This window comes from Bos mutus, chromosome 15 (genome assembly GCF_027580195.1).
Source record: "Bos mutus isolate GX-2022 chromosome 15, NWIPB_WYAK_1.1, whole genome shotgun sequence".
In the NCBI taxonomy this organism is placed as follows: Eukaryota; Metazoa; Chordata; class Mammalia; order Artiodactyla; family Bovidae; genus Bos; species Bos mutus.
The window spans coordinates 8,444,084-8,547,503 of record NC_091631.1 but is presented as its reverse complement, the minus strand read 5'-3'; the positions used below and the strand labels follow the sequence as shown (position 1 = coordinate 8,547,503).

General features: G+C 44.9%; 1 long non-coding RNA gene across 1 annotated transcript; it reads left to right on the top strand.

Moving 5' to 3' along the window:
* Positions 1-26,476: 26,476 nt before the first annotated feature.
* Positions 26,477-103,080, top strand: LOC138990940 (uncharacterized). Its single transcript, XR_011466974.1, has 3 exons — positions 26,477-26,774; positions 58,598-58,708; positions 102,810-103,080. It is a non-coding gene; the product is annotated as an uncharacterized lncRNA (long non-coding RNA).
* The last annotated feature ends 340 nt before the right edge of the window (positions 103,081-103,420 follow it).

Here is a 103,420-nt window from a genome sequence, read left to right as displayed (position 1 = left end):
AAACCCAGGTCTCCTGCACTTCAGGCAGAAGCTTTACATCTGAGCTACCAGGGTGGTTAGGTCTCCCGCTGGTTGATTTTTATTGAGAAGCCAGAGGGCCTGAGAACCCACTGATGCATCCATTAAGATAGGCTTTCAGGTCTCAGGCAGGATGTTGAAGAGAGGAGAGGAGAAAGTCAAAATCTCCAGCCCAAATCAGAGACCACACAAACGTTGTTACTTAACTGAGAACATCTTTGTTTTTATTTTTCCACTGATTCCACTCTCATTTCCCACAATATCCAGTTTTTACTGCAGATGGATACTTTCCCCTCCCTCTTTCTCACAAAAATTCAGTTTAAGTGGCTTGGATTGGGTGGGAGATTTTTCCCGCCAACCACCATTGTCATGACCCTGTGTAGAGGGACTCTTGTCCTTGGTAGAAAGTCCACTTTTATAATGTTAAGTCTCCGTTCTGAAAACCCCGTTCTAATCTTTAACACTGGGTGACCATTTCCCACAGCTAGTTTTCTCTGTCAAGTGAACATAAGAAAGGGTGAGAGACAAATGTTATCCAGTCTTGCCCGTTGAGGTCCCACTTCACCTGCAATTCCTGCAGCTTCCCAGGGCTACCAAGTGACCAAGTTCCATTGAGAAGCAGCTATTCCCATTCCCTGGGCGTCTCCCTAGGGCCCAGAGTATGTAAGCCCACTCGATGCTTCCAGCTCAGGGATGTGGGCCAACACCATTCTTGCGCTGGGGAGCAGGGCCCCCAGATATGTTCAGGCATCCTTTTCATTCCTGGGATCCCGGGACTCAATGGTGTGTCTCCACATCTCTGTCCCAGTATCTGGCTTCATGGTGCCATGCCCAGGCCACCTTACCCTCCTCTCTCCAGAGCTCTGTGCTCACTACCTTGTGCCTCAGACCAACAACTCTGTCGTGAAGCCTGCAGGCTATGAAAAATTCTGACTCCTATGGGTATCCGCTGAATATGACCTCCCTGAGTTTTAATATTTCCTTTTAGAAGTATCTTATAGACATCTAAGGGCTTCCCTGGTGGCTCAGATGGCAAAGAATCTGCCTGCGGTGCAGGAGACCCAGGTTTGATCCCTGGGTCGGGAAGATCCCCTGGAGAAGGAAATGGCAACCCACTCCAGTATTCTTGCCTGGAGAATTCCATGGACAGAGGAACCTGGCGGGCTACAGTCCACGGGGTCACAAAGATTCTGACACGACTGAGAGATGAACACAGACAGCTCTTAGCTGTCTTAAGTAATGCTCGCCACTCCCTTCCTTGTTTCTCGAACCCGATTGCCTCTTTCTTCTCCCCTCACTTTCAGAGAGACTGTGTCCTTCTCCATGCCCTTCCCCACAGGGTCAGCAGAGGGAAAGTCTACTGCAGAGTCTGTGGCATCTCCTCACCTCCCAGCCCACACAGGCTCAGGCTGAGGACAACGTGTCCAGGAGGACCTCCCGTGGGGCGGTGGTCCCTGTCAGTAACAGCTGGTCTCACAGCTGACTGGTGGAGAATCGGCTCCAAAGCAGGAAGTCCCTTTGTCCAGGCTGAGGTCTGGGGGGCTTCAAGGGAACGTAGAGATGGGAGGGGGCCACATAATTGTGGTTGCCCTGCTTCTGATCTAAAACCAGGGACTCCCAATGACCCCAGCCTCCAGCCTGCTGTCTTCCTATCCATTTCACTGGGATGAATTCTTTTTTCTCCCCTTCCAAATATTTTCAGCATTAAAAAAAATATATAAAGCCAAATCCTGAAATCCTAACACAATAAAAAGCCAAGACAGGAGGAAAAATAACAAGGGATAAAAGCTCTCAGTCCCAGCCGCAGACAAGAACCCACTCTGACGTCCTTGGGCGCCCGGAGCGGTTAACCCTCTGCTGCCCGTGGGGAAGCCACTGGCTCCGTGCCTCCCTGCCTCCCTGCCTCCCCTCGGCCCGCCCACTTTCAGCGGAGACCGGGGGTTGTTTGCCTTCCCTCCAGCTATAGATAGACGGAGTTAGTTCTCCGTCTTTTGCCAAATCCTACAGGAGCTCCTCTCCACCCTCCCCTGCTACTCGCACCCCCACCACCAAAGCTTTCGTCTCAGCGCCTCCTTCCTACACCAGACAGTCAAAGAAATTTCCCCGGTGAAACTGAACCATCTGCCTGACTGCTTTGAGGACACTCATTGCTTGTGAGTGCTTCTCACCATCACTTGCCTTCTTCCTCACACACCCTCTCCCCATGAGCAAGAGACAGGTACGCGCCTTCTGCAGCCCATCTTTGAGTCATTAGTGACAGCTTCTGTCGTCCTGTGGGCAGAAAGCAAGTGGACAAAGGACCCCAGAGGATTTAAGCCACACCCCTTGACCGCCTCTGACAGCCCCCCAACCCTACCCCAGCCCACCCCACCCCACGCCAGGCTCCTCCAAGGAGAACAGAGCAGGGAATCCTTTCAGAGCCACTCTTTTCTTAAGCAAATGCCAAGTCGACAGTACAGCTTACCTTTGGGAGAAGCGTTTTCACCACCCCATTAAAATTGCATTTGTCTCAATTTTTAAACAAAAAGGGATTTGGGTTGAGGTTCCCCAAACCCCAGTAAGCTTGGTGAAATAAGAGGGCCTGCCACCATGCAGGAGGCTAGAGAGATTCTCTGACAAAGTATGACTAGAAGGCATTCAGATCCACCCCCCCACCCCCCGCCCCATGCCAGAGGATCCCCCAGTGGGTCTCACATGCCAGGCTGGAACCAGTTGCTCAGGCATTACAGTGAACTGGGGTGAAGCTCCAATGAAGCTCACACCCGGACTGGACAGAACACTTGGGAAAGCAACCTCTCAGGCCCACCCGGACTGGACAGAACACTTGGGAAAGCAACCTCTCAGGCCCGCGGCTGCAGTTGTTAGGACTTAGGGCATGGATCAGCACCAGCTGGTTTGTTCAAGTCCCTTGTTGGGAGTGGGGTAGGGGTGTCTAAGAGATGGAGAGGGAGACTTAAGAGAGGAAGAAGTATTATAGACATTGGGAGCTTTTTTGAGAGCTTCTGTCAAAGTGCCAGCACAGAGGCTTCCCTGGTGGCTTGGTGGTAAAGAATCCACCTGCCAGTGCAGGAGACACGGGTTTCATCCCTGGACCAGGAAGATCCCACATGCCTCAGAGCAACTAAACCCGTGCACCGCAACTATTATGCCTGTGCTCAAGAACCCGGAGCAGCAGTTACCGAGCCCACGTGTCACAACTACCGAAACCCCTGCTCCCTAGAGTCTGTGCTCTGCAACGAAAGAAGCCACTTCAGTGAGAAGCCTGCACACTGCATCTTGAGAGTAGCCCCTCCTCGCAGCAACTAGAGAAAAGCCCGTGAGGAACGAAGACCCAGCACAGCCAAAAATAAATAAATTATCAGGAAAAAAAAATGTCAGCACAAAAAACATTCATTCACTCTTTTCAAACCATGTGGACTGCATCCTGGCCACTTGTCCTGAGGATGCAAATCTGTGAGAACTCAGACACAACCCTTGTCTGCAGGAATGCTGTCTGGTGTCAATGACTCCACACCAAGGATCTAGTTTCCGGTTTCCAACCTTAACTTCCTGCTCAGTTTCTACATCTGTAAAATGGATGTACCAAGTTCTTTATTACATTATGGAGCAGTGAGAAGAAGAGCTGAAAGTTTATTGTTCAATTTGAATTAAAATATAATGGGACCAGAAAGACCCAAAAGAACTGAAAGCAGAAACTCCAACAGATATTGTACCCCAAAGCTCACAGCAGCATTATTTACAATAACCAAGATGTGGAAGTAACCTAAGTGTCCATGAACAGATGAGTGGATCAACAAAATGCATATGTGTACAGTGGAATATTCTCTAGGTCACAGAAAGGAAGGAAATTCTGATACACGGTTTAACATGGATGAACCTTGAAAACATCATGCTAAACCAAATAAATCAGACACACAAGAAACAAATTTTGCATGATTCCTCATAAGACATCTATCTCTAGAATAGCAAATTCTTAGAAGCAGAATGGAGTGACTAGGGTATATGAGGGAGGAGGAAATGGGGAATTATTTTTTAATGGGTACAAGTATGTTTGTGGTGAAAAAGTTCTGGAAATGGACAGTGGTGATGGTTGTACAACATTCAGTTCAGTTCAGTTGCTCAGTCGTGTCCGACTCTTTGCGACCCCATGAACAGCAGCACGCCAGGCCTCCTTGTCCATCACCATCTCCTGGAGTTCACCCAAACTCATGTCCATCGAGTCGGTGATGCCATCCAGCCATCTCATCCTCTGTCGTCCCCTTCTCCTCCTGCCCCCAATCCCTCCCAGCATCAGGGTCTTTTCCAATTAGTCAACTCTTCACATGAGGTGGCCAAAGTATTGGAGTTTCAGCTTTAGCATCAGTCCTTCCAAAGAACACCCGGGACTGAGCTCCTTTAGAATGGACTGGTTGGATCTCCTTGCAGTCCAAGGGACTCTCAAGAGTCTTCTCCAACACCACAGTTCAAAAGCATCAATTCTTGGGCGCTCAGCTTTCTTCACAGTCCAACTCTCACATCCATACATGACCATTGGAAAAACCATAGCCTTGACTAGATGGACCTTTGTTGGCAAAGTAACGTCTCTGCTTTTCAATATACTATCTAGTTGGTCATAACTTTCCTTCCAAGGAGTAAGTGTCTTTTAATTTCATGGCTGCAGTCACCATCTGCAGTGATTTTGGAGCCACAAAAAATAAAGTCTGACACTGTTTCCACTGTTTCCCCATCTATTTGCCATGAAGTAATGGGACCAGATGCCATCAATGTTCTTAATGCTGATAAATTGTTAAAATATTAAACATAGTTAAAATAATCAATTTATGTATCTTTTACTACAAAATGTCAAATATGTACTTGTGATTATTGTGATTTATAGTAAGAAATAAATATTTGGTCTTCTAACACATAGCTACTAAAACATTTGGAATTCCCTAAAAGAGAAGGCAATGGCACCCCACTCCAGTACTCTTGCCTGGAAAATCCCATGGACAGAGGAGTCTAGTAGGCTGCAGTCCATGGGGTCGCTAAGAGTTGTATCACTTTCCCTTTTCCCTTTCATGCAATGGAGAAGGAAATGGCAACCCACTCCAGTGTTCTTGCCTGGAGCATCCCAGGGACGGAGGAGCCTGGTGGGCTGCCATCTGTGGGGTCGCACAGAGTCGGACACGACTGAAGCGACTTAGCAGTAGCAGCAAAAGAGAATTAAAGGGGAAAGGACCATCTTTTGTTATTCATCACTAATCCCTATAAACCACACCTGAGTTTGTTAATGAGGTGGCTACTGGAAAACCCCTTAGGATGGCAGCTGGTTGCCAGGGGAACCAACGTTTTAGAGGGCTGGAACTTTCAGCCCCTGACCTGACCTCCAAGGAAAGGAGAAGGGCTGGAGGTTGAGTTAATCATGAATGGCCAATGATTTGATCAACCATGCCTAAGTAATGAAGGCTCCATACATAAGCGATAGTTTGGGGTCCTGGGTGCTGGGAGGGTGGTGGGCTAGGGGAACGGTGCGGTTATACCCCATAGGCCTTCAGGGCCTGCACTTGCCCAACCTCAAGTCCAAACAAAAAGCCTGGAGTCAGTGACAGAGACATCAATGATTTAATGGATGAGAGATCTTACGCATCTGAAGCAAGGTCCTGGAGCAACACCTCACTGTGCAGAGAGGCAGTTTTCACTCCTGGCCGGGAAGGAGGGTACGTAGGTTACCAGTTACAGGGGCAATGACATCACGTTGGCACATTCACTTGCCTCACCTTCAGAAAAACACGAATCAGCATTCAAACAACTAGGACCCTTTGATAAAGGTCAAAACCAGAAAAAGAGAACAGGACTTGCATGCGTGGACAAGGCACTCGCACACACCCAAGATAAAAGCCAACCTGATAACAAGACTCACTGTGATACCACACCAGGGACTTCGCTCTCTTGGTGGCCCCCATCCCTCAAGGACAGCCCCACAGGGCCCCACATACGAGGGGATGGCTACCCCGGGACCTTTCGGCCCCTGCAACTTTCCATTCCCCATCCTTGTTTCCCAGCATCTCGGCGCTCTCGGGGGTTTCCTCGGTCTCCTGGCTGCTCCGCCAGTTGTTGGGCTGCACCCCACAGGTCTACAAGGCCTGGACTGCCCAGCTTCAAGACCAAAGAGCCCAGAGTCAGCAACAGAGATGTCAATGGGGGATCCTACCTGTCTGAAGAGATGTCCTGGAACAACACCCCACCGTGCGTGGAAAACATCGCTGGACAGGCCAGGTGAGCAGCCTTCACTCCCCAGAGGGAGGGGGAGGAAACCAGTTATAGGGCAAAGTGATGTCAGGTGGGCTCAATCTATGATGTCAGGTTAGAACAATCACTAGCTGGGGTGGGGGTGGGGCAAATATGTAGGAAGGTCAGTCATGTAAATAGGGTATAGGCAAAGCAGGCACTGGTTGGCAAGGGATGTACAGAGGGCAAGAGAACAGCCATCTTGGATGGCATGATCATACGGAAAGGCTTGGAAGCTCCACATCACCCCCCAACACACACACACACACTTTGCCCTTTGCATCTCTTTGATCTGGCTGTTCCAAGCTATATCGTTTTATAATAAACCAGTTATCTAGTAAGTAAGGGCTTCCCTGGTAGCTCACACAGTAAAGAATCTGCCTGTAATGCAGGAGACCAGGGAAGATCCCCTGGAGAAGGAAATGGCAACCCACTCCACTATTCTTGCCTGGAGAATCCCACGGACAGAGGAGCCTGGCAGGCTACAGTTCACGGGGTCGCAGAGTCGGATACGACTGAGAGACTAACACACACACTCGTAAGGAAGCTGTTTTCCTGAACTCTGTGAGATGTTCTAATAAATGATCAGACACAAGGAAGGGTCATGGGAGCCTCTGATTTATAGCCAGAAGGTGAGAAGCACAGGTGACGACCTGGACTTGGTGACTGGCACCGAAGCGGGGAGCGGTCTTGCAGGACTGAGCCCTTAACCTGTGGGGCCTATGTTAACTACAGGCGGCTATTGTTTGTTATTGTTTGAATTGTAGGGCACCCAGCTGATGTCTGAAGAGTTGAAGAACTGCTTGGTGGGGAAAAACCCACACACTTCTGGTGTAAGAAGTATTCAGTGAACACTGAATAAAGAAAACAAGTGTTCTCCTTTCCATATTTAAAATAGGACCCATTGAAGGCCAGTTTAGCATGCTAGTATGAATCATAGGGCTGAGCAAGGAGTAGGTGTGCAGGGCACGCTTAATGGATGGTGCTGTGCCAGGGGGTCAGATTTGCATCCAGAACAAAGGCTTTCAGAATTCAGAGGGAGTTCATCTTGGATCAGGTCAGCTTAAAGGTGATCTCCTCCGATCTAGCCCACCCACGCACTGGGCAGACCTCCTCCAACACGTGTTGTAAATTCAAAAACACACAGGAGTCAGGTGCGTCCCGTAAATGAGAGAGGAGGCCCTAGAAGAGGGCGTAAGGCATACCTACATATCTTAAGGGAGTAGCCACAGCTCCACTCCATTACTGATATCCAAGACTGTCGACTAAATGTTGCCAGATCTTCCAACTCTGCAAAAATCAAGCAAGCAAATAAGCTGAAAATCTAGATTTTTAAACAAAAAAATCTCCCAATCCATTGTGGACTCAGTGAAATTTAAAAAAAACCCAAAACATCATAGCCCAAACAATACACCTTGGTAGTTAAGATCCATCCAGCCCAACGTACTACCCATTTGAAAAGTCTGTTCTTTCAATTCTAGGAGAATTTCACGTACCATCTACCTGGATGGCTAGTCAGGATTTTCCTGAATGCCTCTGATGACAGGGGAGCTCATTACTTAATTTACTGGCCATCTCTAATTGTTAGGAAAATCTTTTTTTTTTTTTGGCCCTGAAGCATGTGGGATCTTATCTCCCCGACCAGGGATCAAACCTGCAACCCCTGCATCGGAAGGTGGAGTCTTAACCACTGGACTGCCAGGGCAGTCCCAGGAAGATCTTAAATAGAAATTTACCTCCTTGCAACTTCCTCTCACTGTGTTCCTACAACCACCCATGTTCCCTCCCCACCTTAACTAAGAGCACAGCTACCCACCAGGGTCATCAGTGCCAGTTCCCTCCAGAAACTAAATCTTACATCTCAAAATGAGGATAATAATAGCCAACATTTATTGAGCACATATACGCCGGACACTATTCTAAGCACTCTACGTGTATTAATTCTCTTATCCCTCAGGAGAACCCTGTGAGAGACACTATTACAAACACATTTTACAGACAGGGAAACTGGACAAATGATGCTAAATAACGTCCAAGTCACACAGCTAGTAAGTGGCAGAGCCACGATTGGAACACAGACAGCCTGACTCCAAAGGGGATGCTCTTAACACTGCAGCACTTGTACAGGGATGATCAAGCTCATTCAATAATTGTTGATGTGAAATAAAACAATACCAACTCTTTCTTCTGGAACATGAACATCATGAACAGGTCTCTGTAACACCAGCATTAGAGATGGGTTCCACCATACGCAAAGATGTGAAAGATGAGAAGGGAGAAATAATGGGCTTCAATCATGGAGAATCAAGTTAGACACAGTGCAGAACTTCCCGATGTGAGGGCTTTGCACCACTGGAATACAGAATGAAACGTTGTGCTTGCTTGCTTTCTTGGAGATCCATTTAAAAAGGAAAGGAAGGAAGAAAGGAGGGGACTAATGTTTCTGGATGGCTCTTCTGTCTGAAGCTATCCAGAAGCAAAGACAAGTTTTATCAAGAAACATGGCTTCTGAGAAACTTGCCTTCTTCCAGTTTCTCTTCCTCATGGGTTTCCCTATGGGAGGCAGAACAATGATCATCTGGGTATTTGAGCTTACTGTGGTCTCAGGCCCTGATGGATCCCGGACTGAGGACACTGGAAGCAAAGAGATCAAAGATTCACAGATCAAACCCCATATCCTAAAATATAACTACATGAGCCAAAAATTGACACAGTGTATGGTTATGCCAATCAAGATGGCTATTCTCTTGCTCTCTGAACATCCCCTGCTCAACCAGCCCCTGCTTCTCTCACCTGAGGATGCAATCCTCTTAATCATAGGTCTTAATTAGTCCATGGTAATTCACAAGCCCACCTGATGTCAATCCCCCTGTAAATGGTAGCCTCCTTCTCCCCAGGTAGGGAAAGCTGCTGCTGTGCCCTGCCCACTGTCCTGCACACATGCTGCAGTGTCGCTCCAGGAGCTTTCGTGAACGATCCCCCTGTCTAATAAACCACTGATGTCTTGGTCACTGTCTCTGGGCTCTTCCTTCCGTCTTGAGGTTGAGCAACCACAAGCTTGCAGGCCTGTGGGGTGCAGCCCACACACAGAATACCCAGAAGCAGAGTATCTTAGTGTGGGAAATGGCTGAAGAAACAACCTCTTCTCATCCAATCTCCCACTCACAGCAAGAATTCTTTCCACTATGGTCCAGGCAGATGGGCATTCACCTGTTGTGGAAGACACACACCCATCATAGCTCCTGGATCAGCCCTCACACCCTCAAAAACAGGTGAAGTGAATCACAGGTAGTTGGTGCAGGAAAATCTAGAGTCAGACTGAAAGCGAAGGCCTTGGGAAAGGGAAGTTAGGGAGACAAAAGAATATGATGTGGGAATTTCTCAGCAGGGACTTTTCATGCATGTCCATGTGAACATGAGACAATTTTGAATAATGCTAGATGGATGTAGTTTGGGAAATTTGGAGCAGCCCATTCTAATCCTATTGCTGAGCTCATTTTTTCCAACGCTGTGATAAACTGGATTATAGTTCTCTGCTCCACTGATGTTGGACTTGGCCTTCCCATTTGTTCTGGTGAAACGAACACGGGTAGAGTTAATAGCACACCAGTTCGGAGTCAAGGTTCTTAAAAGGCATGGGGTGGGGTGCTTCTGCCCCTCCCATGAGCTCCCGGCATTCACCATGAGAACACACCCTGAGTGACTCCTGTTTCCAGGTGGTGGCTTAGTCATTAAGTTGTGTCCAACTCTTGTGACCCCATGGACTATAGCCTGCCAGGTTCCTCTGTCCATGGAATTCTCCAGGCAAGAATACTGGAGTAGGTTGCCATTCCTTTCTCCAGGGGATCTTTCCGACCCAGGGATCAAAGCCAGATCTCCTGCACTGCAGGCGAATACTTTACCACCTAAGCCACCAGGGAAGGCCTTGTTCCCAAGAAGATGAGAAAATAGACCAGACCTGAACCCAGGACACATCCTGGGGCCAAACTTGGTCAACCTGCAGCCTGAAGCAGAGATGACCCGTGTGTGTATGTGTTAGTTGCTCAGTCATGTCCGACTCTTGCAACCCCATGGTCTGTAGCCTGCCAGGCTCTGTCCATGGGATTTCCCAGGCAAGAATACTGGAGTGGGTTGTCATTTCCTTCTCCAGGGCATCTTCCCGACCCAGGGATTGAACACAGGTCTCCTGGATCCCAAACACCTCACAAACCCGTGAGAGAGAAAAAAACTTAATGCTAAAGAGCGTAAGCCCCTGAGTTTAGGGATGGTTTGTCATACAGCATTATTGTAACAAGAGCTGACAGACACAGATGACTATTAGTGACCTGAGTATCTGCTGTTTTTGTCACCCACTATTATCCTCGTCACCATCTTTTCATGCCTCCTGTAAGCCATCTCCTCTCCATCTCTCAGTCCTGTGCTTTGAGTGGGGAAACTCACCCACAATACACACGCCTTTGGCCTTTTATCAGTGGAGCATCACAGTCCCCAAACCACAATTTGTTCAGGAAATACCGGTGCCACGATTGCTGGGAGAGGTACAGATGTTCTTTCCCACTGGACTTGTATCCAGGCAGGTGCAAGGTTGGAAAGTCTGGAGCCATCTTACAACTAGACTGAAGGAGCCTATATGAGAAAGGAGCCAGCCAAGGAGAAAGCAGAACCTATACATGGAGAAGGGCTTCCCAGGTGGCACTAGTAGTAAAGAACCCGCCTGCCAATGTAGGAGACATAAGAGACACGTTCTGTTCCTGGCTGGGGAAGATCCCCTGGAAGGCATGGCATCCCACTCTACTATTCTTGCTTGGAGAATCCCATGGACAGAGGAGCCTGGTGGGCTACAGTTCATATGGTTGTAGAGAGTCAGACACGACTGAAGTGATTTAGCACACACAGGGAGATAGAGTGAAACCAGATGTCTGCTTTAAGCCCATACATGAAGCCACAGCTGAGGGTGACTCTGCCCTATGGAGTTTCCAGTTAAAGGAACTAAAAAAAAAATCATTTTTAGATTAAGCCAGCTAGGCTGAATTTTCAGTTACTTGCAACTGAAATATTCCTGACTGTTTAGAAGAGTTGCCTTCCAAGTAACCAACCCAGATACAAATCTCCCTTGGGTGACTCCGGTCCTCAGGAAAATACTGCTCTAGGGGATACAGGGGGCTGGGAAGCATCAGGCCATGAGCACTGCCCTTCAGGTATTTACAGCACCGGGAAGGAAGAGCAGAACCACTGCAAAAGGTTTAACTAACTGTTCTACACATCAATAACATGCATTTGCCACCTAGACATCTTGGTTTACCATTGTCCCTCTTTTAACACCTAAATCAGGATAGAAAATGAAAGAAATGAGTAGGAATGAGGCTTTTATTGACCAGGCTTACCAAGAGACACAGCAAGGGTGGCAGAGATTCGGGTGACTCTCAGAACCACCTAGAGACATCCCCTCAAACTCCTCCATGAACTAAGGCTGAACTCTTACAAAGCTTGACATCGCCACAGCCGCCCAGATCCATCACTATTCAGCCTTCAAGGCATCAGGGATCTCATGGCAATTTGCTGATTTGTTGTTGCTGTTGTTTTCTTTTACAGTACTTATAAAAGACTTCCCAAAGTACTTTTCCCAGTACTTAAAACAGAGTCTTTTAGGGTAAGCTGGGTCCATTTCCTCCGGGAAGACACATAACAACCAATCAGCACCCTTCCCCTTTGAAACAGGGCTGGAGGCGAGCCCCTAAAAAGAGATCCATACATGTGAAGGGACAGTGGAAGAAAGATTCCGCACCACACTACACAGACTTAGGGGGCAAACTTGTTGGACCAGGCAGTTTCATGTCTCCATGACTGTGGCCAATGAGGTTCTCTCTACAGGAATACCCTCCCCTGCTTTGTCTGCTTACCTGCCCAATTTCTAATCTACTTTTGCAATCAGTCCAAGCATCACCACCTCCGGAAAGCCATGGTAGGTTGTATTTTTGGTCCATATATTTCCCACCCCTCCCAACTGGCCTGACCCTGTAGAAAGATTATACTTCCTGCTCTATTTATGGCCAACTTACCCATATGACTTGCTTTGGTCAGTGCGGCATGAGTGAGAGTGTTATATACTACTCTAGAGCAGAAGCCATTGCATGGCTCTGCCATCTCTCTTTTCTCTCTGCCAAAATCACTGCAGATGGGGACTGTAGCCATGAAGTTAAAAGGTGCTGGCTCCTTGTAAGCAGAGAAAGCAATGGCACCCCACTCCATTACTCTTGCCTGGAAAATCCCATGGATGGAGGAGCCTGGTGGGCTGCAGTCCACAGGGTTGCTAAGAGTCAGGCACAACTGAGCGACTTCACTTTCACGCATTGGAGAAGGAAATGGCAACCCACTCCAGTGCTCTTGCCTGGAGAATCCCAGGGACGGGGGAGCCTGGTGGGCTACCGTCTGTGGGGTTGCACAGAGTCAGACACGACTGAAGCGACTTAGCAGCAGCAGCTCCTTGGAAGAAAAGCTATGACAAACCTAGACAGCATATTAAAAAGTAGAGACATTACTGACAAAGGTCCATCTAGTTAGAGCTATGGTTTTTCCAGTAGTCATGTATGGATGTGAGAGTTAAACTATAAAGAAAGCTGAGCACTGAAGAATTGATGCTTTTGAACTGTGGTGGTGGAGAAGACTCTTGAGAGTCCCTTGGACTGCAAAGAGATCCATCCAGTCCATCCTAAAGGAAATCAGTCCTGAATATTCATTGGAAGGACTGATAATGAAGTTGAAGCTCCAATACTTTGGCCACTTGATGGGAAGAACTGACTCATTGGAAAAGACCCTGATCCTGGGCAAGATTGAAGGGGGTAGGAGAAGGGGATGACAGAGGATGAGATGGTTGGATGGCATCATGGATTCAATGGAATGAGTTTGAGCAAGCTCTGGGAGTTGGTGATGGACAGGGAAGCCTGGCATGCTGCAGTCCATGGGGCTGCAAAGAGTCAGACACGACTGAGTGACTGAACTGAGAGCAGAAGCCATTGCATGGTTCTGCCATCTCTCTTTTCTCTCTGCCATTAAGACCAGCCAGACCCACGCAGGGACAGCACTTTTACCTTTGGTTCCAGAATGAAGGGAACATGAAGCAGAACCACAGGCGACCTCTGATGGACAGCCATGCAAATAAATAATACCTTGTTTGTTTTAAGCTACTTGAGTCACTGGAGTCATTTGTTACTGCAGCTCAATGTAGCCCAAGCTGACAGATACACTTCCCAGGGCAGATTTCAGCAACCGCATCCCCTATGTTATCATTGCATCTCATAAGCAATCCAGTTATATCAATTATTTCACTGTAATAAAATCATTTACTGTCTTCTCAATGGACACAAAACTCCTGACAGAGGCGGTGTCATTTTAACTACGTTTCCCCAGTGCCTTGCACAAGGCGTGGAACACAGTAAGCCACCAAGAAACATGAGTAAATAAATGGTCAAAGGATCCTAAAGCTCCGTACTGCCCTTTCCTCTTCCAGGAATGAAGCCCTCTCCTGAGGCCTTTTGCATGTTTGCACATAAATCCCCTTTTTCAAGGTGATAGCAGGTAACAAAATTAAATCAAAGAACAAGCTGCAGCTGAACTGTACGAAACTACCATCCCGAGTAACAGGAATTCGGAGGAGCATGACCGGGAGGACAGAGGGCCTTCTGAAGGGCGTTCTCAAGTTTTTGATGTCCAAGGCAACCAGATTCAACAACCCCATCAGGCTGGAGCAGAGGAGGGCGCAGTGGATACTGAGCCTTCCACTCAGACTTCTCTTTGGGGGCTGATAGAGCTTGTCGGCAAGGCAGTTTTCAAAAAACTATCCAGGTCAAGTTCTTAGCAGCTATGGCTGGGACCTGGAATCTCAACCCCAGGCTTGCTGCCTCTCCTAGGAAACTTCAGCCTCAGGCAACTGCGACCTGGAAGAGAGAGCCCCGCGAAAGTCTTTTGGGGCAGCATCCAGAACAACCTCTGGCGAGGGGAGGGGCAAAAACACCTCCCACACAGTCCCGCCCTCTGAGTAAGCCCACACCTTCCAGTACAGGGCATTCCCAACTGGGAGAGCACAGGGTCTGATTTCTGAGTATCTCTTGCTTTTCATAATATTTATTTCTCACCCTACTTGTGTATCCAACACACACCATCTTATCTCAGCTCCTGCGTCAGACGCACAGTAACCCAGAGGAGACAGACCTGGGCCAGGCCTTGCTGCCCAGTTACCAGGGGCAGAGAATGCGTCTTCTTGGGGGCTGAATGGAAGCAAACCACAATATCTACCCCGGGGGCGGACACGTGCTTGGGTGAAACGAGCTGGTGTTTAGGCTCCATCTCCTCCTGCGAAGCTCCTGTTTGTTTTTCCACTGCCCTGTTCGAAGCGGGGTGTACACCGAAGGCGCCCTGTGTACAGCCTGTCACCCTGCTCGCGTCCGTTGCCCGCACCCATACAGACTCCATAGGTGGGGGTCGGGAGAGGGGGCTCCCACAGGAAGAGATGGGAGATTTCAATGCTATTGAGGGCAAGCAGGTGCAGGGCGGAGTGTCCTGTAGGATGGCTGGGGACACGGCGGGTGCTGGGCGTGGGAATGACCTAGTGTAGGAGGGGGCAGGTAAGTGGGGTGCCTGGCAGTCGGGGAGGCCCGAGGGTGGCCAGCTCAAGGGGTTAAAGCTGGGAGCCAACCTTCCCGCCCCCGCCCCCAAGTGCACGCTGCGGAATTTTGCCAGCACGAAGCAGAGTCACGAGCTGAGCCAGAGCAGCGGAGCGGGCAGGACATCATCAGCGCCGGGAGAGCACGCGCGCGTGGGTGGATGGGGGGAAAGGGCTGGGAAGTGGTGGTGGGGGGGGGGTCCTCGCATCCGACTGCCTCCCTCGCCGCCACCAGCCCGCCCGCCGCTGTAATTCCGCATCCCAGCTTCTCCTCGCCCCAACCCTGGGCGGGGGGGGGGGAACCCTAGAGTGTCCGGGACAGACTCTGGGGGTACTGGAGGACGGGGCTTGCCCAGAGGGAGGCCGTCGTTCAGCCCCGGGCGCCAGCCCTCCCCCCGCACCTCCTTCCTGGCCCATCCCCCTGCCTCCCCCGCCCCCGGCTCCTCGTCGCCTGGCGCCCGCTCCCCCGGCTCCGCCGCCCGCCCCCGCGCGGGAGCTCTCCGGGCGGAGGCGGCGCGCGCAGCGGCGCGGGGGTGGCGGCGCCGGGAGGGGCGGGCGCCGCGCTCCTACGCAAGCAGCCGCGAGAGGGGATCCTGGGCGCAGGCCCCGCCCCCTCACGTGCCCGCGGCGCAGCGCCGCATGCGGCCCGCGTGACCGGCTGGCTCCGCCCGGCCGCCCCCGCCGCAGCTCGGCGCCCACGCGTGGGAGGGAGGCCGCGGCGGCGGCGGCGGGGGCGGTCGGGCGGCGAGAAAGTCGCCTCCTGCAGCTGCACCCCTGCCCCCGGCCCCCGCACCCGCGCGCCCCTCTCCGTCCTGAAGCTGGAGGCCAGGGTTGCTGACCTGCCAGCTAGCCTGGATCTGGGGGAGGAGGGTGGAACTCTGTGAAAGGAGATCTCCCATCCCTACTCTCCAAACCCCTCAGTTTCAGGAGTAAGAGAGGGCAGAGTAGGGTGGTTCTTAGTGAAGAGATGGTTCCCCGATTTAAACCTAAGCTTGCCTTGGGAGGGGCAGGGAGATGAGGTTTTGAAATGAGCGGGCGTGCACTGCCCTGTTAGACCTCCATCACTGCGCCGACGCCGAGGCATCAGCGCATGGGTTGGTCTCGACCACCAGACTCCCGGCTCGGTTGCGTCAGGTGCCTTGGCATGCTGGATACAGTGCCTAGCATCGAGCTCAGTCCACAGGACAAGAGTCTGGTATCTTCTTCCTTCCTGGGTCGGTGACCTTGCTGACTCCCCGGGGCCCCATGCCCCTCCCAGAAGTGGCAGGGGAAGCATCTAGAGAGAACCAGGGAGCAGTGGAGGCCAAGGACAGGCTAAGCACCGACTCGAGTGTCCACAGCAACGGAGAAGGAAGCCCATCATCCGTGCCTTTGCCTGTGTCCTTAAGTGACCCATGTTCCTGCCGGGTGTCAGGTGTTGAGAGAGTCCGCACAGCCTTGTTGCCGTCTTGAAACTTTTGTCTTGCTGCTTGCTGGTTCCAAGGGCCGGTGAAACGGGGTGGGAGAGTGGCTCCGAGTGGAAGCCCCTCAAATAAGTACACAATCTCAGGGAAAAGCAGTGGATGATGTGGTCCAGAGCTTGGGAGCAAGATGCAGGAAGCCCTCAAGCGCCAGAGTGGGAGAGGGCCCTACATCTGACCCGGGTCTACTTCCGTTTCCCCGTAGAAAACCGTGGTTTGGTTTGTTCTCTTGAATGTGGATAATATTGTCTAGAGCAAGGGTAATTCCCCAGGATGGTTCTTTTATAGAAGGCAAAACCTAGGTGTGTCCAGTTCGTAGTGGTTTCGTTTCTGAATGCCCAGGGAATGGAAGACATTTGGAGACAAGAAGAGGGGTCCCCTTGGGCTATGTCTTTAGGTGTCAGTGTATCTGGACTACTGCCTTTCTACTCATGGCTCTTGAGAAGGCCCATTGGCTCTCAGCACTCACTGTATTAGGTATGAGGGTGGTCTATAGAATTGAATGGCTACTGAGTGCCATGCAGTGTGGACAAAACAAAGGGGATGCCAGCTAATGTCCTTGATCGAAAGAAGTTTACATCTCATAGGGAAGTCCTTCTTGAGATACATACGTAAGGAATGTGCCTGTATGAAGTTAAGAACCAACATGAGTGCTGTAGACAAGTGCTTTGATAGAAGGGAGGGAACAATAGAGGCCAAGGAACCAGAGAAGAATGGGGGAGGTTTTGAATAAATGTTCAGGAGCTAGGCAAGGTGTCCTTGGTGCTGAGAACTACCTAAATAAAGGCAGGGAGGAAGGCATGATTGTGGGCAGCCCACTGGTCAGGTAGAAGGCTGGTCTGGCTGGAACAAAAGATTTAGGATTAAAGAAAGTTGAAGATGGCCTCAATGAATGAATCTACAGAGGCCCAAAGCAGAAAATTCCAGGTTCCCCTGCAGCCGCTAATTACCCAATAGGCTCTAAAGCTCAGCTCTGATCCCATAAAACCCTCCTTAGGAACATGCTGTGACTCTCCATTGCTCAAACTCTCTCTTGGCACTGCAGGCTCTCTGTGATTTATCCCAAACATACCTGTTCAATCTTAACATCCTATTCCCCTATTTGCGGAGCATTGTAATCCACAGCTTGGAGAAGGAAATGACAACCTACTCCAGTATTCTTGCCTGGGGAATTCCATGGACGGAGGAGCCTGGCGGGCTACAATTCACAGGCTCACATAGTCAGACACGACTGAGCAACGATCACTCACACTCACGCACATAATCCACAGAACTGCTGCTGGGCCCCAAGCATGCCTTCTGCTTTCTCTCTTTTGTGCCTTTACTCATCTGCTTTTCCCCTTCTTTGGAATGTCCTCTCCTCCCTCGCCATTTCTACCCACTCATCCTTGAAGACACAGCTCAAGTGCCAGCTCATCCCACAGCCAGATGTAATTTTCATCTGAGTTCCCACAACACAGTGTACTCTATCTTGGCACCTCCCGTTCTGCGGCGTATTATGCATATGGAGAGGCAGCAACTTTCAAATGAGGTACTGCTGGTCCAATCGCTTCTTGCCACTCTGTGAATGACAAGTCTCATCCAAGCCACGGTCATCTCTTGTTTCAGTACCATGATAGCCTCCTGACCAGTCCCATGGCTTTCCCCTTGCCTTCTTCAGTCAGCTTTCTACACAGCAGCGAGTGTGATTTTTTAAAATGTAAACTGGTTCGTGTTACTCTTCTGCCTCAAACCCTGCAATGGCCTCCCATCACATTCAGATGTAACTCAAAATTAACATGGCCTTCAGGACCCTATGTCATCTGGACCCATCTGTCTTTCACAGGCTCATGATCTCTAGCTACCTTGGTCTTCCTATTTCTGGAATATTCCATTTCTGCTTCAGAACCTTTCTGAAGGTTCTGGTTGACCCCTCTTTTTTTTTTTTCTTATTTATTTTTATTGAAGTATAGTTGAGTTACACTGTTGTTAATTCCTGTTTTCCAGCAAAGTGCTTCAGTGATACACTTCCTTCTTTAATATTCTGTTTCATTATGGTTTATCATAGAATTTTTTTTTAATTGGTAGATAATTGCTTTACAATGTTGCGTTAGTTTCTGGTATACAACAATGTGAATCAGCTATAAATATACATATATCCACTCCCTCTTGAGCGTCCCTGCCGAACTGCACCTTTCCTCTTTGGTCCCTCTTAATGAAGTGCATTTCTTTCGGAATGTACAGGGTTTGTGCTCAAATTTCATGTCTGTGGTCAAATACCTTCTTAGAGGTTTTCCCTGACTACCGTATCTGAAACAGGCCTTCCTATCAGTCACTCTCCGTTTCCTTACTTTTTCTTTCTTTCTCTCTCTGTTTGTTTACTTACTTCTGGCTGTGCTGGGTCTTCATTGCTGTGCACAGGCTCTCTCTAGTTGCGGCAAGTGGGGGCTACTCTCCAGGTGCAGTGCACAGACGTCTCGTGGTGGTGGCTTCTCCTGTCGTGGAGCACCGGCTCTAGGACACGCCGGCTTCAGTAGGTGGGGGTCCTAGGCTTAGTTGCCCTGCAGGCATGTGGAATCTTCCCAGACTAAGGATCGAACCCATGTCTCCTGCATCGGCAGGCAGATTCTTAACCACTGGGCCTCCAGGGAAGCCCCCTCACCTTTTCTTAAGAGCCATTAGCACTGTCAGCACTATATTCTGCTGCTTTGGTTATTTAGTCATTTATTGTGTGCTGCTGTCATGAGAAGATAAGCTTGGTGAGGTCAGGAACTTGTTCACTGATGCAGAATAGTGCTACCTAGCACATGGTAGGCGCTCGATTTGTTACATGAATAAATGAGTGGGTGAATCTTGTTACTCCGCTATCAGCTCCTTAAAGGGAAGCCCCATGTTTTATACACTTGGCTCCCTTTCCCCAACACCTGGTTTCTGTACATGTAGGTCCATTCAGATACCTGTTGTGGGAATTTCAGATTCTATAGAATATCTTTAACTGACTTTTTCTGTATTAATGTGACTTCACCTATTTAGAAAACATGAAGATATGGTCTCTACCTAGTCCGTCACCTTCAAGGAACATTCATCCCTGGAAGATAAACCCAATCAATGTCTCTCCATTGATGAGTTGGGACCTACATTGTGTGTGTGTGTGTGTGTGTGTGTGTGTGTGTGTGTGTGTGATGAAATAGAACAAAAGAAGGAATATCAGAGTGCGTCAAAAGTTGTAACGCTAGGCATTATCTTTTACCTTAGTGTGTGTTATCTTCAGGTCATGATATAAAATGGAAATCTTACTGTTGTCCAGGGACCCAAAACTTTGAAAGTACTAGATGCTCCATAGATGGTCATCTGTAGAATGCATGCTTATAGTCTGAATAGTTAATACCTAGGCCATGACCGTTGGCATAAGTCCTCTTGGTGGCCACCATTAGCCCTACCATTGAGCCTTTAGACTCCAGGACTGGGTCACCTCAGGCCAAACAACTAACAGGGAAGGAGTAAAGCCCACCCATCAGCAGCTGATTGGATTAAAGATTTACTGAGCATGGTCCTGCCAGGCGAGCAAGACCCAGTTTTCCGCACAGCCAGTCCCTCCCATCAGGAAGCTTGCACAAGCCTCTTATCCTCATCCATCAGAGAGCAGACAGAAGAAGCAAGAGCTACAATCCCACAGCCTCCAGAATGAAAACCACAATCCCTGAAAGCTCACAAAAATGATCACATGGATCACAGCCTTGTGTAACTCAGTGAAGCTATGAGACACACCATGCAGGGCCACCCAAGACATATGGGTCATGGTAGAAAGTTCTGACAAAATGTGGTCCACTGGAGAAGGTAATGGCAAACTACTCCAGTATGCTTGCCTTGAGAACCCCAGGACAGTATAAGAAGGAAAAAAGGTATGACAATGGAAGATGAGTCCCCCGGATCAGTTCAGTCACAGTCATGTCCAACTCTTTGCAACCCCATGGACTGCAGCACACCAGGCTTCCCTGTCCATCTCCAACTCCAAGAGCTTGCTCAAACTTATGTCCATTGAGTTAGTGATGTCATCCCACATCTCATCCTCTGTTGTCCCCTTCTCCTCCTGCCTTCAATCTTTCCCAGCATCAGGGTCTTTTCCAGTGAGTCAGCTCTTTTCATCAGGTGGCCAAAGTATTGGAGTTTCTGCTTCAGCATCAGTCCTTCCAATGAATATTCAGGACTGATTTCCTTTAGGACGGACTGGTTTGATGTAGATGTCAAATGTGCTACTGGGGAAGAGTGGGGAAATAGCTCCAGAAAGAATGAAGGAACTGGGCCAAAGCAGAAATTACACTCAGTTGTGGATGTGTCTGGTGGTGAAAGTAAAGTCTGATGTTGTAAAGAGAAGTATTGCAAAAGAAGCTGGAATGTTAGGTCCATGAATCAAGGTAAATTGGATGTGGTCAAACAGGAGATGGCCAGAGTGAATATCAACATTTTAGGAATCAGTGAACTAAAATGACAGGAATGGGTGAATTTAATTCAGATGACCATTATATCTACTACTGTGGGCAAGAATCCCTTAGAAGAAATGGAGTAGGCCTCACAGTCAACAAAAGAGTTCAAAATGCAATTCTTGGGTGCAGTCTCAAAAACAACAGAATGATCTCGGTTCATTCCCAGGCAAACCATTCAACAACACAGTAATCCAAGTCTGTGCCCCAACCACAGCTGCTGAAGAAGATGAAGTTGAATGATTCTATGAAGACCTACAAGACTTTCTAGAACTAACACCAAAAGAAAAAAAAACAACTCCTTTCCATAATAGGGATTGGAACACAAAAGTAGGAAGACAGGAGATACCTGGAGTAATTGGCAAGCTTGGCCTTGGAGTACAAAATGAAGCAGGGCAAAGGCTAACAGTTTCCAAGAGAATGCACTGGTCATAGCAAACACCCTCTTCCAACAACACAAGAGATGACTCTACACATTGGACACCACCAGATGGTCAATACCAAAATCAGAGTGATTATATTCTTTGCAGCCAAAGATGGAAAAGCTCTGTACAGTCAGCAAAAACAAGACCTGAAGCTGACTGTGGCTCAGATCATCAGCTCTTTATTGAAAAATTCAGGCTTAACTGGAAGAAAGTATGGAAAACCACTAGACTATTCAGTTCAGTTCAGTTCAGTCGCTCAGTCGTGTCCGACTCTTTGCGACCCCATGAATCGCAGCATGCCAGGCCTCCCTGTCCAACACCAACTCCCGGAGTTCACTCAGACTCACATCCATCAAGTCAGTGATGCCATCCAGCCATCTCATCCTCTGTCGTCAAGCGATTAGATCTGATAGAGTGTTTGAAGAGCTATGGATGGAGGTTCGTACCACTGTACAGGAGATGGTGGCCAAACCACCCCCAAGAAAAAGAAATGTAAGAAGCCAAACTGGGTTGTCTGAGGAGGCCTTGCAAATGGCTGAGAAAATAAGAGGATTCTTTACCGCTGAGCCACTGGGGAAGCCCTGTAGAGATATCTAGTCTTTGCCATTCTATTGTTTTCCTTTATTTCTTTACATTGTTCATTTAAGAAGGCCTTCTTATCCTACCTTCCTGTTCTCTGGAACTCTCCATTCAGTTTGGTATATCTAAGTTATGACAAACCTAGACAGTGTTTTACTGACAAAAGTCCATATAGTCAAAGCTATGGTTTTTTCAGTAGTCATGTACAGATGTGAGAGTTGGGCCATAAAGAAGGCTGAGCGCCAAAGAATTGATACTTTTGAATTGTGGTGCTGGAGAAGACTCTTGGGAGTCCCTTGGACTGCAAGAAGATCAGACCAGCCAATCCTAAAGGAAATCAGCCCTGAGTATTCATTGAAAGGACTGATGCTGAAGCTGAAGCTCCACTACTTTGGCCACCTAATGCAAAGGGCCGACTCACTGGAAAAGATCCTGATGCTGGGGAAAATTGAGGGCAGGAAGAGAAGGGAGTGACAGAGGATGGGATGGTTGGATGATATCACTAACTCAATGGACACAAGTTTGAGCAAACTCTGGTGCTCAAATAGTATCAAATAGATAGTGAAGGGCAAGGAAGCCTGGAGTGCTGCAGCCCATGGGGTTGCAAATAGTTGGACACAAGTTAGTGACTGAAGGACAGCAACAACCAAAGACTTATTATGGGTTAACTCTGTGCCAGGCAGTGGGTTATACATTTTCACATATATTACCTTTAACAGTCCTTAAACAATTCTAAGAGCAGGGTACTGTTATCATTACTATTCCCATTTTACAGGGGAGGAAACTGAGGCTTAGAGGAATTAAGTAACTTGCCCATGATCACAAGGCAGCTAAACAGCTAAGCTAATGGTCCACTTCCAGAACCCTCCTTAACTGCTGTGCTGCAATATCTCCTGCAACATCTGTCCTTTAATGAACTTAACTGGAAAAGCTCACCTTGTTCTGTGTGCATAAAAAAAAACACTATTTACCCAGCATTCTGATGGGAGATGTTTTACAGTAGCCAACAGGAACCAATGAGGAACATGGATCCAGGGACTTTTGTGCTGCAGAAGAGGAACATAGCCACAGACAACCCATAGCTTGGCCCAGAGGAAGATGGTGCTACCCTCCTGTCTTCAGACTTCCCTGGCAGGGTCCCCTCATTGGTTGAACCAGACATCCAGAGTTCATGGAGGTCAGCCTCCAGAAGCACAGAAGAGAATGAAGGAATTCCCAGGTGGCTCTGGAGGGGCAAATGGAGAATCCCCAGCTCCCCAACCTCGGTGTCCAGACCCACATGGATTCCCAGGGCCTGGGAATGCCAAGTCTTGGCTCCTGCAGGACTTGACAGCTCTCCACAACTCTCACCTCTTCCTGAAGGACAAGATCTGAATGGGCCAAGTGGGGCACTGTGAAAGCTTGGGCCACACTGCAAGCCCCTCCCTTGGCCCTCTCTTTGTCCACCAGGCTGCCAAGGGAGGAAAACCAGGCCAGGAAAAGAATTGGCCCCCCCTCATCCACCAAGACATCTGCACCTCTGCCAGCACTCTGGCATCTCGTCCATGATCTAATCATGGGCGAGGTCAGTAGGTCTTTATTTAGGCTGGGGATTCAACTGTTTGTATGGCAGATGGCTCAGAGGGTAAAGCATCTGCCTGCAACGCAGGAGACCTGGGTTCGATCCCTGGTTCAGGAAGACCCCCTGGAGAAGGAAATGGCAACCCACTCCAGTATTCAGGATTCTGAAGAATCCTATGGATGGAGGAGCCTGGTGGGCTACAGTCCACGGGGTCACAAAGACTTAGACACAACTGAGTGGCTTCACTTTCAATTTCTATGGCAGAAATCTGTTCTCTTCAAGGGGAAGGAAGCAGGGCCAACAGTGAGGATGTGTGTCTGCGCAAGAAGGGAGGGGTGGAATGCAGCCTTCTAAAAACATGTTTCTGCTGTGCACACTTGCTCAGCCTTTGCAGGCAAATGTGTGGCTGCAGCTGTGGCTAAAATATGAATGAATGTCGCTGTGTGCAGGCGCATGAATGGCTGTAGATTTCTGTGAATGAATGCATTTGTGATGAAGGGTGTCTGGGAGCCTTGCAAGCTGGGGTAGTGGTTTGCAGGTGCCTGGTTGGCTGGAAGCATCCACTGATCAGTGTCTTTACCACAGTCTACAGACTGCGCTGGGTTAGGGGCAGAGAGGAACACTGGATTTTCTCGTAGCATCTCCCTGTTGCTGCTGCTGCTGTGGCAGCACATGCCATAGGCACTTGCCTTGCCCTCCATGAACTGTCAGAGAGGAAAGAGGGGGAAAGACAAGGAAAACCACGTGGTCAGTCTGTCATCAGTTGAAGGTTCCTCCAAACCCCAGAAACTGTCCTTAGATAAACTCTGGCCCTACTAGCCCTCAGGGCTTCTCCTGGGTCTGACAAGGGCCAGATGCACTCCACTCCCCTGACCTACTAGCCTGGCATAATAGAATTATGCATTTTCTGTCCTGGTCTGAAAATTTTGAGGGTGACAATATCTTACCTCTGTCTCTCTCTCCCTCTCTCAACTAGATTTCAGGGAGTGAAGGCAAGGGCCTCATTCTTTTAGGAAATAGTGATAAGCACAAATGATGAGGTGATGAGGCATGGGAAGCCTGACTTTGTGGGTGTATCCAAAAAATTAAAGGTCCTCTTAATTTTAAGTCTTAATTTCAATACATTATGGATGCTTGTCCTCCACCCAAGACCCCCCACAACCCTTGTCATCCAAATGCTTCCCAAGAGGGCCCCTGTACACAATGGGCCTAATTAGTCCCCTCATTAACAGTCTCAGCAGAGGCTAAAGACTGAATGGGTCAGAGGCACAAGTGCGAGGACAGAGGGTCAGAGGGAGAGAGTTGGGAAGCAAGAAATGTGGGCAATGGCCTCTATAAATTGCTTTCTCTGAAAATAGAGAAATCCAATATCCCCCCTCCCCAAAGTTTTGAGAGTGACACCTGTCACCCAACTTGCTTCTATGTGGGAGGCACTCTCTATGTTCCTGTATATAATTCATAGGTATGTAGAAAAATGTACGGTTGTAAAATAGTCCAGTTAAAAATGTACTGTGAACTATGTGAAGAGGGTGGTGGCTCCCCCCCCCCGACACACACACACAAAAGCAGATTTTTAATACATGCAGACTTTAATAACATAATCTAATTATCAGGTTGAATATTTAAGTCCCCCCAATTAAACTGAAACCTGTTTTGGTGGGCTGCTATGCCTTTTCTGCCAAGCAACTAGGAGAGGAAGGAAGATCCCAGAGCCTTTACTGTGTCTGCTAAGTGTGAATGTCCTGGTGCTTTGTGTTTGTATGAATGGGGGTTGCATGTGCTGGTCACAGGCCACGTGAGACACATGGGGTGGGAATTATATCTTTAAAAGATGAATTGGGAAAAAAAAACAAAACGATAAAGTGTGAATGGCATACATCTTCCCAGGGCGCCCCCTCTTCTCTATTACCCACCACCACGATGAGTCGCAACCGTTTTTATTAAAATTAATTCCTGGCTTTGCAAATATCAATAGATCGATATCTGCACTGTGTTCCACCCTTCACCAGGACCACACTGCTAAAAGCAGAGAGCTGCAACACAAAAGATACTGCAGTCAGCTCAAGCAAGGGGTTATTTTTAGATCAGAAAAAAAGAGAGGAAAGAAAAAAAAGCAGTTCTGGGTTTTTGCAATCTAATTTGGTCCCTTTTCTTAAGGGGAAAAAAAATCCCATCAATGGCATTTTCCATACAATCTGATTTCTATTTGGCTCCTAGAAAAAGAAGAAGAGATCTGGGGCTGAAAATTCTGGAGTTTTATGGCTGATTCCAGCTAGTAGCCTTTCTTCACCAGGCTCCAACTGAATTAATTTGATACTATTTTTGAAAGTCAGTGTTTCTAAGGGAGACCTAATGACGCACTGACGTCAATGCAGGTCAATAGCACACACTGCTGGAACTGGGCGTGCTACACCGAGCCAGAGCTGGAGCCTTTTCAAACAGCCCCAACTCTGCAAATATCCCAGCTTTGCAGGGGAAACAAGCCAGGGTTTGGTAGGCGTTGAGACCCCCCACCACTCTTTCCGAACACCCTCAAAATCGATGCATCTTTTCCTGATGCAAAAAAAAAAAAAAAAAAAAAAAGGGAAAAAGAAAATCCAAACATATAATCAGACGCACTGCAGTGCAAAAAAAAAAAAAAAAAAAAGAAAAAAAATTAAAAATCATACCTGTCAAAGGAACCATATGTAATCCGCACACACACATTTACGCTCAAAATGCAATGCATATCATTAGGGTCTGTCTATATATAGCCCCCGAGTGTGTGTGCATCGGGACTTAGTCCCCAGACGAGGTTTTCAAACGTGGGTGATGAGTTCTTGCTCTGATCAGTTACTCAGGAGGTGCCTGAATGTGTGGGGGTGGGAGCGTGGGAGGGGGGCTGCCTCCTCTCTCTCCTCCCTCTACCCCTCCTTTCTTCTCTCTCTCTCTTCCCCTCCCTCCTCGCTTACCTCGCCTCTCTCCCTCTATCTCTCCCTCATTTCCTTTCTTTCTCTTCTCCCTCTCTCCTCCAGTCCCCCCCCCCCACCCTCTTTCTTACTCTCCCCTCCCTCTCTCCTCTCCTTCTCTCGCCCTCCCTCTCTCTTCTCCCTCTCCCTTCAAGTCTGGCACTGAACGCGAACTGTTTTGCTTTGCTCCGAGAAGAGTGCAGACACAGAACGTGAAATCCCGAGCTTTTTTTTTTTTTTTGCGTGGTGCATTTAAAACGCTTCCTTATTTATATTACCCTCATTCCCTCACCTCTCCCACCCCCTCACCAGCCTTTCCAAATTTCCCTAGAAATCTCTATAAAGCGTGCGGAGGGGAAAACATTTGCACAAAAAGTGAAGGAGCTCGCCAAGGTAGGTTATACCATGCACTGTCTGTGTTTGGCTTTTGCAAAGTTTATGATGTCAGTTGGTGGATGTTTGGAGGAGTAGAGCTGTATGACTGGACATGATTACTGTCTGTTTCATTGAACAATTATGTTCCTACAAATCGACTAGACTTCTTGAGCAGGTTTTCCTGGGGTTGGGTGTGTGTGTGTGTGTGTGGTTTTTGCAGAGGCATGCCAGTTGGAAGACAGTTCTGTGGTGTCAAAGTGGGGAAGGGATGCTGTCTCCTCTCCCCCTACCCTGATGTTTTGTGTGGGGGGGGGGGTGGGGGGGCGGCATGGAGAAGGATTCTGTAGTGGGAGTTTGTTCACTTTGTCATATTTGGGGTTGATTCTCATTCACTAAGTGTCTTCATTCTTGTCATTATTTTGCACATGCAATCTTAGTTCAGAAAAGGCTTCATGAAGTCAGAGCAAAGTGGGGGAGGGTGGGGAGATGGAGAGAGGGCACGGTGGTGGTGATAGTAGTAGTTACATTTCTTGCATAAAGAATTTAATCTATCATCCCATTATTTGGAGAAAAGCTGCGTCTTTAGTGGGGGCCGGCAAAATAATTTTTTTTAAAAAATCCTGAATAGCAGGTAAAATGAAATTAAAGACAGAAAAACACCCCAAACCACCACGTTTCTATTGCAAGAGCAAAAACTGCTACAGCTCACAACCACCTGTAGAGGGAAATCTCTGTGCAGGATTTCTTAGGGCCGGTTGTGTGGAGGAAAACCGCCGGAAAAAAGCGCCTGGCAAACTTTGCAGCCTGAAGCCCGGAGAGGCTGAACTCCGCAGGGCGGAGGGTTAAACCGCGGGGGCGGCGGCGGCGGCGGCGGCGGCGGAGGCTGGCGCGCGGCCAGGCCTCTCATCGCCTGGGAAGCCGCGGCGCTGGCCTCCGGGCTCTGGGGGGGCTGGTGCTGGGATGGGCCCAGCTTGGAGTGGAGAAGGTAAATTAACGGGGCGCGGGCTTGCAGGGTGTGGGCGGTGGTGCCGCGGGGGGTGTGTTTTGGGGGGCGTCCCGTGAGGTGAGGAGCCGCGCCCTGCCCGGTGCCCTGCGGAGATGGGGGGTCAGAGGCCGGTGTGCCCCGCGGAGCCCTGGTTTCCCCGCGGCCGCACAAAGCAAGGTGGTGACCAACAAGTGTTATTCTTGAGAAGATTGATTCTGACAGAGACTTCAAGGGGTTCTCTAATCTGGGTAAATCCACCGGGGCTTCATTGTGTTGTGGCAATGAGAGTCCTTCTTTGTGAGGAGGGAGAGCTTGGGCAGGGGAAGTGGAGGGACAGACAGAGGGGACTTTTTGCACATCAGTCGTTTGACCTTGGGGGGCGGTGAGCAGAGTTCAGGTCCTCCAGAGGGCTGAAAAGGCCAAATGGGACCCGTTCTCCCACCCCCACGTCTTTCATCCTGAGCTTTAAGTTTAATGGGGAAAATTCAGCGCCTGGTGTTGGTCAGACCTCGTCAATGGGAATTCCATGTGTCTGAGAGCAGGGTTTTTTTGGTGGTGTTTTTTTTTTTTTTTTTTTTAATCTCTGGAAGCAGGCAGCACTCTGAGCACTAGTACTGTATTTTCCCCTGCAAATGATCTTCTAGGAAAGCTGAATCACCTCCTCTCTGATGAGCAGCCACTTCTGGGAGGTGGAACACAGGTCTCTTCTGAGGGGGGTGGGGGCGGGGAGTCCCCCCACTACAATCTTTAAATATAGACGTCGGGGTGCCATTTGAATGTCTGGTTAAAATGCACTGGGAAATATGGAAACAATAAAATGCAATGATTCTTTGGTAGGCTGGTGGTGGTCAAGACCACCCAGTGGGGGGTGGGGAAGGTGCTTCTAAAGAAGTGAGTTAGTGACTTTTTCCTCCTGGGGGTGCTGGCAGGCTTACCAGATTCTCATGAGAAGTGAATCTCTTTCAGCAGATGGGGTGGGGGACTGGGGAAGGTGCGCTTGGAAGTTAGAATCAGCAGTCCCCTTGCCACCTGTTGGCTAGCATAACCCAAAGGCGTAGAGATGAGGTGGGAGGTGAGATGGGGACACAGACTGGGCACTAAGCCTGCTGTGGGGAAGAAGCGCCAGGCAGCTAAAGGGAGCGAGTAGATGGCGACCCCGTCCTTCCGGACTCGCTGGTGCCGAGTAAAAAGAGGTCAGCGGGCCTGACACCCGCTCTCCACGTCACTCAAGGGCCTCGTTCGTGAGACTGTCTCCTCGTTTTTTGGTCCAGGGGTGGAAGGGGAGAGTCTTTCACAGCCCCGGTTGCTCGTGTCACTCCTTTCAGAAGAAGTCGAAAACCCTCTGTTCTCGAAGTCAACAGGTGTTTGTCTTCCTGTGATATAAAGGGAGAGCAGAGTGGTTACAGGAGAAACTGGTCCTGGAAATAGAGCCATGTGTCCCCCCACCAGCCCCCACACCCACCCGGATAGCTCTCCACTCTCAGCGGTGGTCTCTTGAGGACCAAGGCCCAGAAGGACCACATTCACCCAAGCCTTAAAGGTGTTGTCAGTCAGGAGTCCTCCCCACCCCAACCCCGCCGCCAAGACCCATGTAAACCCACCTCTCTCAGGTTCTAAGAGGTGCCCGAGCCCACATCACACGCAAACACTTACGTGTGGTGTACGTGTACAACGTGTGTCAAGACCAACCACAACGCACCCAAGTGTGCATGCGTGTGTTTGTGCACGTGCAGAGTTCTCTCCACCCGTGAGCTCACGGACAGCATGGACTCTCTTCACCTCTGTCGCTGTGTGAAGACGCCAACGGAGAAATACCACTTCTGGTTTAGGGGTGGATCTGACGTCCCTGAGTATATGTGGTGAACCGGAATTTGCCTGGGGTTTCCTCATATTCATTCAGGAGTGTCAGTTCTCCCTGCGCACGACGTTGGAGACCACTGTTACTGCAAACGGATGCCCACCTGCTTAGGAGAAGAATCAAGTCCAAGTTTTCCGTTCATTGCCTTGAATTAGCCCTGGTGCTTTGCCTCTGTTTCTCATAAGAAAAATAAGGGTAGGAGCAGGGCCAGCGACATAACTCAAGGGGCCCAGTAAAAAAATGTAGGGCCCCTCGTTCAAATACGCAGGAAAAAAGTGTTATTAAAGGTACTAAAATATAAAGCTTTTTTCCTTAAGTCTCTCTCTTGTCATGTTTTTTATTTGCTAGTTTCATGTCATGCTAAATAAAAATAAAATTTTCATTAGCATGAATTTTACCATCCATCTTTATACTGTGCAATGCTAGTTTTAAATGAAAATATAGGAGCATTTAATTCATTTGCAGAATCACTGAAATCATACAACTTGTATCCCATAGGTCATACCTGCATATGTGTTTACTTATTACCAGCTCACTGGACACGTTGAACAAAACGAACTCAGCTGCTTTCATCTGACTTCTAATATGTGAATGTTCTACCAGCATCTCTGACTTCAGCTTCATGATGAGGAAGGAAGGAGTGGAAGGAGAAGCAACTGTGGACTGCTCTAGTGTCCGCTTTCTTTCCATGCCATCCTTTTCAGCATAGGTGGTTGGCAAATAGAGGGAAGGAACATGAGTAAGAAATGATAAAGTAGGGGTCCTTGGTCATTAGTGTTTCATAGAACCCCAATGCCTTATTTCTACATTCAAGCAAGTTCTAGTTCCAACAGCAGGACCTCTTGATGTTGTCCATGCCCCTCCCCCCTTCCTCATACACTCACCTTTGACTTACTTTGCATCTCACTGGGCTCCCACTGGAATTTTGTGCTCTTGGGGGAACTGCCAACCTCATGGGGGCAGCGAGGAATGGTGAACACATATATGGTGCGTGTCTTCCTACTCATGCATTCTCCTGCTGAGCACAGGGCCATGTGTGTCTACACAAGTTGCACACCCGTGAAGCCAGCCTAGGCAAGAAGTCACCCAGATCCTAGACTGGGAGCACTGTTGCTCATTTTCCCTCCTCAAGCAAATAATCCATCTGCAGCAAAAACAGCAACAACAAAAACAAAACTTCACTAGCCTCCATCTTTCCTCCATTGGGGTTTCCTCCTTCTCTAACCAAGTCTCACTCTGTGAAAAGCCCACCACTTGCTGGTGAGGGTGTCACAGCTTTGAAGACAGAATTCATCTGTTGATATCTCCGTAATTTTGCTGAAGCCTTGGGTTAGAGCCCAGGCCTTAGAAATGAATCATCTATCCAAGTCCCACCCACCACTTTTGAGCTTGGCTCCATCAAGCAGATCTTCTGCCTGATATGTACTTAGTTTTCACCATCCACAATCAAATGAAAAAATACTTAGCTTTGCTTCATAAGACATTTTGCTATTATTTACTACTTGATCAATCATTATTTACCTCACCACTGCTCCAAAGTCTTCTCAGGGATCTCTTGGGCTAGTGTGACAGGTTCTCAGCAAAGACTTTGGTAATACATTCAATTGATGCTGACGTGGGAGAATTAGAGTTCAAGGCTCAAGGGGTCAAGAGGAAGAAAGACTAAATTCCTGATGGACTCTAGAAGCAAGGCAATTTTTCCTTCCTTCCATCATCAACTGCCTCCCTGCTTCTTTACCTTGAAGGAGCAAAGCTAGAGGGCACCTCAGAAATGTAGGGTGGACTAGAATGGAAATAGGATGGCATTAGAAATTCATCCAGCAAAGAGAACGAAGACACTACTGACCCTCCATCATTGGATCGGGGACTTTGAGACTTGAGTTTTTCAACCTTAATCTAGTTTTTCTTTTTTTTCCCTGGTCCTTCAGGTGACAACAGCACCCTTTTGTGAAATATTTAGCTTGGACTTAGCTACTGAGAATACCTAGAAAGAAGAAGAAAAGGAATTACTCTGATTTATTCTTTTATATAACCTTGACTAGGAGGCTGCTGCAGCTGCAGCCCAACTTAGTGAACTGGAAGACCAATCAATGAATAACAATTTGGTGTTTGTGAAAGAGCCTGGCACAGTGCTTAACCTGTGGTGGGTGCGTAATAAATGCGAACTGACTCTGAGTGCATCTGATTATTGTGACAGTATGTTATAGTGAAAGAGCCATGGATTTGGCATCAAACCACACAAATTCAAGAAATCGAGTGGATGTATGATCTTGAACAAATTATTTAGCTTCTTTGTGACCTGCTTACTTCACCTAAAAAGTGGGACTGTGTGCGTGCTCAGTCGCGTCCAGATGTCTGCATAGCTGTGGAGCCCACCAGGCTCCTCTGTCCGTGGAATTTCCAGGCAAGAATACTGGAGTGGGTTGCCATTTCCTTTTCCAGGGGATCTTCCTGACCCAGGGATAGAATCTGCTTCTCCTCCATTTGGCAGGTGGATTCTTTACCATTTCACCACCTGGGAAGCCCCCCAAAGTGGGAGTGTTCACATTATAGTGTCTAATGTATGGAGAATGAAAGGAGAAGTAGCTTATCTAAACACACTCTCTTCTACATACATGATACATGAATCTACACATATTGTGCACAGAAGATGTTAACATCTTTTTTTAAACCGTGCCTTCCCCTCTGTCTCACCTCACTCAACTGTAGAGGTAGACATAGAGCTCTGGTAGGCTAGACTCTCACAGTGTCCTGAGTATAACAGCAAACAGTTCAGGGTTTGCAGCCAAACAGACCTGGGTTCAAACATATCTTGGCACTTGTATTTCATTGATTATATGACTTTTCATAAGTTATTTAAACTTTCCAAGTTTTGGTTTCTTGACACTTTAGTTCAGTCATTCATTTGTATCTGACTCTTTGTGACCCCATGGACTGCACAGCACACCAGGCCTCCCTGTCCATCACCAACTCCTGGAGCTCACTCAAACTCATGTCCGTTGATTCAGTGATGCCATCCAACCATCTCATCCTCTGTCGTCCCCTTCTCCTCCTGCCTTCAGTCTTTCCCAGCATCAGGGTCTTTTCCTATGAGTCAGTTCTTTGCATCAGGTGGCCAAAGTATTGGAGTTTCAGCTTCAGCATCAGTCCTTCCAATGAATATTCAGGACCAATTTCCTTTAGGATGGACTGATTGGATCTCCTTGCAGTCCAAGGGACTCCCAAGAGTCTTCTCCAACTCCACAGTTCAAAAGCATCAATTCTTCGGTGCTCAGCTTTCTTTATAGTCCAACTCTCACATCCATACATGACTACTGGAAAAACCATAGCCTTGACTAGACGGACCTTTGTTGGCAAAGTAATGTCTCTGCTTTTTAATACACTGTCTAGGTTGGTCACGGCTTTTCTTCCAAGGAGCAAGCATCTTTTAATTTCATGGCTGCAGTCACCATCTGCAGTGATTTTGGAGCCCAAGAAAATAAAGTCTCTGTTTCCATTGTTTCCCCATCTATTTGCCATGAAGTGATGGGACCGAATGAGAGTAATAATAGTATTCACCACAAAGAGTTATTATAATTTATTGAGTTATTTGCAAAGGTTTTGGCACATGGCAAAGGATCTATTACTGTTATTTTTATTGTTATCTTTATTATTATACCTATGGCCACTGACGGGCCCACGGAAGCATCAGAAAAGTGACTTGGGTAGCATCTTCTCGTGGCCCAGTGTGGGATGGCATCTCCACCATATGACTTTCTTTCCTGGGTAGATTCTTCCTGTTCTGAAGCCAGTGTAGTTGTTCTTAGACCTTTTCACATACATACTCAGGTATGCTTCTTGAGAGATGCTGGGTAAAATCTACCTTCCCTCTTCTTCCCCTACTGAAAGTCAAAGGAACTATTCTCATTGACCCTGCCAAGCAAGGGACAGGCCTGGGATCTTCCCTGGACCTTTTCCTTCAGTTCAAAGCCCATAAACCCTTTTCTCCCAGCTCCCAGTCCTAAAAGTGGAGGTGTCCAGGTAAGGAGAAAGGGTCCCCATCAATACTTAGCACAAGTCTGGACCTCAAGAGTCTGTGTGTAAGAAGATCATCTGCATTTGACTCACTGGAGCTGAGGGGCAAGACTCAAGTCTCCTCCTTTCCACTGGGCCAGATGTTCAGAGTTCTCCTTGGACATCGTGAGAGTCCCTCAGTGATTCCTTGGGGGCAGGAATGACCATCTACTCCTCATCCAGGTCTTGATTTTCAATGACCTCATTCTCTAATAGAGAACAGAAGAAAGTTATAACTTACCCAGTCCCCATGGCCTCATCAACATCGTGGAGGGTCTGGTAGGCCATATATTTTGTTGTTTAGTTGCTCAGTTATGTCTGATTCTTTGGGATCCCATGGAATGCAGCACTCCAGGCTTCCCCATCCTTCACTATCACCTGGAGTTTGCTCAAATTCATGTCCATTGAGTTGGTGATGCCATCCCAACATCTCATCCTCTGCTGTCCCCTTCTCCTCCTGCCTTCAATCTTTCCCAGCATCAGGGTCTTTTCCAATGAGTTGGCTCTTCACATCAGATGGCCAAAGAATTGAAGCTTCAGCATCAGTCCTTCCAATGAATACTCAGGGTTGATTTCCTTTAAGATTGACTGGTTGTATCTCCTTGCTGTCCAAGGGACTCTCAAGAGTCTTCTCCAACACCACAGCTCAAAAGCATCAATTCTTTGGCACTCAGCCTTCTTTATGGTCCAACTCTCACATCCATACATGACTACTGGAAAAACCATATTCTAGGCTCAGCAGATTCAGAGATCTGGATCCTGCTTGCCACCATGGCACTCACAGTTCAAAAGGTGAAAGAGGCCTTTAGCAGCCCACATTCTCCTCTCAGTAAGACTTATGCCCACCCTGAGTTCTTATGAACTTATATAGCCCTTGCCTGACCAACAAGCCACCATAGGCTTCCTTTCCCTGTTGCAGACTTCTATGTCGTGTGTCCCACTATATCAGGAACCCTTTCATCGATGAGTTTATATGAGCATTTCAGTGGGTGTGGATGTATCAGCTGAAAAGAAAAAAGTGCATCTGTTAAGATCCAGGTTTTAGTTCCAAGGACTTGGTTATGCTTGGGGACAAGGCCAGGTTTTTATGGGCAGTTCATACTCTTAGAAGCCCACAGGCTGATTATGTTTGAGTTGTCAGGTTTGAGAATTATAGGCCTTATCCAGACCACCATACCTTCGGTATTAGGAACAACCAAGTCTGAGAAGGGAGTGGCTTTGCAGGGAGTGGCTTCACCTACCCTCACTCTGGGGCAGCAGTTAGGATCCCAATTCACTATGAGGGTGATTTGCTTCTACTTAGTTTTCTGTTTTGAATTCACTTAGATTTAGGAAACAAAAATGGTTCAGGGAGGTGAGGTAAGAGAAAAGGAAAGAGCAAATTAGCCACTATCCCTCCCTGAAAACATTTCTTTGACCACTTCCACCAATGCAAGAGAAGTTCTCTTGCTCTGTGTTAGCCTACGGATGTCTGAGCTCTCAGACTCTTATAAGCTAACCACCCCCACCACCTGTGTATCTGGTGATCTGGATATTTGGGGACAGAAATCAATGAGTTCATTCCCTAACTTGGCCTGTGAAGTGAAGTCGCTCAGTCGTGTCCGACTCTTTGCAACCCCGTGAACTGTAGCCTACCAGGCTCCTCCGTCCATGGGATTTACCAGGCAAGAATACTGGAGTGGGTTGCCATTTCCTTCTCCAGGGGATCTTCCAGACCCAGGGATCGAACCTGGGTCTCCCGCATTGTAGACAGAGGCTAATACCATCTGAGCCACCAGGGAAGTCAACCTGGCCTGTGAGCTGGCGTAAACTGACTCTCCCTCCAGGCTCTAGTTCCTGACACAAGTTAGAAAAACATCTCCATTTCTTTTCTAGAATGCGGGGTCTTGAGTACTAGTAGCCTCCCTCAGCAGTAAGCACTGTATTCTCTTATCTGACCCCCCAGCCTTCAGACACCCCATGATCAGACAGCCTGACTAAACCAGGAGGCAGTTGGGTTCCCATCCAGTCTCTGCTGCCCTAACCTCGTGGACTTCATGATTCACTTAGCCTCTTTTGACCTCATCTCTAAAATGAAGGGTCAGGGTCCGCGCACCCTATAATTTATGCAATCTTATGACTGTTGCTCAGAGAAAGTTAAATAATTCTTGCCCTTTTGGAGTCACTCCAGTATTCTTGCCTGGAGAATCCCATGGACAGAGGAGCTTGGCAGGCTACGGTTCATGGGGTTGCAAAGAATTGGCCACGACTGAAGCAACTTAGCATAGCGCAGGAGTTCCTAAGGTGTGTTAAAGCTACTGTTATCACAGTCTTCTTCTATGGTGCTGGATCGAGTGGTCAGGGGGTCCCCAGGCCTCAGACAACAGGTTTCTATGGGCCCATTAGTCCCTGTGATATCTGGTCTTCCGCACACTGTCCACAGCAAATGCAACACCAGACTGAATATGGATCCCTTTTTATTTGAGACCTATGCATGCTCAGACCCTCCCCCACTGACCCTACTGGAGATCCTTCCATGAGAAGGAGAAAATCTAGCACGGGGCTCAGAGCATAAGCCAGACAGCCTGGATGAGAACCCCACCTACTTAAATAGCCCTGAGACCTTGGACAAGTTCAGTCACCTCCCTCTTTTCTCATCTGTAAGATAGGAATAATACTGGTAGCTGCCTCCCAGGGTTACTGTGAGTAAATGGAGCTATGTGAAGTGCTTAGGACACTGCCTGGTGTATATAGTGGTTTCCCTGGTGGCTCAGAGGGTAAAGCGTCTGCCTGCAATGCAGGAGACCTAGGTTCGATCCCTGAGTCAGGAAGATCCCCTGGAGAAGGCAATGGCAACCCACTCCAGTACTCTTGCCTGGATAATCCCATGGAGAGAGGAGCCTGGTAGGTTACAGTCCCAGGGGTCACAAAGGATCGGACATGACTGAGTGACGTCACTGGTGTATAACAGGTGCTTGGTTAATTCTTACTGGTATTATTAGTGTTTCCCCCATTCTTAAGGCATCTGTGTCCCTAATACCCCATCCCTTTAGGTCCCTTGGAAGACTTCCAGGCATTTGAAGGCAATTTCAGGGGAAACAAATATTCTGTAACCAATTTGGCCTTGGAAGGCTCCAAGCAGGATGCAGATGAAGCAAGTTGCAGCCCAATGAAGGCTGGCTCCTGCTGAGGAGTTGGTGCCTCTTGTTTAAGTGAACTGGGCCCCAAATCCCTAATCAGAATGAACTTGTCCTGTGCGTGAGCTCCAGATATAATCAAAACATTAGTAATTCTCCTGTTATTTATAATCCAGACCAAAGTTTTCTCTTGATTTGTAACTGAACATATTTCAAACCAGTTGGAACAAATTTGCTTATACTGGTGGCCCAGAACAGCAAGTTATTCCATGAGTCAAAACGTTAGAGACGAGAACATGAGAAGACAAGGTAGGAGGGACTTGAGACAGACCTGAGCCTCCTGCCTGCCAGTGGTTCTCGGGCTCTTCAAGACAGTATCATTTTTTTTTTCTCTTATCATCAGAAACCCACCTTCTCACTGGACGGCTTCCCTCTGTTGACTTCAGGAGAGGAGGGTAGTAGTAACAGTCAAGCTCATGGGGTAATTGAAAGCAGGGCCTTTGTCATCTCGGATTGAAGAGAAGTGCCTCCTTTGATGTTAGCTATACAGCCTCTGTTTTCCCTACCTGGTCCAAACCTCTGTGTCAAAAGAGCCAACACTGAACCCTTAACCCTTTGCTGGGCAAACAGAGCCCAGCAAAGTTACAACTCAGGGTAGATGGAGTCATGGCTTGAGAGCTGCTGATATAAACCATTACCTACTTCTACCCCCGCTATAGATTATTCTTAATGGCAGGTCCCAAACAGTCTTTTCTTTTCTGGCATAAGGCTTAAATAATTCTACTCTTGAACTAGGTCTCCAGCTGTCAGTCTTCCAGCTCATCCCCAATTCTAAAAATCGAATGAAATTTCCAAAGATGTAATGAGTCCCATTTGTTCTCTGCAGTTTGGTCAGGTGTCAGATGGATTATCTTAGAGAGAGAAGAGGAAGGCAAGAGCTTCATCCTGGTGTAATTGTTTCCTCCCAAGACAGGGCACACTTACCCCATGGAAATGAGGCAATGCAACGAAAAGGAACATCAGATACTTTCGTGGGGCCTGAGGGGAACTTGACAAGGTGTGTACCACAGCCCAGGCTGCCCTTACCCTTGGGAAAGTCCCTGATGCTGAAGGGAACTGTTGTCTGTTCTGGAGAATCCAGCTAGGGCTCAAAGAGGGGGTCACTCTGTATTTCAGAATATAGCAAACACACTGAAACAGCTCTTTGGCTCAGGGCAGGTGATTTCCCCTCTCCAAGCCCCAGCTTTACAACTTCAAAATGGACACTGTAAAGGTACTGTTTCACTAAGAATGGGATAATGTAGGCATACCTCTTAGCACAGCACCTGAGGCTTGTCAATACTCAGTAAATACCAGCTGTTGTTATTCTTGATAGTGAACCAGCAGGAGGAGGGAGAGGAGCACTCAGATGTTCTTAAGCTTCCTGAATGGCAAGTCTTCATCTTATTCTGGGTTCCTCCTGAGCTCTGCATCATTCTGTAAGTAGGTGAGGCACAGAGCCCCCTTGGGTACCCTTTAACAAAGGAGGCCACTGCTGATCAAAACCACACTGAGCAAATGTTAATTGAAAGAAAGACTGGCAAGATCTCCCGCCATCTCTTGGGGCTCCTACTATTACATTGATTAACTATGAGCCAGAAAGTAAGTGTGGGGAATAAAGAAGTTTTTTCCCTTGATAGTGGGCCTCCTGGTTGACCTGAGGGGTCTGAGCAGAGAAGGAACTGTGGAAAATCTTGTCTCAGAGGCTCAGCAGAGTTCATCTTGCACCTCTTGGCAGCATTTTAGGTCTTTTATCTGAGAAGGTGTTCATGCCCATCACTGAGTTCTCAGGTGCCTGCATTTAAAGGTTCTTCAGCATAGGCAAGGACTGTTTCCTTCAGCCTGCTGCTTCAGAGCATCCAGGTTCCATGATTGCCTTATAACAGGCTTGTAATGAGGACTTCTGGGGCTTTCCAGGTGGCCCAGTGGTAGAGAATTGGCCTGCAGATGCTGGAGACACAGATTCTGTCCCTGAGTTGGGAAGATCCCATGGAGGAGGTAATGGCACCCTGCTCCAGTATCTTTGCCTAAGGAATCCCATAGACAGAGAAGCATGGTGGGCTACACAGCCCATGAGGTTGCAGAGTCGGACATGACTTAGGGCATGAGCAATAAGGTCTTTTAGGGACTGTGATCTTTTAGATTTGATAGACAAAGTGCCTGAAGAACTATGGATGGAGGGGCATAACACTGTACAGGAGGCAATGATCAAAACCATCCCCAAGAAAAAGAAATGAAAAAAGGCAAAATGGTTGCCTGATGAGGCCTTACAAATAGCTGAGAAAAGAAGACAAACAAAAGGTAAAGGAGAAAGGGAAAGATACATCCATCTGAATACACAGTTGCAAAGAATAGCAAGGACAGTTTAAGAAAGGCTTCCTAAGTGAACAATGAAAAGAAATACAGGAAAACAATAGAATGAGAAAGACTAGAGATCTCTTCAAGAAAATTAGAGATACCAAGGGAACATTTCATGCAAAGGTGGGCACATTAAAGAACAGAAACAGTATGGACCTAACAGAAGCAGAAGATATTAAGAAGACGTGGCAAGAATAAGCAGAAGAACTGTACAAAAAAGATCTTCATGACCCAGATAATGACGATGCTGTGATCACTCACCTAGAGCCAGACATCCTAGAGTGCGAAGTCAAGTGGGCCTTAGGAAGCATCACTATGAACAAAGCTAGTGGAGGTGAAGGAATTCCAGTTGAGCTATTCCAAATCCTAAAAGATGATTTAGCACTTAGCTGTGAAAGTGCTGCACTCAATATGCCAGCAAATTTGGAAAACTCAGTAGCAGCCACAGGACTGGAAAAGATCAGTTTTCACTCCAATCCCAAAGAAGGGCAATGGCATAGAATGTTCAAACTATTGCACAATTGCACTCATCTCACATGCTAGCAAAGTAATGCTCAAAATTCTCCAAGGTAGGCTTCAACAGTACATAAACCGAGAACTTCCAGATGTTCAAGCTTGATTTAGAAAAGGCAGAGGAACCAGAGATCAAATTGCCAACATCCATTGGATTATAGAAAAACCAAAAGAATTCCAGAGAAACATCTACTCCTGCTTCATTAACTATGATGAAACCTTTGACGGTGTGGATCACAACAAACTGTGGAAAATTCTTTAAGAGATGAGAATACCAGACCACCTGACTTGCCTCCTGAGAGATCTGTATGCAGGTCAAGAAGCAACAGAACCAGACATGGAACAACGGACTGGTTCCAAATTGGGAAAGGAGTATGCTAAGGCCGTATATTATCACCCTGCTTATTTAACTTATATTACATCATGCAAAATGCTGGGCTGGATGAAGCACAAGCTGGAATCAAGATTGCCAGGAGAAATATTAATAACCTCAGATATGCAAATAATACCACCCTTATGGCAGAAAGCAAAGAGGAACTGAAGAGCCTCTTGATGAAAGTGAAAGAGGAGAGTGAAAAAGCTGGTTTAAAATTCAACATTCAAAAAAGGCATCAGGTCCCATCACTTCATGGCAAATAGACGGGGAAACAATGAAATCAGTGAAAGACTTTATTTTCTTGGGCTCCAAAATCACTACAGATGGTGACTGCAGCCATGAAATTAAGACACTTGGTCCTTGGAAGAAAAGCTATGACAAACCTAGACAGCATATTAAAAACCAGAGACATTACTTTGCTGACAAAGGCCTGCATAGTCAAAGCTGTGGTTTTTCCAGTAGTTATGAATGGATATGAGAGTTGAACCATAAAGAAGGCTGAGCACTGAAGAATTGATGCTTTTAAACTGTGGTTTTGGAGAAAACTCTTGAGAGTCCCTTGGATTGCAAGGAGATCAAACCAGTCAATCCTAAAGGAAATCAGTCCTAAATACTCATTGGAAGGACTGATGATAAAGCCGAAGCTCCAGTACTTTGGCCACCTGATGGGAAGAGCCGACTCATTGGAAAAGACCCTGATGCTGGGAAAGATTGAAGCCAGAAGGAGATGATGAAATGGTTGGATGGCATCACCAACTCAATGGACATGAATTTGAGCAAGCTCTGGGAGATGGTGAAGGACAGGGAAGCCTGGTGTGCTGCAGTCCATGGGGTCGCAAAAAGTTGGACACGAGTGAGTGACGGAACAATAACAAGGCACTGTGAATCTCGATCTTTGTAGGGAGAGGATGATTAGAAAACTAGAGAACATTCAAAATTCCACGGGCTGGAAAAGTGTTAGCTTCAAAAGTCTCACCCCACATCTTCTGGGATCAGCCCTAATAGGAACTTTCTATTCTGGGTAGCCCAGAGCCCAAACTTGGCATGGGACTCAAGCTGTCTCTGAAGTACAATAACCCCTCCCTGCCTACTCAGAAAACAGGACTGGGTCCAGGTCTTTTGATGAGGGCTCCAATTTTCTCTAAATAAAAGATTTCTGGTAGAGAAAAAGTTCCCGGCCTCTGAGCAGAGATTTGTTTTATAGAGAAATGAGGTAGACCGGGGAAGTTTTACTTGGGAGCTCCCTCTACTGGCTCTTTGGTAGAAATTCCATAGCAGTCATTTTGCCCTGCCCTGTGGGTAGCAATTTGCGGCATCAGAGCTTCTTGGTGCCTTGAACCAAGGAGAAAATAAGATATCCTGAGCCACCAAGGGGGATGAAATTCCAGAGGCTGGTTTCTTCTGCCTCCTTCATAATTTCATTTAACATTTACTGGGTGCCAACTCAGTGCTAAGCATCTTACTTGCATGCTCTCATTAAATACCACAATTGCTTGAGGCAGCCAAGACCTGGGGAGATGTAAATAACTTGCTGGCATCACCAGAGACTAGCAGACCCCGCCCCTCCGTGACATTCATGGTTCTTAGAATTTCCCTGAGACAGAGCGAGAGAACTCAAGAGAAGCGAGGAGCAAGGGACAATGTGAAACTGGAAGTGAAGCTTGTTCTTATTACCTGATATGAATAGGTCATACCTGGTTCCAAGATTGTTCCATAAACTTCCTGGAGCTAGAGCATTCTGAGCCTGTTTTTCTGAAAAAAAGATTCAGTCCATAGGCAATTACTTACATAGCAATGCTTGTCCAATCTGTGCTCTCTGAAGCTCAGATAGAAAAAAGAAGAACTGCCACAATGACTAAGAAGAATTTCCATGACAGAGGTGAGGCCTTTTAAAATTGTGGCGCATGTTCACACCTGTGTTTTTAAAAATAAAATCCTGTGAGGTAGGGCAGGTAGCAGTACGCACATTTTCTAATTTGGGAATTTCAGGTACCGAGTGCCGTGTTCTAGATTTCAATTGGGAGCAAATGGCACAGTCAAGACCAGAATCTTCACTCGCAGCTCAAGTTCTGACTTTCTGGTTGATGTTAGTTGAAATCAAGGTTCTTGATCTGGCTTTTTAACTGCAGGTAATAAAGATCGTGAAACCACCTCCTTGATTTACACACAGATCCTGTCCTGAGTCACTCCTTTCCCTGTTTCAGGTTGGTTCATGATTGAGCTCCCTTGATACAGAGTCATTTGGGAATTTGGAATTACACAAGCCACTTACCTTTTTAAAGTTGGTCACTCACCAGCCCACATTTTCAAAGTATCTAGGTCCCTGGGAGAATCCCACATATTATTTCAACTTTCCTGTACCATGCAAAGGTGTAATCCTTTTCACTTCACGCAGAACCTTAAAGCATTTTTCCACATTGATTCTTCCTGGACATTTGAGATACGGGTAAGTCATAGGATGGGACTTCCCCAGTGGCTCAACAGGTAAAGAATCCACCTGCAGTGCAGGAGATGCAGGAGATGTGGGTTCAGTCCCTGGGTTGGGAAGATCCCCTGGAGGAGGAAACAACCTACTTCAGAATTCTTGCCTGAAAAATCCCATGGACAGACTATATGCAGGCTATAGTCCAAAGGATTGCAAAGAGTTGGACATTACGGGGCATGCACACAAGTCATAGGATCCCCATTCCTCTTTGGATTGAGTGATGCTTTCCAGTTTCACTTCTGTGTCTCTAAACCTACACAGTGGGACAGCAGTCACACCAGATATTACCTACTTGCCCTACCCCTGTCTCAAGACCTCCTTCTAGCTGCCCCTTTCCCAGTAGGCAGAGTGATGTCATAATGGGGTCAGAATGGTACCTGCTGATAATAACACAGCAGATGCAAGAGTAGGCTTACTGCAGCACCTCCTGAACAATTGGGCTGTCATTGTCTTAAACAGAGTGGTTGGGTTAAACATATTTGTCTATGATGTAACCTCCTGGCCCTCAGCTACCAGTGGAAGCAACTCTTTCTGGTTTGACCTGGTTGATATCACAAGCTCTGCTTTGCCAGAAATGTGACTTCTTGATGAACAGTTGGTCTAGATCTACCAATTTGGAGTGAACTCATATTTGGCCACCTGCTGGTAAGGCTGAGCATCCCTTTACCTAACTGTAGCCGTGAACATCTGGCCCTCGTGTCTCTGCTATGTCCAGAGAAACCAAAATGATACCACTGAAGGAGAGGATGGGAGAACTTGGAACTGAGTGCTCACAAGGAGCTCTGAGTGATGGAATGTAGATTGCTGACACCCTTTCCCTTTCATTCTTGCTATTATAGGAGCGCCAGCGACCAAGAGGAGACCAGATGAGTTTTCAAAGCAGTCCTCAGACACCCAGGACACACCTCATCCTTTGCCTCGTGCTTTCCGCAATGTTGCTGCTCACATTCATCTTCCTCTTAACCCTCGCCATCATCACCCCTTCTTGATCACCATCCTTCCTCCATTCACTGTCTACCCAGCTCTTTCTCTGAGGTGCCCCTCCTAGGGCAGTGGCTTTGCTCTTTCTTTGGCAAGTTCCCCTCTGAGTTATATCCAGATGGCTGATAATAGTTTCCCTGTCTCCTCCTCCTGCCTCGTGCCAGAATCAGCCCAGTACTCAGCCCCCCAGGTCAGGGAAACCACAGCAAATCCTACCTCTTCCAAAATGAAGTTTCAAGACTCTCTGGCAGAGCAGTCTCACTCAATGAAGGTACCCCAGGTATCTGAGAGTGATGTAATTGAAACCAGATGGAGGCACCATCAATCCGTTAATCCTGGTCATATAGAGTGAAAGAGCTTACTTAGGACTGATTGAGAATATGGGGGGTAAGAAAGAAAGAGCCCCAGAATTGGACTGCCCCTAAATACAGGATGAAATCATCTCGATTTTTTTTCTTCAATTAAATTTACATTTCATTCTACCATATTGTGATGGCTTCACTCTAGACATTTTCATTTAAGATCCAAGGCTTTTCTTCATGGGTTTTGAGCCACAGGTTCCTGGATGGTGAGGTAAGTGACATTTGCCAGCACTGTCTAGGATGATTGGTAATGATCTCGGAAACCCAGGGCTCATGAGACAGGTCTGCCTGGTTAGGCTGTAAGATTTTGTCATTTATTGGTTTCTTTTGACCTGAATACCCCCTGGGGACTCCCCAGCCCTGACACAGACATTGGTCCAGCCTCACAATGTTAATCTAGACTCCACATAAAACAGACCCCCTCCACCCTGCCACCACCACCACCAGGATTAACCAAATCAGAATTTGTTGAGGTCAGAGTGCTCTCTCCCAATCACTACAAAAACTGTGGTTGTCGGAAAACCCTCTGTACTTAGAAAATATATTTTCTCTCCCCCAGTTTTATTTCCACTTCTAGGGGTAAGTTAAAAACCATTGGCAGATGCCAGATTTTCACATGTGAGCTGAACTATCTCCTCTCATGAAAAGATTCAGACTCAGCTCATTAACTCATAGCCTTGCCAATAAGTAAAAAACAAAAACAAACAAAAAAACAGCCAATCCAGCAGATACGTTAGGCCTTTCTTCCACTGCTCCATGGCCTGTATTTATTAGACTAGGACTTAAAGAGATGCAAAGCCCATTTTTTACTGTTGGACTATCAGATATAGCAATCCAAGTCTCACAGAGCAGCAGCTAATTTCAAGACTGCTTTAATAATGATAAAAAGTTCAGCTAATTTGAATTCCATTAGATCATCCCCTCCCAATGAATTTGTGATTGAGGTCTCTCTGCCCTCAGAGGTAGACAACTGTCCATCAACGACAAGATCAAGGCCAAACTCACACAGCTATCTTGAAGCACTCCTCTTATTATTATTTATTTTCTCCCCATGATCCAAAGTTCCGATTCTTTTCTATGTAGCTTCTGCTAAACTAAAGCACGCTGGTGTCCTGAGTCCCACCCCACCCTACTGCTTCAGCCTCAGCCCCTAACATGTGCTTGCTCTGGCTTCCTTGTCTTTGCTTAGATCCTTACCATGAAGCCCACTCGAGACACACCCGGGTGACCCTCTAGGTCCCAATTCTCCCAAATGTGCCTTTCATCTGGCAATGCATCGGAAAGCCTATCATCTGGTTCTCCATGCAGTTCAAGTGGCATAGGGTGGGGAAGAAGGCATTTGAAAGAGCTTGCTTCTCGATGATGGAGGTGTGCAAAGAGCAGATATTGTCTTAACTGTTCTGATATTGAACACTGTCATCGCTTTCAGGTGGATAGAGAGTTGAGACTTTTTTGAGTGCTGATGCCGACAAAAGGAAAGGGAGGGGGTGGAATTCTAGTTACTTTTCTTCAGCATGCAAGTGGTCCTTCAAAACATCTCCCTTAAACCTCCAAATATGCTGGCTTCTAAGAAGTGTTTTCCAAGACTGAATGTACCTCTTGATCAGGGTAAGTGATGAAACTTGTATTTAACAGAGGAAGGGGATGGTGGAATAGCTTGTGTTATGCATGCTGTGGCTCATCTCCCCCACTGTGCTAATGGCTTGGCCTCTGAAGTTTTGATAATCAGGAAAAGGATCAGGGATGCCAGTTTCTAAAAGTGTAAAGGAGGACTAGTCAACCCAAATGCAGATTTGCTACTGTTCTCACCTTCAAAGAGCCTTCTAGGTAAACTGGACTGGGGAGTTCCTAACTCCTCCCTGGTACCACCCACAGGACTTCCTTAATGGAGGGGGCAACATGGTTGGCTGTAGCAGCCTGAATGGACAGAAAGTTCCCTGCATCTTCACTTCACACTGGCTGGCTTCAGACAGATCCCTTGAGTTTTGGATGAAGCTGAACCAGCTGGAACTTTCCGGTAGAGAGATTTGGAGAGGGAGGTCTCTTCTCATAGGCAGATAGCCTTGTGGCGAGGTAGGGAGAGGGAGGGAGTGGTGGTGTGCTATATTGGCTCAAGGGACTCTTAGGAGAAATAAATCAATTTCATTGTTCAGGTTACTGCTGAAAAAGTCCCAGATATCTCTAATTCCTAATGATGGAGCTAGAACTAGAACACAGAAAACTGGATATTGGAATCGAAGCAATATGATAGATGTGAGCATGAGTATGGGAACCGCACAAATATAAATATGATCAGATCCTTAGTTTTACAACTTCAAGCTCCAAGACTTTTGCACAAGTCACTTAAACTGCCTTCTCTCCATTTTCTTAGCTTTAAACTCTAGTCCACAGAATTTAGTCCAACTCTTTAGTCCATGGACTTCTCCAGGCCAGAATACTGGAGTGAGTAGCCGTTCCCTTCTCCAGGGGATCTTCCCTGAAGAACCGGGGTCTCCTACATTGCAGACGGTTGCTTTACCAGCTGAGCTACCAGGGAAACCCTTGAAAATAGAAAAAATAAGTAATATTTTGGGATTGATTTAGGTACAACCTAATGGGGTGGGCAACATCATTATAGTGATACCCATAAAACAGCCATAAGCATAAGATCATTTATGTAATAGCACCCAGCACAGTGTCTGGCACATAATAGGTTCTCAAAAACTGTTGGTTTATTCTCCCCCTACCCTGGCCCTTATTTAGGCCAAAATAGTTCTGCTCCCTGATGGAGATGTCTTTAGGCCAAGAGGAATCTCTTTCCTGGATTTCTTCCCTGATAGACTCCCCTTGGTTGATTTCCTAAGAGCTGGATTTTTTTTTTCCCTTCTTCCAAACCCAGTACTTTACCTACTGGCATTTTTCTTGGTGCTTGGAGAGCAGACAAGAGACACGGGTGGGACATTTCTGGGCTTCAGCGACCCTGAAAGAGAGAAGACTCAGTTCTTTCAAGGGCTTTGTGACAGCAGCCTACCCCACAGGCCCTCTGGAGCAGCATTAGGGGAAATGAGTCCTCTTCATGCTTGGGATGCCCAGGGATGGGTTGGCAGTGCAGAAGGCGGTTTTCATCTTGGACAGATTCCATGTCGGTCTATTAATTCTCTGGGTCCTTAGCTTGACTGCTCAGACAGGAATTGGGCACCACAGCCCTTAGCAAAGGATGGCAGGACAGCCTGGAAAGCCAAGGTCACCAGTTCCAGTCCAGGCATGCACCAAAGGATCTGACTGTTGACGCATAGGGCAACCAGAGATGCTATCTGTGAAGGACTAACCTTCTGCAAATGTTTCTGCTGAGTTTCCTAGGTACCCCCAGCCCCTGGTGTAACCACTCAGCTTGATTAGAATAGCAAGACAGAGAAGAGAGGCATTCTCTTGTGGGGGGTGGGGGTTGTGAGGAGAAGCAAAGATACTGAGTCCATCAGACTGCCACAGGTCATGTAATTTTGGTTGCTACTCTCAAAAGTTCTGAGCACACTTCTTCTATTTCCAACTCTGCCTTATTTGTTAGGGTTACATACGGGGTTTGCTGAAAGCTGTTAGGGGTGCCCAAAGTGATCTTGAATGAAGCTGCTTTGGCTTCAACATCAGATACAATAGCAGCCAACTACCACAGAAAGCCTAGAAACAGAAAGCAGCTCACGCAGTTCCAAAGTGTCTCTTCTCTATGTAGTTCGTGTAGTCTTAGAAATAGTGTGGTCACATGAGTTTATGCTTACACATAGCTCATCTCATAGCTCTAAAAACATAGACCTACTCTGTGCCTTTAAAAATACAATCAGCCTAACACTCCCATTAATCCAGTAAGACTTCCTTGAAACACACGATGGGGACGCTTTCTCTGTCCAATGGGCCACATCCAATGATCCCATGTGATAAGCCATTTTCAGTGCAAGAACCCAGGCGGACTCTGTCTCATTGATACTTCTTCTGGCTGCCTGCCTCCCCCACTGCAGCGGCATCCTCACATGCATACATACATGCATTCATGGAGCTAAAAATAAACAGCTGTTGATGGGCTGCCAGAGGGTGTCCTCCGTGCTGAGCAGGCGCCCTCTGCCTTCCTATAGTAGGCAAGGCTTAAGCCACAGACAGGAGTTGAGGGTCCAGGACAGGCTTAAGCTTAAACCAAAATCTCTGAGGCAAGTTACAAAGGCTCAGAGGGCCTGAAGAGGGAGAAGAGAGGGTATTAAAGATCACACTGATTAAAGGTCAGTCCCATGACCGCTCGCTGTCTTCGGGCCTTGTGCCCCCAATCCTAGTGGTAACCTCTGGAAAATTGTTTATTGGCATAGGGGAAATCACTGACAGGGGATGTTGATAATTAAAGTTGATAAAGGAGACGGACCAGGCATCAGCATGATGTAAATAGCTTTCTGGTCCCCCGCCTCCTCTCCTCCCCTCCTCGGGGCATAAGTTATATGAGCTGGATCTGGGATCCTGTGTAGATTTGGGGAGGGTGATTTGTGTATGTAATTGTATTCCGATCTTCCAATCTGCAAGAATTCTTGCCACCTCCATCACATCCCCAATCAATAAACCCTCTGTCACGCTGAGGTGTGGCATGTCTTCTGCCAAAAACCTCAGATTCAGACACAACACACACTGAGACACACGCTCGCGTGTGCGCACACGCATTCTTTATCACCCTCATGAAACAAGCTCCTTTCAAACTGGTTTAAAAATAGCACTAATCCATTCAGCTCATTTTTCAGGAGCATTATTTTAAGATGAAAAATAGAAGATCCCCTGGTCTTTGAGAGGGAGAAAGGCTAAAGCCTCGCCTAGTCTTAAAAAGTCCTGATAATGTTGCCAGAGACTAAGCCTTTGCAGTCTTTGTTCCATTTTCTCCTCCTCCCATTCAACAAAAGTTGTTTATCGGCTAATACCCTGCCATCTGGGTATTTATAGAGGTGGGTTTCCTTTTCAGGTGGTGGTGCCAGGGCAAAGCTACAGCAGCAAGCCCTTCCCTGTCCCTGGCCTCTCCGTCGGCTCTCCGCTCCCCCCGCCCCCCTGCAGTGACTGGAGGCCGGTGGATTTGTGAATCAGCTTTCTCCTCCCCTACACAGGGGAGCCCCTAAACGCTGCTGGCCATTTGCAAAAGGCTGTGTGTATGTGTGTTTAATTGCAGGTTTATTTGTTCCTGCTCTGGGAAGTCTGTCTGTCTGTAACTTGGATGACTGCTCTCTGGGAAGCTGTAGCTGGCTGATTCCGTGGGCGACCGAGCAGGATGCGTGGGTGCAGGAAACAGAAGAGGGAAAAGAAAGCGGGAGGGAGAGAAAGAGAACGCGAGAGAGAGCGGGAGCCTTAGAATCTGTTATTTGCGTCACTCGAGGAGCCGAGGCTATCTGCCCGACAAACACACAGAATTAATCCGAGTTATAGCCAGAGCTGTCTCCGCTACAGCGGTCAGCTGCGAAAGGGAGGGGAAAGGACGCTCGCTCCGCGTCTGTGCAGAGCCTAGCTTGCCCTCGGCGGCGCAGGGCGTTTGGGGCGGGGGGCTGTCCTGCTGGGCAAGCCCTCGGGGCCCCGCACGCCCGGTGCACACCAGGTTGCAGCCTTCTCTGCAGCTGCCCAGCCCAAGCCTGGGGTGGCGCCCGCCTCGGTCGCCTTGCTTGTTCAGTGGCTGCACCGAACACAAAGCGTTGTCTCTGAGCAGAAGCCTCTTCTCGGCTGAACCAGACCCACCAAAGAGGAGAATCTGCACGTGACGTCAGTAGCTGATGACTGACGCAGGCTGGCAAAGAAGACTCAAGGCGGCTGCTCCGCGCTGCCTTCATGAGTCTATTTTCTCCAACCCCTTCGTAGTGAATTACTAGAACGCAAAACACACACACACACACACACACACAGCGCCTTCAAAGTATACATTTCCAAAGGCGGTGTGTTGCAAACACAGCGAGATTTTGCAAAGCATGGGTGGGAAACGTGGGAAGGGTATGGAGGGTGTTTTTTTTTTTTTTCCTTTCCTCATTTGGGAATCTCCAGCGTGGACCGCATTAGACTCTAGAGCTTTTTTTGGAAGCTCCTCTGGGGATGGGGTCTAAGCACCCCACCCCACCCCCATTTCCCAAGCAGTTCTGGTCAATGGAGACCTGCAGCTCTAAAAGAATATAACCACTCCAAAGCCTTCTGGTTGGGGAGACAGTGAGGAGCTTGCAACAGGCGGAGGCAGACGGGAGTTAACGGGAGGGAGGGAGAACACAAGCAATATTTGGGTGTTTTTCTGTTTTGAAAAAATCATCTGCAGTAATGTAAGGGAGTGTGGTGGTGCAGGGAAAAGTGGGGAGGGGGCGCTTAATTCACATCTAATGTTTTGGACGTAACGTTCCAGCGAAATGCCTTTGTGTGTGGAGGTTTTTTCAGTACTTGCTAAAAATAGCATCAGGGTTTGATCGTGTTCCAGAAATAGACCGAGGGCTGCACTGGGATAAAAAGCCAGCGCGGGTGGAAGAAAACCTGGACATCACCGCATTCCTCCCCCCGCCCCCAACTATGTCTGGAAATTAATTGTTGGATTTTTCCTCTCCTCTCTTCTGTCTCCCTCTCTCTCTCCACTTTCTCTTCCCACCCCTGTGTTTCTCTTTCTCTCTCTTAAGGAGTTCCCGTTTGGGTAAGTAATATTATGTCATGTGCATGCCGCAGACTGTGAGTATGAACTGAGGCTTACTTTGTGCATGCCCTGGGGTTCTTTTTTGGCTGCCTTTTCACCCCTTTTCTAAAGAGAAGGGTGGGACTGAGTAGGGGGTGAGGGGTATAGCTGTGTGTGTGCATAATGAATTTGGGGCTGCATGAAAAGGAACCGAAAGGGGGAATTCTTGCAGAGCCGGGAATCACCCTGACCAATCTCTGAATCAATAGCTGCAACTCTCTCTCTCTCTATGGGTCGGCGCTGTTGAGCCCGGTTCTCTCGACTGCCCCCCTCCCTTCCCCATTTTCTCTGTCTTAAAGGGTGTCCAGATACGACTTAATGGGCCATCTCTCCGCGAGATTAATGGAGACGATGCGATATAGATTAAAATTGCATGGTGGGGCTGGGAGGTAAATGAAGGAAAAATCCGCGTTCCTTTGACAAACTTCCCTGCTCGCTCCGGTCCGGGAGCTGGAGGACCGCGACCCTGGCGGATCCCGGCTGGCCCAGGGCGCGGTAGCTGTCCATGGAAGGCAGGTGCTGAAAATTCCTTGGTCCTTGGCGAGTTCAGCTCCGAGCGCCAGGGGGCGGGGTTGGCGCCAGTTGCCGATAGCCCCGCCCTGAATGCAGAAGAGGGATACGGAGAGGAGAGGGTTAAGGATGTTCAAAGAGGATAGTCGTGACTTCGGTGAGAGCTTTGGGGAAAAGGAGGGGTGAGTGGGAAGGCAAGGGAAAAAAATGTAAAGGAGGGGGTGCAAAGTGTTAGATTCGAGGATGAGCCAAGGCCCAGCGCTCCAGGAACCGCAAGCCGGTGGTTTACCGGCTTTCTCTGCAGAGGCCAGGCACTCTCTGGGTCTCCATTCCCAGGCGCCCGCACCTTCCCGCCAGTGGGTTTGAAAGATTTCTCTCCAGTGATGGTCCCTTTCAAATAAGAGGCTATAGGGTTACTCTATTCGGACTCTCGTCGCTCCCACTTCATATCCCCCACGTTCCCACATTCTGCAGTTCTTGGGAGATGTGTAAAGATGTGTCTGTGCGTTATGGCATTTTTCTTACTATTCCCTTTCCTTCGCGTCCTAGTCATGGGAGCCCCAAATGAGTTGGTGGAATGAATGAATTAGAAGCCAAACCAAAGCACAGGAGTTGCTGGTGCGATGCGCAGAAAATCCAGGCTTGGGAACATCGCCCAGCGCCTTCAAGCCAAAAATGCCAAAGGGTTTCTGAAAAACCGGGTCTGAAGGAAACTAGGGAGGGAGGGGGTTCTTCTCCAAGTTCCCAAATGTTATTGGGGAGACCATCAACTCCCTGGGGTTATGGGGTTGACACAACGTGATATGCACTGCAGTCAACTCCAGTGACTTTAGTTAAACCTGGAGCCAGACAGGTGAAGAGGGAGGAAGGTTATCAGAGGCCAGAGTTGGGGGGGGGCGGCGGGTAGGAATAAACATCACTGGGGCACACAAAGACATCCTTGCTGATTAACTCCTCGGGGAGAAATAATAAAAATGCATCCTCAAATTGGCCCACAAGGGTGGGCTGTAGACAGTGGCTGGGGTCGGGGGGTGGTGGTGGTGAAGCTATCTTGTAAATCTGCAGTAAGCTTGTGTGCATGCAGGGATATTTTCTATACCTGTAATAATAATAAAGGGGGGGAAAGGACAGTGAGGTAAGTATCTGTGAGGTCTGGCCTTCAACTGAAAGAGGAGAGCCCAGGTACTCCATCCTAACGCACTAACAGCCTATGGCTTCAGTGACCTCCCCCCCCCCAACTCAGGGCACCAGAGGCGCAGCCCTGGGGTGCGGGCTGGGGGTCGAGTTATTTTTACTTTAGAAGTAGTCTCTCTGGGAAGATTCCCTTGCTGAGACAGTATTCGTCAACTCATAATAGTAACAAGGGCTGTTACTGATGTTGTGGAGAATAACGCAAATAACTTCAACCCACATTTCGTCTTGACAATTCAGCTCAAACCAAAGCCGCTCGCAGCCTCCCGGCCCACCCCTCGGCCTCCTCGTCACTCACCCGTACCCACTCGTTCCCTTTCCCAAGCCTCGCTCCTCTCAGCCCCACAAGTTGCGTGGTTATGTTTACAAATTCTACCACATATGCAAAGGCAAGAGCTTGGGTGGGGGGGCGGCGCTAGGAGGGATGGCAGCGCAAAAAAACATATGCAACACGTGGAGCGGTGGCAAGGGGGGTCATTAAGGGGAAAGAGAGGACGCCCCATATCCTCATTTCCCCCCCGACCCCTCTCCTCATCGCTTGGCACAATGCACAAGTTTACCCCCGAACTAGATCCTATTAAATAATTCAATGGTAGCTGTGTAATTTTGGTTGGAACCAGCACGGATTCCCAAGTCGTGACTGCAAAAAGTGAGTAATGCGCGCTGGCTGCGTCATGGCTCTAGTCACAGTTCATTCCGAACTGAGAAGGAATCGTGACTTCGCCTGGAGACGTCCCCTACAAGGGAGACGGGGAGCGGGTGGGGGGACAAGCCGGTGTGGGGGGGTAAGGGAATGGAGGTGGGGGGGAAGACCTATCCAATGAAAACCGCTGCCAGGGGGACTTTTGAACTCCGCCGCTCGCTGTCTGGCTCTCCCCTCTCGGCCCGGTGCACCTCTCTCCACCCTCCCCCTCGCACCCTCCTGGCCGGCGCGCTTGCCAGCGCGCTCGCTCGCTCGCTCTCCCGCGACCCGACGAGTCCTCAACAAGTTGGAGGAAGGCAGGAACGCAGGGGTTAAGCTCGGAGAGCCGCAATTACCAAGATCGTGACCCTCCCACACAGTACAGTAACTTATATACTTACCTGGAAGAGCCCGCTCTACCGCCGGGCCAACACCCGTTGGGGGCGGGGAAGGGCGGGAGGGGAGCGGGCAGGTTGGAGAGGGGCTCCTCCAACGCTGGCTGCAGTGCGGACCGGACCGGCGCGCTCCAGGGACCTGGGGACCCAGGTAAGGAGAAGGGGTGACGGTGCACAGGTCGGCCGGCGGTCGGTCGGCTCAATGGTCGTCTGAGTAGAACTTTTTTCTTTTATTTCCCACCCCCCAGGGGGCCGTGCCGCCGCTGCAGCGGCAACGGACTGTGGAGCCCCCTCTGGCGCGGCGGACGCGCCGACGCTCGGAGGGTGTGTGCGTGCGTCTGCCGGTCGCCGAGCCGAGGGGACGCCGTGGGAGGTGGGAGGGTCGCGGAGCTGCCGGAGGGTGATGGATGGGCGGAGGGGGTGGGCCAACACAGACTTGGAGAAGGTCTAGCTGGATTTTCTCTGGGCAAGCTTAAGCCAGAGCTTGCGTGTGCGCCCGCGCCCGCCGGCACGTCGATTCCAGGGTGGCAAAGAACAAATATGGCAACTTTTCGCCCCAAGTTCTGGCGATGTTTTGCAACACCCCACTTAAGCTGAATCTTTCCTCCCCCAGGGGGACTACCCTCGGGGAGGGAGGTGGTCCAAACGTTCCTTTGCCCAAATCCTTCTTGGACTGTGATGGGGCGGGGTGGGTGGGGGGAGGGGAGGAAGACCAGACTGGGGAAGAGTGGCGCTGCCCTGGGGAGAAGGAGGGCCACCCCTCAAAGTTTGACTACGTTGGATGGTGGAGGGGGCCTAAAGGGAGAGAGGGAAGAGGGAAGGAGGGATAACGTAGGAAAGAGATCTCCTCCTCCTTCCACCCTGGTCTCCCTTCCCCTCCCCTCTCCTTCCTCCAGCAGAGGGTGGAATCTCCCGACGTTGTGGGAGCCGGCGGTCGGAGAGGGGCTCGCCTCTTATTGTTCCCCTCAACATTCTGCAGAATGGGTAGGGAGTGCGGGGCGGGGGCTGGAGGGTGGGCTGCAGCAATGAAAGGGCACCCGAGGCAAGTGGGACATTAGACACGGAACATCTAGACGGGTTTGGGGGCGGCTAGGGTACGGAAGGAGGGACTTCACCCTGCCTATCGAGCCTCCAGAACTTTACGGGGAGTGGGGTTCAAGCCATCCTCCTTTTTTTTTTTTTTTTAAAGAAATAGGCTGACTACTGTGCAGTTTGGGTATATTTTCTGTTTATCTTGGCCTGTCATTTTACGTCTGAATCTCCTGGCTTAGGTCCTGTTGGGAGAGGTCGCTCTCTTGAACCCTGGCCCAATATCTCACGCCCTCGCCTGGGCTGGAATGGGGCAGGGGGGCTTGGCCAGATTTTTTGCAACAACAATATTTTAACGTGTTCCAGTCTGGGTTTTGTTAAATAATTAGAAATGGAAATATTTTTTTCCTCCCTCCCCCTTCTGGAAAAAAAAAAAAAAAAAGGAAATGTGAGCTCTCTCCTGATTGGTGGGTGACGATTTTAGTCCGCACCAATGAGCTGGCGGCCTCGTCTGTATTTATTTAGTGCTCTGGGGGAGTTTTTCTCTTTACGCAGCGCCTGTAGTCACGGCTGGAACCTCTGCTGGGGGACTAGGAGGGACAAGAGGGGGTTCAGGGGGAATCCGAACTGTACCTGTTCAGAGATCCGCGACCTTGCAGCCAGGGCTGGCGGAACCCTGAAAGGGGAAAGAGGGTGACAGGACAGATAGGCGGAGAGGCTCAGGGTGCTGGGGTACCGGAGAGGGGGTGGAGGCTGGGCTCCGGGATCCCTGGTCCCCTCTGTGCTCCTCCTCTCGCCCTACACACACCTCGCTCGAGGCTGTTGCGGGCTGTGTTGGGGGATCGCGGACGGTGTGGAGAAATGGAGGGGTTGGGCGAGGGGTTCGAGGAGGGACGAGAGTCGGGCGGGCGGCGCGCGGGGTGGGAAGGCTGAGCCGCGTTGGAGCGCGCTGGGGAGACCCAGCCTGCTCGGCTCCGGGGTTCGGAGACATCCTGGGCTGAAGGCGGCGGCGGCGGACTGAAGAAGCCGGCAGACTCTGCCCTTCGCGAATCTTTTTGCGGTCTGGGCTTGCTGTACATAACTCAATAGCCGGAAGCCCTTACCCCAAAAAGCATTCGCGGAGGGCGCACTCGTCGAGAAGACGGCAGCCACCAGCGATCGCCGAAGTCCGCACCTTCCCGAAACGGCTTAGTCCGAGCCTTTCCCAGCCCTCTCCCCGTTTTCCACGGAAGAATCAGTCCTTTACCTCGCGTCCTTCCCGCGCTCCCTGAGGCTTTGGTCACCCGCCTGTCCTCCGCGCAGGTCCCCCACCCCCAACTTTTTAATCCACTTTGTATCACAGGGGGAATCGGAGCAGGCAGTGTGCGTAATGTTTTCTGAGAAGTGGGAAGAAGCTGAAATACAATAAAAGTTTACACAAGTTGTGTCTCCCCCCCCCCACCAACAACCTCCGCCCACACCCCAAATAAGCCCATTCACCCACTGCAAAAAAAAAAAAAAAAAAGAATCTGGTCTTAGGGCCAAATCGGTACCTGGAATATGAATCAGTTTAGGACATTTTCTGGTTATTTTTGACCCATATGATCCAACTCTGCAATATAGGGGTGGGGAAGCCCTTGAGGGAGAGGCGGGAAGCCCTCAGCATCCCCTTTCCTAGTGGGGGACCCCGAGGTGAGGTGAGCCGCGGTGAACTGGGCAGCTCCGAAAAAGAGGGAAAATACCCAGGCACCGCCCGCTCCCCGGAGTCCCTTCTTCCCCCCACACCTGCTTCCAACCTAATTTGAAGAGTTTTGCAGCCTCAGGTCCCCCCCTATCTCGCCTTGCTCAAAACTAAGTAACACAGAAAGGGATAAAACATGTGAAAACTGGGGAAAACCCCGCAGAGAAGGAGCATTTGAGAGATGTGGTTGCACCCGAGTCAGCAGCTCAGCAGTGGCAACAGCAGCGCAGTCCTGGCCTCTAAAGAGGTGCCCCGTCCTGGGAAACGAAGCAGAGCTGCAGGGTTGGGGATCAGCTCTGGGTACCCCCCTCCTCACCTCCCCTTCCACTGCTTGCAGTCGTGACCGCTTGGGTTACAAGTGGCAAAGACCAGGCCTTCACCATGCTCTGCGCCCCCCACGTTCTTCGTCAGCTAGAAACACTGCTAGACGCCCTTAGGGACTGAACCAGAAGGACACACAGACACACGGAGGCCCAGAGGGATGGACACGGCTAGAGGATGAGTCTAGGGATATAAGAGTCCGAGACCCGAGGGCTGCGAAGCTTCGCATTTTCGGGGAGGGCCTGAATTTCCCCCCTGCACCCCAATCACCATTCTCCCAGCAAACTAAACGCCCACCATCATTCCCTTCTCCCTGAGCCAAGCGTCCAGAGTTTACCCTCTCCCGCAGGAGGAAAAAGGGCTCCAAAGTCCGAGAGTGCTGGACAGAGTCAATCTTTTCTAGCTCAGCCTGCGAGGAGGCACGGAAGGCGAGGACTCCAAACTCCAGGGATAAATCAGAGCCCCTCTCCACAGATAAAAGAGATTTTCTCTCTCCGGTTGCGTTTTCTGAAAGAGTAAAAGGGTCCCTAAGATCTGCAAAGGAGATGGAGCCAAAGCAAAAGCTCTGGGGGATTTCCTCCCTGCCTCTCACCTGGGGCCGTCTGTGGAGCGATAGCTTCGCGGAGGGAAGAGGCGCAAAAGCCAGGCTAGATTAAAAATAGCCTCACCCCGTGTCCCTTCAGCATCTCTTTTGTTTTTCTTTTTTTTTTTTTTTTTGCTTCTTACCTTCCCCTTCTCTCCCCAGCCAGAAAGCCCTCCTCTCTCCAAAAACCGGAACCTCCACCAGGTTTTGGAGAGAGGTGACCTGAGCGAAGTGAACTCGCACAAAACCAGTAAGAGCCGCCTGAGGGAGGGCGGCTCGAGGCTCCCGCGCCCCTGGCCCCCTCACTCCTCCCACGAGGCGAGGTGTGGGGCCGGGGCGCGGGAGCCCACGAGCACCCGGCCGAAGCCGGCGTCGTGCGCGCCCGAGCGAGTCCTCGCCTCGCCTCGCCTCGCCTCAGCCAGACAACTGTTGCTGCTTTGAAGAGCTACTGCGGCTGCAGCACAGCTGCTGGGGCGCCCGGCCGCACACCGGGGCTGGGGGTGCTCACTCCTGATCCGGGGCGGGGGGCTTGCGGAGTGTGGGGGGTCTCATTCCGGGTGGGATCAGCGGAAAGCACCCCCCTCCCTTCTCCCTTCACCAGGAGGAAAAATTGGTGGCTTCTTGTACATCTTTCCTTCCCTCCTAAGGGCGGCTGCTTCAACCTGAGGCCAGTGAGAGCTGTCTCTCCGCTTTCTCCCCACTTTGCCTTTGCTGAGAAAGGAGGGCAAAGTGGGGGGAGGACCTCTTTGAACCCTCAAACTGCTAACGCACACACTTTTTGGGGAAGAAAAAAAAAAGCCACGTCACCCAGTAAGCCAGGGGCCTGATGGAAACTTCCAGGCACTTGCATCTGACGCAAACTCTCGAGCCTTTATATTAGGGAGAAGGGGTAGTGGTTAGAGACCCTTCCTCACCCCAGTGTGCTTCTCCATGGGGGTGGGAAGTGTCCAGGGAGTCCCTGGGGACACTTGGTGCCCGGAGCCCATCAGCTAGCTTAGTTTTTGCCTATGTCAGAAAATCCAGACCAGACTGGTCTCTCGAGCTGAGGAAGGGGTGAAGACATCACGGAGCCCCCTCTCTATGACCTGCCCCCTGGTGGTTGGGTCAGGCTGGGGGTTCCACGTGCTCTCACCCTCAGGCCCAGTTTTGGTTGCTCTGTTCCTGTGGCTCCCCCCTGCCTCTCCTGCTCTATCCGTGGCTGGAGCCAAGTTTCCTCCCCTTGCCGGGCTCTTTTGCCCCTTCTGGCCTCTTTCCCAAGACCGGTGGTTGCTTTGAATTGCTTCCTTACCTGCCTTAGGCTGGAGGCAGAGGGAGGGACTGAGTCAAAGGCGCTGAGCACACTTGCTGCAGCCTCAGACCAGGACCCTCTCCTCTGCCTCAGGACTCTCAGCCTAGGGGCTGTGTGGGCATCTCTGGAAAGCTCTCCCCTTGCTTCAGCTCCCCTGCCTTGTAACTCTTGGCCCAGATGCACCCTTCTGCCCTTTTCCTTCCTTGTAGTCTTCCTACCCGATGATTTCCTATAAAACGTCCCAGCCCCCAAACTTTCCCATTCTCCTCCAGAGCCAGCAAAGTAACCTTGCCCATCTTTGGCCCTTTCAGGTAGTCAAACCTGCCCTGACACCTGGACGTCTGCATGAGGGGTGGTCACTGAAGGAGGAGTTGTCAGAGGCCATAGGAGCTAAAGAGTCTGTGCAGATGAGCTCTGGAGTCCCAGGTAAGTGCAAAGATACCCCAGCCCGCGGCCCCTTGGCCTGGGCAGTGTGTGTACACTCCCCACTTGGTGATGAGACGCAAGGCAGCCAGAGATCCAGTGCTTGGGGATGGTCCTCAATGGCTTAGCATTTGGGAAAGAGAAGCATCCATCATACAGGTGAGGGGGGAGGCACAGTACCCCATGAAGCAGGCCCCTTTCCTGTCTCATCCCCTAGCAGGACCTGGACCTGGGTGTTTGGAAGCTCCCAAGCCTTAAGGATTCAGAGGTACAGGGCTTCTTTAGTGGGGCCCAGAGTTGCCCCTCTGCCCCCATGTCCTGGGCTATGTCAGGCCTCTTAGGGGCCCAGGAGAGGTGTGGAGTTGAAGGGTAATTTGCTGCTGAGCTTAGTTTTTCTGAGGAAGCCAGTACATTGAGTTATGTCTACTTAACTGGGGTTCATCACAGGAAAGATAAGATGATTTTTAGGTTATTGATTTTTTTTGAGGGGTAAGGCATCAAACTCTAAACACATTTACTTTTACTATTAACCAGCAAAATCCTTTGCTACAGAGCTTTTGTTTAGCTGCTTTGCTGAGCTTCAGAGTCATACTGTGATTTGCATTGGGGAATTCAGTTCAAAGCTAGGCAGAAAATTTTGAAACTCCAGGGCTGTTAGATTTGTGAGGTAGGGAGAAACCGAGCTCCCTATCTTATCCTTGGCTGTTTTGTGAGCAAAATGTAGGAAGCTGCTAGAAATTCTATAGGAAACTTGAGGCTCATGGTAGAACAGAAGCACAGTTCATAGAAGACCTTCAGATCATTATACAACAGACCTATTTACTGAATTAATTAAATGACTGCTACATATATTTTGTGAAATGTTTACTTTTGAGAATGGAACTTTAACGATAAGCTGATTGACTAGAAACCCCTGTAATCCCACCCTGTAAAGTGAGAGCAAGATCTTCAAATCACTGGCTGAACCTAACTTCTCTTAAATTCCCCTTTTGAATATAAGTTTTCAGCATCTGTCTTAGAGCAATAAGGGCTGTAGTTCATTCCAAGGGCTTAGCATATCCCCCTTTTCCCCCTTTAACTGATATTTCGGTTGCCTTGTAGAAACATCTAAGAAAATAATATAGGGGGTAAGATTTTCTTGCCTGAAGGGTAACCTCTTCTAAAAGCATCTGTTGATGGGTTAAATCTCAAGCTTAAATATATACGTAGCATGTGAAAGCTAGAAAGAGCTACAGATATACAGACCAATACCTTTATTTTATAAATCACGAAACAGGGGTTCAGAGAGATTAAGTGATTTTACCAAGGTCCCACAGCTGGGGCTCCAACCCAGGTTGTTTATTGTCTACTCTGGATTCTTCTGTCTTCACTCAGTAATTCTTAGCACTACTAAATAATATAGACAGTCCATAAACACAAATTGTAACAGATTCCCTTCCAAATGGCTTGCATTTAGGATGCCAGGGTTCAAAGAAGAGTTTACCTAAAGGTTCTTCTGCTAGCAGTTAGCATTCTGGGGGCATCACTAGGTTAGGCAAGGCTCTCCTCTCTTGCTTCTGACATAGCCTAGACCTCAGTGCCTCCATGTGGGCCTTGATCCGCTAAAGAAGTCATCAGCACAAGAAATTTGCTGTGTCACAGAATCCGAGTACTGGTCTCTTCCAGAGTCTCTCTTAGCCTGAAGCAGTTCCACGAGGCCTAGGCCTCTCTCCCTTATTTCTTTCCTCTCGGTGGCAGCTTGAATCTTATCCTTCTTGCCTACTGGGCTTGACTGGGAGCTGCTAGGAGGGTAGTAAGGTCCAGATGAATTCTCCCAGGATTTCTTAATTACTCGACAAGCAAGGAAGGTCCACACAAGCACCTTTCAGACCAAGCAGGGATTCATTTGATCCTTGTCCCTCGGATATCTTTTAGAGTGCTGCAGGTCACCTGTTCTAGGACACTGGCTTTGTCTGGTCAGTTTTAAGATTTACTGCCAATGCCTGGATCTAACTCAGCTTTGCATATTTCCATCAGTGACAGCCATTTTGATGCCATTATTAATCATGCCTTCAGCACGTAGGAAGAGTAGCCATGCTGTGTGTGCTGTGACCAATAAATTATCGTGGCGGCCTTTTTTTTCATAGACTCTCTGTGCTGATTGTTTCCTCACTTCTCTTTCCGGGTGTGCTCTTACTGGCAACTTCTAACTAGGAAATAAGATGCATTTCTCAGCTTAAAAGAAACAGATTGGAAGGAAGAAAAATGAAATGGAGTGAAAGATACAGTTAGGTTAAAAAACAAATCAAAGAGACTGGCAAACAGTGGAATGCATTAAAAGAGCTAGTTCTATCTGGTCCTGACTACTTGGGTTCATGACCCTGAAAAAGCTATTATATCCTTCCCAGGCTTCTACTCCTCCATCTCTAAAGTTGGGTCCTAGAGCTCAGATCCCTCTTTTCATTCATTCATTCAACACATGTTGAATGTTTATTGAGTCCTTACTATATATCAGGCCTTATTCTAGGCATTGGAGATATAAATAAATTATTCTCCCTTTGATAACCTAATGAAGGTATGGAGCATCTTCCCGGAAAAACAAAACAACAAAAGGAAAGAGAAAAAAGAAAAACACAGATATTTTACATAAAATTTCAAGGCGCTCATGACTTCCCTAGGCTTCACTAGGCCCTAATTAAACATTTTTCATCTAGTTAGTCTCAAAGTCCTATATTTTACAAAAGTAAGGTTTGCAGCTTAGGTTGAATCATCAAATCTTGATTTGTAGCTGTTCTTTTTTTTTTTTCTTACCTAGCAGCTCTGTGTTGTGTTTTCGGCCTCTCTTTTTTTGTAGAATAAATATTTGGAATTTAGTTAATACTGCAAAAGGCTAGAGTAAATGCTGAACAGAAAATCAGTAACTGAAAGGCAAAGCAGGCATGGAGGTGAGGGACAGAAGCAGATGAGAAGTTTTAATGGCCAAATCTAGCCCAGTCCTGCAGAATTTTGAAGTGACAATCCATCTTTCAGGCTAAATGTTCTTGGCAAAGTCTGGTGATTTGGCGGAGGGAACAGAGGTTGGTGTTGAAGCTGGACAGTGTAATGTCTCAACATAAGGGCTCATAGCAAAGATGGATTTTCTCTGGTGCTTTTGACCACCAGGGAAAATCAGAGATAGACAGGAGAGGGATTCCCTGAGAAGGAAAGGAACAGTCCATTGGTTGGATTATTATGTTGGTAAGACTGGCCCTGTTGGGATGATCCTGTTGGGTTGGTAGGTTGCCTTTTATAGCATAGCTGGGGGCTTTATGGCAGGCAGTGCTGCTGAGGTCTTCAGTAAAGGAGAAATTGGAAGTCTTTAAGACTCAAAGTGGACATGGAGAGGTCAGCATGCAAAGGTTTTGCCCCACTCCAAGTCTTCCAAAGTCTCTTTCTCGCCTGCTGGTAGCTCCCCAAAATTCTTCCCTGCAATGAGGAAGGCCTGGCTTTTTTCATTTAGGGTGAAGGATGTTTATAGACTTTAGTGTGATCAGCTACTGATGCAAGCTTTACGTTCAGGGTGAGCTGGATGCTCTTACTCAGCGCTCCCAGGGTAAATAGCCAGTGGAAAGCACTGCAGGGAGATGACCTTGGAAGTGGAAGGTCTGGATTAGGATCTGAATTTGTAAAGACTTCTGGTAGACTGTGGGAGGATCCGGTGAAGTGTGTGAGTTTCTACTTAAGCAAGAAAGTAACAGATTGCTTCTGCTGAGGCTCAAGAATAGAAAGATCCACCTAAAGGCAAATCAGTCCTTCTCATTTTCCCAATTACCTTATCTGTAAAATGGGAATAACAATAACAACCCTAAGATTCTGGTGAGAATTCAATCAGATTATGCATATAAAGAGCTTCACTCAGTTCTCAATAAATGTTAATTGTTGTTATTATTATGTTTTTCCCCCCTGCCTGACACATATAGCAATGGCATACAAGGCTTATATCATGGAATCTGCAGTCATAGGACCAGAGCTATTCCCTGAGTAACAGATAAAAGATAATCTTTTCTGAAAGCATCTGTCCATTTGCTCCATAGCCTGCCAGTGCCCAGGATTACCCGACTGGGAGTAAATCAGGAGGGCTGATAGAAAAATCTTTTTCTCTACTTGATGTATCCCTACCCAAAGATTATCTCTTTGTTGTTTCATTCCCCTTTAATTCCTTGCTTTCAAGTTCTTTTTAAAAATCTATTGAATTTAATCACAATTGTTTTTGCAAATCATTCCCTTTTTTACTTAAAAAAATTTTTTTTGATCAGAGGGGGAAAAATGACTCACTGAGAATACTTACCATTCACCTTTTATGTTTGGCTTATATCCAGTCCTAAATTTTCCGTTTAGGTGATTCCCACCGAGGAAAGAGTAAAGGAACAATAAAAGGGCAAGAACAGATAACACTATTTGCTATCATCAAGGATGCTTTCTCTTTCCTTTTCACATATATTTTCTCTTCGTTCCTTCCTTCCTCCAGCTTCACTTTTCACTGTCTTATAAATCTTTTTGTCTTCTCTTATCACCCCTCCCCACCTCAAAAAAATCTTTGCTCTCTTCTCTTTGATTCACTTAACTTGTTCTATCCGGCATTTCTTTCAAGTCTTAGCGGAAAGTTGCAGGGTGACGATAGGAAGCATCTGATGAGGTCTTCATGTTTTCTGGGGAATACTAGAAGAAAAGGCTACTCTTTGTACTCCGGAACCTATAAAGCACATCTGAGGCCATTCCAAAAGATGTTTTTTGCCTTTGTTTGCTTTTTATGTATTTTATTTAATTTTCTTAGAAACAGGTGCCTTCTCCACAGGCCTTTCTGCATTTCCCCCACAGCCTACCATCAACTCTACTCGAAGACTTTTCTTCTCTTTTTAAAAAACCATACTAAAAACTCCAGGGACGTGTCAAACGCAAACTGCACAGTAGTCCTCGCCATCCCTTCTTTGCAGCCTTTCAAGGGGCGGCTAAAAGCAGCATAATTTGAGGAAGCAGTACAACTGCTTGGTCTAAGGCCACGGGCTTTGAGGCCAGTGAGATCTCGGTTTACTTGTCAGTTCTGTTCTTTTCAGCTGCGTGCACTAGACCAAGTTATCTCTCTGAGTCAGTTTCTTCATCTGTAAAATGGGGATATTCAAGTGCCTATTTCATAAAGTTGTTGGGAAGATGAAATGAGATATCAGTTAACACACAATCTGATACTTCAGGTGTGTAGTATGTATTCAACCAATACGCACTGCCAGCCTGGAGAATCCCAGGGACAGAGGAGCCTGGTGGGCTCCTGTCTATGGGGTTGCACAGAGTCGGACACGACTGACATGACTTAGCAGCAGCAGTGTTAAGACAGGTGCCTGCAGACCCAGGGTCTAAATAGAGTCCTGTACTGGTTGAAAGAGTTGAAATAGGAATAGGAAGCAGGTAACACCACCAGGAGTCATGAGGTGGGCGATGAGTCTAAAGTCAAGGAGTGCTGGGATCATCTTGAGATTTTCCAGGTGTTGTGAATTGGGCGAGGAACTGGTCTGGAGCTGAACAAACAGTAATAGCCTCTCAGGACAGCTGTCATTCAAACTGCAATGATTTATACCACACTGACCTTTTAATATCTCCACAGGCAAATCAGACTGCCTTTGTAAAAAATTTTGACCCCCAGGGTTGACCCCTCTTTAAAGCCCAGATCTTAGATTGGTAGAAAAAAAAATCAACTAAAAAAATAGTTTCACTGTTTCAAAGTGGAGTTAAGTGATTTTTTTTTTTAATTAAGGGGTCTCTTTTACCCTTTGAGTCTGTGACAAGAATACTTAATCAGAGATAAGAAAAAGAGCAGAAAACCCTCTTGCCAGAGGTGGGTGTGGTATGAACCAAAATCAAATTGTCTGAGAAGTTCTGTAATTCTTAGCGGATAAAGGGGCAGTAAGTAAATTGGCAGCCTATACATTGAGTTTGAAAAGGAAGGGTGAATTAGAGATAGCCCTCCAAACTTTATCCTCTCGACTTCTACCACTCTGAACCTCAACATCACATCTAATGAAATGATATTTAAGTAAAAGAGGAAAATTGTTTCCCCTCAGCAGTTTTCCTTTATGCCTCTCTTTTTAAATTTTAAATTATATGTAGGTAATGGAGCACAGAAGCAGTCATTTATAATAAAAATTTTTAAAGAAAGAAAAAAAATTTATTGATAGCTTCCTGAACTAAAATTTGCTCATTAAAATCTTAAAGAATTAAAATTAAAATACTAAGAACATATTTTAGGCTGTAACACTAATTTAGTATTTTCATTTATTTACAGACTTATGAAATCCTCCAGTTCATAGCTATTTCCCCCTCAAACTTGCCCTTCAGGAGCTTGTCCAGAAAAAAACCTGTTTCAGGTAGTTTTACATAAGAATTATTTGCATTTAAATATGAAACAGTCATGAAAACAGTTGCTGTCTCTTCAAATAATAAACAAATGGTATTTTAAAAATACAAGCTTATTACCTTTTTGAGGATTAGCTATTAGCTTTAGAATTTTTTTCAAAGTCATACTTTAGAATTCTGAGAGAAAGAAAAATATTTTTTTTCAAAGAAGGGAAAACTTTAAAGATAAACTGTAAAATTTTTTTAATCTTATGATTAAAAATCTTGCTTCTCAGTGAGCTACCTCTCAGCTTCTCTGAGATTTTAACATGAAATTTTGTTTATTTTATTTGTATAACATTAAAGATAGTTTATCCCAGTAAAGATCATTATTTAACCAAAGCTCAAATATGTAAGAAGATATTTTATTTATGATTATAAAACATTAATTTTTCATGTGGCACAAAACAAATATAATTTCCACAGAGAGATGTGTGATATTCATTAATATGCTTATTTTAGGGAGGAGTGGCACTTTCTTCTACTATTCATAAATTTATTCCTTAATATAAAAATAAGATGTCTTTTAGTTAATCTCTTTTTTAGTTAGAAATAGAATTTTTAGTCAAAATATTTTCCCAGATATAATTTTAAACTGACCACACTTTTTTTTTTTTTTTAACATATTTTAGGAGTTTATGTTTTAGCACTAGGTCGATTTCATCTTTAATTTTTTTCTGATATGCTCACAGATTATAAAGTGTATAGATTTTAATATAACACATCAAAATAGGTTGTCTTATTTCTAATATTTATGCTTCTAGAAGGATTATATATGGCACTAAATAGGGGCTATGTATTTATTGCTGTTTTTGGCAAAAATATTTTTTTTTTTTTTTTAAAAAAATGTAATAAGGCTTTGTAATAAAGTAGTAGATTCTAGAAGTTGCTTGAGGAATCATATTATAGAATTAAATGAAATTTATGGAAATTTCCCAAAAGGATTGCAATTTAAAAAGCCAAATATCCTCCCCCAAAGTATAAAAACCTAGGTCATAGAATTGCTCCAAATTAAAAAAATTTTTTTTCAAAAATCTCACAGATCTTTCATTGTCTCTCATACCTTGCACCACAATCATCAACCTGTTGCAAATGTACTAAATCTGCCATAGAGAAGAGGAGACATGAGGTGATTAGAATGACAAAAAATGCCTCAAGTAGTCACTGACCTCTTCTCTCTGCCATTTTCTTGGGCTGACAGGCCCAACCTCAGAAACAGTTTTTCCATATACACAAATCTTTTTCCATTCTTCCTGTTATCTGTTAATATGCAGTCCTACAGGGGAAAATACAGCTTATAGAGCTATCTTTTTTTTTTTAATGGAGGTTTTTTGATAGTCAGGAAGGTGATGCCTGTTAATTCTTTCTTTTCAAGGGGGTCAGAATTATGTTTTTGATGTCATGCACTCTTGGAGGTTAATTAACATTTACTGAAAGTAGGGGAAGGAGTCTGTGATCTTAAAAAGATCCCCAAAGAATGAGGTGAAAATCTGTCACTAGATTAGGAGCTGATTCGGAGAGGACAGGGTAAAGAGAGATACAGGGACCTTATCCCAGTGTCTTAGTTCAGGGGCACCATCAAAACCCTGAAACTGTATGCTCGACATCGGTCTACATGTTGTTAGTTTCATTATGGAGTTTTTTGTCTGTTGCGTACGCGCATGCGCACACATACACCTATATATCGTCTCACCAGCAGAGACGGTAGCTCATCTTCCTTACCCAGAAGGTAGAACTTAACCGCTTGTATCTTAAGGTAACCTAATGTTAGAACATAGTCTCATGCTGGCTTAGACTGACTGATATACTAGAAGATATGAATTCCTCTAAATTTCATTTAAAATTAAAGTAGATCCTGCACATGAATAAGCTAAATATTGACATTATTTTTGCCATAAGGTCGTCTTTTCATCAAATGTAAGTGGCCCTCAACTCTGAATTAAACCTTAGAGGTCTTTTGTCTCCTTAAAAAGACTGATGGAACTGTGTCTGACAATGCTAAATAAAAACATCTTTAAAGAAATAAAATTTTAGTCTCCAATCCGAAATATAGGGAAGTTCCAGCAATGATGTAGGAAAGGCACTCTTTAGAATGATTTAGCATTGGTATCATGTAACCCCCAAAATTACAGCTGTCAAATTTTTAAATCCTGTGACAGGAGAAGGAATGCTGGTTTTATTTTCTCTTTGTAAACTACCTTGAGATCCTTCGAAGGAAAACAATAGATAATAGAATTATAACCTTCAGTGTTGCTGTAACCATCATTATTTACTGATAATTTTGTTATTAAAAAATATTGTTCACGGACAAAAAAGGAAATAGTATGAATAGCAAAATAAAAGAAAAAGTAAAACATGAAGAAGGAAAGAGAAAACCTGAGCATAGGAAATTAAATGTGCTTAATTAAATGTGCACAGTATAAATACCAAATAAAACTCTTCTCTGTTCCCCTTTCTTTCTTCAGGAATGCACATACGTAAACCCAAAATTGATACGCAAGAAGCAGTTTTTAAATTGATATGTACAAGCTTATTTAAAAACTTCACTGCTATTAAATTTGCCATCGTATTTGGTAAATTTAGAAATCAGTGTTTTCTGAAAGAGATTTTTTTTTTTTCCAAACTAGAAACAGGATTGAAAGGAGAAAAGGTCAATTCATCCTTCACCCTGATAATTGGATTAAGGGCTTTCTGAGTCATAAAGATCGTTAACTTTTTAAAATCTTAATTACTCCATAATGACATAATTCTTCAAAAAGTAGCAATTACTTTTAAATATCCTGAATAAAAAAATAAAAATTTGGAGGAGGATTTTCTTTCAGGAAGAAAAAAAAAGGGGGGGCTAGCAAATTCTACAAAAACAAACAAAAAGTTTGAATCTATTTTATTAATATATTGAAAGTATAGATTTGGAGGGAAATGTTCTTTTGGGGGAATCTTCAGCAAAGGAAAAAAATACATATTTGATTTTAGGAAAGCCATTGCAGTGAGAAAAATATTTTTAAAAGGATATATATTAAAATATATGAAGAAACCGAGTCTTAAAAATAGTCTCTTGAAGTTTTGGCTCAAAATTTTAACTGATTTTCTTTTCTTCCTTTGTAAAAAATTTTTAAAAATTGTGTTGATTGAGCAATACTGATCTGAAAACTGTCCCCCTCCTTGTAGACTGGCTAAGTTTGGCCTCTAAGAGCTAATGGCTGTACTTAACTGAAGATCCCTGTTTTAAAAGAGCCCTTCTGCTTCTCCTATGTTTGCATTAAAAATATGTTTACCCTGTGAAGTACATTAGTCACTTTTCTTTTCCCTTTTTTTTTTGATGTTTTCTTTTCTCCAGAATTTTACATGCTGTTGCTCCACAGTCCCTCCAAAAAGTACCTAATCAAAACCTTCTTTTGTCTTCTTTTTTTTTTCTTTTTCTTATTTTATAAGTTTATTTTCCCCTGCAGATCTAATACCTTTTACTTATAGCAAACTCATAGTCCTGATATACTAGAGCATTTTTATTGGTGCCATGGTGGCATTTCTATTTGAGGCCCAGTATTATGTGCCTTTGGTTAAAACAGTCTGGTGAAATATTGGCACAGCACACAGTAAACATTTGATAGAAACAAAGATGTGAGTCTGACCTTGACCCTAACAGCACCAAAGCCCCTGTTTATTCTTGGTTTTTTCTGACAGCAGAGGGAACAAAGGACGCCTTATATCCTTGGGGAGGCATATAGAGAACTGTAGTGGGCCCCTCCTAAACCAAACTGAGGGTTCTCAGGTTCATCTGTATATGCACACCCTTGGTATACAAGCTGCGTCTTTTCATCCAAACCTGTCTAAGGAGAGATTTAGTCCAGTCTAATTGATGATTTTGAAAATAGCTGAATCCAGATCAACTGGTTATTAAACAGTGAATGGATATGCCTTCATTGACACTCTGACTAAAATTGATTGTTACATGTTCTCTCACTCCCTGCAGAAGTTGATGTAACCCTGTTGATTTACTGATTCATTTGGTCAGAAGAGATCCTTCTGCATGATCAGTTAGATGTAAATGTAAATGAAGAGAAATTATTTGTTAATGGTAATCTTTGAGTTCTATAGGTCTGTGTATTTTTTAAAAGCCATTCTCAACTGTAAGATTAGTGGATTTAAAAATAATCTTCACTAGTTTCTTATGAACAACAACAAAAATGGTAACCCTTAGTAAAGAGTAACCAAGCAGTGTTTTTACGGTTTAGGTATTCACATAAATTGTAAATTTCTTGAAAGTAGACTTCCATGGATTAACAGCATAGACACAAAACATTCTCAGAACACACACACACTCACAGAGAAATCTATTGCCCTGTTTCCATAGTCTTCCATATTTTGTTGTACACAGGTGGCCTGAAGAGTTGGCCAATTCCCAAGTCATCTTGTGTCTGTTCTTTCAACATAGAATCTTAGGAACTGATCAGTACCTCTGAGGTCATCCAGCCCAAATGCCCCATTTTACATAAGGCTTCGTTGGTGGCTCAGATGGTAGAGAATCCACCTGCATTGTGGGAGACCTAGGTTCAGTCCCTGGGTTGGGAAGATCCCCTGGAGAAGAGAATGGCAACCCACTCCAGTATTCTTGCCTGGAGAATCCCCATGAACAGGGGGGCCTGGTGGGCTACAGTCCATGGGTCTTAGAGTCATGGAGAGTCGGACGCGACCGAGCAGCACAGCACAGCACACAGTGCAGGGCTCTGTCTTGTCTAAAGTTCACAGAAAATTAGTAGCTGGTCCAGAGTTAGAACCGTCTAGCTTGTTGAGGTCCGACTCTGGGCAGGATAGAGATATGATGCTGAGTTTCCTGGGTGGGGCCAAGAAAAAGAAGCAGAAAAAAGGACAGTGTTGTTTTCTGGCTAGGGCATTTTTCTAAGACAGAATTACCAAAGACTGAATATTTGGCACCCCTTCTCTATGCCGTCCAACTGAGTTGAACAGTCTAATTTTTTCGTTAAGTCTTCTAAAGGAGATGTATTTAAGTGACCTCCTGGTGAAGGTCAGAAATCAAACTATTACCCTTCTCTTTAATAGAATAATACAACACACATTTATGAACACCCGAAATGTATGAGCACTACCTGTTAGCAACAGAAGGATAAATTAGATGATGTCTGTGAAAGCACCTGGCAACCTTAGTAGATGTTCAATAAACGTTCATTCACTTATGACCCATAAGGACAGATGTAAATCAAGACAGATTCAAACAGCAACTAATAGAGGGCAAAATGAATTAAGTCTAACTAGAGGTCAGAACAAAGTGCCATGGCCCTGAAAGGAAGGAAGCCTAATTCTGATGGGGGTTCTGGGGGGTGAGGGACATGTGAGCTAAGCCTTGTATACTGAGTAGAATTTTGATACAAAGATGATGAATACAGGCATTCCTGGAGGTGGAACTTGATGATAAAGGTCTGGAATAGTGAATGCGAGGTGGATTCTGGGCTAATATACTGTGATTGGAGTACTGGATGATTGGTATGGTGAGGAGGAAAAGGAAACTATGAAGACAGGGGCCAGGTTATAGAGGAAGCTGAATGTTGAGCCAATGACTTTGTACTGAGTTTTGAAGGCATTGCAGGATCACTGAAGGCTTTAGATGGGGGAGTTGATCTCTGATGATAATATTAGAGAGTGGTTCAAAGAGCAAGGAAAATGCAAATAAGTGACTCAATGTCATTCTGGTCATTAGGAAAAACCCGTGTTTTTTGTGTTCCTTTAAGGGAGGTCAAGATATTGTGACAGTACTTGATATAAACTTGAGTATTGCCTGGAGAATCCCAGGGACGGGGGAGCCTGGTGGGCTGCGTCTACGGGGTCGTACAGAGTTGGACACGACTGAAGCGACTTAGCAGTAGCAGCAGCAGCAGGGTGATACCACTTAGGTGATCACAGAGCCTGATGACCTGAGGAGCTATGTGGGTCTTAGTTGTCTTCCCTGTAGAACTCAGGGTACCTGGGGCCAGTGAGTGCCCTCCAACGAGCAGTCAAGTGATTGGATATCATGCTGCTGCGTATGCTGTGAATGAAGTATCCTTCCCGGGGTGGAAAAAGCCCATGACGTGGGTGAAAGGAAGGCCTCTGAATATGCAGTGCCTTCACCCAGAGTTCCATTATGGTGTCTTATATAGCTGGTCTCCTGGGTCACTTATGTTCCTTTTGAACTGTGTCTACAGATAAGGTAGTACCTCCTCTGGCAGGTGGGAAAGCCGAACCTGCAGGTGTCCATGCATATGTCTTGCTCCAAGGATACTAGATGTAGGCCTTTCTGATAACAGCTGTTTTCTACTCCTGATGCTGAGCCTTTGTTTACTCGTGAATCCGTTTTTAAATTTAATTTAATTTATTTATTTTTGGCTGCACTGGGTGTTCAGTGCTTTCCGGGCTTTCTCTAATTGCGGCGAGTGGGCACTCTTCTTCAAGGCGGTGCATGGACTTCTTGTGGCGGCCCCTCCTGTTGCGGAGCTCAGGGCTGTGGGTGCATGAGCTTCAGTAGTTACAGCATGTGGGCTCCGTAGTTGTGGTTCCCAGGCTCTAGAGCTTGGGCTCTGCAGTTGTGGTGCACAGGCTTAGTTGCTCCACTGGCCTGTGGGATCTTCCCAGACAAGGGATTGAACCTGTGTCCCCTGCATTGGCAGGAGGAATCTTATCCACTGCTCTACCAGGGAAGTACATGGATCCAATTCTTGACTTGGGGTCTTTCCCCCTCCAAACTTTATCTCGGTGAAACTTGATCTCCAAACTTGATCTTGCCTCCCTTGCATCCCCATTTCTGTCTGTGCCAGTCCATTGCCAGTAGGAAAGTGTCTATCCGTGGGATGCAGAGTGGGAAACAGATCCTCCTTTTATGTCACTCCACCCTGCAGCTCTTGTCCCTTCTAACTCTCCTGCCCTCTGTGCCTGCCTGGTTGCCCTTTCTGCTCCTAAGGGCCCACCTCACCGTTCGTCTTCCTCTCTTAGTCCTTTTGGCTTGAGTTGCTTTTCCTTCAGAATCGTTTCTCATGCATGCATCTCACATCTTTGCTCGAATGTCCCTGTCCTGTGCCTTCTGTGTCTGAGTGAGGTGTGATAAGTCAGACGAGGGAAATCCCTTCTGTGGGTGCAGAAAAGACTCGGTCAGACCTCAGGGTGCTGTAGATCAACAGGAGAGTAGGCCTGGTGTGTGTGTGTGTTTGTGTGTGTGTGTTTGTGTGTGTGTGTGTGTGTGTGTATGTGTCTGCATAAGTGGGACTGCCCTGCGGTGCGTGTATCCAACAGAGAAGTTATACTCGAGGGAATACCATACACTGGATGTTTAAACATCTGGGCTGGATTTCTTACATCATTTGCATGATATCATGGTTTAAGAATTAAGTGGAATCTTTTTTGTTAGTAAATACTGCATCTAATCTCATTTTATTTTTTATAATATTTATCATGCTATTTATCTAATCAACCATCTATCCACTGATTCTTTTATCTGGATAAAAATTATCTGGACTGATGTTCACCTGATGGCATTGTTGGTTATTTCTAGATGGTAGGCCTTGGTGTGGGGTTTTTTCACTTTTTTTTTTTCACTTTCTTTTTGATGCTCTTTTGCACTGCTTAAATTCCTAATAGGAAATCAGAATACTGGAATGGAATGAACATTGGCTTATATCACAACAGCCTACGTGTCCCTTAGTACTTCATCTCATTCTGGTTTGGTTTTGTTTTTTGCATTTCATACCAGTGACTCATTTAATTTGTAACTGAAAATTTGCACCTTTTAATCTCCCTCACCTACTTCTCTTAACACCCTCTCCCACTCTGGCAACCACCTATTTGTTTTCTGTATCTATGACTCTGTTTCTGTTTTGTTATGTTTGTTCATTTGTTTTGATTTTTAGATTCCACAAATAAGAGAAATCGTACATTTTTTGTCCTTCTCTGTCTGACTTATTTCACTAAGAATAATACCCTCTAGGTCCGTCCGTGTTGTCACAAAAGGCAAGATTTCATTTTTTAAAGGCTGAGTAATATTCCATTGTGTGTATATATATATATATATATATATATATATCTCACATCTTTATTCATTCATCTATTTATGGGCACTGAGGTTGGTTCCATATCTTGGGTTATTTTGAATATTGCTGCCATGAACATAGGGGTGCATATCTTTTCAAATTAGTGTTTTTGTTTTCTTTGGAAAAATACCCCGAAGTCGAATTGCTGAATCGTATGGTAGTTCTATTTTTAATTTTTGAGGACGTGCCATACTGTTTTTCACAGTGGCTGTACCATTTCACGTTTGTTCTCTTACCCTATAAAGAGGAGGAGATTTTAAAAAGCCCCAGCCAGCTCCCCAGATGCATTATTATAACTTTGTTTTTCTTTTTAAATAAAAATCACTATTGTTTTACTTTTCAAGGTACTTTATTCTTTTCAAAGAATTTGTGATTTTTAAATACTTTTTTAGGCACATAAAATAGAACAACTAATGGAAGGATAAATGAATGGATGGTGAGAGATAGTCAATATATTATTGATGAGATACAAAATGAGGTCATACTGCTATTTTGAAATAGAATGATTGTGTTTAACTTAAACTGAAAGAAGAAAAAAGAAATTGAAGGAATTACTAAACTTCAAATACACATTTATTTATCACAGGAAATATCATTTCTCAAAATATCCCTTCTAATTTTAAGAAGAGATTATGAAGTACCTTAAGAAGTTATAGCCTTTATTTTTTACCCTGAATGATTTGGTTTTAGGCAGTGTTGATTTATTCCCCTCATGCAAGCACACTTTTTTTTTCTCACCTCTTTCTCTCTCACTTTGATTTTTATTGTTGTATCACATTATTTTGCTATTGTTTTGGTTATGTTTTTATTATTTGTGCATTATCAGGATTCGTATCATTTCTATAGCCATAATTCATATCATAGCTACTGTCTAGTATGTGTACTTTTTATTAGACTTTTTACAACAGCTTCTCCACCCTCAAGTTCTTTATTTGGATTTATTTTATAATTGGCTGGGTTTTAGTGTAAACACTTTTTTTTTCCTTCTAAAACAACTTACTGGTACTCTTTCATTGAGTTCTTTTGTATATGTTGCCTATATGTTTGAATAAGCATACTATTCTTGGGTCACCCTTTATTTCTAAAAAGCTATGTAGTTATTCCTCTATTATCTTTTTGGCGTTGAATATTATTTCGGAGAAGGACGTTGGGTGATTATTTCTCATTGTCGGTAATTTACCTCGTCTGACTGAGTGTGTGGAAAGTGTTTTCTTTACCCTTGATGTTGTTTTGGCCTTGTGAATGTTACATTCCACATTTCTAGAACCCAGTGTGTGCTTTTCCATAGACAGTTTCAGTTCTACCTGACTTAATATTATTAACTGTAAGATCTTAGCAAGTTATTAATCTCTTTATGCCTCAGCTTATCTGTTGTTCAGTCGTTGTTCAGTCGCCCAGTCGTGTCCGACTCTTTGCGACCCCATGGACTGCAGCTCGCCAGGCCTCCCTGTCCATCACCAACTCCCAGAGTTCACTCAGACTCACGTCCATCGAGTCAGTGATGCCATCCAGCCATCTCATCCTCTGTCATCCCCTTCTCCTCTTGCCTTCAATCTTTCCCAGAATCACAGTCTTTTCTAATGAGTCCGTTCTTTGCATCAAATGGCCAAAGTATTCAGTTTCATCATCAGTCCTTCCAATGAATATTCAAGATTGATTTCCTTTAAGATTGACTGGTTTGATCTCCCTGCAGTCCATTTACAACTTATCTGTAAATGTAAATAATTACGTCTGCCTCTAAAATTGGTTGGGATGATTTTAGTTAATTTGTGTCAAGTGCATAGAATAGTGTCTGGCATATAATAAACTCTATTTTAAAGGCTACTATTTTTTTTAGGGAAATTTTCTTTTGTTGGGTCTTTCAGTACTTTTTCCCACTTTATGTTTTGAGTTTGATACTTTAAAGATACCTATTATTATTATGTTTATCTTCCATGTTTATTGGCTTCTCCCTAATCTGCTTTCTCTCTTTCACATACACTTAATTATTTCAACCTTTAGTCTACAACTGTGATTTTTTTTCAGCTCTGTCTATTCTGTCCCTTTGGTATTTTTATTTACAATTTTTAAATGATATTGTTCTGGCGTCCATTTGTTTCCTCCAGCCTGTTGTTTCTTTTTTCATCTCATTCTGTTTTTTTTTTTTAAATCATCTCTTGACCTCATGTTCTTATTCGGTTATTCTTTAGTTAAACACACTTGTAAAGAATTTCTCTCCTCTTTCTTGAGTTATATTTTCTAGGCTGGTTATTTATGTGTCTTTTGCATGCTGTGTATGGGGTCCCACAGTCGGATACGACTGAAGCGACTTAGCAGCAGCAGCAGCATGTGTGTGTGTGTGTGATATACAGACTTGTTTTAGTGCCATTTCATTTTTTAAAAATACTTGTTTATTATTTGGCTGCGTCGGGTCTTGGTTGGGGCATGCAGGGTCTTCTGTTGCGTCAGGATCCACCAGGGAAGTCCCCGTATTGATTTTTTATCTTGATCGTGCTTTAGCAGTTCTCTCTCTATTGGATCTTCTCTCTTTACTCTTACAGTGTTAGTAGTGTCTTAACTATCATCTCACAGTATCATTTGTTTTTTTTTCTTAAGGTCTACACTTTAAGAGCTCTCCAGTTTTTCCTAAAGAGCAAGGGAACAGAGAGGATTCACCTGGGGCAGGCTTTGTTAGACAGCTTGGGCTCTGCTCTCCCTTTGAAGGTTCATTAGTTGTCCTGGACCAGCGTTCTCAGCACCTGGCTCCAGGTGGGAGGTGGATCTCCTTTTGCTGGATAGATAACTTCTGGCTTCAGATCCCTGCCCCACTCAGGACATGCCTGGAGCCTCCACTTCTGCAAGAGGCAGCCTCCTTGTCCACTTCCCCTGCTTCTCTCATTGCAATTGTTTCCCCTACTTCCCAGTGAAGAAGGAAGACACTACCCTACTCCCAGTTTTCTTCTTACCAGGTTTGGAGTTTTAGTGAGAATTCTCATGATTGGTGTGACTTATTGTGAGAGCTTTTGAGAAGTCAGTATGCAGTTAGTGGCCATTCCATTCTGCTGCCCAGCTCCATCCCAAATCAGAACTGATTTCCTTAAAAATTTTTTTAATGTATTATGTATTTATTTGTTTTTGGCTTCACTGGATCTTTGTTGCTTCTTGAGGGCTTTCTCTAGCTGTGGCGAGTGGAGGCTACTCCCCAGTTGCCGTGCGGGAGCTTCTCCTTGCCGTGGCTTCTCTCGTGCAGCATGGGCTCTAGAGGGCATGGGCTTCAGAAGTTGTGGTGCTCAGGCTTAGCTGCCCCACAGCATGTGGAATCTTCCTGGACCGGGGATTGAACCTGTGTCCCCTGCATTGGCAGGCAGATTCTTAACCACTAGACCACCAGGGAAGTCCTGATTTCCTTTTTAGCTGCCACTTTTTGAGTCTTACTTCCAGCACTGGCTATGCCCCTTTCCTTGTTGCTACTGGAGAACTTTGTGGTCACTTGACTGGGTTCTAGGGAAGGGATATCTGTGAGACAATTCTGTCCTCGTAACCAGGGTCATTCTCTACCTCATTCACTTCCATCTGTCTTGCTCTCGTCTCTCAGGAGTATTGAGGGGCTGATTGTAAAGTTAAAAAGAAGTTTTATGGAATTATATATACAAAGATAATACATGCTCATTTCAACTAGTTCAATAATACAAAAATGTATAAATACTAAGTTCGTGTTTTCCTCCCAGCAAGTGCCCCGTTTCCATTTCTGTGAGATAACAGCTTGGATGTGGGAGGTAATGTCTTTAAAGACACAAGAACCCTTTAGAGGTAAGGTGTAGTGCGAATTCATTGTACCAATAATATGCACACACAAATTTGGTCCTTTTGTAAAATTAGCTAATCTGGTGGGATATTCCCAATGTGGTCTTGGAAGGCAACTTGAGAAATGTAACCTCCGTGAGAGCAGGGATTTGGGCTTCCCTGGTGGCTCAGCAGTAAGGAATCGCCTGCCAGTGCAGGAGACTTGGTTCGATCCCTGGGTCAGGAAGATCCCCGGGAGAAGGAAATGGCAACCAGCTCCAGTATCCTCGCCTGGGAAATCCCACGGACAGAGGAGCTTGGTGGGCTGTAGTCTATGGGGTCACAAAGATAAAAACACCACCAGCTGACACACACTGCTGACCCTCCATACTTACAGCAGCGTCTGGCACAAAGTAGCACTCATTTCATTTTTATCCAATAAATAAGCAAATGATTGAATAACGGTCCTCAGGTGTGTTTGTTTAGAAAGACACGTATGCCATTTGTCTTAGGCAGCTCAAGCTACTGTAACAAAATACCGCAGACTGAGTGGCTTAAATAGCAGACATTTATTTCTCAGGATCCTGGAGACTAGAAGTCCAAAATCAAGGTCCTGGTAGCTTGGGTTCCGAGTGAGAGCGTTTCCTGGCTTGTAGACCGCCTGCTGCTTGCTGTGTATTCCCGTTGCCTTTCCTTAGCACGTCAGCACGTGTGTGTGGGGAGAGCAAATTCTGGTCTCTCTTTCTCTTCTTATAAGGGCGTTAATCCCATTATGGGACTCCACTCTCATGACCTCCTTTAGATCGAATTACCTCCCCAAGGCTCCGCCTCCTAATTTCATCACACTAAGTGTTAGGGCTTCAACATATGAATTTTGGGAGAACACAGACATTCAGCCCATGATACTACACTCAAATGTAGTAGGTAAGGAGTGGAAAATATGACTGGCTGTAAGCTGTTTGGATTAAGGTCTGTCATCCGGCTGTATCATCCTGATTATTTTAACTGTGGTTCTGCACTAAAAGATGGATGGGAAGGAACATCGGAACGTGGGTTTTGAAAGTGAGTTGAGTCTGGGTCTGGGATTTTCCCTGTTAAGTAAAAGGAATTATTTCCTCTCTGAGCTAACCTTAGGGTTCATTGTGTTCAGATACTCTTTTTTAAAAAAAAAAAAAAATTCATTTGGAGGAGGAAATGGCAACCCACTCCAGTGTTCTTGCCGGGAGAATCCCAGGGACGGCGGGGCCTGGTGGGCTGCCATCTCTGGGGTTGCACAGAGTCGGACACGACTGAAGCGACTCAGCAGCAGCAGCAGCAGCACTGGGTCTTCGCTGCTGTGCACAGGCTTTCTATAGTTGCGTCGAGCAGGAGTTTCTCTCTAATTCTGGAGCTTCTTATTATGGCGGCTTCTCTTGCTGTGAAGCACAGGCTCTAGGGCACAAAGGCTTCAGTAGCTGTGGCACACAGCTTAGTTGCTCTGTGGCATGCGGGATCTTCCCGGACCAGGGATCAAACCCATGTCCCCTACATTGTTAGGTGGATTCTTTACGACTGGATCACCAAGGAAGTTCTCCAATACTCTTGTAAATGGTCAGGATAAAAAGGAACCCTAGACAGATTGTTTTATTTCAAAGACAATATCTTCATCATCCAAGTCTCTAGAAAGTTGTTTGGCAGACACGCTGAGGCTGGGGCTGAGATTGTGGGAGGTTTGCTGTCCACCTGACACAGCAAAGCTCCAGGCATCAAGACTGGCAGAAGACTAGTTTGGTCCATTTAAGGAGGTTCCACTGCAACTGACTCCACACACACACACAAAAAGAATCCTCGATTTTCTTCTGAGGACTCTTTTTAAAGAATCTTTTCTGGATTCTTGGTCCAGAAGGACAGTAATATTGGAAGTATACTTTTGCTGTTAATCAGATTCCATACATCCTCTGCAAGGATGAACACACATCAGTAATGAGTGAAACGAATCTCGGTTTGGTGAACTTTGAAATCTTTTTGAGTGAAAAAAAAGTGTTATAAAATCTGTTTTTATTTTTATTAACTTTACTAAGGAAAAAACTTTAATGTAATTTTACTTTGTGTGTGTATGGTTTCCAAGTTTCTTGTCCTGTTAGGGTACTATATCTTTTTATCTCTTTTTAAAAATCTAAAAAAATTATGTTAACTTGGGGAAAAACATCATTCAGAGTAGAAGATTGGATACAGAAAGAGACATAATCTGTTGGGATTCATAAAGCACATTTTCGTTGGCCAGTTTGAAAAAAGATACTTGTAAGTGATAGGTTATAGAAATGAATTTGGAATAATTATTATTTAGAATTTGAAGTTCCATGGCTTAAGCCTTTTTTAAAAAGCTTGCTTTATTTTTGTTTGTTTTGGTTTTTGGTGATTGAGTTTTTGTTTTGGGGATCACATAAATCTATGCCCTGATTATGCCATATTGTTTACACACACTGTATTTTAATGTGTTATTTCTAATTAAAAAAATCCTTCAAAGAATCAGACCAATATTTTTCCATATTTATTTTTAGCTCAGTGGTAAAGTTATATAAGAATTTAATCCAAATTTGTCTCTGAAAATGTAGACATAATCTGTTAATACAGAGTAAGACATATAACTGATGTACTAACCTGATAATTTTTGTAGCCAACATTTAAAAACTGTGATTCTGTTTGAATAATATTTGAAATAAATGAAATACCATGGAGCTTTTGTGTTTAAAAATCATTATTATATAACATAGGCTTAGTTTGAATTGTAATATCTCAACTATATGTTTCATTCTCATTAGTTCCCCCATATATCTTACCTTATAATATGACTATACATGAAAAAAATGTGTGATTTTTAAATAAACCAAAATTCTGAATATTGAATAACTTATTTCTATTCTTCCAAATTATTTAAAAATTTTTATATGGAAATAGATATTTATTTTGACCTAGACTGATACAATTTGGTGATGTGAGAAAGTTCCTGGGCAAAAAATCTTCAATTAAACTAGAGATCCTTTGGTCTATAAGGAAGGGCAATGTTAAAAGAGCATTAATGGGTTTACGTGGGTGTGTGTGTGTGTTTAGTCGCTCAGTCGTGTCCAGCTCTTTGCAGCCCTTTGGACAGTAGCCCACAAGGCTCCTCCATCCATGGGATTTTCCCAGCAAGAATACTGGAGTGGGTTGCCATTTCCTTCTCCAGGGGATCTTCCAGACCCAGGGATGGAACCAACGTCTCTTGCATCTCTGCATTGTAGGTGGATTCTTTACCTCTGAGCCACTAGGAAGGCCCTTATATGGATAAAGGCCCATTTTATTTAGATTTACTATTGTTGGAAGTTTTCCATTTTGTAAATGTAGAACTATCTGAAAATTGTGTACTGTCGCTTGGTTTTGTGATTTTTTTTTAATGTGCTTTAATGTTTTATTGTTTATTGTTCAGTCGCTAAGTCATGTCTGACCCTTTGTGGTCCCAAGAGCTTTAATGTTCAAGTGCCACAAAAGTCATCTGAAGACAGCTACTATTTAAAAAGATTAACAAATAGATATTTGTTGTTATTAAAATGTTGAAAAAAAAGAAAACTCAAAATAGGAAAAATAGTTAAAGCTAAGATTTCCATCACCACCTATTATCCACACCAAATACAGGATTCTCCTAATGGGTTAGTTCTCCTGTCATGGTTCCACAGACCCCTAGGTCTGGGATGGGTATCATCTCACACCACAAGGTGAATCTCAGCTTCCTATGTGGAATGTGGTTATGTGATCTTCCATCTACCTCTTAAATGTGATTTGAAAATTGCTTAAAGTTGGGAACTTTTAAATAACATCTTAGAAGCTATGATGTACTCTACAATGATAAATTGCAACTGCCCTTCCTCCATTTCAGCTGGCTGTTAGTTCTGTGTTAAGGCAAGATGGAAACTTGGGCTTCCTAGACTTAGATCCTCCATTTAGGGGTGATCTTTGCAAGAAGTTTCCAAGATTTGCTGTTGGGAGCTGCTGGGTATGGGAGATTCCCACAAAGGGCAAGAGTAATACTTGGCCAGGTTTTCTGTGGTCAGAATGAGCAGAATGTCTTATTCCAGAAAAGTAAATCTAGCTTTTGGACTGGATGGGTAAATAGCTATGTGAACACTGGCCTGGAATTCCTCACCCCATTTGCTGCTTCTGTCTTCGGTGGTCCATGGAATGAAAGTGGATTTGTTTTCTACACGTGTTGGAGCATGGTATGTCTCCTGAAGTCAACTCAGTTATTAAGTGTGTTGTCTTAGGCAGCTCACCAAACCTCTGTATTCATTTTGTCCTTTGTAAAATATGGAGCATAGTAATCGCTTATTTGTAGTACAAGAGTGGCTCTGAAACCTAATAAAATTAGAATATACTCAAGGGTATAAAGTACTATATGAGGGCTTCCCAGGTGGCTCAGTGGTGAAGAATGTGCCTGCCAAGCAGGAGATGTGAGTCCGATCCCTGGGTTGGGTAGATCCCCTGGAGAAGGAAATGGCAACCCACTCTAGTATTCTTGTCTGGAAAATTCCGTGGACAGACGAGCATGGCAGGCTATAGTCCATGGGGTCACAAAAGAGTAGGACATGACTTAGAGACTAAAAAATAACAACAACAATAATAAAACACTATATAGATATAGGATATTATTATCATAAGTAATAATTACAGACTTGCTGGAGAAATTGAGTGCCATAGTCCTTTGTGGTCTAAGTTATATGAAAGTTAACATATGTTCTTTGTAGACCACTTCAAAGTACACCAAAGAAATTATTCAGTCGTAAAGGGTTTTCTGTGGCATTGTGGATGCAGCCGATCTAATGGACAAGGAGCCCAGGACATCTAATCGAACTTGACTGGGAACATCTAGCAAAAGGGCCTAATGCTAGAACATCAGAGCCGGGCAGAAGTAGACAAGACCCGAGGAGGTCATTTCATCCCAGCCTCTAGCTCTGGTCAGGTCAATTCTTGAAACGTTCAAGGTAGAAAGACCTATTTTATTTTTCAGTTCAGTTCAGTTCAGTTGCTCAGTCGTGTCCGACTCTTTACAACCCCATGAATCGCAGCACGCCAGGCCTCCCTGTCCATCACCAACTCCTGGAGTTCACTGAGACTCACATCCATTGAGCCGGTGATGCCATCCAGCCATCTCATCCTCTGTCGTCCCCTTTTCCTCCTGCCTCCAATCCCTCCCAGCATCAGAGTCTTTTCCAATGAGTCAGCTCTTCACAAGAGGTGGCCAAAGTACTGGAGTTTCAGCTTTAACATCATTCCTTCCAAAGAAATCCCGGGGCTGATCTCCTTTAGAATGGACTGGTTGGATCTCCTTGCAATCCAAGGGGCTCTCAAGAGTCTTATCCAACACCATAGTTCAAAAGCATCAATTCTTCGGTGCTCAGTTTTCTTCACAGTCCAACTCTCACATCCATACATGACCACAGGAAAAAACCATAGCCTTGACTAGACGGACCTTTGTTGGCAAAGTAACGTCTCTGCTTTTCAATATGCTATCTAGGTTGGTCATAACTTTCCTTCCAAGGAGTAAGCGTCTTTTAATTTCATGGCTGCAGTCACCATCTGCAGTGATTTTGGAGCCCCAAAAATAAAGTCTGACACTGTTTCCACTGTTTCCCCGTCATTTCCCATGAAGTGATGGGACCAGATGCCGTGATCTTCGTTTTCTGAATGTTGAGCTTTAAGCCAACCTTTTTTCACTCTCCTCTTTCACTTTAATATTCCCAAAAGGGAGTTCTCAGAGTCTCTAACTTAATCTTAGTGAAGTTCTTCCTGATGTCTGACTACACCCATTATTGTTACAACTCAAGCACATTTCTGTAGACTAGGTACTTTGAAGGTATAGAGGACAATATATCTGCATCCTGATGGAATCTAACTCTGGGCACATCACTTCCAAAGCCACCCATCTCAGATGTTCTCTGAGTGGCATGGCTGGCTGAGGCTGCCATGTATGGACATGGAGTCAGTTATCACCATGCAGTTGTGGCTGGGTTTCACCAGGAGGACATGTGTTTCAACAAACAATAATCTTACCTCCTATCATAGGTCATTAGGGTTTATAAAACTCTCTCTCAAATATTAGTGCCTTTGGCTCTCACAACAAACTCAACTGTCACTGTCTCTGCTTTGAATATAAAGAAACTGATGCTTGAAGAGTTTGAATCAGATCTGTGTGTTTGTGGACTTCCCTGGTGGTAGAGTAGTTAAGAATCCACCTTGCAATTTAGGGATGTGGGTTCCATCCCTGGTCCAGGAACTAAGATCCCACGTGCCATGGAACAACTGAGCCCTCAATGAGCCCCAGCACTCTGGAGCCTGTGAGACAAAACTAAGACTTGATGCAGCCAAATCAATCAATAAAATCTTAAAAAAAGAAAAAAATTTCTGTGTTCATCCAGTAACAAGGATGAGAAGGCAGGACTCAAACACGGGACTTTTGTCTCCAAGTGCAGAACAGTAATCAGGGCTTTCTGGAGAATTTCCTCATGTCCCCAGTAATTCCGTAAACAAATTGGGCTAACCAGTGCTCTAGGCAAGAGAGGGAGTAAAACTGGGATCACCTATGACTTCTAAATTGAGGCCAGGCAATTAGTGCTCATTCTTATAGGGATAACTCCCTTCAGGGAATTACATGCACCTACATAACAATAGAATGTCTTGGAAACAATGCTTTCCAGCCACTGCCTTGGGAGTCAATGCGGATAGTGCTGCATGAGCTTGGGCAAATTATTTAATGTCTCCAGAAGGTGTCCTGTATCCATAGACAGGGAATTGCAATAGTCCCTACATCAGATGATTGTGTGGACATTAAATAAATTACTGTATGGAAAGCATTTGGCTCAGATGGGAATATGTTCAGTGTGTAGTGTGTATTATCTTAGTTATTATTGTGTTGAGACATTTTGTTTCACTCTCAAAATGTCCTGGAAGTCATATTGCTTCCTTGTGTGAATCCTTGGCCAGGAGAGTTCAGGGAATCATAGAGAGAAGAGTGATGGGAGTACTGGCACCTATATACTTTGTGTGTGTGTACATGTGTGAGTCCTGTGTAGCATATCCTGGTATAATAGGCCTGAGAGCCACCAATTAAACTAGAAAAATTTCCGAGAAGGTAGATGTCACAGATCGTTTTCTAATAGTCAAGCATTTTATTCATGTCAAAGCCCTTTACGCTCTGATTCAGAGCCCATGTGATTTTATTTAACTCTAATATATATATATTTTAACAAGCACTTACTCATTATGGGCTTTCCTTGTGGCCCAGCTGTAAAGAATCCACCTGCAATGCAGGAGACCTGGGTTCGATCCATGGGTTGGGAAGATCTCCTGGAGAAGGGAAAGGCTACCCACTCCAGTATTCTGGCCTGGAGAATCGCACGGACTGTATGGGGTCGCAAAGAGTCGGACATGACTGAGTGTTTCACTTCACTACTCATTATTTAACATGTGCCAGACCCTGGTTTAAGTGCCTTACAAATAATAACATCTTTGATTGTCATGACAAATATAGAAGGTAGTTCTATTAATATACCCACTTCCCAGCTGAGATAATTGAGGTGCAATCATATAAATGTAAATCCATCTATAAAATAATATAAAAAGCATAAAATAATTGAAGTTTATATATTTGCATAGTACTACATACTTTCTTCGGAGAAGGCAATGGCACCCCACACCAGTACTCTTGCCTGGAAAATCCCATGGACGGAGGAGCCTAGTGGGCTGCAATCCATGGGGTTGCTAAGAGTCAGACACGACTTCACTTTCACTTTTCACTTTCCTGCATTGGAGAAGGAAATGGCAACCCACTCCAGTGTTCTTGCTTGGAGAATCCCAGGGATGGGGGAGCCTGGTGGGCTGCCGTCTATGAGGTCGCACAGAGTCGGACACGACTGAAGTGACTTAGCAGCAGTAGCAGCACATACTTTCTTGATGGCTTTCATGTGCATTTCTTTTACAAATGATTCTTAAGTTTTTTAAAGCCTTTTAAACATTTTATTTATTTCCTTATTTTTGGCTGGGCCAGGTATTCATTGCTGGGCATGGACCTTCTCTAGCCGTGGCAGGTGGGGGCTACTCTCGTTGCAGTGTGCAGGCTTCTCGCTGCAGTGATTTCTCTTGCACAGGCTCTAAGTGTGTGGGCTCATTTGTGGTGCTTGGGTTTCACTGGCCTGCAGCGTGTGGAGTCTTCCCAGAGCAGGGATTGAACCTGTGAACCTTGCACTGGCAGGCAGATTCTTAACCACTGGACCTTCAGCGAAGTCCCTAGTGATTCTTAATTTTTGGTGATCCAATTTCCCAGCCCACTTCAGATTAGAAGCTGTGGGCTAGAAGTTGGAGGAAGGGTGGCATCGGTGGCAATAAGATGGAAAAGCTGATTTTGGGATAATAATTGATAGTGACAGGATGGAAAAAGCTGATTTTGAGATAACCAATAGAAAGACTATAAAATGCAGTCATGAGAACTCAAAGAGCACACTGGTTCAAGACTGTTTAATGTAGTGGAAACAAGCCCTACACATTTCAGTACGTCTTGAGTGCATAGCTCCTCTCTGGCCAGCAACAGGTTCACGCTGATGACTAGGCCATCAGGAAGATGTTCCTCTGAAAATGAAGGAACTATATATATATATTTTTAGCTTGTCAACATGTCTTTTTCAAATTGAGCTATAATTATCTTATAACATTATATTAGTTTCAGGTATACAGCATGACTCGATATATGTGTACTGTGAAATGATCACCTCAAGAAGTCTAGTTACTGTCCATCATCATATACTGAAGAATACTTTTTCTTATGATGAGAACTTTTAAGATCTGTTCTCTCAACAACTTTCTTTTTTTTTTTCTCTCAATAACTTTCAAACCTACAATACAATATTATTAACTATAATCATCAAACTGTACATTATATCCCCAGGACTTATTTACAGTTGACCCTTGAACGATGCAGGAGTTAGGGATGCCAGCCTTCTGTGTAGTTAAAAACTCATGTAATTTTACAGTCTGGCCTCTGTATCCGTAGGTCGACATCCATGGTTTCAAGCAACTGTGGATCGTCTGTGTGCTCAGTCGTGTCCAACCCTTGAAATCTCATGGACTGTAGCCTGCCAGGGTCCTCTGTCCATGGAATGTTCCATGTAAGAATACTGGAGTGGATTTCCATTTCCTACTCCAGGGGAGTCTTCCTGACCCGGGGATCAAACCTGCATCTCTTACATCTCCCACGTTGGCAGGTGAATTCTTTATCACTGAGCAACCTGGGCCCCTTGTGGATTGTTTAGTGATGTAGTATTCAGTATTGGATCCAAGGAAACTGCAAGGAGCTCCAACCAGTCCATCCTAAAGGAAATAAGTCCTGAATATTCATTGGAAGGGCTCATGCTGAAGCTGAAACTCCAATACTTCGGCCATCTGATGTGAAGAACTGACTCAATGGAAAAGACCCTGATGCTGGGAAAGATAGAAGGCAGGAGAGGGGGACGACAGAGGATAAGATGTTTGGATGGCATCACCGATTCTATGGACATGAGTTTGAGTAAGCTCCAGGAGTTGGTGATGGACAGGGAGGCCTGGCTTGCTGCAGTCCATGGAGTCGCAAAGAGTCGGACACAACTGAGTGACTGAACTGACCTAAAGTATTGGAAAAAAAAATCCATGTATAAGTGGATAAGCAGTTCAAACCCCTGTTGTTGAGGGTCAGTTGTATGTTATAACTGGCAGTTTCGGTCTTTTAACCACATTTACCCATTTTACTCCCCTCCTCATCTCTGTATCTATGAGTTAGATGTTGTTTGGATCCCGCGTGTAAGTGAGACCAAACATGATTTGTCTTTCTTTGTCTGGCTTATTTTGCCAGCACAACACCCTTTAGGTTCATCTGTGTTGTCCCAGATAGCAAGCTTTCCTTCTTTTTATGACTGGATTATCTCTGTCTGTCTCTCATTCTATTTCTGCTTTGCAAATAAGTTCATCTGTCTCATTTTTGTAGATTCCACATGTAAGGAATATTATACTGTATTTATTTTTCTCTTTCTGATTTACTTCACTCTGTATGGAAATCTCTAGGTCCATCCACGTCTCTGAAAACACACCATTTCATTTCTTTTTTATGACTGAGTAATATTCCATTGTATAGGAATCCATGTTCTTTATCCATTCCTCTGCCAATGGACATTTAGGTTTCTTCCCAGTCCTGACCACTATTTTCTTTGTAAAAATATTAGAAAGTACGCCTAATCAAAAAGAACTTATTAATAAAATCTAACACTCAGAGATAGCATCTTAGTGTATACAACTGTATATAGGTTTATTTTACAAAAACAAGCCTGTATATGGATTTTTCACTTAAACTATTGAGAACAGATTTTCATGTAACATCTACTCACATGTGTACTAAATCGTTTCAGTTGTCAATGCTTTGCGACGCTATGGACTGTAGCCTGCCAGGCTCCTCTGTCCACAGGATTCTCCAGGCAAGAATCCTGGAGTGGGTTGCTGTGCCTTTCTCCAGGGGATCTTCCTGACCCAGGGAATATGTACTCACTACAACATAATTTTAAATGGCTGAGTAGAACTCCAATACATGCATGTATCATGATGTATTAACAATCCCTTATTGTTGACAATTTCTCAGCCTAAAAATTTCGGGGCGGGGCTATTGTAGGTAATGTAGCAATGAATATATTTGCAGGTAAATTTTTGTGAACGTTCTTGACTAGTTCTTAGCCTAAATTATTGCCAAATTACCTTTCAGAAAAGTTGTCCCAGATAGTAAAGCACTTTGGAAGGCCTTGTATGAAGAGCAGTTGAAAAGAGAGTTAAAGAGGGGACGAGAGGGAGCTGCATAGATGGGTCTGCTCCAGTTAACCGGGAATGTCCTTTTATTGAGGAGTATCTCATTTCCAAATGAAATCATATACCTGAGGTCTTGTTTCCTAAGGCTTCAAAGAACATTTTTTTTTTTTTTGGTGTATTCTTTTTTTCTGCCTGCTCCAAACTCAACGTGTAGGAATTATTAGTGGACCAGAATTAAAAGCCTGGCTCAATGGTCTGTCTCTGCTGCATGCTGTGTGATACTGGGGAAATATTAAGAGTCCTCTGAGCTTCTCTTTCCTCCTCAGTGAAATGGGGATGATAGTATTCCACCTGTGGACTTCCTTGGTGGTCCAGCGGCTAGGGCTCTGTGTTCCCAGGGTGCAGGGTCTGGGCGCAATCCTTGGCCAGGAAACTAGATCCCACATGCCACAGCTAAGAGTTCACATGCCACATCTAAAGATCCCATGTTTTGCAACCAAGACCTGGCACAGCCAAATAAATAAATATAAAAAAAGAGTATCTCCCGTTACTGCCTCATGGGGCCTTCTGAGGTTTAAAAAGCTCAAAATAGGGATGATGTACATTCATTCTCTTTTCAAAACAGTGAAAACCTTTATGCATGCAAGCTATGATGGATGTGATTTAGGATATATTTAATGTCCTACACACCCTGTATCTCTGATCAAGGAAGGAGACCCCCCACCAACCTGACAAGGAGGCATGGGTTCTAATCCTAGATCTGACACCAAATAGCCCTGATGGTTTAAGCAAGTCACTTTCTCTTTCTGCAACTATTTCCCTATTTGTGAAATGAAGGGGTTATATTATATGACCAGCAAGATTTTGATCTGATCTTTATTAGTGACTCTGATTCAGAACAGGAATTATTAGTCCTATAAAGGAAACAAGATCCAGACAGATTAAACCTGTTACCGATGGTTACATAGTTTATATTTTCATCTGCTCCTTTCTGCAAGGCTTGTAGCAAGGAATAAAATGGGTGATTTTCCCCAGTTGTTACTAAGAAAAATTTGGAATATAGTTTTTCTAGCCCCTTTCCCTAAAGAATCCCTTTCTCATCGTCTTTTTCTCTTTTAGCCTCTTGGATTGCTCCATTGCTGTTTGGCAAGGTTGGTTCAGGTATAAAGGATTTAAAAAACGTAGTTGATGTCACAGGGACCCAGGATAAAACTGAGTTCCTTACTACATAATGAGATCTTTGAAACCAGGATTATCTTACAAATTTTCATATCCCCAGCATCTGACATAATGTTTGGTACATAATTGGTGATTAATGATAATTGTTACGAAAGGTAGGACAGTGAGCAGACAGGGCTCCAGGCAGTGTATAAGGTATCTGTCTTATAGTCAATTCTTGGTCTTAGACAACTAGCTCAGTAGGAGTCTTCTTTTTTTAACATTAAATTTTTTTTTTAATTTCTTTTACTCTTTTGGCTGTGCTGAGTCTCTGTGGCTTCGTGTGGACTCCTCACTGCAGCGGCTTCTCCTGTTCTGGAGTACGGGCTCTAGAGCTTGTGGGCTCATTAGTTGTGGTACACGGGCTTAGCTGTCCCGTGATATGTGGGATCTTCCCTGGCCAGGGGTCGAACCTGTGTCCCCTGCATTGACAGGCAGATTCTTAACCACTGGGCCACCAGGGAAGACTCACAGTAGGAGTCCCAGGAAGTACTTAGAAGGTTCAAGGAACTTAGGAAGAAGCTAGTGGAGACAGAGGTTGGGTTTGAAATCCTGGCTCTGACACTAGCTGAGTGCACTGAACCTCAGTTTCCTCGTATGTAAAAATAAAATAGAGGTAGTGTTGGCTCACTATCATGGTTACACATAGCACTGGGATATAGTGAGGGCTCATTACAGGAAAGGTCCTCTTCAAGAAAGAAGTGTTACAAGATACTTTGGGGCAAGCCATGAGCAGCAAGGGAGATCTTTGGGAAACTTTGTTCTTGGTCATCTTTTAACTGATGCCACCAAAAAAATGGTATTTTCTCCTCATTGCTACATCCACCAGTGGAATGTGTGCATGAACACACTGGTGAGTGCACCCACTCTTGGTCTCTCATGGATAAAATGATACCTGGAGAATATATAAGGTCTGCTAGAGGAACATGATGTTTTTCTTCCTGTGGGCATACTTTTAGCACTTAGGAGATAGCCACTTGACAGACAATTGAGCACATTTTCTTGGAAATTCATTAGGAAACTCCAGTGTTCCAAGAGTTTTAAATTTGTTCCTTCCTCAAACCCAGTATATTTGATTTTCTATTATCTGCATGCTGACTGCCTATTTGATCTGTAGTCTATCCGACCATGATTCCAGCCTATCTTCTTCCTGACACGCAAAATAACTCTAACAAAGACCTTGGATGCTGTACCTTTAATTGAATCTCTCCAGGAACATAGTTGTTGTAATATCATTTTTTAAAAGAGCAACAACAAAGAAAACAGTGCCACAAAGGTAATCTAGTTTAAAAATATATGTAGATGGGATTCCAAATAGTTTGTGTTATTCTGTGCTTCTGAATTACTCATCCCATAGGGGAAATCTCAATGTTTCTGTTTAGTCTCTAAGTTGTGTCTGACTCTTTTGCGACCGCATGGACTGTACCCTGCCAGGCTCCTCTGTCCATGGGATTTCCCAGGCAAGATTACTGGAGTTGCCATGCCTTCCTCCAGGGGATCTTCCCAATCCAGAAATAGAACCCGAGTCTCCTGCACTGCAGGCGGATTCTTCACTGCTGAGCCACCGGCAAATCTCATTACCCCCGTGGCAAATATTACCTATCCTGCCAGAGTCAGCTCAAATGACACTTCTTTAACAAAGACTTTTCTTCCCCCAACTCTAGAATGGTCAATAAGTTCTTGTTTGGAGCCAGTTTTATGGCAACTCCGAGACATTGATTTGTTTAGTAAGGGAATAAAATGTTATAATTAAGAATTTATTATATAGAATTTATGTTTGAGATGTGTGCATGCTCAGTCATGTCTGACTCTTTGCGACCCCATGGACTGTAACCCGCCAGGCTCCTCTGTCCATGGGATTTCCCAGGCAAGAATACTGGAGTGGGTTGCCATTTCCTCCTCCAAGTGATCTTCCTGACCCAGGGATCAAATACTTGTCTCTTGCATCTCCTGCGTTGGCAGGCTGCTTCTTTACCACTGCGCCACTTGGGAAGCCCTTACGTTTGAGTTATCAGTGGTTTACTTTGTTTTGTTTTAATCCTTCAGAACTGCAGACTCCCACATTGGCTGTGGAGCCTCACTGCTTCTGGCCTGGGAAGGATATAAATTCCTCAGTGATCAAAATAGCTCTGGTCAGGAGTAGGTGACAGCTGGGCTGCAGTCATCACTGGTCTTTGTTACCAACAGATCCTTCTAAATATTTGATAAATATAACTATCAAAAAATACTTTATTTGAGGTGACTGTTAAAAATAAGTTAATATTTGAAATTCCTCTCATATACCAACTTTTCCTTGTACACTCTTTCAAATTCTGACAACAATCATGAAGTGAAGTTTCAACATTTTAGGGATGAGAAACTGAGATTTAAAGAGGCTGAGTTACTTCCTCAAAGTCACCTATATATACTATAAAAAGTCATATATATATATATATATGTATATATATATATATACTATAGTATATACTGATTCTTAGTTAATTGTATGGCATCACTGAGTCCGGCTTGGGCTCATAGTAGGTTCGTACTAAATAGTGGTTATTATTATCATCAGTACATTTTAAAGGAATAAGCATAGATCTTCTAGAGAATTCCAAATCTCATGTTCTTTCCACTGTGCTGGGGTACTTCTATTGTCTTGTCTTTGTCTGACTTCTTTCTGGTTGAAAATAATGACAGAAAAAGATGGCTATTTTCTTGGTATTGGATGATATAATTCATAGGAAATGTACTTTGAAAACTGGAAATTTTAGGTATTAAAATTATAATTCTATCAATTAGTAAAATAGTATAATATTCAAATTTTAATTATTATTATTCATCTACTTCCATCATTATTAGATTGTAAGTCCTGCTGCATAGAAATCTTGTCTTACTCTTTGTGTCCACAGAACAATTAGTTATGTGAGGCTTAATAAATGTATCGTGCATAATGTGTTTGCATTTACTTGCCTGAAGAGGTAGATTGGGATCTGTGGACAAGTCTGGGTTTGGTCCAGGCTGATGGAGGGGTAAGCTGATCTAGTGTCAACTCAAGCAAGATATACAATATGACAGAGTAGAGCTCATTCATTCATTCTAAAAGGTATGTTGAGCATCTAATCCATGCCAGACACCACTCCAGACAAAGGGACAGCTGTGAACGAGGGTGAGAAAGTCAGGCAAAGGAAGCAGATAACATATAAGTAGTAAAATTACCCATTGCACTAAGGAGTGAAGAAAATAAAAATGACTAAAGTGAAAGAGAGTTTTTTAAAAGTAAGGCAGAAGATATATCTGCTTTAGATAGGGTGGTAGAAAGAGGCCTTGCTGAGACCTGGATGAAGAGAATAGATGAGCACGTCCAGATCTTAGAGGAGAGGGTCCCAGGAAAGGCCAAGGCTGTAAGGTGGAGACCTCACTGGCATACTTGCAGGAGAGTAAGCCCAGTGTAGCTGGAGTGTGGTGAACAAGATGAGACAAGGGCTGAAATGTGAGGTCCCAAAAGTAGTCAGGAGCCACATCGGTTAGGTCGTATTGTGTGTGTGCTCAGCCGCTCAGCCGTGTCTGACTCTTTTCAACACCATGGATTGTAGCCTGCTAGGCTTCTCTTGAGAGTCCCTTGGACTGCAAGGAGATCCAATCAGTCCATCCTAAAGGAGATCAGTCCTGGGTGTTCATTGGAAGGACTGATCCTGAAGCTGAAACTCCAATACTTTGGCCACCTGATGCGAAGAGCTGACTCATTTGAAAAGACCCTGATGCTGGGAAAGATTGAGGGCAGGAGGAGAAGGGGACGACAGAGGATGAGACGGCTGGATGGCATCACCGACTCGATGGATGTGAGTTTGAGTGAACCCTGGGAGTTGGTGATGGACAGGGAGGCCTGGCATGCTGCAATTCATGGGGTCTCAAAGAGTCGGACACGACTGAGCGACTGAACTGAACGGAGGCTTCTCTGTCCATGGAATTTTCCAGACAAGAATATTGGAATGGGTTGCCATTTCCTACTCTAGGGGATCTTTCTGACCCAGGGATCAAACCCACCTCTCTTGCATCTCCTGCATTGGCAGGTGGATTCTTTCCCACTGTACCACCTGGGAAGCCCTTAGGCCTCATGAGCCCCAGTTCAGGAATTGGGGTTTAATTCCAAGATCAGTGAGAGAGCCATTGGAGGGACTGAAGCAGAAGAATGACATGCTCTGACTTATTCTTAAAAATATCTCTTTGGTAACATATTCACAGGCTTAAAGAATGAACTTATGGTTGCCGGGTGGAAGGATGAGGGGAAGTACAGTTAGGGAGTTTGGGATCTACATGTACATACTGTTATATTTAAAATGAATAATCAGCAAGGACCAATTGTATAGCACAGGAAACTCTGCCCAATGTTATGTGGTAGCTTGGATAGGAGGGGAGTCTGAAGGAGAATGGGTACCTGTATATGTGTGGCTGAGTCCCTTTGCTGTCCACCTAAAACTATTACAACACTGTTAATCAGCTATACGCCAATATAAAATAAAATGTTTAAAAAGAATAATTTGGCTACTGGTAAATGGATTGAAGAAAGGCAAAAAGTAAACAGAAGACCAGTTAAAAGGCTGTGCTGTGCTTAGTTGCTCAGACATGTCCTACTCTTTGTGACCCCATGGACTGTAGCCCACCAGGCTCCTCTGTCCATGGGGATTCTCCAGGCAAGAATACTGGAGTGGGTAGCCGATCCTGTCTCCAGGGGATCTTCCCAACCCAGGAATCGAACTGGAGTCTCCTGCATTGCAGGTAGATTCTTTACCAGCTGAGCTATCCAGGAAGCCCAATTAAAAGGCTATTGCAGGGGAGTTCCCTGACAGTTCATTGCTTAGGACTCTGAGCTCTCACTGTGAAGGGCCTAGGGTTCAATCCCTGGTCAGGGAACTAAGAAACCACAAGCCACACAGCCAAAAGAGAAAATAAAAAAGCTCCTGCAGGTGAGAGAGAACAATGGGAGATGCTGAGAAGTGGATGCATAGTGGGGTTTAGGCTCTCGGTGCTCCCAGGAACCTGGAATGTAACACACCCCTGTACCTTCATTTCCTCTGGGGCTGGAAGCTTAATGAACACATTTTTGCCTATTCAGGACGAAAATTGGAATCTTAGAGTTGGAAATGATTACCTTTCCCATTTTACAGATGAAGATATAGAGGCAAAGATGAGGTGTAGTGACTGGTCAAAGTCACAGTTTCTCACTGGCAAATCCATCAACAGGCCACTTCTCTCCCAGAGTTCTTTCCTTGGCAGAAAGCCACTCCTCCATAGCAGCGTTCGCTGCCTTTGTTTTGACAGAAAGCCTAAAAGGTCGGGCCCAGAATATTAGGGGGATTTCCTGTGAGTTGTCTAGATGGTTATGTGGTTTGCTGACTGGTGACACTGTCAAAAATATGACTGGGCCTGATCCTTGTTTCTAGTACAGATGTCACCCACGAATAAAAACAGTTTTGCTTCTTCTTTTTTTTTTCCCCCTAAACGCTATTTTGTCTCTTTTTCATTTTTCTTTGTTGCCCTGACTAGGACATTCAGTACAATGTTGAGAAACGGTGAAAGCACGCAGTCTTGCCTTGTTCCAGACTTAATGCTCTGGGGGAGGTTAGTTGTAGGTTATTCATAGTTGTCTTGTATCGGGTTAAAGAAGTTCTCTTCACTCCTGGTTCACTAAAATTGATGTTTTTTAAAATTTTCTTTTTCCTGAATGGTCATTTGAAGTTCTTCTTCTACATATGTGAACATGATTGTGTCCCTGTTCTTTATTTTGTAGATGTGATAAATTACATTGAACTTTAATATTAAACCAATATTGCACTCCTGGAGTAAACTCTCCCTGATCATGATACATTACCATTTTTATGTATTATCGGATTTGGTTTGCTAATATTCTTTTTTTTTAATTAATTAATTTATTTGGCTGTACCGGGTCTTAGTTGCAGCATGTGGAATCTTTAGTTGTGCGTATGGGATCCAGTTCCCCGATCAAGGATTGAACCCAGGCCCCCACGTGGGAGTGTGGAGTCTTAGCCACCGGACCACCAGGGAAGTCACTGATTTGCTAATATTCTGTTAAATACTTTGCCTATGGTCTCGAGAGATATTAATTATAACTTTCTTTTTGTATAATGTCCTTGGCTATTATTATAGGGGCATTATAATGCCTCATAAAGTAAATTTGGATATATTTTCTCAAAAAATTTATACAAAATTGATATTATATTTCTTACTCATATTTGGATGATATTTACCAGTGAAACTATCACAGACTGGAATTTCCTTTACAGAAGATTCTTAATTCCTTCCCCATAGGTAAAGATATAGGATTATTTGGGTTTTCTATTTCTTCTTATATCAGTATGTAGGACACAAATTCTGTTTCAACTAAATTCTCAAATTTATTGACATAAAGGTGTTCATAATAACCTTTTATTATCCTTTTAAAGTTTGAAAGGTTGGTGGTGACACCCCTTTCTATTCTTTATATTGTTCATTTGTATTTTCTCTCTTTTTCTTTATCAATCTACCTAGAAATATGTTACCGTTATTGATCTTTCTCAAAGAATCAGTGTTTGATATTGAGATTGTTTTTCTATTTTATTGATTTATGTTCTTTATTATTATTTTTTATTACTACATATTTTGGCTTTGTTTCCTCTTTTTCTAGATTCTTGCATTGTTTATGTAAAATCTGTCCTCTTCTAATTGAAGTATGTAATACCCTGAGTACTATGTTGGCTGCATCCTACAATTTTTCTGATGTGATTTTTAAAAGTATTATTTATTTCAAATTCAACCTGGGGATAGTTTACATCTCTTTTTAAAAATTTTTATGTATTTATTTACTTTTGGTTCTCTTGGGTGTTCTTTGCTGTGAGGGCTTTTTTCTAATTGCGGCAGGTGGGGGCTACTCTAGTTGCAGTGAGACCTCTTCTCACTGCAGTGCTTTCTTTTGTTACGGAGCATGGACTCTAGGGCGCTCAGGCTTCAGAAGTTGTGGTGCACAGGCTCGATAGCTGTGGCTTCAGAAGTTGTGGTGCACAGGTTCTGTCGTTGTGGCCGAGGGCTTAGATGCTCTGCAACGTGTGGGATCTTCCTGGCCCAGGGATCAAACCCATGTCTCCTGCATTGGCAGATAGATTCCCTACTGCTGAGTCTCCAGGGAAGCCCTACATCTCTTTCTGTTAATGATTTATAATTCAATTCTTTTGTGATCAAATAACATGCCATATAGCTTCAATCCTTTGAAAGTCACTGAAAATGGTTTTATGATCCTGCCATTGCTCTGGGCTTAGTTGCTCAGTCGTGTCCAACTCTTGCGACCCCATGGACTATAGCCAGCCAGGCTTCTCTGTCCATGGGATTCTCCAGGCAAGAATACTGGAGTGGGTTGCCATGCCCTTCTGCAGGGGATCTTTCCAACCCAGGGATCAAACCCAGGTCCTCCACATTGCAGGAGAATTCTTCACTGTCTGAACCACCAGGGAAGTCCTTTATGACCCTATATATGTTTTATCTTGGTGAGCATTTCCTGTGTACTTGAAAAAAAAAGTGTATTCTGCAATTGTTGGGTATAATTTTCAATGTGTTAATTAAATTAAGTTGTTGATAGTACTGTTCCAAATCTTATATTCTCACTAATATTTTTGTCTGCTTGTTTTATCAGTTACTGAGACAGAAGAGTTAACATCCAGCAATAATTGTGAATTTGTTTATTTCTCCCCTTAGTTCTGCTTTGCTTTCTTATGATTAGTGTTTATGCATTGTATCTTTTGCCATTTTAAATTTTTAATTCATCTGTTTATGTTTAAAGTACATCTCTTTAGCATAAAATTAGATCTTGTTTTCTTATGCAATTTGATAAGTGCCTTTAATTAGAGTACTTAATAAATTTACATTTAACACAATTGTTAATATAGTTGGATTTATGGCTCAGTGGGTAAAGGGTCTGCCAGCAGTGTAGGAGACACAGGAGACTTGGGTTTGATCCCTGGGTTGGGAGGAGGAAATGGCAACCCACTCCAGCATTCTTGCTTGGAAAATTCCATAGACTAAGGAGCCTGGCAGGCTACAGTCCATGGGGTCAAAAAGAGTCGGACACAGCTGAGCACATGGCACATAAGTCTACAATCTTATTTTCTATTTGTCCCACCTGTCTTTGTTCCTTTTTTTCCTCCTTCTTTTGTAATAATTTAGTATTATGTAGCACTGTTTTATCTCCTCTATTAGCCTTTCACTATATTTGTTTTTTTTCTGGTTGATCTAGGAAGTATTATTTACATTCTTAACTTATCATAACCTTCCATGAATTAATATGCTGCCACTTTGTATATAAGAATCTTGCAATGTGGTATTTTCATATATTTTACTTCTACATATATTATAAACTGTACTTTTACACAATTACTTTTTAGGCAATTATACAGTTAGGAAAATAAAAATAATTATATTTACCCACATATATAATGATGCTCTTCACTCCTTTGTCTATGCAATTCTTCAGCACAAAGAACTTCCTTTAATATTTTTTATAGTGCATGTCTATCAGCAGTGACTTATCTCAATTTTTATCTTAAGAAAAGGCTTTATTTTTGCCTTCACATTTTAAAGGAGATAGGATTCCTAATTGGCAAATTTTTCTTTCAGCATTTTAAACATATTCTTCCATTGTCTTCCAGCTTTCATTGTTTCTGATGAGAAGTCAGTACTTAAAAATTTTATTTTTCTGTATATGATTGCCTGGCTATTTAACTTTTTTTCTATTTATTTTTGTCTCAGCAATATAACTATAATATGTCTAGGTATAGATTTGATCTTGTTTTTTCTTCTTGAGATTAATTACATTTCTAGGATCTATGGGTTAATGTTTTTCATCAAATAAGGGGGAGAAGTTGGTCATTGGGTCTTCAGATAATTTCTATGACTCAGTCTCAATTTTCTTTCCTTCTAGGACTCCAGTTACACCTGTACTAGACCATTTTATATTGTCCCTCATATCCCTAGGATCTGTTCATTTTTTTCAATCTTTTCACTTTCTGTGCTTCAAGTTCTTTGATCTCTTCTTCGGCAACATCCAATCTGCTGTTTAGGTCATTTGGTAAAATTTTAATTTCAGATATAATAATTTTTACACATAGAATTTCCATTTGGTCCTTTTTATAGTTTGTATTTCTATATGGAGATTTCTTCTGTTCACCTGTTATGTCTAGTTTTCACCTAAGGTTCTTACTATGTTTTAAAATTCTTGTCTACTAATTCCATTATCTGTGTTATCTCTGGGTCTGTTTCTTTTGACTATTTTTTCACCTTAGTTCTAGATCACAGTTTTCTGTTTCTTTACTTAGCTAGTGATTTTTTTTTCATAGTATATTGGAAATTGTGGATTTTACAATGTTGCAAGTGGTTTGCTTTTCTTTTTTTGAAGAGTGTTGACTTTTGTTCTGTCAGGTAGCTAATTTAGTCACAGATTAGCTTGATCCTTTTGAGATTTGCTTTAATGTTGGGTATAGAGTAACTCTTATTCTGTAGCTAGAATAGACCTACTCCTACCTCTTTGCCCTTCTAAGATCTCAAAGGAATGCCCAGTGTGTATAGCGAAGTCATCCTATTCTGATTTGTCAGACCTCCAATGTCTCCAAGCCCTGTGCAATATCTGGAATCTTTGCATTGGGGCTCACAGTTTCTTAATCATTATTCTCTGCCATGGCTTGCAGAGTCTTTTCTATGCATACATAATTTAGTCTCCAGTAAAAGATTCAAGGAGACTTTTATGCAGAGTTATCAGAGTTACTGCTCTATATACAGCCCCTTTCTCTCTGGTATGCAACACACAAATTTCAGCCACCTAAGCAAACCTGAACTTCAGTTATCCCATCAGATCAGTGAGATCATTGTGCTTTGATTAAGTTAACCCTTCCTGCACCACATCCAGAAGGTTCTTTCTCGGAAGGAAGCTGAAGGTGATTATGCAACTGACATCATGTGTTTTCCTTTTCTCAGTGATCACACTTGTCCTCTGATTGTTGTCTAGAGTGTGAACACTTCTATTTCAGTTTTATATTTTTTTTATAGCAGAACTAGTTTAGTACAAATTCACCCATAATGACTGAAAATGAAAGTCTCTAGTACCATGGAGTGGTTCACATTCAATTGTTCATACCCCTCCATCTTACATGACTCTAATTTTGTTCATTTGTTTGTTTAGTGGAGGTATAATGGATTTACAATATTTTGTTGGTTTCAGGTATGTAGCAGTGATTTGGTTACTTTTTTTCCAGATTCCTTTATATTATAGGTTATTACAAAATATTAAATATAGTTCCCTGCTAAATAGTAAATCCTTGCTGTTTATATATTTTGTATATAGTGGTGTGTATCTGTTAATCCCATACTCTTAACTTATCCCTCCCCCACCTTTGCCCTTTGGTAGTTATAAGTTTGTCTTCTATGTTTGGAGTCTATTTCTGTTTTGTAAGTAAACTCATTTGTATTATTTTTTAGATTCCATACATAAGTGATATCATATACTATTTGTTATTCTCTCTCTGACTTACTTCACTCAGTATGATAATCTCTAGGTCCATTCATATTGCTGCAAATGGCAATATTCCATTCTTTTTTTATGACTGAGTAGTGTTGCATTGAATAAATATACTACATCTTCTTTATCCATTCATCTGTTGATGGATACTCAGGTTGCTTCCATGTCTTGGCAACTGTCAATAGTGCTGTTATGACTACTGGTGTGCATGTAGTCTTGTCAAATTAGAATTTTTGTCTGTTCCAGATATATGCCCAGGAGTAGGATTACTGGATTGTATGGTAGCTCTATTTTTAGTTGTTTTTTTTTTTAGTTTTTTTTTTTTAAGGAACCTCCATACTGTTCTCCATAGTAGCTGCACCAATTTACATTCCACCAACAGTGTAGGAGAGTCTCTTTTCTCCACACCCACTCTAGCATTTATTATTTCCAGACTTTGGGGGAATGGCCATTCTGACCTGTGTGAAGTGGCACTTCATTATAGTTTTGATTTACATTTGTCTAATAATTAGTGATTATTGTAGATGGCTCTAGTACTTTTGAGAAATGGGATATCTCTGAAAAGGCATGTGAGACTACATATATTTTACAGACAGAGAGCATGGCCAAGGTGATATGTGAAATTCAAGATGGTGTTTACAAACTCTGGTATAATGTTTTTCCTGTAAGTGTGGTTGTGTGATTTTGTATATTCATGTGTGAGAAAGGAAGAGTGAGAGAAGATGAGTATTAGAAGGGGTAAAGAGAGATCAAGTAAATATAAAAGTACGGAGGACACACTGGGAGGGTCCAAACCTTTATATTTAAAAAATGATACTCAACATTGGGATTTCCCTCGTGGTCCAGTGGTTACAGTCCTGAGCTTTCACTGCAGGGGACATGGGTTCAATCCCTGCTTGGGGAGCTAAGATCCTAGAGGCCATGCAGTCGAAAAACAATACTTAGCATGAAAGTGATTTAAAACGTAAACCAAATTTAACTCTTGTCATATTAGCTAAAATTTTGACTGCCTTGTTCTAAGTGCTTCTCATATTTTAACTTAATTAATCTGCACAACAACCCTTTGTGGTAGGTGCTTGTATTAGCCTCATTTTACAGACTGGAAAACTGAGAAGCAGAGACATGGCATAACTTTCCCAGGGTTTGTTGTTGTTCAGTCGCTCAGTCGTGTCCAACTCTTTGCAACCCCATGAACTGCAACACACCAGGCTTCCCTGTCTTTCACCATTTCCCGGAGCTTGCTCAAACTCATGCCCATTGAGTCGATGACGCCATCCAACCATTTCATCCTCTGTCACTCCCTTCTTCTGCCCTCAATCTTTCCCAGCATCAGGGTCTTTTCCAGTGAGTCAACTCTTCGCATCAGGTGGGCAAAGTGTTGGAGCTTCAGCTTCAGCATCAGTCCTTCCGATAAATATTCAGAGTAATTTCCTTTAGAATTGACTGGTTTGATCTCCATGCTGTCCAAGAGATTCTCAGGAATCTTATCCAGCACCATAGTTCAAAAGCATCAATTCCTCGGCATTCAGTCTTCTTTATGGTCCAACTCTCATCCGTATATGACTACTGGAAAAACCATGCCTTTGACTATGTGGCCCTTTATCAGCATGGTGAAGTTTCTGCTTTTTAATACTCTGACTAGGTTTGTCATAGCTTTTCTTCCAAGGAGCAAGTGTCTTTAATTTCATGGCTGCAGTCACCATCCTCAGTGATTTTGGATCCCAAGAAAATAAAGTCTGTCACTGTTTCCATTTTTTCCCTATCTATTTGCTCAAGGTTACAAAGTTAATAGATAGGAATTAGGGCTTGATCTCAGGTGGTCTACATCCAAAACTCTACCTTTTTAACCTGTGCATGCCTTCAGAACAGAGAAAGATCTTATTACTCTTTCTTTCCCTTTCCTAATTTTTCTGTCCCCATATTTTAAAAGGGTTTCCCTTTCGGCTCAGCTGGAAAAGAATCTGCCTGCAATGCGGGAGACCTGGGTTCGATCCCTGGGTTGGGAAGATCCCCTGGGGAAGGGAAAGACTACCCACTCCAGTATTCTGGCCTGGAAAACTCCATGGACTTTATATAGTCCATGGGCTTGCAAAGAGTTGGATACAACTGAGCAACTCTCACTTTTATACTTAAAAAAAATTCCACGTTACGTTTTGGTGAGGTTTAAAAACCTAACTGGGATTTGGTGCTGGTGAGAGGTGCTTGACAATTGAAGAGCCCAGCATTCTGTTGGTCCAGATTTTTCACTTCTTAACTTCTTCTATTTCATCAGTTTCAGTAACCAATATTTGTTTTGGTATTTAAGTGACCTTCAAGTGCAGACAAAAGTTGATGAGTGACTCAAGGAGATTTTCGGTGCCTATCTTCTTAATCTGGACTGCTCGAGAGACCAGCTGACAGTTGTGATGACCCATTTTTCTTGATGTCATAGGAAGTTGTTGGGAAAAAAAAAATCATGTCCCTAAATCATCCGTAATTCACATCGGGAGACTGACTGTTTCTGCTTCTGACAAGGAAGGGTACGCCGGGATCCTGATCGAGACTAGCAGCTGAATTGCGCTAGGATTTTTGTTTCCACTTCTCTACCTGCCAGTTGCTATCTCCCTGGGATGAGTTCTTCCTGTGATCTTTGAGATTTCAAGAAGGAAATGGATAGCAGATTGCAGGCTATTATTACGGCAAGATCATTTCTCTTTGGCCACCAAACAGTTGTTCCCTGAGTCACTGAACCACTCTGTTCAGTGTCTGTCAAACTCAACTGCCTTTGAAATTTAGAGGAGAAAGTCTGTGTGTGCCAAAACCAAGGCCCTGAGTCACCCAGCACCCCGCAGGAAGACAGCAATGAATCGGGTTGGAAGTAGTGCCAGGAACCACACCTTGCAGTTAGTGTGGACCTACATGGGCCTATTCCACAGACATCTTTCCAGACATAAAATCTCATGTCCTCGCAGATAGGAGGTACCACTGTCTATTCTCTCTGCTGTCTGCAAGGTTCCTCATTAGTGAATCATCTCCCTAAGTAGCTTTTAACATGGATTGAGCCAGGTACCAGGGAGATCATATTTTGAAATGTCTAAGGAAACAGCATTAGACATTATAGTTTATGAAACAAAACAGAGGGAGTTTGTATTGGGAAACATAACCTCTTATTTACTAGGAAGACCTGAATTTGGACAGATCTACCTGGGCCCATTTGAAAACCAGAAAACTACTGTCCTTTTTCTCTTGTCAACTAGAATTCTGCAATTATTCTATATAATTGTTATTTTTCTTTTCTTTTTGGAAGGAGTCTCCTGCTGAAGAAAGAATCTAAAGAGATGCCTAAGTTCCAGGGGATTTTCCTCTAAGACTAATAACATCAAGATAGCTTTGATTTTATTTATTTATATTCATTTTTTTTTCCACAAGAGAAATATATATCATCTTCAGAGATCTTGGGTTAGAATTTTTTATTTCACTTTTGCTGGTTGAAGATGAATCTCAAACCCTGATGCTGTATTTTTGTTTATTTCATGAAGAATTTCAGATGGTGCTTGACAACTGATACCTCCTATAAAATCAACAAATACTGTTTTACACTATGTCTATTAAAGATATCTTCCAAGTGTCATTTCACCAAGTAAAGAATTTGAACCACCTCACACTATACATTTTTGGTTAAATATTTGAGAGCTATTATTTTGAAAGTCACCCATAGTAATTAATAGCCAAGTCAAAAGAATTAAAATTTTGGGTCTGTTTCTACATTTATACTCCATCTTCTCCCTCTTTAAGTTCTCCTGGAAACAAAACAGAGTATCCCTCTTCCAGCAAACCACTTTTAAAATTCCATGTAAGAAAATACCAAACTTGAAATTATGAAACCTCACCATCAGTTTCTGAGGATTCTGGGACTAG